Genomic DNA, 144179 nt, shown 5'->3' with positions numbered 1-144179 from the left:
CAGAGAAGAGACAGGCTCAGCTAGAGACATAGGGAATTGCTTAGGGAGTTCTAGACCGCAAATGGCTTCACCTCCCACTCGTCTGGTCAATGTGGGTAAGTAGGGATTTATCTCCAGTGGAAGCCAGGCCAGGGCAGGGAGGAGGGCATGAGCAGAGATGGAGATGGCCACACTCTGGGGCCACACGCCAGGGAGGGTTGACCTACAGGGGAAGGTCTTTGCCCCCTCGGAAAGTCCAGGTGGGAGTGGACACCATGGTAGCAGAGAATGAGGTGGGGTGGGGGGAGCGTGCTGGGGAGAGGGCGGGGAGTGGCCTCCAGGGAGAGCTCATCAGGCCCACAGTGTAAGGAGGTCAAAGTGTGCAAGACCTAGCAAAGGGTTTCCGGAGCAAGGACACCAGACCGGGCAGGAAGGACAGACTGAACCAGCCCGGGAGAGATGTGTGAGTGACACCTCCCACTCCCTGGAGGGAACTATTTCTCTAAATCCAGCTGTCAGCCTGAATACCAACTCCCTCTAGCCCTCCCCATCACGCACCTCTGGGCAAGGCCTGCCTCAGGGGCTCTGGTTGGGCCAACAGCCAGGCTCGGACCAGCACATCAAAAACCCGCCAAAGATGATTAGAATCTGGATTTCACATGACATTCCTCCCCATTTACTCCTTCAGGTAACCCTAAACCTTAAGATGTCTACATTATTATGGCTGAAAGCGAAATCCAGTCCTTTCTAGCAGCAGGCGGATGCTTCCCAGGGAGCGCATAGGCCTGCGAGCAAGGTAATAGTTACCAGATGCAGGTACAAACCCTCTGCCTACCCAGGTCAGCAGCCCCCAGACCCCATCTGCACTGATGTCCACCTGCACATACCTAGAGGCACTTAATTCACATGAGGAAAGCTGGGGCCTAAGGAGCACCCAGTTTCGTACATGATGAAGTCATGTTTAGCTGTTGCTATAATCCTTCAAGGCCCTGATGTGGCCAGAGGATCCACAAATGCGACCTCTGGAAAAAACTACCTCTAAAGTATATAGTGTCATCCACTGGTTTAAAGAGTCTTGTTTGTGTGTGTGTGTGTGTGTGTGTTTTGTGGTACGTGGGCCTCTCACTGCTGTGGCCTCTCCCATTGCGGAGCACAGGCTCCAGACGCGCAGGCTCAGCGGCCATGGCTCACGGGCCCAGCCGCTCCGCGGCATGTGGGATCTTCCCGGACCAGGGCACGAACCCGTGTCCCTGCATCGGCAGGTGGACTCTCAACCATTGTGCCACCAGGGAAGCCCAAGAGTCTTGTTTAAAAAAAAAAATTAATTAATTAATATTATTTCCAGACCCCAGGTATAAGACAGGAGAGGGCCCCTTCAGGAGGGGCAGAGGTAGGCTCCACGCCCACTCAGCAGGCCCAGAGGCAGCCACTAAGGAGACTCTGACACAATTCCCTGCATGGCTCAGAGAGAAGAGTGAGTTGGTAGTGATTGCACAGCCGGTGAACAGCAACAGGAGAACTCAGACCCAGGACTCTGTGCACCTTGTGTCAAATTTCTTGTTTCTACCACCCAGCCCTACCCAACCTCCAAACCAGGCCACTGAAAAGTCACATCACACTGCTTTCTTCCTTGGGGTCTGAGGGACTACAGAGCATCCAGAAAGAACCAGCTGTAAACGCAACGGATGTGACAAATGTCAGGTACAGAAATGTACACACACCGTGCCTCCAAAATCAGAAAGGACAATCATTTCTTAACCACACCACTGATTGATCACTGTGGTTTGATGTTTTGCTTTTTCTTTACTATTATTATTATTTTTTTTAACAGTAGTAAAATTCATGAACCTTCCTCAGTCTTTCCAGGAAACCACCTTATCTCAAAACTGATGTCACTTCAGTGATTCTCAATGTCTTTCACCTCCTGTGTCCAGCTGGTCACCAAATTCAGACAGATCTTTAAAAATAGCTTTCCCCCCATCGCCTACCGCCATCCTGGTTGCTGCCTCGGCTCAGCTCCTCATGTCCCCTAGGAACTCGCTTCAGCCTCCTCCATGGCTCCCCACCCTGCCTGTCCTATGCCCAAGATTGGTGGCTGTCCCTTGAGGCATACAGCAGTGTCTAAGCACCAACAGGAACTTATGCCTCCCACCCTCCCTCAAACTCTGGGCAGCTCTCGGCACTCCTAGGACGAGGCTGTGCTCTGCAGGGGGAGCTGGGGACTCCACTAGGTGAGGTAGGGTCTCCTCCAGGATGTTAAATTCAAAAGGCGTAGGCACCTCCTGCCCAGAGCTCCCCTTAATACCCCTTTATAGCCCATTCATGGTTATCTCAACCAAGCCTTCTTGGAACTATCTCCTGGTTCCAGCCTAAATGTCTTGTCAAGGTAGTAAGTTCTCAACATTTACTCTCACATCTGTGTTAAAATTGTCCAGAAACCATAAACAAAAAGAAAATAAAACCCACAGAATGTTTTGCAAACAAAGCAACCAACAAGAGATTAATCTCCAAAATATACAAACAGCTCATGCAGCTCAATATCAAAAGAAAAACAAACAACCCAATCAAAAAAAATGGGCAGAAGATCTAAACAGACGTTTCTCCAAAGAAGACACACAAATGGCTAAAAAGCACATGGAAAGATGCTCAACATCACTAATTATTAGAGAAATGCAAATCAAAACTACAATGAGATATCACTTCACACCAGTCAGAATGGCCATCATCAAAAAATCTACAAACAATAAATGCTGGAGAGGGTGTGGAGAAAAGGGAACCCTCCAAAACAGTTGGTGGGAATGTAAATTGGTACAACCATTATGGAGAACAGTATGGAGGTTCCTTAAAAAACTACAAACAGAGATACCATATGATTCTGCAATCCCACTCCTGGGCATATACCCTGAGAAAACTATAATTTGAAAAGATTCATGCACCTCAATGTTCACTGCAGCACTGTTAACAATAAACAGGACATGGAAGCAACCTAAATGTTCATTGACAGAGGAATAGATAAAGAAGATGTAGTATATTTATACAATGGAATATTACTCAGCCATAAAAAAAGAATGAAATAATGTCATTTGCAGCAACATGGATGGACCTAGACATTGTCATACTGAGTGAAGTAAGTCAGACTAAGACAAATATCATATGATATCGCTTATGTGTGGAATCTAAAAAAAATGGTACAAATGAACTCATTTACAAAACAGAAATAGAGTCACAGATATAGAAAACAAACTTATGGTTACCGGGGGGAAAGGGGGTGGAGGGATAAATTGGAAGATTGGGATTGACATATACACACTACTATATATAAAATATATAACTCATAAGGACTTACTGTATAGCACAGGGATCCCTTCTCAATTCTCTGTAATGACCTATATGGGAAAAGAATCTTAAAAAGAGTGGACATATGTATATGTATAACTGATTCACTTTGCTGTACAGCAGAAACTAACACAACATTTTAAATCAACTATACTCCAATAAAAATCTAAAAATAAAAAAAAAATTTTTTTTTAATTGTCGAAACCCACCTTCTCTGAGGTTTAGGCAATGCAGGGTCTGGGTGTAGTTGAAGGTCCTTAACTCCAGTGAACAAGTTCATAGCCCCTTATCCATTCCCTTCATGATTGTTTCCACATCCGTAAAATGGAGATAAATAGTAGCTACCTCTTAGGATGATTGTGGGGCTAAATGAGAGTAGGCATTCTAAGCACCAAGCACGATGCCTGGCTCAGGGCGAGTGCTCAATAAATGTTAGCTTAAAGAAACAGCATTCTGGATGCCTGTAAGACCAAAAAGGAAAGAATATTAATATTTCTTGAGCTTCCCTACTGGCAAGGCATGGTGGCAGGTGTTCTCATAAGTTACGTCAGTTCATCGGCTCAGCTACCCCTACTAACATTTTTATCCCAATTTTTACCATTTCATAAACCAGGAAACAGAAGAACTGTGAGGTTTCTTGCTCAGAATTTCTGAGTCAGACTTCTTTGGGTTGCAAATGATTAAAGCCAACTTGGCCAACCCTACACACAAATGGACTCAACGTTTCTGAAAATACAGCTTCCCCCCACTGTCTGAAAGTAGTGCTAAAGCAAAGAGGCAATTACCTTAGGACTCATCTTGCTAAGGGATGCACGAAATAAATCAGGATAAAACACAGATGCTCACAGACAGTTCAAAGTTATGGTGGCTTGATGCCTCGATGCTGAGCGTCGTTCCCGGGGCAGGAGCTTGGTAGTGCCTCTACCACTGCTCGGGGTGCATGCTGCCCCTACAATGCTGGCTGCAAAACAAACACTGTACGCTATGTTTGCTTTTCCCTTTTTTCATAATAGCAAAAATCCTCTTCAGATTTCTCTCGGTTAGCAAAAACAGGTACTAATGCTTTGCTGTCATAAAAGCGAAGTCGTGTAAAGTGAACTTTCAAAAAGCAAGGGATACCTATACAATCAAGTGTTTAAGAAGCAAACCACGCATGGAGTGACAAGGGGCAGCAGCCTGAGAACAAACAGAAGCAGTGGCTCAGATACCCCAGGCCTCTCTCCCCACCTCCGGTCTTTGCTCTCACTGCACGTGGCAGGAAGTGTGTCTGCCTACATTCCCTCATGGCTGTCAACCACAGCCTTGGCCAGCAGAGGACTGACTCCATTCCTTAGTTCCAGTTTCAGAAATCCCAGGGAAAGACTCTGATTGGCTCAGCTTGGGCTAGATTCCTGCCCCTTATCCAATCAGCTGTGGCCAGGCAGGGTGTGGTCATGTGAGATGTGCTGCTTCCCCAGAACCACCAGATCAGCCTCCAGAAAGGGAGTGTGCAGCTCCCAAAGGGCAGGGGCGTGGGGCAGGCCACAAAATAGTAGCACATTCTAGTTTCATCACCAGTAAGTGGAAGAGTCTGGATTTATGCCCAGGTTTGTTGGGCTCCAAAGCCCACATTTATTCTCTGATGCATGCTGCCTCTCTGAGACTCTAAATGTCTACTTCTGTATTAGGAAATCAGAGTTGGTCAGTCAGCCTCTCCAGAAACTTAAAACAAATTTACTGACTAGGCAATAATAGCCATGGATACTTCTGGCATCCAAAGTCAGATGAAGGATGGCACTAGACTGGGAGCCATATCGTCCATCTTCTATTTCATAGTCATTGTTATCACCACCTCTATGACCACTTTTTTTATCATCTTTTTTACTAAACTCTGTCCTCAGCCTGGCTGGAAAGTGCGGGTTTCTGGCTAATAGAGAATTTCTTTAGGTATTATATTTAGGTTCCCAATTTTCTAAGTATGGACATCATAGATTGCTAGTGATAAGAAGAGATCTCAAAACTACTGAATATCTCCTTCCTTCTCATTTTACAGATGAAGGAATGATGACCAGTGAGGGAAAACAATGTTCCCACAGCTAGCTGGTGGAGAGCTGGACTGCCATCCAGGTCTCCTCGTTCCTGGTCCAGTGCCCAGCCCCTCTCCCACTCTGTCTTTTTTGGAACACACTAGAACACAATGTTGTATTGTATTATAATTTTGTAACATAATTTTGGTACAAAATTTTATTTTTAATGATCCAATAAGCACTTCTGCTTTTAATGGTGGAACAAATCCCATAAATTCCTAAATTTCTCGTAGAAGTTCATAACATTCTTCACCTCCTGGCCTTACCTGAAACTCTGCTGGCCTCTGAAAACATCACTTCCTTTGAGCCCTGTCAAGTAAAAACCATTCATCCTCATACCTGGTGGACCGGAGGCTTGTAAGTGTTTACAGTTCTCCATGGGTCCTTCATCTTATAGCACGTCTTGCCAGCAGAGGCATTGATTCCCTTTATTCTGGACTTTCTTTTCAAGATATTTGTATAGCGACCAAGCTTGGAAGATATAGATAGTGTCTCCCTCCAGAGCAGAGGGCAGGCCAACTTACTGCTCTTTATAAAAGAGTCAGTCTTTAAGCTCAGGGTTCCCATAACCCACTTCATGTGCACATATCACTTGACCCTCTTCGCATCACCCTGTAGGAACTGGGGCTCAAAGAATCAATGCAAGTGATAATCCTCTGGCTACTGATATTGCTGTGAGTAATAAACTGTCCTTTGTCTCTGACCCAGGAGTTTCAAGTCTTCTGCCAGCATCCATGAAGCTGTGTCAGTCCAACTTAGCTTGTAAGTGCTGTAAAATCCCAGACCCTACATAGTTCTTGACACAGAGGTGAAATCCATCTCCTCACTCCCCAGTGCCACTTCCAGATCACTTCTTCTCCGCTCCTGTTAGAATTCCTCACTCCATTATGTATCAATCTCATTTGGCAAGACTACTCTAACTCTCTTCACCTCTGTCATCTCATCCAGTGGCCTCCCCACCCCAAGTCCTGCCATAATTCTGGATGAGCTCACAGGTCACATGAACCACCTACCCACCCTCCAGGCCTCTCAATTCCTTCATCACCTCAGCTCCTTTGAATGACTCCTGCACTCCACCTGAGCTACATGCTCCCACTGGCCACACTCTGGACAATGTCAACACTAGTAACTGCTCTGCCTCAGAAGGTAGGTCATTCTCTATTTTGATTATTCTCTATTCTGATCAAACAGGTCATTCTCTAATTTGATTACTGTATTTTTTTATTATTATTATTTTTTTTTTTTTTTTTGCGGTACGCGGACCTCTCACTGTTGTGGCCTCTCCTGTTGCGGAGCACAGGCTCCGGACACACAGGCTCAGCGGCCATGGCTCACGGGCCCAGCCGCTCCGCGGCATGTGGGATCTTCCCAGACCGGAGCATGAACCCGTGTCCCCTGCATTGGCAGGCAGACTCTCAACCACTGCGCCACCAGGGAAGCCCTGATTACTGTATTTTTTAATTCTAAGAATTCTATTTGATTTTCAAATCTGTGTCATTTTTATGGTTTCCTGGTCCCTGAAGATATTTTTCAGCTAATTTTTTTTCTTTAAACAAAATAAGCATACTTTTAATAATCTGTGTCTGATAGTGATAATATCTGAAATCTGTGGGTCTGTTACAGCTATGGGTTGCTCATGGTATCTTATTTTTATGTTATTTAGTTATCTTTGACTGTGTGCTAGTCATTATATTTGAAAAATATTTATAGGGAATATATATCTGGTAACCTTAGTCTAGAACCAACATTTAATCCAAAGTCAAGGTTTGAGTTTCCCTGGCCCACCCGTGTAGTACAAATCTGAGCTGCAAGACCATGTAAGAGTTGGTTTAATTCAGTTCACCTGCTTTAAGGCTTCTTAGGAGGCCCAGCTCATAATGCGGAAAGATTCCTATTAGACTCTGCATTTTGTGCTGCCTTTGACTTCATTTTTGTCAGATAAAACAAAGGTTCAGATTTGCTAAAATGTCAAATTCCCTCAGGGCAAGAGCAGATTCTGTGCTCACCTCTCTGGCTTCTTATTTTCCTTAAATATTGGCCTGGTAATTCCTTACAATCTTGTCTTTTCTTGTTACTTTTTTTTTTTTTTTTTTTTTTTCTTTTTGCGATATGCGGGCCTCTCACTGTTGTGGCCTCTCCCGTTGCGGAGCACAGGCTCCGGACGCACAGGCCCAGCGGCCATGGCTCACAGGCCCAGCCGCTCCGCGGCATATGGGATCCTCCCAGACCGGGGCACGAACCCGTATCCCCTGCATCGGCAGGCGGACTCTCAACCACTGCGCCACCAGGGAGGCCCTCTTGTTACTTTTAAGAAGATGTTTTTATATTTTATCCAGCATTCTTGGTTGTTTTCAGCAGGCAGGATAGTCCAAAAAACCTAACTCACTGTTACCTGGAACCAAAGTTCTAATAGCCCATTCTCTATCAACAATCACCTATTTCTTCTAGTACTTTTCCTCTACTAATTTCGTAGCATCTGTTTTTAACTTCATTGAGACCTCTAGACCTTTGGCTGTTTCACTTCTTCTAATATATCAGACCCTCTGTCTCCATTCCCTTCTTTATACCATGATTCATCACTTCAGCCTCTGTCTTATAAAAACTGTTAATCCCTTTGCCCCATTTTCCATCCTTTAAATCTACCTGGAAAAAACTAATCCCAGATTGGGGCAAGTTTCTCTGCGTTTATACTCATGCTGCTGAATACTTCTGGGGAGACCCACCCAACCACTCATTTTGGTGCTACTCTTCTCTGCTGGTCCCTGACAACAGCTGGGCCCCCATCACCGCCCAGTAGACATCCTCTATGACACAATCGGCCACCATGTCCAGCAGCTTTGTTAATCTTTCCCCTCTCAGAAAGCCCTTCACCTTCTCCTCACCTCCCCACCACACTCTCAGAAGATGCTCACACCTCCCGGTTCACCAAAGCAGTTGCATCTTCCCATTCCTCCACCTCTGGTTTCATGTCTGCTAGCTCATCCGCATCTGTGTCCACCCTTGTCTCTTTCTCATCTGCTTCACAGGCAAGAGTCGCCTTCCTCCTAAGGCTCTTCCTTCCACCTGGCTCCATCCCCTTCCACCTTCTAAGGAACCTCAGACCAATAACCGCTCTCAATCCTTTCTCTTTTCCAGTGGCTCCTTCCCACCATCTTGTAAACACTCTCAACCTCTTCCTATTGTAGAAAGGAGCTCCTTCCTTCAACTCTACAGTCCGTCCAAGGACGTACTCTTGGCTCTGCTCCCCCAATATAGAGTAGTTACTCCTCCGACCAGTTCCCACTGCACCCCAGGATTATAGTCTGTTTCCTTGTATTGCAATTTCTCCCTGAAAGATGAGTTCCCTGAGGGCTGGGACTTTGTCTTAACCACTGTTGAATCCCCAACATCTGGCATAGAATTTGTGGGAGGAGCTGAAGCATAAGCTGGGGTCATTGTTAGGCCCAGCAGCCCACATTAATCTCTGTGTACTAGTTACCAGGGAATTCTGCTTTGATGGGAGGCCAATTGGCCGAGTGCTAAATTTATAGCGTTACTGATGCTATGTCATTCTTTTCAGTCTATGGAAATTCTGGCTTTATTTAGTTAGTATCTAATTTGCGGGTTAATAAGTCTTTGCCTGAAGGTCTTGGTGCACAGTGCAGGGCTAGGATCACCTTTCTCAGACTCCCCTGGGGCTTGGGGTGGGGGGATAAACGTGTTTTGAGGCACTGACTCTTTGTATAACTTACAGGATCTCAGTCTGGGTATATTACTCATTAGGGTTTATTTACCTTTTGTGGTGGCCTAGAAAAAGCCAAGCTTAATGAAGTGGTTAACAAAAGCCTTTAACATCATATTTTCCACAGAGTTCATAAAAATATTGACAGTGGACTTTGCTGGCACATTGGGTCTTTCAAAGAGATGAATAAAAATGATAGTAAGTATACCGATTTGGTTTTTTTATAAAGCCTTCATAGCAAGAAGGCTGGTGCGCTTTATTCTCCATGACAGCAAGTAAGCCCTTCCAATGGATGATGAGTAAGTTGGCCACGTGGCCTTGGCTGTGCTACCGTCCCTCTCTGGGTCTCAGGTTCCTCACCATAAAATAAGAATCTTGGATAAAATGAGCTTTAAGGTTGTGTGTGTTTCAGAATGGAATGATACTATTCTTTCTAAATTCATTCCTAGGACAACAACTGCCTTCGATTTAAAGGGAGGGACAATGAGGAATATTATTTTGATCTCTAAGATGCCCCACAATCAGCAGAGATGGCCATAAAGTTGAGGGAAATGGTGATGGTCCCCAAGACCCAAGTCCCATGCTCTCAGTAGGCTTTCTTGGCTCCAGCCTTCCTGGTTTACAGCCTGGCTTGCCCCAGGGCTGGCTTACATTGAACCTTTTCAGACCCCCTCACTTCCTGCTAAGGTGTCCTTGAGAGCCTTCCCTACAGATTCCTTGGTAGGGAGAAGGGAGAATGATCAGAGATGCCTTAAACCTCAGTGCTGGGTAAACCTTAGTGATCATCTGGACTGTGGTTTTCAAAATCACCTGAATAAAAGGTCCTCAGATGATGATGATGATGATAATGATGGAGAAGGAGGAGAAGGGGAAGGAAGAAAAGGAGAAGAGGAAGAAGAAAAGAATGAAAAGAAGGAGGAGGAGACAAAGAAGCTGGTGTCAGTGATGATAACGTTGGTGATGATGACGACGATAATGATGATGATGAAGGAGGAGGGGAAATGGTAAGATGATGTCAGTGATTATGATGATGTGGATAATGATGATGTTGGTGATGACAAAGATAGTGATGTTGATGCTGATGCTGACGATGGTGATAAAGACAGACCACTACGAAATGACGTAAAAAGTAATCGCTGTTAGGCATGTGTATCAATTAGTATGCATTTGGCTGCAAGTAATAGAAGTCCTAATTGTTGGTGGTTTAAATAATAAAGATTGTAATGATCTCACATCATAATAGCAAACCGTTATGCAGTACTTACTGCCTGCCAGCCTTTGCTCTATGTTTTCTTCAAGGGGAGTGCTGTATGGTCTCCATATTACAGATGAGGAAACTGAGCCTCAGGAAAGTTAAGCGCCTTGTCCAAGGTCAAGTGAGTGGTAGAGCCAGGACGTGACTGGTTCCAAGGTGGTGTGGCCTCGGGGTCTACTGTCTCCTGCTGCTTTGTCATTGCAGGGCTTGAGGTATGGGTTCTTGGTTAGATAGGAGCTCGGTGACGTCAGGGTGCTGAGTCAGTGTCTCTGTGATTCCCTTGGTCTTCCCCTCAAGGCTACCATAGCTCCGTGCCTCCCCCCACTACACGACAGCTTCAAGAGCAGAAAGCTTGGGGTGGAGGACACAAGACTTTTCCTCAAACTACCCTCACCTTTTACCAAGAAAAAAATCTCTTCCCAAATCACCCAGAGAGTTCCTCTTACATCTCATTAACCAGAATGGGGTCTCACGGCAGCCCCACACCAACCCCGGCAAAGGGAAATGGGGCAGCCATGTATAGCTGGTTTAAACTGAACCATTTTTGTCTCTGAGGACTAAACATGCTGTCACCTGAATAAAATTGGGCTCTGTCTTCTGGAGGAAATGGGGATGGATGGTGGGTAGATCCCACTAGGACTGGCACAGCATGGGAAAAATGGCAAAATAATAGCAAATTGCACTGAGTGCTATGGAGGACCCATACTGGATGGTGTGGTAGATACTTTAAGAAGGGATCCCATCTAGAAGAGTCAAGGAAGACCACCATGAGGAGGTCACATTTAAACTGAGACCTGGAAGGTGAGAAGGAATTAGCCGATGACCAAGTGGGGAGAATATTGCAGGCACAAGGGACCGTTTGCGTAAAGGTTCTGAAGCAGGAAAAATGATTCAATTATTTAAGGAATCCAGAGAAAGCCAGTGTTCCTGGAGCATAGAGAAGAAGGGAGAAAGCTGAGGGCCAGAGCAGGCAGGCCCTGTGGGCCATGGTGAGGAGTTTAGCTTTTCTCCCAGGAGCAGTAAGGACCTACTAGTGGGCTTATGAGGGTGGTAACAGCCAGTCCTTGGGTGGAAAGGAAAAGAGGTTGCCTTTCAGAAGGCAAAGGTACCAAGTAAGAAAACAAAGGCTGAAAGTCTACGTGGGATGGTGTCTGAATGCTAACCAAGGAATTATTCACAACGTGCTTAAACCTTCCAAAGGACACAGGAACTGTCATGTGGGCTATTTTAAAGCTGTGTGTGTGTGTGTGTGTGTGTGTGTTCCACAAAATCCTTGGAATTTTTAAGCACTAATAAAAAGAAAAGATACTGAGGAATTTTAGGAGACTTTAAACAGCTTTCACAATTAAAAACCACCCTCAAAGCCAACACCCACACGCTTCCGGATAAATGTCAGCTGCAAAGCAATTCATACTGAAGCCACACCCAGGTAAGAGGACAGCGGGGTCAGTTGAGCTTGCATAGCCATTCACAGACAACCCGACAAGGCAGGTGACAGGGGCTGGGTGCCCAGAGAGCAGCACAGGAAAGAGACTGCCTCTCCCTAGCAAACAAGAGTACAAAGTCCTCCACCCCATTACGTATGAAAAGTTCAGTGAGAGTTTGACGGTATTATGCCAGGATTTCTGGAAGCCAAGTGAAAACGACCTTGAAAATAAACCACATGCTGTTGCTAATTAATCTTAGTTCCTGGCTCTTTCCAATCAGACCCTGAACTATAATCCATCTTCATTACACTTCCTTTAAAGTAAAAATGGTGCATTTCCGAAAGTCTAATTAAGGAAGGAACATTATAAGGCCTTGGGTCATAACTCTCTTTCTGTCACATGTGCACATGTCTGCTACACACACACACACACACACACACACACAAATAAATGTTTTTAAAAACCCTATATGGCCTGTTTATTTCAATCACAAGCAGGCCACTCCAGAGCTGAGGGATGAATGAGATAGCCAAGCTGGGTGCCATCACAGTAGTGTCAGCTAGTGGCCCTCCCAACTCATGTCCCCACCTTGCACACATCTACCACCATATTGCTGCATACACACCTAGTGGGCAGCCATGGGCTCAGGAAAGGAATGCCTGCCCCCAGCCCCAGGGGATGAAGCAGGGTTAGTCTGAGCTGGGAGTGGCAATCCAGTGCTCTTTGACAGTGGTTGGTTTTAAGGTGACATTTGATCAACTTCTTCTGAAAAAAGGGAAGGTCTTTTGGAGGTTTCTGGGAAAGATTCTCCTCCATGAGAAAAATGATGAACCCTGAATGTGGTTGGGTGTATGAGGGTGAGATGCTTGTCTCTGTAGCAGCCAATATAGTGAAAAACTAGTGACCACAGAGAGGAAAGTTTCCTACTTGTGTGGACCTCCCAAAGACATGACTTTGGGAGTTTGGAGGACTTGGGGGAAAAGTGTTGGGATCAAGTCATGCTGTCCTTTGAGGATTTGTCTGGTTATCATTGTCTAAATCCAAGATTTTGACTTGGGACCCCAAGGAAAGGTTAGAATGGTTCAAGACTCATCTTTGGGTTGGACTTCACATCGTGGGTGGGGACCAAGGTCATGTTTGAGAGTCTAGTGATAGGTGTTTCCCAGCTTGGGACGGGTCCTTTCCACTGACATATTCCATCACCACCTCACAACCCTAGATGAATCATAAGGTAGATTTGCATTTTCCCAATTGTTTATGATTAGAGGGTTCCTACAAGCCTCTCACAGATTTTATTCATCTAAGGCCATGTACCTATTGACCCTTAAGGAGCCTCTGAGATTTACTGAAGTCTGACTCTCATTCACTCATTCCCTCTCCACCTGAAACCCAACTACCCCTTCCTATCCCCTATTTATTGCTGCAGTTCCTATCCGTCAAACCCTGGAAGAACCCCCGATTCCAGTCCTAGTGTAAATTACACCAACAATTACACATCATGAAGAGAGATACACCAACCCCTGAATTTCTTGCCTGGAAATTTCAACAATCCATCCAGATGATTCTCCCTCATCACATGACCAGCTCAGCCCAGAGCTGGTTTATTCACATTAAAAGAATATACACCATGGCAGTTTAGAAGGTGTCGAAGATATCTTCTTAGAGACCCTATTCACACACATATATTTGTGTGTATTCACATGCATAGTGTGGGAATCTTCAAATCCAGGCAGGAGAAGGGGGCTGTTGAGCTGTCAGCAGGTTATATTACAACTTAAAGGAACAACCCCTCACTATACAGATGAGAAGCTAAACCCCTCACTATACAGCTGAGAAGCTAAACCCCAAGAAGGAAAAAGTCTTGGCCAGCATCCCAAAGCCCCATGCTTAAAATAAGTGAAAACAAGTGAGTTAATAGTGGTGTTAAGGATGCTGGTTTCCTGTGTAAAAAAGTGGTAGGAATGACTCTGTACACTACCCAAGGTCAAGCCTGGCTGTTGTGGTGGAATTTCACAGAGTACCATAGACACCTCTTGGGTGGCTCCCTGGAATGCCCCTTCAGTAGTGGACACAGCCAGACATTTCAAGGTGGTGCCCAAAGGTCATGCTGTGTTACATGATCTGGCCACAGCTGACCGCCCATGGGAGGATGCATGACCCATAGTGGATCAGAGACATTCTGCTTCCCAAGAATTTGACATCTGTATCAGCACACATGGGCTGGCGATCTTTGGGACTGGGTGGTGTTAATGGGAGCCCACCAACAGGATCCAGGAACTCCAGCTGCTGAGCCATCGGGGGCAGCCGCATTTCGTTCCAGATCTTAGTTGTTCAAGTCTTCCTTTGATTTGTGAGGTATCCCATAGTACCTCTAACAAATTATTGTTTTTCTTTGCTTAAGCTAGTCAGAGGGGATTTCTGTGGCATGCAACCAAAACAGAAAACAAAACAACAGGAAAAAGAAGCTTAACTAACTGAACGACAAGCCTGCTGTTCCACAGGTGTCCCAGTTTGCTGCTCCATGGACAGCATGTCTGAGAGTTCCATGAAGCTGAACTAAATAGAGTCACATGGCTTTAAATCCCCCAGGGGCAAAATTAATTAATTAAATGAATAAGGCTACAAAGCATCACCAACCCAATGTTTTAAAGAATATGTTGGGTTTTATTGAGAATATTTAACACTGTACATAAACATTGTCCCAAATGGATGACATGTTTGTCTAGACAATGATTAAGCTTAGGAGGCAGACACTGGGGAATGGGTCATCTATTCAGAGACCTCAGGCCAAATGTCTGGACTCCAAATCCAGGGTTCTGTCCCTGTCCCAAGCACTGCAGACCCCCGAGTTAGGAGACTGGATCTTTGATCTTTATTCCATCACAAACTCACTCTCTAGCCAGAAACAAGCCATTTTGTCTCTCTGGAAACAATTTCCTCCTCTGTAAAATGGGAGTGTAGAAATCAATTACTTCTAAGTTCCCTCATAACTACAAAATCCCCCCAGTTCTATTAAACCAGTCATCAGAAATCTGTTTATTCATATTTAGGCACTGATTCCAAAGGTGGTCCTTCTAGAGCTCATTGAATGGGCTGTGTCTCAAAATATAATGATCTTAGGTTAGGTCTTTGTGGTCGCCAGCCTCCAAGATGGCCCACAGTGATCTTTGCCTCCTACTATTCATGCCCTGTGTGGTTTCCTCCCTCACTGAATCACGGTGATGTGTATGACTATGGCATATTGTGGAGGGGATGGGGTGTGACTTCTGAAGCTAGGTTATCCAAGGCATTGTGGTTTCCTCGTTGGCCTCTTGGATTGCTCATGCTGAAGAAAGTCTGCCGCCATTTTGTGAGGGTGCTCAAGCAGCCCTGTGGAAAGGCTTCTGTGGAGAACTGAGACCTCTTGCCAACAGCCAGCACCAAACTGTCAACTGTGTGAGTGAGCCACCCTATAAACAGATTCTTCAGGTGGCTGCAGCCCTATCAACACCCTGAGTGCAGCCTCGTGAGAGACTCCAAGTCAGAACCAACCAGCTCAACCACTCTCACTTTCTTGACCCACAGAAATGATAGGAGATAATAAATGTTTATTGTCAGTTTAAGCCACTTAGCTTTGGGGTAATTTGTTGCCCAGCCAAAGTAACAAATTTCATCTTTAAAAATTTATATCTGATTTATTTGATGTGAAAATAAGAAATTCTGATAAAGGTAACAATAATGATCAGATGGTTATGGTATTTTTTTTCTTCTAAAGGTCTGAAATGTTTACAAATATCTGTCACAATTTTCCCTGAGAGATTGTGTGAGCAGTAGGTACCCTCCTTCTTGCTACCTGAGAAATCTGTATATTGCTTTTAAATTGTAGTAGGTTTGGTCAAACATCGATAAGCTGATGGGTACCTCAGTGTTCATTATGTTACTCTCTTTACTTTTGCGTACAATGAAAGAATGCTACGCTCAGGAAGATTGTTAAACCTTTACTGAAGTGAGTGGGAGAGGGAGAAGCCCCTGGCTGTAGGCCTTGCCTGCCTCCCCATCTTCATCTTCCCCCCTCTCTGCTCCAGTCTCACTCTTCTCCAGATGCACTGGCTTCCTCACTATTCCTTGAACACACCAAACTCACTCCTCGATCTTTGCACTTACTGTTCCCCCTGCCTCTGGCAGAGACCACTAACTGTCCACCAAAATCCATCATCCCCTCATTCCAGGGCACATGACTACATTTCCTAGGCTCCCTTGTGGTTGGGGTGACCATGTGACCAAACTCACTGTGGTGGAACATGAGCATAAGTGATGTCTGTCATGGTCAGATTGGCCCATAGAGATATCCCACAATGCTCCTCCAAGCTCCTTGACCTTCCAGCCAATCAGGATGGTGATGGCTTAGAAGTCAAAATTTGTAGCTGATAGAGCAGTCTGGGTCCCTGAATGACTCTATAGAGAACAGCCATCCCATCAGCCTGAACACTTATCCTGCAGAGTTATGTGAGAAATAAAGAAACTTATTCTTTAAATTGTTTGACTTTGAGGGTCTATTTGTTATATCAGCTCAGCCTATAAGTAACATTATATGATTATAATTATATAGTTATTATTACAATATTATGTAACTAACATTATAACTATCCACATGGCTTATTCATTTACATCATTCAGACCTGCTCAAGTGCACTTGCTCAGGAAGCCTTCCCTCTCAACCCATCTAAATTGGCCCCTTCTCTAAAACTAAAAATAGAGCTACCATATGATCCAGCAATCCCACTCCTGGGCATATATCCAGAAAAAAACATGGTTTGAAAGAACACGTGCACCCCAATGTTCATTGCAGCACTGTTTACAATAGCCAAGACATGGAAGCAACCTAAATGTCCATCGACAGATGAATAGATAAAGGAGATGTGGTACATAGATACAATGTAATATTACTCAGCCATTAAAAAGAGTGAAATAGGGCCTCCCTGGTGGCGCAGTGGTTGAGAGTCCGCCTGCCGATGCAGGGGATACGGGTTCGTGCCCCGGTCCGGGAGGATCCCATATGCCGCGGAGCGGCTGGGCCCGTGAGCCATGGCCGCTGAGCCTGCGCATCCGGAGCCTGTGCTCTGCAACGGGAGAGGCCACAACAGTGAGAGGCCCGCATACCGCAAAAAAAAAAATAATAATAAAAATAAAAAAATAAAAAAATAAAAAAATAAAAAGAGTGAAATAATGTCCTTTGTAGCAACATGGATGGATCTAGAGATTATCATACTAAGTGAAGTAAGTCAGACAGAGAAAGACAAATAACATATGATATCGCTTATATGTGGAATCTAAAAAAAAATGATACAAATGAACTTATTTACAAAATAGAAACAGACTCACAGACTTAGAAAACAAACTTATGGTTACCAAAAGGGAAAGGTGGGGGGAGGGATAAACTGGGAGTTTGGGAGCGACATATACACACTACTATATATAAAATAGATAATTAACAAGGACCTACTGTATAGCACAGGCAACACTGCTCAATATTCGGTAATAACCTAAATGGAAAAGAATTTGAAAGAGAATAGATATATATATACGTACAACTGAGTCATTTTGCTGTACACATAAAACTAACACAACATTGCTAATCTACACCCCAATAAAAAATTAAAAATTTTTAAAATAGAAAATAAAATAAACTGGACCCTCTCCAGCCTCTATCACATTACCCAGTTTTCTTTTGCTAAACAGCATGTACCCCTACCTGAAATTACACATGTATGTGTTTAGCTGTTCATTGTCTGTCTGCTCTACTAGAAGTTAAGCTCCCTGAAGGCAGAGACTCTGCCTGTATCCCCACAGGGCCCAGCACAGAACAGGTGCTTGCTCAGTAAATATTTGTTGAATAAATACAGTGGGCCACGTTGGGAACCTAAGCTGGGGGGTCCTGAAGCATAAATAAACTTAACCAGTTGGTTTCCAAATCTTGGGGCCATGTCACCTTGGGATATTGTGCTTATTAAGAGCACAGTTCCTGGGTCCCATGCCCAAAGGCTCTAACCTGTCAGCTTCAGGCATGGGGTAGGGACCAAATCTCTGTGTGTTAATGTGTGACCAGGTTTGCGAGTCACTGCTCTGGCTCTGGTCAGGATCTGGACGTGCCCCTTAGAAAGGAACTCAGAGCATCCACACAGTGGAAAGGAGACAGCCTCCATCGGACCTCCAACAGCTGGGGGAGATTGAAGATGACCAGGTCCCAGGAAAAAGTGCTCTTCATGGGCAAGTGGGCATGTTATTTAGGATACAGACTTGGCTATGATGGACAGAGGCCTCACCTAGCCACGCTAAGCATCATGGTCAATGGCGACACCATTTCTCTCTGAAGGAGAAGTCTGAGCTGGGATGGTGGCCGTACTCATCAGGGCCCAGCCTCCTCCCATCTTGTTGTTCTGCCAGCTATAGAGTGTGGCTACCACTCACAGGGTCAAGAAAGCTCTCCACCATGCGCACCGTGTCCATTGGAAAGGCGGAGGGGTATGCCCTCCCTTCCACCTAAGGACATGATCCAGAAATTGCTTTTCCCATATTGCATTGGCCAAAACCTGGTATATGGATGCACCTGGCAGGGAAATATCATCTCTGTTCTGGGCACCACAAGCCCAGCCAAAACTTCTCTAACAGCAGAAGGAGGGAGCGGAGATTAGGGAGCAATTAGCCTTCTGTGCCACAGAAGCCATGTGGCTGCTAGAGGGAAGCCAAGCGAAGGCAGGTGCACAATAACAGGCCTAGGAGTCAGACAGTCCATCCAGCCTTAAGCCTCTGCCCTCGGGTCTCAGAGGCCATCGGGGCGACAGACAAGCAAACAGTGAAACTACTGAGTGTACCATAAATGAACTGAAAGGCCTCTGGAAGTACAGAGGACAGCAGACTGACTTACACTGGGGGTTGGGAAGGCCGTTCCCAAAAAAGACGTTTCTACTGGTCCCAAACGGGTGAGTGGAAATTTGTAGGGGAGGGAGACAAGCAAGCAAGAACCCCACAGGGGAGAGGCCAAAACAGGCAAATGTCAAGAAGTCTAGAAAAGCCTGGGGTCTTCAGAAAAGAGAAATAGATTCTGGGTTTAGATTCTAGGGAGCTTAGGGGAACAGGAGATGAGGCTGGAAAAGTAGGTGGGCCCAAACTTGATAGAGGCCACATTCAGGTGCCGGGCTGCCTGTGTTCAAATCCCGGCTCCCCATTTACTAGCTGTGTGATCTTGGCCATGTTGACATAACCTCTCTGAGCCTCAGTTTCCTCGTCTACAAAATGGAAATAAATAATAATCCTTCATCCTAGGCTTTCATGAAGATTCAGTGAGTTAATACTGGTGGAAAGCTTAGGAGAATGTCTGCAGGTGCTGAGGGCTTTTATTATCGCCCTACAGAGGGATTTGCTTCATCCTCAGTTTCTTAGTAAATTCCTAGAGGCGAGTCTCAGAGCTTTTGGCTGAACTGGGAAGAAAACAGAAAAGGGACTTTTTCCTCATGCTTCTGTCCAGAGCATTAAAGAGGGTGGTCAACAATATGACCCAGAGTGAGGAGATTTGGAGAAACCCAAAAGGAGGGGAGTGGGGACAGTCTCCCCCTTTATCCCCAGAGAGCTGGGTGACTTCTTAGAGGCTGGTTTCCTCACCACCTCAAGCTGCTTGTGCCTATTTTGTGAAAGAAAGAATATCGGCCCAAACAGAGTGTGGCCCCAACACCCAGCAAGAGGAATCCTGGAGGGTTCTGCTGCTATTTGTACAACGTGAGCAAGAGCCCACAAGGATGAACAGTGGGTGTCTCTTCACTTGTCTGCTTGATTTTCCTGCTCACACTTGACCAAATCTGAAAGGCTGGGAGCCCTGGCTTTTGGTACCTTTGCAGGGAGAGAGACAAACTGGACAAACTGGCGGCTCTGAGGTGGGCATGGCGGAGGGCAGTGCCCTCCCTGCTTCCTAGTGCAGAAAAGAGCCGGCTCTGAATCCCACCTCCCTAATGCACAAGTATTGACTGAGCCCACGCAATGAGTTGGTGCCACGCTTCAGGGCCTCATGGGTTCTCGTTAGGGACAGGATGGGATGATGCAGCCAGCAGGTAATCAGGCAAGGGAAGCTGTTTCGCATTCAGCACCCAGCAAGGTGGTTGTCCTATTACTTGGAAAAAAGGAGCTGTAGCTGGACACATCTTCTTCTGAGGTGGCCGTCCTGGTCACGTGTCCACGGGGAACCAGCCTACCAACCCACGAGTCGGCCTGACCAGAGACAGCCTCAAAGGCCATTTCCTGCAGAGGCCAGCCTGAATGGCACAGAGGATGGGCAGTCCCAGGGCACACAAATCCCCACCAAGGCCATCTAGTGCCAGCTTCAGCACTTTCCAGAAAGACCTCCCGCTTGCTCCAGGGTGGGCAAGGGTTCATCCCCCCGAGAGCTCGTAGCAGTCCAGTGCACTCCATTACCGAGTTTTACAGCAGGCCAGGGAGCAGGCCTTCCACGTGTAGCTCTCCCTGACGAGCAATAAAAAACATCCAAACACAAGAGTCGGATGTGCTGTACGCTAGGAGTTTTCTGTCTGCCCTCAGCCTCTGAGTGTCCGCCAAGTCCCATAAATTAGGCAAACGTCTCTGAGCTCAGGAGCCACAGAAGGAGACTTACCAGCAGCCAGAGCAGCAAATCCAGGGAACAGGAAGAATAAAAGCCACGTCAGCCTGGCCTCGGGGGAGGAGAGTTGCCCATCCCTGAATTTCCCGAGCCTCGCTCAAGAGGATTTGGTGCCACTTCAAAATTCTCCAGGATAGTGATTCTCCAAGTGTGGTCCCCAGACCAGCAGCTAGAAATGCACATTTCCAGGCCTCCTGCATCAGTGACTCTGGGGCTCAGACTGGCAATTTATGTTTAACAAGCCTCTTTACCCAGCCCTCCAGGTGACTCTGATGCCCAAGTGAGTTTGAGAACCAGCGCTTCAGAGGTTTTCCTGTGTAACTGAAATCAGTGGGAGGCCAGGAGTGCGAGCAAGAGAGATGGGAAACGTCAAGGAAGACCTCCTTTTCAAGGCCCTGATAGCAAGCGTGTCATCATCCTGGCTCTGGGTGGCAATGGTATATGGAGGGCCAGAGCTTGTAGGGATGGTCGCCGGAGCTGAGTGGGGGCATTTGGAGCCCGGGAGAGGTGATGATCTCTGGAACCAGACTGCTCACAGCCCGGAGACGTGGGGAGGCTGAGCGGGAAGGTTACTACATAGGGACAGCTGGTGAGGCCGGGAGCAGGGAGGCCACCTGGGGAAGGTCAGGGACCTGGCGGGGCAAAGACTCATCACCTGTGAATATCCACGGGGTAGCCTACCCGGGCCAGGCACTTCGCCCGTTCTCCCACTGGATGCCCAGTGGGGAGGACAGCAACCATCGCCCCACTTAGCCAAGGAGGAACCCAAGGCCCTCAGAGGCCCGTCATTCACCTAAACTCATTCAGAGGTGAGTGGCATTGCCAGTTCTCCATCATCCCTGCCCACTGCCCCCGGGGTGATGGCTGTGGGGAAGGGGCGGAGAGAGAGTGCCTGTGCCGAGCAGAGAGAAGGTGCAGGAAGGAAAGAGGGAGCCTGCCAGTCTGTCATTAAGGCAAAAACTCCAGGTCTTTCTCGTGATGGTTTTCAAGAGCCTTTCCTTCTCTCCACAAAACCCGCCCAGCAAATCTCATGTTATGGCTTTTACAACTATTGTTTCGGACGTTGAACGCCTGCACAACAACTGTTTCCCTTCCGTTTGCTTCCTGCTCAATCAGTCCTCATCCCCACAAGGCCATGTGGACTCCACTGAGGCCCCGGGGGAGGGAAGCACAGAGCTGGAAGGAACCTTAGCGACGACCCTGTCTAACCCCCTCATTTTATACACAGAGAGGGAAAGTGACTAGCTCAGGGTCACACAGCAGATTGATGACTGAACTCGGGCTGGAGTCTGGACCAAGCTCTGTCCTGCAGTGAGGGACACATCCGACCTGGCACTGCTGCCCATGGCTCTCTCCGTGGACCAGATGGGTCCACTTCTGGGTCTTTTTATTATTTTTTCTCTTATCTCACTTGTGTTGCGTTGTTGTCGACATCTTTTCTTCTGAAACATGAGCTATGTATTAGTCAGCACGAGCTTATTCTGTTGTACCAAGTAGCCCCAGAATCTCAGGGCCTTCACACATATAAGCTTGTCCCTCCCTTCGCCATCCCTCCCCAGTGGGAAGCAGGTGTTTCATCAGCCCAGAAGGAGAGAAGAACCAGACACGATGGAGTCCTATTAACTGAACCAGAAATCACTCACTCACTGCTGGAATGTGTGAATGAATGAACCAATGAGACAAAATAAGAAAGGGACTGAGAGTCCAAGGGAAGGATGGCCCTGACTCTCCTCTGTCTCTGATGTCATTTAGTCCCTTGGCAGCAGGGAGGAGCAGAGAGAGCACTGGGCACAGGGTCAGGAGGGCAGCAGAGATGTCCCAGCTCTGCCATCAGCCTGGCTGTGTGGCTTTGGACAGGTGTGAAATAATAAAAATATATATATTGGTCTCTGCTCCTGGTTCCTGGCACAGAGCTCCTAAAACCCTGCTAATTTTCTGAGTGATAGGAGCATCTTTTGTTCTCATGAGGTGACTCTTCATGCTCTCCTGGATGCAGGCTAAACCAGAAAGACCAAGCTGTTTGAAGCTTGGAAATTTCAGCCCCACTCCTCATCGTCTGGAGTGGGGAGAGGGGCTGGAAATTGAGTTAATAATCAATCATGCCAATGTGATAAATCCTCCATTAAAAATCCCAAAAGTACAGGATTCAGAGAGCTTCCAGGTTGCTGAACGCATGAAGGTGCGGGAGGGTGGTACACCTGCCTGGAGAGGGCATGGAAGCTCCGAGCCCCCTCCCATACCTCACCCTATGTATCTCTTCATCTGGAGCCTTTATCATATCCTCTATTATATGATACACTGAGAAACATAACTAAGTGTTTCCCTGAGTTCTGTGAGGTGTTCTAGCAAATGACTGAACCCAAGGAGGGGGCCGTAGGAACCCTGATTTATGGTGGATGGGTCAGAAGTACACAGGTGACAACCTGGACTCCTGATGGGCATCTGAATGAGGGCAGTCCTGTGGGACCGAGCCCTTGCTTGTGGGATTGGATGCTAACTTCAGGTAGATGGTATCAGACCTGAACTGAATGGTGGGACATCCAGCTGGTGTCAGAGAACTGGAGGGTGGGGAAACGTCCACACATATGGTGAGCAGAAGTGTGAGTACGGCAGTAGCAGAGAGTAAAGGAAGAAGCCTTTTTCTTTACAATAGGTCACTTCCCTTCCCTGGGCTTCCATTTTCTCACCAGTAGACTGATACAGCCGGACCATCAGAAAACAAGCCCTAACGCTCTGAAGGTTCACACCCATCCATGACCAGGAAGAAGCCGCGGGGTGGACTCCTGCCAGATGAGTGTGCGGTTGGGTTTTTAGAGGAGCAAGTATAAGGATCTGCATTGGGGGACAATGACCCACACTCTGTGTATTGCAGATTCTGTATTAATCATCAGTTATGATTCAAGAATTCCTAATGATAATGGCCAATGTATTCTTTGCCCCAAAAGGCAGAGGTTATTTGAAGGGGTGCCAGAAATTGGAGGCTCTCCTGACCCAAGGCCCCAGGGCAGTCGGGTCTGGAATGCCTACTGTGCATGGAGAGAGCTGGAGAGAGTGCAGGGGAGGGCCCCGTGCCTTCGTTTACTGCACCCCGTGCACTCTCTGCCCTTCCCCCTGCTCCAGGTCCCAGGGAACCACCCGTGGGCTACGTCCATGCCCACGTGTCCTCTGCCCTCTGGTTGGGTTCAGCCCGTGCGAGGCCCCAGCAGGAGCTCAGAGGACAAGAGAGAGTGAGGCTTGGTCCCTGTTCAGTTTCCCTCCCTGGGCCATTGCCCTGGGCTGGTGATGTCACGCTGCTTCTCCAGACAGCTCTCCTTCCCGGTACCAGTAACTGCTCCCCCGCCTTGGGCCTCAGAGTGGTAACAGCTGGCCTGTACTAACACATTCCCTATGGCTCCTCTAAACCCACACCTCTGCACAGAAACCCTCCTCCAGTGTCCTATTTTTAGCGTGCCACCGGCTTCCTGTGGGAATGTAGGGAAAGGTCACTGATGATGCAGGTGTACTAAAGAGTGGGCCTGCCAGCCTGGAGGGGGAAGGAGTGAGGAGACAGCATGAGGGTTTGCTGAGCTAGAAAGGGCTGATCCTGGGGCTCACAGACTTGCTCCCCAGACTCTGGACCATGAGATCAGGGGGAAGACTCCCATCAGCAGAGCACAGTCCTGTGACAAATATGAGAAGGTATCATGCAGATAGCCCCCTTCCCTCAGAGCTGCCCCTCCCCATAACATCAGCTACAGATGATCTAAGGGGGCATGTCTGGCCGTACAACCCAGCCCTCCCAACCTCACGGTCACCCCTGGACCAGGCACGGACATCTGGCACAAGGGGACCAATCATATTTACTCCATCTCAAACTAGGAATTACAGACCCAGCCGCTGAGTCAGGCAGTAACCAACAGATCCGATAGGATACACTCTATCACCTGGCTTGTAAACTTATAAAAGTGATCACTCTAGAAGGTGATAAAGACAAAACCATAGAGGAAGGGATGGATTTGGAGTTTGGGATGAGCAGATACAAACTATTATATAGAGAATGGATAAACAACAAGGTCCTATTGTTTAGCACAGGGAACTATATTCGATATCCTGTGGTAAACCATAATGGAAAATGATATGAAAAAGAATGTATATATATGTATAACTGAATCACTTTGCTGTACAGCAAAAATTAACACAACATTGTAAATCAACTATACTTCAATAAAATAAATTTTTAAAACTAAAAATATAAATAAATAACTTTAAAAAAAGATGAGGGGCTTCCCTGGTGGCGCAGTGGTTGGGAGTCTGCCTGCTAGTGCAGGGGACACGGGTTCGAGCCCTGGTCTGGGAGATTCCCACATGCCGCGGAGCAACTGGGCCCGTGGGCCACAACTGCTGAGCCTGCGCGTCTGGAGCTTGTGCTCTGCGGCAGGAGAGGCCGCGGTGGTGAGAGGCCCGCGCACCGCGATGAAGAGTGACCCCCGCTTGCCACAACTAGAGAAAGCCCTCGCGCAGAAACGAAGACCCACCACAGCAAAGATAAAGAAATTAATTAATAAACTCCTACCCCCAACATCAAAAAAAAAAAAAAAAAGATGAAAAATATAATGCAAGACAAAACATTAGATATATCCAGGACCATTTACTAGAAACAGATTTGGATTTCACCCATGTCCTTTTATATACATAATAAAAATATATATTATATTTTAATATTATTTTGTATATTATTATAATTCTATTAATGTATATAACTACATATATAATCTATATAATTTCTCCTCAGCCTTTCCAGTATAGATTCTTCAAGCAGCCAGTTGTTGGAAGTGAATGGGAGTGTGGGAACAGGCCCTCAGATGTATCGAGCACTGTTCTGCACCAGGTTCAATGCCATGTGCTGTACATAAATGTTATTCTTTAGTCCTCACAACCCCCTGAAAGTGACAATAATCTCCCTCATTCTGGAGTTCAGAGACTGAGGCTCAGGTCCTGGGCAAATGGTTTTTGAGCTCCTACTATGTGCCCAGCACAGGTCCATGTGTCTGTGAACAAAGCTGACCAAGTCCCACCCCCACGGAGCCCACATTGAAGTGAAAGAGGGACAAGAGCTAAATACCTGGACCGTGTGGCCCCTCGGCTGACACATGTCACGAGAAAGCACTTGGAGTGGCAGAGAAGGGGCATGGGGTGTCTGTGATGGGGGGCGGGCGCAGCAAGAGGAGGGCTTCAGTGGTGCCAAATGAATCCAGAATGTACGGAGGTGAGCGTGTGAGCCACACAGTCCTCTGGGCAAGAGTGTCCCAGCAAAAAGGAACTGTAAATGCAGGGCCTGAGGCCGATGGAGGAGCAACAGGGAGGCCAGTGCATCTGGGCCAGAGCGAGCAAGGGAGGGAACTAGGAAACGATGCCAGAGGTACAGGGGCCAGAGGGAAGTGGGTGCCATTGGAGGATCCCTAGCAGAGGAGCGACAAGGTCTAACAAGGTCTACGTTGGGTTTTGCAGGATCCCTGGGGTGGCTGTGTAGACAGTAGACTGAAGGGGGCAGTTAGGAGGCTGCTGCAATAACCCAGGGGAGAAATGAAGGTGCTGGCTTGGGCTAGAGTGACGGCAACGGAAGTAATGAAAAGCGGTCAGATGCTGGATGCAGTGTGAAGACAGATGCAACAAGATTTGCACACAGACTGGATGTAACTGTGAGAGAAAGAGAAAACTCAAGAAGGACCCTCAGGAGGTTTTGGTATGGCAATTGGGAAGAGGGTGGTGGCTCAGCTACCCACTGCTATGTAACAAACTACCCCAAATCTTAGGGGCATGAAACAACCATTTGTGCTGCTCATGATTTTGTGAGTCTGGAGTTAGGAAGAAGCTGGCTGGGTAGTTTGTCTCTGCTCCATGAGGTCCACTGGGGGGCTGGGGAAGTGGCTCCACCACTCAGATGGCTTCCTCACTCATGCTGACCGCTGTTTGGTCTGTTTGTCTGTCTGTCTGTCTGTCTGTCTGTCTGTCTCTCTCTCTCTCTCTCTCTCTCTCTCACACACACACACACACACACACACAGAGCATGGTAGTCCCTGGGGAGGCACACTTCCTACATGGCAGCTGCCTTCCAAGAGCTGTGAACTAGACTAGGCTAGTAAAGGGGTATGCCCCAAACTGACACAGTGTCACTCCCACCCTATTCTATTACTCAAAGCGGTCACAGGGCCTGGTCCATTTCAAGGGGGTGAAAAGTTAACTCTACTTCTTGATGAAGGTCACATTGCAGAAGAGCGCATGGGATGGTAGATATTATTGTGACCATCTTTGGAAAACACGATCTGGCACGGATGGCATTAGCATTTTCTAAGATGGGGAGGGAAGCACGGATGGATGGAGCCCCGGCTGCCCTCCCCAAACCTGCCTTTATCCATCCACCGGCCCATCCATCTGCAAGTCCTTTAGGGAGCAACCAGGACTCGGCAGTTGGCCTTTCAGTGGCTGAGCAGTTTCAGAGAACTTTCATAGCTTTCTGTTGGAGAGGACAGGAGACAGAGATGAGAAGGGAGACCAAGACTGCTTCCTCCCAGGCAATGTCAGGCGTTTTGTACTATAGTTATAATAGACCCTTCTGCTGGCTCCATCCAAGGCCCCAGCACCAAGGTGTTGTAAAAAAAAAAAAGGCTCTGAGTCAATGAGAGGCAGCTGGCTGAAGCATTTCCCAGTTTCTCATATGACTCATAAACTTGTTACATGGTGAGGAAATTCCCTGAAAGCTTTTTGGCAGTCTCATCCAGTCTGACCAGTAGCTAAGAAACACATAACCTTCCAGTTGAGAAAAGGAAAGAAAACACACAAGGCTTTGACACAGGGCTTAAATGGAGGGTCACTTTTAAAAGCTTTCCTTCCACCGAGTTCACAACACCTTTCTGGGAGAGATCGGAGATTTATTAGGAAGTTTGCAGTTAAAACCAGACTTGAAGCGGTAGATGGATCACGGGGAGAGGCATATGAGTGTGTGTATAAGTATCCACAGGCCTTAAAGGCTAAGGCCTGGCTGAGGTAGATAAAAAGAGAATTAGTCCCCTGAAAGGCCTTTCTCCATTTGCTGAGAATGCATGACCTTCGCCCCAGACATACAGATGTCCAGCCTACCCCTCGTAAAGTCAGGGCCGGGACAGAGCCAGATTATGAAGTCAGCCCCACCTTTCCTGTCACTGCCCTCACAGGAACAAGGCCCACTCTGGGGGCTCATATTCCAGCTGGTAGAGAAGGCACCAGTCCCTTTACCCAGGGCGTAACTTCAGGCAAACTGCCTCACCTATTTGTTAGAAGCCAGGATGATGGTTACCTTGGGGAAGGAGGGTAGTGCCCAGGAGGGACACAAGGGGGCGTTCCTGGGGCACTGGTGATGTTCTACGTCTTGTTCTGGGTGGTGGTCATCAGATGTGTTCACTTTGTGCTAATCCATCAAGATTTTCAATCAAACCTAGTGACTCTTTCAATGTTTTTTTTAGGCAAGTCGCATGCTACTTGACATCTTGACAGCACGTGGGTCTGTCAACCAATCTCTTCTCCCAGCTTCTGGGACAGAGCTTTCTCCATAGAATGTGTTCTCTATGTGTATACTTCCATTAAAAGTTTATTTTTTTCAATTACCTTTTCTACCTGCTCCTCAATTTCCTCATCTGTAAACTAGAGATGGTCATACACACCTCTTGCCTCATGGGGGTGTGGCGAGGATTAGAGATGGAAAGTGTCTGGCACAATTACCATCACATAGTAGACACTCAGTGCCTGGTGAAGCTACAGGTGACAAAAGGTGTTCAGGTGTTGACCTCCTGTGACAGGACAGGATTGTCACAATAAACCATGGCGTCCACTGCCCTACCCTCTCATCCACACCCAACCATTAACCCCAAGGTGTCTGTTGGTTGTTTGGCATTGGTATTATTTTCAGGGTTAGATTTTCAGAATTAAAATTAGTAGGACAATTAGTAGGAATGAAGAAAAATTAAGGGTTTGAATATATTGGCTACTTAAATTGTATTAAAAAAAAAAAACAGGAACCATTGAAAACCCAGTGGGTGTTGCTAATGTTGAATAAGAAGCAGTGAGGATATTCTAGTGGAAAGAATTCCTTGTACAAAGGCTTGGAGATAAGGAGGCAAGGAAGGGCCTGGAACACACACAGACAGAGGGAGAACATTAGTCAGAGCATCAGTTGATGGGCACGAGGGTAGACAGGTAATCCTACCTTTCCTGGTACAGAATTGGATTTCCCCTGAAGGCAGTAGGAGAGACTCTGGGTTTTAAAATAAGTGTCAGGGTTGGAGTTGCACCTCAGAAAGAAAGCAGGGTGGTGGGTGAAGATCGCGAGGAAGGGGCAGGATCAGGAGATGCTTAAATCACTTTGGTTAAATTGTGATAACAAAGGCATATAAAATTTACTATCAAGTGTGCAGTTCAGTAGTATTAGGTATATTCACATTGTTGTACAACCCATCTTTAGAACCTTTTCATCTTGCAAAACCAAAACTCTATACCCATGGAAAAACAACTTCCCATTCCTCCCTCAGATCACTTTGATAGGACTTGTTGACTTACTGGATGTGGGGATAAGAAGGAGGGAGGAGCAAGGGGTGACTCCCAGATATGGGGATTAGAAGACTGGTGAAGCGGTGGTGCCATTAACCACTTCCGGGGATACAGGATACTTCAGTTACCTATTGATCATAAACCACCCCAAAACTTAGTGACTTAAAACAACAAAGAATTATTATTGCTCAGGATTTGGAAGGTTAGCTGGATGCTTCCTTTGCTGGCTTGGTCTGGGCTCACTCACTGGGCTGCATTCAGCTGGAGGGTCGGCTAGGCTGGCAGGTCCAAGCTGGCCTCACTCGTGAGCCTGGCAGTTGGCACTGGCTGTCAGTTAGGGTACCTCAGTTCTCATCCCCCTCTCATCCTCCAACAGGCTAGACTGGCTTCCTTGCACGGCAGCTGGATTCTCTTAAAGCCTAGGCTTCAGAACTCTCGCGTGCCACTTCTATCACATTCTATCCATCAAAGCAAGTCACAAAGCCAGCTCAGATTCAGGGGGAAGGGAGCTAGATTCCCCTTTTGGATAAGAGAAGCTGCAAAGAAGGTGGGGCCATATTTAATCTGCCATATAAGAGGAGGACCAAGTTTAGCAAAGAAAATGAGTTTATGGTCATAGGGATAGAAGAGAAAGTTAAAATTAACTCGAAGGAAGAGATTTCCCAACCCAAAGGGAATCATAACACTTAAAGGAATTTAAAAGATAGATGGAAAAGGTGGACCCAAGGAGACGCGACGAGATGGCTAGAGGAGTAGAAAGAACCATGGGAAAGCTCCACCCTAGAAGCTGAGAGGAGAGAGTTGTTGACAGAATCATATGCTACCAAGATATTAAGTTGCATGCAGTTTGCCTTTAAAAAAAGAAAAAAGAATTATTAGCCATGGTGGTTGCAAAGATCCTAATGATCATGTTGAGAGACTTTGGGCAGAGTGTGAAGAACAGACACAAAACTGCTCTGGCTGGTGAGTCTGAAGGCGCCGAACGGTTCTTTGTATAAGTACCCAGGACACATCACACCCGTAAGTGGAGATGCTGAGCTAGAATCTTCTGGTAATAGGATTTTTCTTCTCCACCCCAATGACATCAGGCTTGTGACCAGCTTTGGCCAATAGGATGTAAAGAGTCATGTGTGCCACATCTATGCAGAAGTGTGAAGAACCACATGGGGTGCCCCCATTGCTCTTTCTCCCCCCACCTTGAGAACAGCAGGTCCCAGATGGAGGCTGCTTCTTCAGCCTGGATCCCAGAAGGAACAGGCAGTGTGACAACCAGCCTGCAGCTGACATGGAGGCTATTACTGTAAACCACCAAGATGGTGCGGGGGTTTGTTAACACAGTATAACCCAGCAAAAGCTGACTGATACGATACTCAGTAAATGTTCATGGAATCCTGTCAACTCAAGAGAAATTAATGAGAGCCCAGAATTGGGGGTACTTAAGTAGAACTGAGGTCATGATCAGAGAGGGACCCCAGAGAAGAGAACATTTGTTCCAAACCTTGAGGTCTGGCTAGAATTTAAAGAAGAGGCACGGGGGATGTGGTGTGATAATGTCCTAATAATCAAGACCACGGATGACTGGGGTTTTTTTTAATGTTGTAACTCCTGCAGAAAAATTTTCTAGTTCCTACGATTCCTTGTTTTATAGCATGCTTTGGTTCTCTCTTGAAATACGCTTCAAAAACCTGTCACAGCAAACAGGGGCTGCGTAAGAATGGCTTGACCCAGCCACTCAGGGAAAGGAGGTCCAAGTAAAAGTGGAGTTTCAGAGCAGAGAACATAAACAGGGACCTGAAAAGAGCTCCAGATTGTTGCCTGAAAAACTATTCTCCTTTTAAAAAAAACAGACATCTGACACCCAGAAGACACTCATCCATAGAAGCTGAGCCCCCTTCAGAATGTGGGCAATTAGGGCCTTGGGGGGATGGGAGGGTTGGTTGACAGGGCTCCCCCCATGGCCCGGCTGACAGTTTCCCTCTCCCTCCTCAGCGCCTAGATGGCTTCAAAACGTAGCAGGAAAAGGCAAGCTGTGCACAGGTTGGGGATAAACCGTCTGGAATTCTGAGGCTGAACCAAACCCTTGGAACACAGAGTATGTTCCAAGGCCTTGGGTGAGCAGACTTGGTGGGGGTGACTGTGAGTGTGTGTGTGTGTGTGTGTGTGTGTGTGTCCGTGCGCACATGCACACACATTCAATTTAGCAGAGGAAGTCAAGGCAAATAGTTTAATCACGACCATCCCTCGGGGCAATTTGGAATAATTTTCTCATTAGAGAATATAACGTGCAGCATGACTAATGTTCAATCAGACAGTAGCTTCCAGCCCCCTCGCTCACTGCCATTACGCGGTCGGCTCTGATTAATGGGGGAGGGGTGTCTGTCTTTCCTCTTCGGGGCTGGGATGGTGGCTAGAGTCCAGTGATGGGGAGGGGAGGGAAGGGGAGATCTTTTTTCAAATATAAACATGAGAAATAAAATAATGGGACCTCTCAGGGCTTGAAGCAGACCTGATTAAAGCTGGAAGCAGCGTCACCCCTGGGGGACCAGGATGCCGGGGCAGGGCTGCCATCTGCAAACTCCGCCCCGATGGAAGCAGAGCTGGGACCCTCCCCTTCTCCCTTTGCCCCCGCTCTTCCTCTCCCCTGCCCACGCTCTCCCCGGCAGTCTCCCTGCCTCCCTCACTGTTCCCAGGCCTCTCCTCCTGTCTTTTTCCTATCCACAGCATCCCTTGCAGTGTCTACTCCTGGCCACATGGTGCCCACTGTCTGTTTTCCGGTCTTTCTTTCTGTCCCTGCCTCCCCTGGTGGAGTGTGTGTATGTGTGTGTGTGTGCGCGCGCACGTGTGTGACCTCTGGGCCCAGAGCTGTTTGAGGAAGCCCAGCTTCTGTGCTCTCAGTTCAAAACTGCAGCCCAGGACATTCTCATTAAAAGAGCTCCTGGGGATTTTCTAGAGCTTTGCTCCCCCGGGTGTGGTCTGTGAACCAGCAGCATTGGCATCACCTGTTGCTGGTCAGAAAAGCAGATGCTGGAGCCCCTCCTCGTATCTAGTGAATCAGAAGGGGCATTTTGTCAAGACCCCCTGGGAATTCGTGTATACAGTAAAATCTGAGATGTGCCAGCCTCACTGCCTCACTTCACAGGAGATGCCTGAGGCCCAGAGTGACACAGCTCACCGGAGTTAAAGACTGTCACAGCCCCAAACCCAAGACGCCTGATTCACTGTAGTCCACGCCTCCACTGCCACAAAATAAGAAGCTCTGTTATTGTCGAGGTGCCTCTCATTTTAAGATGACCAGTTTTCAAGTGTCTCCTTCAGAGATCACTTTAGAGAAGGTTTACCCCCTAATACAAAAGGGTCCCTCACTTTGCAGGGGCACCTCGGAGGTTTGGAGTTGGGGAGAGTCTCTAAAATATTTACACTCTGCAAACATCCCTGTCCTCCAAGAGCACTAAGTTCTGGGCATTCAGAAAACCAAGTAACGCACACACATTTTGATGCACCTATGGGTACAGCAAATGCACCCATTTTTAGGCCATGACAGAGACCCACAGAAAAACTCAGAGCTTGGTTCTTGCCCCGAAGAAACATTCATTCCCAAGGCCTATCACCTGCCCCAAGGTACACCAATGCCTCAAGTCAGGTGGGGGATTCCCCAGGTGCCACACACACTTATGTGCATAATGAAGCCCATTTACACACACACATACACACATCAAACAAATCAAATAGAGCCAGAATGGACTTCCTAGGGCAGATACACAGTTAGGCAGGCAAGATTTCCATGAAGCTAGAACTTTTCAAAATCTGGAAGTTGCTTTGGGGCAAATTGCCTCCTTCCAGCCCCAGTTTTCCCAGTGTAAAAAGGCAGCAGGAGGGAGTCACTCACGATGGTGTCCTCTTTTCTTCCTCCCAGGAGTAGGAGGTTTGCCGAAGCACCGGTGAGACAGCCGCAGAGACGGAGCCCAGCCACCCCATCTCAGCTTTTCCCCTTCTCCCTCCTTGGCCCAAATGATTGATAGGTGATGGAATCTCAATTTATACCAAACAGCTGCCAAGACCAGCACAGAGCCAGGCCCAACGTCTAACCCTAAATCCTACAAAATCAAAGTGGAGGAAGCCGAGCTCTGGGGTCAGGCAGACCTGCTGGATCCCTGTCGGCCTCTTCCAACATGGAACCGCGTGTGTTCTTTGGCCTCCCCTGGCCTCACCAGCCTCATCTGTGAAATAGGAACATCAAAGGGTGGGTGAAGGCCTTAGCACGTGCGTGTGTGCATGGACCCCAGGAGGTGCTCCCAAGGGGTTGTTGGCAAAGCGGAAATACTTCAGAGCCCCTCTACAATTTCAGAACCCCAAGGCACCAGGCCCAGAGGTGCGGGTAGACACTGGCATCTGCTGAGTGTTGATTTCCGTTAAATTATGCATGAGGCCTCAAAGGTCTGCCAGGCCTCCCCCGCAGCTGGAGCCTCACCTCCCAAGTCAGGGGCACACGGAAACTATCAGCACCACCCCAGCTCCTGCAGGTTGGGGTGGGAGGTGGGGCATCAACACCAATGAAACCACTCCTGCCCACTGGCTCCCACCGAAGCCGCTGGACAAAGCCCCAAGTTCAAGCCCCAAGTTCAAGGTGCAAAGGTCATGGGGAGCACCCATGAGGTGAGTAAGGTTGGCTCTGGTGCTCCCACTCCCTTCACGTCCACATCTTTTGGGCAGACACCACCCACTGCCAACACCTCACACTCTATCTGCAGCTGCCCTCCCCTCAACACCCCATCCAGAGCCTCCAGGCCCCCCAGTTGCCCAGACGCCCACCTGCACTTCACAGGGTGCTCAGTAGCCCTCAAAAATCATCAGCGACTAGAGTAACCCCCAGCTTAGTGAGGGACTGACCTTTTACCTGCCTCATTTAAGATTATTACCCCGAAGTCACAACTTAAAAAAGCAGTTCAGCCCTAAATCGAGAGCAGGTGCAGTGGGAGGCCAGCGGGAAAGGCGGGTGGAGCAGGCAGGGTCCATCAGGGACGTCTAGTCCGCAGCTGGAGGTCGCTACTCAGGCTCTGAACGGGGCAGGGAAACCGTCCTCAGGGAGAAGTGGGCCCCAGCCCCAGCCCTGCCCCCACGGGCGGCATGACTTTGAGCAAATCCCTCCCCAGTGTGAGCCTCGGGCTCCTTTCCTTGCCCCGGGGAGGGACTAGCAGGTCACTGAGAGGCCACTCTCCCACCAGCCCCTCACTCCTCGCATCCTGAATCAGCTGGGCTATGAGCTTCCCCCGACGGTGAACCCCCCACGGGAGCTCTGATGTGGCTTCCAGGGTCCCTTTGTCCCTCCTCCCTCTGAGGTCCCCATCCACTCAGTGCCTTCAGCATCTCCCCTCACAGATCGCTCCCAGGAAATGATGGTGGGGAGCACAGCTGTCACCTGTACGTGGGTGGCTTGGTTTGACCACCATCTCTCCCAAGGGTCCAATCTCTGATTTTGAAGACTAGGTGAAATGGACGATGTGAGCGTGACTGGCATCTTGAGTTACCTCCCCCTCTTCAGGGCAAGGACCCTGATTCCTCCATCTTTGCATCCCCCTACAGCTTCTAGGGCCACTCCTGGCACATGATAGGAGAGCAAAAGACATTTGCTGGCTGGCTGGCTGGATGGATGGATGGATGGGTGGATGGATGGATGGATGGATGGATGGGTGGATGGATGTGTGGTCCCATGGCTGGGAGGCTGCAGAGGCAGGCTGGCAGGCAGAAGACAAAGAAGCATTGGCTGCCAAACCCAGTGAGTGGTCAGCCCCCCTGCGGACAAGGCCTGGCAGTTGGGCCCAGTTAAAAGCTTTGAACAGCATTCTGTTCAGAAACCAATAGGGAATACTTGCCATTAACTCCATATCAATCTTTTTTTAAAAGGCCTCTTTGCACAGTAAGGGGCACCTTTGCTGTCTGAGGCCCTAGCCATCTTCCCTGGTTCAGCTCTTCAAATCAAGCTCTGCAGGCACAATGGTGAGACACAGGAAGACATAGGAAGAAGGAACTCGGACAGGGGATGGGGACCGGGGTCCAGCAGCCACCGGCCTCCTGGGCCCACCCACGTGGAGAGGCCCGAGTGGGATGCAGAGTTGTGGCATCTGGCTCAGCCCTGGTTCCCCACTCTGGGGAACCTCAGTGTTCTGAACTTGCTGGCCTCTTGGGTCCCTCCGAGCTCTGACGTTGGGTGTGCCATGGGTATGTCTGGTCTTTGGTGCTTACAGTGATTATGGTCAAAGTGCCCACCAGCCTGGAGGTCGATGACGGCCCACACACCACAACTGTGTCCCCTCGACTCCCCCTTTCCCCGTTAAAAAGCCTCTGGACACTTGTGGTGCTAACTAAACAAAGCCCTGATGCTCAGGTGTGGTCCAGACCATAGCATGGGCACCACCTGGGAGCTCGTTAGAAGTGCAGAATCTCAGGCCCTCACCCCAGACCAACTGGATCGGACTCCCCATTTTAACACAATCCCTGCGGCATGCACACACACACAGAAGCAGGGCTCTAAGGCTCTCTGAGCCCTGGAGGAGGTGGCCACGAGGACGTTTATTTGAAATACAAATTTAGGGGCTTCCCTGGTGCCCAGTGGTTAAGACTCTGCACTTCCACTGAAGGGGATGCGGGTTCAGTCCCTGGTCAGAGAACTGACATCCTACATGCCATGTAGCACGTCGAAAAAAAAAAAAAAAAGAAATACAAATTTAACTAGGCATCCTGCTTGGTTTTATGTTATTTTGTTGTCTTGTTTGTCTCCTTGCTAAATCTGGCTAATCTAATCCCAGAACAATCTTTGGATGAGCAGGTAGCGAATATGTCATTATCCCTACACCGCCGAGAGGAAAGAGAGATGCAGGACTGTCCACTGTGCTCACACTCCCACAGCTGGTGAGTGGTGGGGCTGGGATGGGACCTCAGGTTTCAGATTCCAGCCTGTCCTTTCCCCACACCGATAGCTCCCCATCTGCCCCTGCACAGAATTGACTAAAAGTAAGAATGAGACAGAAGAGAAAGGGATGCACCCAAACTGATGGTGGGTCCTTGAAGGGAAACAGGAAGGCTGTGCTTTTGTCCTGCACACCTTCATAGGAGATTGGCTCTCCTTGGGCATGCGCTGCTTTTGTGATTCTTAAAACGAAGGGAAAAAATGAGCAAATGAGCTCCATATTGGTCAGGGGCAGGAGGTGGGTGCGTTGGGGGAATGGAACCCAGCACAAGGGAATGAACTAAGTATTTCAAAGTCTCCTCTGGAGCTTTCTCACACACCCGGGAACTCAGCTCAAGGAAGCAATCAGACATGCAGACAAAGATTCCTTTATGCACAGCCTGTACAAACCACGCTTTCAAAAAATATTGAATGTCACGGGAAAATACTCATGATGTTCAAAAGGAAAAGGACACCGAAGGGAGTGCGCAGTACTCCAGATAGAAGTGTATGTATAATGCTAAAGACTGGAAGTTTGCAGAAATGTTCAATGTGATTTTTGGAGGAAGGAACCATTACGGTGATATTTTCTTAATTCTCTAAATGTTCTGAATGAACATAGAGCCTTCAAGATTTTTTGAAATAAAAATAAAGATACTTGAGTCCCACCTCAGATAGACTAAACCAGAATCACTGAAGGCTGTGAATCCTAGAAATCTGGACTTTTAAAACACTTGGGTGTCCTCCATGCCTCCACCACGCCAGTGCTTTAACTTGTCACTAATAATCAAAGGCCGGAAGAGGTCCAGCTCCTGCCTGTGCAAGATTCAGGCCACCCGCCTCATTGTGCCCCTCCAGGTGGCTCTAAGGAAGGAAGAGCTGGGTGGAGAGGGGAGCCCATGGGCGGGGAAGGTCACCTCCCAAGCAAATGCTCACCAGCAGGTGACTTCCTCTGACTTGAAAGAAAACAGAGCTCTTTGGCCCTATGGAAATCACTCTACGAATGAAATGGGAAACGGCCTTGGAGACTGCCGGCCGCACAGCACACCCCTAGAGTCCCTCACTTGGAAACGAAGTTAGAGCCAAACAGGTGGCACCACCCCGTGTAACTCAGAGTCTTCTCTACGATTCACACATCGCTCTGCCACGGGGCCGCCATTCTGGATTTTCAGTCCAGGAGGCCCTTGTGCTTCAAAGAGGAAAGGCATTTGCACATCTTCAAACTGAGTCAATGATTAGATGGTCTGGAATCACTTGAGCCAGGAGTCTAGCGGCCCCTGGACAGAATGGGAGGCGGAACAGGCCAGCTTGGATGGCTGAGAGCAGGTTGACCTCGGAGGTCTCCACCCACCTTGGCATCTCTTCCCCCTCCCCTGCCCCAAAGTGCCCAGAACCCCCTCCTGCCGGTTCCACCACACCTGGGCCCCACTGAACGTCTGTTTAGCCAAAATTCCCTCTTTTTTTTTTTTCCTTTTGGCCATGCTGCGATGCTTGCAGGATCTTAGTTCCCTGAGAAGGGATTGAACCCAGGCCCTCGGCAGTGAAAATGCAGAGTCCTAACCACTAGACCCCCAGGGAATTCCCCCAAATTCCCTCTTCCTTAATCAATCTTGTCATCCAAACTTCCAGCCCCTCAATAGTCAGGACTCAACTACCTACCGAACAGAAAGAAAATGATCAGGTCAATTCACTTGAAGGTGACAGACCAATGGACTGACCCCTATGAGCCACAGGAAATGGACGAGCCACGGAGAGAGGCTTGGCTCCCAACCCTCGGGGATGCCTGTGTCCCCCCGAGAGGTTGGGAAGAGAGCAGGTTCTTCAGGATAACTTCCGCCATCTAGAAAGGATGCTTCTTCCCTGGCCGCCTCTGTGAGCATCAGCAGACCTGGAGCCCCGAGGAGAGACTCATGGGGCAATTACATCAGCACAGGACGCCTTTGTTTTGAGCTGAGGCTGGTTTTCCCACAAGCGACTGAAATAAATTAGAGCGTTTTCAACGAGGGCGGTTGAAAGCGGCACTCTTGGAAAAATCTCAGCAGCTGCTCTTTATTGGATTATAACTAGGAGCAAAACACCCCAAACCACACAATCGCCTGCAAAGGGGGGAAAAATCAAATCAATTGCAACATTGTTGTAGGCTCTGGAAAATGTTTCCCCAGGAAAACCAGCTTGGGAACCTGGTCAATGTTCTCTAGCTGGGCTGTTTGGGGAGACAGACACTGCTCCTCGGGGGTCAGACGCAGTTTGTCTACACGTAGGCGGCCAGAGACACCGACAGACAGCCACATACAGGCGGGCTGGAGACAGCGGACAGGCGCCCCAGTGCAGGCTGCCACCACGGGGTGCACAGAGGCCCCAGGAGAGGGTCCCCCCTGCAGGGGCGGCCCAGCCCGAGACCCAGACACACCCTCTTTGCCAAGAGGTCTTTAAAAATAGGTGCAATCACCCTGCTTGTGGGGTGAGCAAATCCCATCGGGCCCTGGAAGCCAGAGGTGGGTACATCCCTATGAAAGCCCGTGGAGGCATTAAATCCATTGTTGAACAGATGGCCGGAGGTGGAAAGAGGGAGCACTCATCTGGAAGACCAGAAAGCTGGGTCGTTCTAACCCTGCGACTACCTAGCTCCATGAGTTCAAGGAAGTCATTTGCATTTCTCTGATCCTCAGTTCTCTCATCCATAAGATGGGTATTATCATATTTGTCCTCCTTCTTCCAGGGTGGGGGAGGAGGGTTGTTCATAGCCTCAAACATGAAGCAAAAGGGGATAGAAATGAGAACAGTGGTTGTCTAGAGGCAGGGCGGGGGAGGAGGGGATGGGCTGGGATGGGACAGGGAACTCGAGGGGCTGAGACAAATGTCCTGTATCTTAACGGGTGGGGGGGGGGCGTTCCTTGAGTACATGCATTTGTTAAAATTGGTCAAAGTGTACATTTAAGATCTGTGCATCCCACTACATGTAAATTATACCCCAATTTTTGAAGATGAGAAGTAAAATTGAGCACATGAAAGCTACCATAAAGGAAGCTCTGTTGGCCTGCTGTGAATAGGACAATCTCAAGCAAATAAAGTCTCACCTCACCCTCGGATAGGAGATTATTTTGAAGTTCAGGTTCAATAGTTTCAGAAAACACATGTGTTTGTGTCTAGTTCCAACTGGCTTCGTTGGTATTTAAGAAAAAAACATTAGCTCAATTCAGAGTTCAGCCGAAAAATAATAATATTTGGATTCGGTTTTGGGTTCGGTGAATCAGGGCAGTGTTTTTCCAATTTGGGGGTCATGGTTCGGTTCAGTTCAAGTTCTTGTTAGAACAGCCCAGCATGGGGCTCGGCCCCTGGGACACGGCCAGCCTGGCCCCCTAGCCATTGTCCGCACAATTTCAGCCTTTCCAGATCAGCATCAGTCAAATGAGTCCTTTCCAGTCTCCTCCCTGAGTCTTCCAAAAAGTGAAACCAGAACTGAAGAGGAAAAGAAAATAGCTAAATTTCTTGGCTATGTAAACTCAAACTTGGTCCACACTTTGGCGCACATGCACACATGGGCAAGAGGCGGGAGCTGGCCCCTGAAATGCTGCCACCCACCAGGAAAAAGAAAAAGTAATCAGGACATCCGGGCAGTTTACACCCTGGCCACTAGCTGGGCGGGAGCTGCTGTGCCTTTTTGCAGGTGGCAGAAGAACCCGGGGGAGGGGTGTGTGACTCCCGCGGTGCCCTAGGCAGGTCTACACAAGCAGTACGCAGGCATGAGAAGTCTGTCCAGATCACCCCAACCACAGGCACCGGCTCCTTCCAAACCCCCATTGCACCCTCTGTCCCCTGTAAGTCCCAGCAGGCACCCATGCGGGGTCAGGAGCTTCTGCTTCAGACTTGACATTTCTGCTTGAGAGGAAGGCTCCCAACATCTATTTCCAAGACTCCCAGCAGGAACAGACACGATGGGCAGAAGACAGAGCTCAGGACATTGACAGAGGTCTCTCGGGATGCTCTGTATGTGGTATGGGAATAAGTATCAGGGGAGCCTACAAAGGGCTACCTCCCCACCTGGCCTCTCTTGCTGCCCCCTTCTCTCCAGCCTGGCTCATCCCATCCACGTCTCAACCACAGAACAATGTCCAGAAGCCCAGGCCCCTGCCCACCTCGTCCCCCACTGTCTCCACCTTGCTCCCTACTCCCCAAGCAGCCTGGAGATTTCATGCCTCCGTGCGGTATTCCTTTGTCCAGGAGACCCTTCCTCCTCATCTTCCCGAATAACTTCTACTGAGTGCTTCCCAGGCGGAGTTGACCACTTTGTGCACAGAGGGGAGACAGGTGGAGAGAGAATCGCCCAGGTCTCAGACAACTCCAGCTTTACTCTCATGCCCACTCACGCCCGGCACTCCCCTCCTTTCTGATGAATTCTCCCCCAAAGGGCTTTTCAGTCCCTGACACAAACAGGCTTCTGTCAGCAAGACCGCCACGTACATCTGTGCAGTTTATGCACTGCACAAAGGCATCCAGCCGCGGGGGCTAGTGGGGACTGAACTCCACTTGCAAACTATGCTGCTGAGGGCTGTGCCCACCCAGGGGGGACCCTTTTCTCTGATTCTCGCCTGCAAAGGCAGTAAGTAGCAGCCCTGCTCAGCAGACACATGCAGCTGACAGGAGCAGAGGGTTGACACCTTGGCCAGCTGCCTTGATAAGCTTGTCACTCATCCTGGTTGCGGTGACTTGCTGAGGGGACGGGAGAGCTGGGGCTTATCTCTGTAACACTAGTCCTGAGCACCGCACCCAGCCTGGGCAACTGCCGGCTGACAAGAGTTGGTTCTCGGAATGAATCCAGGACCGTGTGAACCACTTCATTTGGGTTTTCATACTCTGGTTGAGTGTTTTTCCAGCTTCTCTGTCAGAACCTGATACCATTTCATGACAAGCTGTAAAGGTGGCCGATGCTGCCCTTGCCTGCCCACAAGGGAGACCACAGTGAGCTTCCATCAGGATCCGCTCCTTCCTGCCCATTCCAACCCCACCCAGCTCAGCCAGACAAACTCTCTTCGCTGTGCTCCCATACCCGGGGCCTGAGCTCACTGGGCTTGGGGCTTTTATTCTTGTACTAGGAGGTACTCTAGATAAATGTCTGGGCTCTAGGGAAGGTAGATGAAGTCACCAGGGCCTTCTTGGTGGTGTGGTTTGGCCTCTCTCCAGCTGATGGTATCCAGCCTGTCAGCCCAAATGTGCTCCCTTGGCCTGGCCTCCTGTGTGCTTTTCTGCTGCCTGTGCCCTGACTGCCAGATCTACCCAAGTCCCGACTCCTGCCAGTTGCCAACAGGCTGCTTCCCCCAGAACTCCAAACCCTTGAGGAGCTCCTGGGCTACTGCCCCCGCTCAGGCAACCACCACCGCACGCGTTGTAATTATCTGTGCCCACGACCCACAGCTGCCTACCATCTGGGCCTCACGGATTGGCCTGTGAAAGCCACTGCTCAGCTCCCAACCTCAGAGGCATTAGGAGAGAGCGGCAGGGGGACGGGCGGTGCAGCAGGCAAACACACATAAAGTGGACCTGCGTTCAAACGTCAGTTCCTCCCTCCCCATCTGAGGCTTTGGGCAGCTTGTATGGCCCCTTTGACACTCAGTTTCTTCTTCTGTACAACGGGGATGATTATACGACCACCGATGTGGAGTAAAAGAAATAATGCCTGAAAAGCGGCTGGTACCCAATTAGGATGACCAAGTTTTTCCTGCTGCCCTGGGGTTTCTGGGGTTTAGCACCAAAGTGTTGCATCCTAGGAACCCCTGAAGTGCTGGGCAAATGGGACAAGTGGTCACCCTATAACCCTATTCAGGTGAGCTGTTTCCTTTTCTCCTAATATTCAGAGGAATGGCTGAAAACCTGAGCAAGACCCTTGGTACAGCCTCTGGAGTAAAGAAAACCAGGCTGTGGAGGAGATGGACTCAGCTCACTAGGTCTAGGCTGGGCCCCCTCTTTGTTACACTTGCTAACTCCCCTTCAAGTTATCCCATCTGCCTGCTGGATTATCAAGTTATCCCATCTGCCTGCTGGATTATCAAGCTATCCCATCTGCCTGCCGGATTATCAAATTATCCCATCTTGCCTGCTGGATTATCAAGTTATCCCATCTTGCCTGCTGGATTATCAAGTTATCCCATCTTGCCTGCTGGATTATCAAGTTATCCCATCTGCCTGCTGGATTATCAAGTTAACCCATCTGCCTGCTGGATTATCAAGTTATCCCATCTGCCTGCTGGATCATCAAGTCCAGAGAGTGGTACCCCCCACGGCCCTTCATCCGTGCACCCCAACGGCTCCCCAGGGCAGAGCAGCTGGCCAGCCTGAGTGAAGTCCTCCTCCACCTGCACCTTCCCAGCCTTTTGGGGGAAGGAGGAGACAGCGTTTCACTCTTTTTCTTAGGCAGAAATTGTGGGGAGTGGGGTTGGGAATGGTGGGGACAGGTTTCTAACTCTGTCATTTTAGAAGCGAACCCTGCGAGGCTGGCACAGAGCAGCTTGATCCTGCGCGACCGGCCCTCCGCTGGGGCGGCAGTGACACCTGCTGGCCAGGGCCGCGGTGGCCGCGGGCTCCGTTGGCCTAATGCAGACGCTCGGCAATTCCTGGGGGCCACCGTTCACTGCCCCAGTGAGCCTCCCCTGGACCCTCGCTGGCCACAGAGGGGAGGCCGGGCCTGCCTGACCTCCAGCCCTGTGGCAGAAGCGGGGCCTCAGGCCCTGGGGTGAGGGTGCCCCAGCCTGGCAACTGGGCTGGAGATGCTCGCGGAGCCATGGCCTCGCGGCCTTGGGGAGGGAAGGACCAGTGGCCGAGAGGTCCAGCTCTAGGGGGCGGGGCCTCCCACAGCCTTGAAGAGAGGCTGAAGCAGCGGACCCACCTGCCAGCCTTGCAGCCACAAACGCCCTCCCCCAAGTTCGCCCATTTCCTCTTCAAAGCTCCCCCAGTGCCCCTAGAGCACACCATTTCTCCCAGGACACTTCGCTGTGATGAAGAATCTGCAGTGTCTCTGATTCTTCATTTTCTCTTTGTCTCAGTTCTAGCACTCATAGCTGGTTTTCTCTTCAGGGCTTCCTCCAGAAACTAATATTTTGGCCGATCATGAGCACGCTGGGAGGGTGTCTCCCTGGGTGCAACCACGAAACCGTGTGGAGGTGGGGACACCCACCATCTGCTGCCTCCCGGGTGGCTAGATGACCGCTGCCCACACTCCAGCACCCCGACAGCAGCTGTTCAAAGATGAGGCCTCAGTAAAATCACAGGCCATCCCGTGTCTCCGGGGTGAATGATCGATACAGTATGCTGTTCCCATTGGACAGATGGGGAAACTGAGGCTTGGGGCAGTGAAGTGCCTGGCCCAGCATCTCACAGCTCACTTCCACTGCTCTATGCCAGGCTTCAGGCTCCTGGAAGAAGTCATAGACGTGTCTGGGAATGCCATGTATCAAAAAGAAAAACTGAACACAACCTTAAATGTTTATCAGTAGGGGGATTGGTTGCATAAATAATGCTTATCCACTCAATGGGATACTGTAGAATACTATGCTCATCTTAAAAAGTAGATCTAGGGAATTCCCTGGCAGACCAGTGGTTAGAACTCGGCACTTTCACTGCTGTGGCCGGGGTTCAATCCCTGGTTGGGGAACTAAGATCCCACAGGGAGATTTATATATACATTTATGCTACTTCCTACACACACACACATATGTACACATATATATGCAGATTACAAAACAATATATTATCAGTCAAGGTCCTGCAAAAGGAGGGGGGTGATTTGAGGAGAGTTTAATAAAAGGGTTTCTTTATGGGGTTTAAGGGATGAGGAAGCACACAGGGGCCAGCAGCCATCCCTAAGGATGAAGGGTGAGGGAGGAAGTGGTTATGGGAATCCGGGAGGGGAAGCTGCCTGACAGGAGTTCTGCCCCACAGAGCAGCTGATCTGGCAGAGAGGGGGCCGGCCAGGGCATAAATATCCCGGCGGCCATGCCCGTCCCCTGCAGAGGCAGAGCAGGGGGGCAGGGCAGGGGGGCTTGGAGGAGTGCCCGGGAAGAGACCCACGCAGCTTGGATGCATGTGAAAATGACCAAAAGGATACCCACCAACGAGAGAAAGTGTTAAAGAGTGTTCATCGTGGGGGGAGGGGCGGAACTGCAGGAAGTAGGGGAAGTGACATTTTGACCTTTTACTTCCTATGTCGCTGTATTTGAATTTATAACAACTGCCATATATGAAATGTATAATCGCCAACGATAATTAAAATATTGCATTTGGGGAACAGCATATAGACCCACAGGAGAAGGAGGGTAGAGGTCCCACCTGTCTTCCCACTCCGACCACCCTCATCCCTCCCTGCTCAGAGCTCCAGTAGGGAGGACTGGAGGTCAGGTTGGGCTGTTCGGGACGGTTCCACTTCAACCAGGCGCGTGTATCCACGGCCAGAGAGCAGCCACCACAATGTCCTTGCCAACAGCCCAGCGCTGGGCACAAAGGGGTGCCTGGTAAGTACGCAGTCATGACAGACGGAACGTGCCAGCTCTCTGTCACCGTAGGAGTGACCTAGGCTGTGTGTCATTAACTTCGGAGCCCTCCTCTCTCAGGTGCAAAGATGGATGGAGGCCTTGCTCACCTCCTGGGGCTGCCGTGAATTGGAAACATTCTGAAAAGGCAAAAGCACATGTAAACCCAACGTGTCAGGAGTAACACACTTGGATTCATGCACCTTTGCGAATGCTTTTCTTTTCATTATTTTTTTTAAAGTGTGTTTAAGAAGAGTGATCACCTCTCCTCATTTCCTGCCCTCTCCCCTTCACAGGGGCAGAGACGTTTCATTCAGGGTTGCAGATTCTGTTTCCGTCTGGGGGAGGCAGGCCTCCAGGGAATGACCCCCTTTAGGAATTTATACCGGCTGGGAAATATAATCCAGTGTTTTCCAGCCATCATTTAGCAAATAGTTGTCATCGGAGTGGTTCCCTCCTGCCTTCCCCGCCCTCCCACCTTACCCCCTCCCAGCCCCCGAAGGACCGACCTGGTGACTTCGTAGTTATGAACAAGCAAATCTGCGAAAACTTAGGAGGCCTCGGCTGAACCGAAACGTTTTTCAAAGAAACACTTTCCAGCCCAAGAAAGGTAATATCCTGGAGGGCTGCCCGCCTTCCTGCAATTAACTAGAATACCACCCAACGGCGCTTTTGTTGGCTACCATTTCCCATGGAAATACCTCAAATGCTTTTCCTCCTGGTGGTTGAGCAACTAGAGACATGGAAACAGACAGCGGCCCTAAAATGGGACCTTTGTCTCTTTCCTGTTCAAGCCGCAGAAGGGCAGCCGGGACCAGCAAGCCCTTCTTCCACCACCCGCCGCAGCCCAGGCGCCTGGGCAAGGGGCGAGGGGCCTGGCTCCCGGGTGGGCTCTGGAGGCCAGGGGCACCTGGAAGGGGAGGGAGGGGAGGGGAAGGGGCGCTGTCTTGAGGAAAGGCCGAGGGTTGAGACTCTACCCAATGTGCATTCAAGGGCAGCCCCACCAGAGAGCTACCAGCCCTGTGACCTTGACCAAGTAACTGCACCTTCTAAGCCCCCAAACCTCCACTTCTCCATCTGTTAGTTAAGTGGGGTTGCTGTGGAGATTAAATGAGGTGACACTTTGCAAGTTCCTGACACGCTGGAGGCGCTCATTACACCCTCGTTTTTATTGCATTCTCTGGGTTAGAGCATTGCCCTCTCCTGCTGCCCTACTGTCTGCTTTGAAAATACAAATGCTCCAGAAAGGGATAACCTTGGAGGGTTTCCAGCAGCCTATCGGGAAGAGTAAAGGTGGTGGTGGTGCCAGTCAGGGGAGCAAAAGGCGACGCGTCAGAGAACCAAGCTGCAAAGCAGCCTATCTCCTGCATTAGGGCCAGTGGCGCAGAGGTCCCCCGGGCAAGCTTTGGGGCACCTGAGCCCCCTGGACACCTACAAAATGCCCTCTCTGGTGCAAGGGCTGCAGGAGCCTCCTTGTCCCTTGGCCCAGGTGTCTGCACGTGCCATCGGAGTTCTACCAGTAATTAGGTCCAGAAGGGAGCTGGTGTGGAGGTCATGTCCCTTCAACTTCACACCTGCCCTGCACCTCCTTCCAGGACCCCAACACCTGCCCACTGCCTCCCTCCCAGACTGTCCCCTCCACTGGTCTGCAGCAGCCCTGATGCTGGGTTATGGGCTCCAGGCCTCTCACTTCCACCAGGACGGCCCTTGTCCACCCAGTGCAGCCTGACCAGTCCAGTGAGGAGCCCTGCCCAAGTGATCTAACTGCGATGTCCATACCTGAAATGACAGCACTCGCTGTTTATTTCCTTAAGCAGGAAATACACAATTTTTTTGAAGGATAGTTGGTTTACAGTATTATATTAGTTTCAGGTATACAGCATAGTAATTCAGTATTTTTACAGATTATACTCCATTAAAAGTTATTACCAGATAATGACTATAATTCCCTGTGCTGTACAATACATCCTTGTTGCTTATTTATTTTGTACATAGTAGTTTGTACCTCTTAATCCCCTATCCTATCTTGCCCCTCCCCACTGCCCTCTCCCACTGGTAACCACTAGTTTATTTTCTGTATCTGTGAGTCTGTTCCTGTTTTGCTATATACATTCATTTGTATTATTTTTTAGATTCCACATATAAGTGATATCATATAGTATTTGTCTTTCTCTGACTTATTTCACTAAGCATAATATTCTCTAGGTTCATCCATGTTGCTGCAAATGGCAGAATTTCATTCTTCTTTATGGCTGAGTAATATTCCATTGTGTATATATACCACAACTTCTTTATCCATTTGTCTGTTTCAGGTACACATAGTAGTGATTCGACATTTATATACATTACAAAATGATCACCATGGTAAGTCTAGTTACCATCTGGCACCATACAAAGTTATTATAATGTTATTGACTATATTCCCTATGCTATATATTACATCCCTGCAACTTATTTATTTTATAACTGGAAGTTTGTACCTCTTAATCCCTTCACCTATTTCACCCAACCCCCTACCCGTCTCCCCTCTGGCAACCACTAGTTTGTTTTCTGTATCCATGAATCTGTTTCTGTTTTTAAAAGTACAATTTGGTCAGAAAATAACACATTTACTAACTGAACTGCATTTTTTATTCTGTGTGTGTGTGTGTGCGTGTGTGAAACCAGGCTATAAACTGCTAACCTTTATAAATCCAGCATCTGGACTTTTGTCAGTTTCTGAAAAGCAAGTTAAAATTGGAATAAAAGAAGAAATTTTTGCCATTACAAAGCAAAACTTTGGATATTCATGTCCTTTGGACATCTTCAAGGAAGGAACAATTCTGAGCCCCAAAGAGAAAATAAAACAGCTGGGGGCTGAATGAAAAAGGAAGAACATCGCACACCCGTCAATCACCTGTCTTGTTGTACAGAAAGTCAAGCATAGTCAAGTTCAGACAATGGGGAGCAGAAGCGGCCACAGAGATAGTGGTAACAAGGGAGTTGGGGGACACAGGAAACAGAAACTGGAGTGAGGAATTCTGAAGATAAAATTACCTAATTTGCAATTTTAGCAAACTGGTTAAGAATGCTACTGGTGCCAAATGACACCTTAGTAGATTTGTTTATGGTGATTTTTGTTTAAAGATGTTGCACAGTTGAGGCTTTCAAAAATGGTTTGGATGACCCAAGTTTTCTCTTTCTGGGAATTTTTTAACTCAATACAAACAAGTACATATAAAGAATAATAACAATCACTCAAATTCACACCACCCTGAATTAAGAGTTGTTCAGGACTTCCCTGGTGGCGCAATGGTTGGGAATCTGCCTGCCAATGCAGGGGACACGGGTTCAAGCCCTGGTCTGGGAAGATCCCACATGCCGCGGAGCAACTAAGCCAGTGAGCCACAACTACTGAGCCTGCGCATCTGGAGCCTGTGCTCCACAACAAGAGAGGCCGTGATAGTGAGAGTCCCGTGCACCACGATGAAGAGTGGCCCCCGCTCTCCACAACTGGAGAGAGCCCTCGCACAGAAAGGAAGACCCAACACAGCCATAAGTAAATAAATTATTTTTTAAAAAAAAACAACAAAAAAGAGTTGTTCATTTTCACAGGGAAAATAAATATGAGGTATGATCATGCCTACTCTGCTTTTATTATGGATCCATGACAAGGGAGCCGTATTTAATAGTGCCCAGCTATACTGGTTGGAAAAAAGTTGAAGTTCTTACATACTGGTTGGTGAATAGCCCTCGCCCTGGGCCCTTCCCAAAAACTCCTGCACCTGTCTACAACCCAGCACCTAAAGAGTCAGCACCTGGCACAGCCCGGGGCCCCAGGACCTAGGTTACTGTCCCATTGGCCCTTTGAAGCTCCTGAGTGTAAGATTCCATCCCTATGTACCTCCTTGGCCACAGCAGCCTGGACTCCTTAGCAGTGATGTTGACATCCTGTATGGAAAAGACCATCCTTCCACCCCAACTCCCAAAGGCTGTAGAGGCCCCTGCCCACTGCCGCTCCTCTGGAGTCTCCCTCACATGGCCACATGTAGGCACTGCAGCCTCTGCAGGACTGACAAGAGTCAGGAAAACAGGTGGGCAGCCCAGCAACAGGGACCATTGGTCAAATGCTGCCATTTCCGAGATGGGTCACCTATGTGACAGGAGGAAGGGATACAGGATGGCCCGGACCTGTAGAGGCTGTTCAGGGCCAGAAGCCACCCGGAGTATAGGTCCCTCTTTCTGTAATCCCTGTTGAATTTCACCTCTTTTTAATGGGACACCTGTTCATCCACTGGCATTAACAATCTTAATTTAATTAATAAAAATGAGAGCTGACACTTACATAGTACTACTTCACTGACAGGCACCATATTAAATGTATTGTACTTCATTTGGAACAATCCACATCATCGTTATCATCATCCCATTTTTACAGATGAGGAATCTGATGACAGAGATAAGTGGCAGAGCCCAGGAAATCAAAACCAGGCAATCCAGCAACAGAGCCCATGCACCAGGCGAGCATGCACCCCCTCTCAGCCACCTGAGAGATTAGACTTGACCTAACTAGACATGACGTTTCAAGGACCGACTTTCAACAATAGAGATACAGAATGTGTGGAAAGCTCGGATAGCTTTATAAGGTCTAGAAGGTGTTTAATTGCTGTTTGTTTAGTAGAATCTGAGAAGAGATCAACGCCATTTATAATATCGTTGACATTCGGAAAGATTTTCCACTTACTGAGGCTACAAGTTACCTAATGACTATAATTTAAGAGGGAAATTGTTGGAAGAGTTTGATGCCATTTCCTGTATCAAATCATGGCCCAGACACTTGCATCATTTCAGTAGGTCAACCACACCAAACAAAAGCTCACACTAACAATTCCTATACATGAACAAATCATTTAGAAATTATCTGATTTATTTGACGAATCACCATTTGTGCTACCACTTAGAGAATAAAAGAGAATGTATTTTTAACTTTTGATGTGTGTGTGTATATATGTATGCCTGGTTTACATTATCATTCCAGTTAAATATTTGTGTATCAGCTCCTAGTCCTACCCAATGAACAAGTGGGTTAGATTTTCACAAATGCTGTCTTGCTAAGTGTATGACTCTGCATCCCATTTTTCTCAGTAACTTCTTTCAATTGCTGCACAGCAATTCCTCTTGAGACATTTCCACATCCCATGTATCCTCTCCCCACTCATGGATGTTCAGGTTGCTTCCAACCCTGTACACTTCTCCCTGTGCACAAGCTGAAGAGCTTCTCTTGGGTATAAATGCTGACATAGAATTGCTGGGCCACAAGATACACACGTTTTCTATTTTACCAGATTCTGTGGAGTCACTCTCTCCCACCTTCAGTGTCTGGAAATTACCATTTTTCTTTTTATCCTCATCAATACTTGATATTGTTAGACTAACTTTTTCAGTCTGATGAGTGAAAATGGTATCCCAATGTTGTTTTAATTTTAATTTCCCTGATTACTGGTTGGGCACCTTTCCTGTGTATTAGCCATTGAGATGTCCTCTTCTATAAATTGCCCATTCATATTTTTTCCCATTGAGTCATTTGTCTTTTTCTTTAATTTAATTGGAGTTCTTTATGAAGTCTGGTTACCCATCATTTGCCTTCTATACGTTGTAGATTACAAATTTGTTCCTTGTCTTTTCATTCTTATGTGATATCTCTGGCCATTCTGAAAATGACATCAAATTGTTCTTTCCCTTCGTGGTTGGAGACTGGGGTGGTAATCTTATTTAACATCACCTTCCCTTCCTAAGTTCTTAAAGATAGTTTTCTATTTTTTTCTAATAGGTTCATAACTTATTTTTCATGTTAACTTCTTATGGCATCTGGAATTTATTCTTGTGTATGGTATGGGGTAGGGAGATAAGGCAAGGAGACCCAGAAGGGAATTTTGGAGACAAGATGGCAGCCACAAAAAATAATAGTACAGAAAAAAAAAGTAATGACATAAAAAGATTTACCATATTATACATTTTTAAAGCCAATTACAAAACTGCATGTATATTATTATTGCACTTTTATTCAACTATACGCATATTTTTGAAGGATAGATCAGGTCATCCTTGGACTCGTCCTCCCTCCTGGTAGTCCTCATCTCCCATCAGTGTTTCCTCTCCCGCAACCTTCTCCCAGGATTGGTCTTTTCTAGTCTCTGTGAAAAGAAGAACTGCTCCCCTAAGAATCATCCTTTGACCTTCTGAATAATGGGATAGCCAGTTTGCCTGGGACAGTCAAGTTTCCCCTGATTTCTCAACTATTACAAGCACCCCTCCTCACTCAGCATATTTGATACCCACAGTCATCATATTTTAACACATCTCACTTTTTACATATTAAAACATTGATTGATCTAAAATTTGAGCTTATCAAATTTTGCACTTATCAAAATTTGCACTTATCAAAATTTGCACTTATCAAACAGTGCAAATGGTGAGTTGTAAAAATAGTACAACTCACCATTTGCACTGTTTGACTGTTTGATTTTTGAATACAAATAAAAATTCCAAGTGGTCACAGTGTCAGAACTGAGCTGGATTGTAGGACACCCAGTGGGTGTCTGGAGAATTGGAGAACAGGCTGGTGTCGGGGGGCAAACTACACATTTGGTGCCAGAAATGTAAGTAAAAACAGTGCAGAAAGAGGGAAGGGCACCCCCTCTCATTTTAAGAACACACCTCTGACATTTCTGCTTCCGCCCCTCTGGCCAGAACTGAGACACACAACTTTTTTTTATATGGGCTTGGAAAACTGGCTGTTAAAAGAGTGCCGAGAATGTTCGCTGAGAGAGCGGTAGTTATTTTGGAAAAATACAAAACGGGCTTAGAGGCTAGGCCATGTGTAGGAAGTTTGGGGCTTGTAACTTTGGATTCCTTTCCTAAGAGACGTGGAGAATTTATTCGTAAAGCAAGCGCATTAGCCAGGATTAAGTTCAGCTGTAACAGAAAACCCCAAAGTAACAGTGGTTTGGTTCTGTATCCCGTTCCTGACTGTATGAAAGTGACAGTTAAACCTCCCTTGACTGGAGGCCCACTGTGTACCGGGCGAGGTCCCAGAATCTTTACATTTTATCTTCACAAGACCCTATAAAGGAGCACCCCACTTTACAGGTGAGAGACTGAAGCTCAGAGAAGGTAGGTAACTTGCCCAAGGTTACACAGCTCCTTTGTGGTCGAGCCTTCATGAATCCAGAGCTCTTTCCACTCAGGGGACAACAGGTGCCACGCTCACGTCTCCCCCATTAGCGCAAAGGAGGGAGGGACAACACCCAGCTTCCGTGCAGTTGACAAAAGCGCATTTTCCCAGACTGGCTTTTAGAACATATGTGTTAATGGCTGAAAACTAAAACTGAAATGTGTTTCCACACTCATTACCACACTGCTCTGTTCATTTTTTTAAATCCCACAGAGCAACATATTTTGGTTGTGCCTCTGGTTCACCAAGTACAACTAATCAGCACATCCACTCACTCAGACAGAAACCAATGCCAAGGACATGGCGGGTCAAGACACCAGGGATGGTGAGCCTGCAGGCGCTCCTAGCCTCCCCAGCCAGCCCCCCTCTCCTCCACAGACCACACTGTGGCTCCGAATCTGGTGTGAGGCTCTCTCTAGGTTCCTTCTCTGTAAGCTCCAGTCAAGAGGTCATGAAGAGCCCAGGAGGCAGGGAAGCCTTGCAGGTGTGGGCACTCGGCGTTTCACCAACCACACCAACCTGACTCTCGAAACGGTCCTTCAGGAGAGCAGACACAGCCGCATTTCACACAGAGAAGTTCAGAGACATCAAGTAACTTGCCCTAAGTCACACAGCCTAAAATTAACAGAGGCAGGACTCAAACCCAGGACTTCTGACTCTGAGAACAGAGCTTGATCCTGTTCCCAGGAAGTTCCTCCTCAGTGCTTCCCCTTCACCCACTTCCAGAGTGAAGGCTCATCCTGCTGGTATGGGTGCCAGAGGTGGGGATCTGGTATTTGTGGACCAGAGGTACCTAGAAAGAAGAGGAACAGAGAAACACACAGAGACACAGAGAGAGAAGCAGAGACAGAGAGACAGATTGAGGGAGCAGTCTTCATTCTGGGCAGAAGACACTGTTTAAGAAGCTTATGATCTAGCTAAAGAGCAAAGACACAACACAGGAAGGAGGACTAAAATACAAGAGATCAAGCACATGTTGGCACCATGGGTGACAGAGGAGGGCTGAGTGGGGGAGGGTGGGCTGGAACTGGCCTGGCTGGGTTTGGACAGAGCCCAGTAGGAGGATGGAGGGAAGACCAGCCCGGAGCAGGGTGAGTGGGGGAGGCCCCTCTGCCCGAGGGTGCAGGGCTGCACAGTACTCCTCAGTATGGGTGTTGCCAGGATGCATGGAATCAACTGATGGACATCTAGGTGTTCCCAGCTTTTCACTTACACAATGTGTAATGGATTTCCCTTATGTTGTAGCATAAATCTCCCAGGAAGACAGGGATTTTCCTGTAGGAAGACAGCCCCAGGGCTGCTCTTATGCTTCTTCCCAGCTCAGGGACATGGTAATTTGTGCCCTGATCACGTATTTGAGGAAATGTAGGGAAATTAAGGTTTACAAACATCTTCTAACCTTTTCAAATGTACCGGGTCTGTAAACTCCACATTGACTCAAATATAGTGACAATCACTCTGTCTTTTATGTGCTTTGGGAAAATGTCTAAGTTTTCAGATGGATCGGTATTTGCAGGGCTTGTTTAAAAGGGTGTGGGGAGGACATTGTCCTCTCGCGGTGACCTCCACAACCCCAGGCACAAGATGGTGAAGCAGGTGCAAGACTGGGAACTGGGTGGTCACAGATCAGGGCTGGACCATGTTGGCCTCTTAGACTGTGTCACAATCCCAACCTTGTCTTTCACTGTTGATCCTGACTTGGACATCCCTTCTCTCATCCACTTCAGTGTCACTTAGAAGTGTGTACCTGTTTTCACAGCATCTACAAGATGTGATCTCAGGTGAGTTTGAAATATGTTGAGATATGCTATGAAAGACCAATGTACATTAATTTAAAAAATGACCAGATGTAAGACCACAAAAACAAACAAAAAAATACATTTCAAAAAGCAGGATGAGTACAGATACCTCTCTAATCACAATGTATGAAACTAGAAAGTAACAGCGGAAACGGGAAACTGAAAAGCAATACAAAGTTCAAAATTAAACAAAAAGAAACAAACAAAAAACTATACCTGGGTGGAATATTATTCAGCCTTGAAAAATGAAGGAAATTCTGACACATGCTATGACATGCATGAACCTTGAAGACATGCAAAGTGAAATAAGCCAGTCACAAAAAGGCAAATACTATGATTCCACTTGCATGAGGCATCTAAGTGGTCAGATTTAATAGAGGCAGAACGTGGAAGCATTGTTTCCAGGGGCTGGGAGGAGTAGGGGATGGGGAGTTGTTTAATGGGTTTAGAGTTTCAATTTTGCAAAATGAAAAAGTTCATCTTGCATACTGCACAACAACGTGAATATACTAAACACTACTGAAATATACACTTGAAATGGCTGAAATGATAAATTTTGTGTTATGTGTATTACAAAAAAAAAAAAAAAAAACCAGAACACAGACATAGGATTATTTCTTAGGCGCTGTTTTACTTATACACAGGGAGAAAAGAAAAAAAGCTTCCCCTTAGTGACAGAGAAAAAAATGCAGGACAAGGTGCCCTGAATTTTAGGCAGGAAATGTATAGACACATTTTACATGAACAAACTCTTACCTAAAACATTGAGCTGTATAAGAATGCAAATACCTTTTTATTTTAAAATATCATTTTGCTGAACTGCCAAACTAAGATTTTGTTATGCAAAACAGCCAGCATCAGGGTTTGGTTCAAACCTGTTAAAATTGAATCACAAAAGCAACACTAAACTTCTACAATGTCATATTTTAATACAGTTTAAGAAGCTCACTGATGCCATGTTCACCCCTGAGTTTTCTTCTAGAGAGAATAATATGCACATTATGGGAAGTGCAGGGAGGCAGGAGTGTATTTTTTGTTGTTAATGTTGTTTAATTTTGTTGTTGCTGCTTTCTTTAACTAAATGAGGATTCATGAAGGTTTTCATCTTCTCAGTCCATGTGCAATTCAGAATTGCACAGTCGCTCTCTCCAGCACACAAGCACACGGCCAGTCAGGGACAGACACCGTCCTTGTATAAGGAGATCACTAGTGTTACCAACTGTCCAGTGTGACACAAGGCAGACAGCAACACTGGTCTTCTGGCTCTGGGCTCCGTATGGGGCCCGCAGCTCCTTGTCACTCCAAGAGGAAATGGGCAGAGATGCCCCTTTTACTTCCTGCCTTCAAAGCACCGGAGTCAAAAGGCACACTTACCCACCCAGGCCTAGCGAAAACCATGCAGACTTTCAGGCCCCTTCTTGTGCAGTTCAATTTTGCATTAGAAATAAATTACTACATCTTAGCAGCCAACATGCCTTACCACCCAACATGATTTTCTAGAATAGCACTGCCCGACAGAACTTCCTTGAGGGTGGAAATGTGGCTACTGAACACTTGATATGCAGCTAGGGTGAGTGAATGTAAATTTGTTTAGACTTATGTAAATTTAATTAATTAAAATGTTCATTGTAACAGCTGTACGCAGCTAGTGTCCATATCGGACAGCACAGTTCTAGAAGAAGTAGCACCTTTCTGAACCTTTATTTTTCCTTGGATTTGTCTGCGTCTTTGTCAAAGTACAAACATAGGAACTATGGATACAGCAAGAGCCCTTGTCCTCCCCATCCTCACCCCCAACTCCCCCTGCCCTTTCTACCATTCCCCCTTCCACCCAAGTTCTCTAGAGGTTTCCAGGACCAAATATTATTTCTAATAACAGAGTTTTCTCACTCCAGTTATAATCACAAATCCCTCTGGGGAGAAAGTCTTATAGCGAAACAAACGGCCTATCCAAAGTTTTCAGAAAATTACTTTTTAAAAACTCTTTGGAGTGGACTATGCAGGGAAATGAAATAAGTATCAGGTTGGTTTGAGTAAGTTATCACATATGCCCCATGAGCTTCAGGGCATGTTTTGAGAAGGTTTTTCTCCCTGCTCCCAAATAACGGACAAATTGTTGATTTAACGAGTGATCGAAGGAAGGGCCAGTTGGCAGCCTTTGGAGCAGGAAGGCCTCTGCAGGGAGGAGAATATTAATCAAGGTTTCCCGAGCACGGGGGCAACCAGGAGAAAAACAAGCTTCTCCTTCATGTACAAGGCAGCTCCTGGGGACAGTTCCAACAGAGCTTCCCAACTTTAATGTGCATGCACACCACCCGGAGAGTTGTGTTAGAACGCAGATTCGCATTCAGCAGGGCCAGGTGGTGCCAAAGATGTGGGTGCAGAGACCACACTTTACATAGTGAGCCTCTAGGCCTCAATGCTCCTCAAGTCCACTCAGGACATCTGGCAGGCGGCTGCCAGGGCCCTGACTCCCAGCCCACCCCTGCCTGCCGAGAGCTAGTTTCTCTTGAAATGATCATCTTGGAGCCTGTCTCCTAGGAGTTCAGCCCCACTTTATAAACTCACCTGCTGCAACCAGAGATCAACAGACCTTTTCAAAGTTGACCAGACATATAAGACCAAAGCCCTGAGAGGCCAGTGGGAGGCAGCGGTCTGAGTGAATGCATCTGCTCCACAAATTCAGACTAGCCCACGGGGGGTCTGCTCTGAGGCCTGAGGGTCAGGGCGGGTAGGTACCCGTTAGCACAAATCTAAGCTCCACCCTCCATTCTAGTTTCATTGATAATAACATTGGTGTTTTCCCTTATTTCTTCTTGTTCCCTACCACTGCTCACTTAATTCAGCCTTAATTCGGGATGATATTGGTATAATCTGCCCTTTCAAACCATTTTATCTCCATCTACAGAATGAGGAAAATAGGGCACCTACACCTCTCAATTTTGTGAGGATTAAGTTAGTGCACAGAGGGGTTTAGCACTGTCCAAGTATGACAGATGCTTACTACATGCAACGTGTTACTATAGGTATTTTATGATGTTTGTTCCATGAATAAGTACAGACTGGGGGGCTTCCCTGGTGGCACAGTGGTTAAGAATCCGCCTGCCAATGCAGGGGACACGGGTTCGAGCCCTGGTCCGAGAAGATCCCACATGCTGCAGAGCAACTAAGCCCATGCGCCACAACTACTGAGCCTGCACTCTAGAGCCCACGAGCTACAACTACTGAGCCCGTGTGCCACAACTACTGAAGCCCGCGTCCCCTAGGGCCCATGTGCCGCAACTACTGAGTCCACGTGATGCAACTACTGAAGTCCACACGCCTAGAACCCATGTTCCACAACAAGAGAAGCCACTACAATGAGAGGCCCACGCAGCACAACAAAGAGTAGGCCCTGCTTGCTGCAACCAGAGAAAGCCCGTGGGCAGCAATGAAGACCCAACACAGCCATAAATAAATAAATAAATAATTTTTAAAAAATTATGTAAAAAAAAAAGTACAGATTGGTCTCCAATAACAATCTCTCTCTTCACCTCCAGACCCAATGCCCGCTCGGTATTTCCACCAGAAGCAAACGTTTCATCTTTTCTCCAAAAATCAGTCTCCCTTGCCATCTTGTCAGAGGTGCCATCACTGTCCCTCTCAGAGGCAACTAACCCACAGCCATCTTCTGCCTCCATATCCAAGTACAACACTTCTCAGTTCTGCCTTCACAAAGCCTCTTGAATCCACCCTCTTCTATCTCCACTGCTCACACCTTGTCACCTGTCCTTGGACTCCTGCAATCAATACCTTCTCACCAGTCTTCCTGCCTTTGCCTCTCTCCTTTCCAGCCCCATTACAGGAACTGCCTCCAGGTCAATCTTTCCCAAGCACCACTGGAGGTTTCAAAACAATCCCGATACATAGTTCCAAAGACTTTTTTTTTTTAAAGCAATGGAAGCATAGTTGCAATAAGTGCCTGACTTCCTAGGGGACTACTTGGGAAAGGGCCACACACATGTATCCTGATGCTTATGAAATTGCTCCACAATCACTGTGGTACCTTACAACCACGTCGCAGGTACAGTTAGAGAGACGCAGATCTTCACTGCCGCACCCATACTCAGGGAGTTCCCTATAGTAGCTCAGTCTATTGAGGGAGACTTAAGTCTCAGGTTGGATGAAGCTGTTTCTCAGAGAGCACTGGTTTTGTTTGGGTTTTTCCCTTTACATATCTGCTGTGGTTTTGTCATCAAGCAAAATCATTGCTATTATTTCCTCATTAACTGCTAGGGATTTTAGGACCTAGTATTATTTTAGAATTCATCTAGTTCAAAGTAAGTATTTCCGAAAGAGCAAGTTCACTTGAAGATAGTGATGACATTTGAAAATGAACATGCTCTATTTTTCAAATTTGAAGAGCCAGTTGTTGGTCCCTCTGTTAAAAGCAACTCCTCCATTCAACCACTAGATGGCATTTGAGCCCTGGTGACAGAGGAGTCAGTGGGAATTTGGAAGAGGTAGGCCACGACGTCCTTAACCAACCATAACAGGCTTGTCACTTCAGAACTAATTCTTATTAAAGGCAAGAACAAAATACTTGATTACCATCAAAGCAAGAGCGGAAAATAAAACCAGACAGGTGACTGGGAAAATAATTCCACACAAGAGTCTCTAAGTCATGATGCTCCCTAGTCCCACCCTCTAGTCCCATTCCCCCTCCTTCTGAAAACGACAGATTCTGCAGGGTAAATCCCTCTAGTTTAGTGCCTACTCCCATCTGCAGCCTCATCACTGCTAAGATCCCCACCTTCCCTCTGAGCTCAATTCTCCAAAGTGCAATCCTGTAAGTACTCAAAGGCAGTTCATTCACATGGACTCCTCCTAACTCACCAAGCAGAGAAGCAGCTTGCTCCTGCCACCCCAATGCCAAATTAAACATGGCTGTCATTCCCCTTCCACAAGATCTTATGAACCAAGTCTGAACTCTGGGGGCAGACACTGGACATGTCTATGGAGATTAAAAACTTCTAGATTTCTCAAGAAAGCACGCAAATCCTAAATCTGAACAGGTTTTCTCGACCTCTCCTTCCTCAGGTAAAGAGGTTTTTTTGTTTGTTTTGTTTTGTTTTTTAATTCGGCCGTGAAGCTTTCGGGATCTTAGTTCCCCAACCAGGGATCAAACCTGGGGCCCAGCAGTGAAAGCAACGAGTACTAACCACTGGACCGCCAGGGAATTCCCTCAGGTAAAGAGTTTTAAACACACAACTACAGTTGGCAAACCTGACCTTTTTTATTGGTGAGCAGTGGGTTCCCCTTGGAGTAATCAAATAACCATCACCCACATATTTTGAACAGTTCTGCTCTCAGTCAGATATTAAGTTTCTTTGCAAGGGCTACTCTGGAAGCAGAGAGTAAATTATACATTTAACCTTCCAATTAACCCATCATACACCTCCTAGAGGCAAGCCACATGCACCGTTTTTAAAATCTGGTCCAACTTCTGTTTTTTAGCCACTTCATTACAGCAGGACAATCTTTGAGGACATTCAGCCAAATGTTCTCAGTGGAAGAGAGGGGCAGGGGCAGAACATCAAGTGATGTTTGGTGGAAAAGGATGACAATTGCTTTTCCATGAATTCAAAGGTTACCAGTACAAGATACACTCCCAAGATGTAGAAAGAACCTCCATAATTATTCATGAATCAAAAAGGTGGATTCATGTGTTCCAATAAAATTTTATTTACAAAAACAGGCATGGGCCATAGTCTGCTTTAAAACAAGCCTCAAAGGATTAAACTGATCTGCAAGTAAATTAACTACCTGCTAGAATAAAGCCCAATACAAAGAACACAAAAGCCAGCAATGTAACATTAACAATGTATACCATCCTTTGTAGGTACTAGACCTACAAAGAACTGGAAAATGACGTTCTGAGAGAAAAATCAGTCAATAGAAATAGACCCAGAAATGACAAATGATGGAATTAGCAGATAAGGACATTTAAAAAGCTTTTATAGCAAACTATTACATATAAAATGGATGGACAACAAGGTCCTACTCTATGGCACAGGGAACTACATTCAATGTCTTTGGATAAACCATAATGGAAAAGAATTTTTTTTTAAAGTGTGTGTGTGTATATATATATATATATGTACATGTATAACTGAGTCACTTTGCTGTACAGCAGAAATCAACATAACATTGTAAATCAACTATACTCCAATAAAAAAATAAAAAATAAATTAATGATGCATTTTCCAATCCAAAAAAAGAGTTATTATAAACTTTAAATGGAGTATAAACTACAATAATATTGAATCACTATGCTGTACACCTGAAACTAATATTGGAAATCAACTATACTTCAATAAGAATTATGTATATTAAAAAATTAAAAATAAAAAGCTATTGTAAACATGCTCTTTATGCTCAAGAATGTAAAGGAAAATATGAATACTGTTAGAGAAATGATGTAAAAAAGAACACACTGGAACTGCTAAAGACAAATGAAATATCTGAAATGAAAATTTCACTGGAAAGGAATAATAAAAAATAGAGGGCCTCCCTGGTGGCGCAGTGGTTGAGAGTCCGCCTGCCGATGCAGGGGATACAGGTTCGTGCCCCGGTCTGGGAGGATCCCATATGCCGCGGAGCGGCTGGGCCCGTGAGCCATGGCCGCTGGGCCTGCGCATCCGGAGCCTGTGCTCCGCAACGGGAGAGGCCACAACAGTGAGAGGCCCGCATACCGCAAAAAGGAAAAAAAAAAAATAGATACGACAGAAAAAAAGATCAGTGAACTTGAAAGACTGCAGTAGGATTTATATAAGATGTGGAACAGAGGAGAAAAGGAATAATAAGTTTTTAAAAGAACAGAGCCTCAGTGACCTGTGGAATATCAAGCAGTCTTAAGAGACATGCCTACCACAACATGATAAAACCCACTGTAACTGCAAGGATAGAGAGGTCAAAAGTAAAAGGACAGAAAAAGATGCATATTGACATAGTATCAGATAAAGCAGGCTTCAGGACAAAAAATGTTGCCATATATAAAGGACATTTCACAATGACAAAAGGGACAATTCAACAAGAAGACATAATAATCCTAAATGTGAGTGCAGACAATAACAAAACTCCTAAACGGAAAAAGCAAAAGCTGACAGAACTAAAAGGAGACATATATGCAAATCCACAACTATAGTTGGTGATTTCACCGTATCTCTCTCAGCAACTCAGAACAAATGGAGAGAAAAAAGCAACTAAGTATATAGGAAACTTGAGCTCTACCAACCAATGTGACCTAACTGGCATTTACAGAACATTACAGCCTGCAGAATACACATTATTTTCAAGTGAACAAGGAGCATTCACCCAAACAGACCATATGGTAGACCGTAAAACAAATTTCAATAAATCTAAAAGGACTGAAATCATCCAGAGTATATTCTCAAACCACAATTGAATTAAATTATAAATCAATAACAAAAAAATTAGAACAGTGTTTGGCAGTAGAAATATAATACAAGCCACACATGTAATTTTAAATTTTCTACTAGCCACATTTTAAAAAGTAAAAACAGGTGAACTTAATTCTAATAATGTTTTATTTAACCCACTATATCAAAAATATTCTCATTTCAACCTGTAAGCAATATTTAAAAATTGAGATATTTTACATTTTTTCTATACTAAGTCTTCAAAATCCAGAAAGTTACTTAGAGCACAACTCGATTTAAACCAGGCATATCTCAAGTACTCAACAGTCACATGTGGCTAGTGGCTACTAGACAGTGCAACTCTACATAGTAGTTTAACAAATATGTTAGAGCTGGTAATTTTAACACCCATCTATAATAAGTTATTGCATTTTTCCCCCGAAAGGAAAAAATCTTGCCTTGAGACAGACTTTTGAAATATTTAGACCTATCTTAAAAAAGGTTAACACATCAGTCATCGAGGTTACCAATTTGTCTTCAGACTTTTACTCCCTTTTTTCACTCACCCACTATCCCAGTGGGCAAAACACTTCCCAAGTTTATCCATCGTTCTCAAATTTAGCTACCACTCATTCCATGAATACCTGTTGGTTACTTTGGGGTTCTCCTGTTCTTACGTCTGTCAGATGCCCCATTGCCTCCCTTTTATTTTTCCTGCACAAACACGAAAGCACACAGGTCCTGTGCCTGTTGGTGGTTTATCCTCACCCCCTCATATTTTGGAGTCCATGGGGATAGCTTGTCGTCTAGTTCTTATAAGTGTTGTCCAGGGGTTTTTAGTTGCTACATTTTTATGTAGGGAGTAAGAAAATTCAAAAATCTACAAGATATTCCAGCCATCACCATCATTCCAGAATTTGATTTTCTAAACATATGCATGTATGAAATTTTAAAGAGAGAATATTGTCTGCACTCCCCTCCTTGGCTTTATTTCTGACTCCAAATGTGGAATAAAGGGGACACAAAGAAACGATACTGCCGTGTGATATTAGAGTTGTGACCTATAAACATTCCTCCTTTACCAGTGACACATTATTAGGCGCTCTCAGCAGAAGGGCACTGGAGGGGCACTACAAGTGGAAGGGGCTTCACTCCCAGTTCTGGTGCTTTTCCTTCTTGCTCCTAATGCATCCGTGTCAGCATGTGGCTTTCTTGCCAGCGGGAGGTTCTCTGCCAGCAGCACACACTCTCCGGAATTTTGCTGGCACCTCATGAAGCACCTTTCCTCCAAGGGTCACAGGCACCCCAGCAAGTGACTTCCTAGCGAGTTTCCCTGACACCCTGCCTGCCACCTTAAACTGTGGCACCTCAGCAAACTTCTCCATCCAGTGGGCCACACCACAGTCTTCAATGAGACCTGAATATCAGCCTTGGGGGAGGAGAGAAAGGGCTCTTTCAAGTTTGTTCCTTCCTTGGGGACTCTCTCAGTCTACAAGTAGTGGCTGCTCCCTACATCTGCTATTCAGGTATTCTTTAGAGATGTCTGCCCCTCTTAGTGGTTAATCCCCTGCTACCTAGTTAATAATTCTTCATATTGAAACTTCCCTGTTCAAATTACTGGTATTTCTTTCTCCTGAATGGATCCTGAACCTTAAATGATAACACAAATCATTTGTGAAATTTACAAGAGGATGTATTTTTTTTGAGGATGTATATTTTCTAAATCACTAAGAAAATTAAAACCAGGAAATTACAGTCCATTTAGGAAATGAGAGAAATCAGTGAGAAAGCATAAAACATAATCACAGAAGATCAAAGTCAGTAATTAACACAAAAGCAAATGGATTAGACTCCCTATTAAAATGCAAAGACCCTCCAAATGGGTTGAAATATAAAATCCAACATGACACACTGTTTAAGAGACAACTAGAAATTATATGAAAGTTAAAAATAAGAGGAAAATTTATCAAGCAAATACAAACAAAAAAGAAGAGAAATATTCTAATATCAAAAACAGTAAAATTCGAGGCAAAAAGCATAAATTGGAGATAAAGAATAACTTTAGACTAGTAAGTCTTCGTCATGAATTGTACCTAACAGACACAAGTATTTATATACTAAGTAACAGCATCAAAATATACAAAGCAAAAGCTAGACGGACAAGATGAAATTGAGAGAAATAACTATAATAGCAGACTCTAAGACAATACTATTACTCTATGGTAGTTTATTTAAAAAAAAGAAAACAAAAATTGAATTAAAGTGGTTGAATAGATACACATTCACCTCTATCCCACACAAATTGAATAAACTTTCATTTAAACACCCATAGAACACTCTTAAAAAATGCTAGGCCCCCAAACCGCAATAAATTCTTAAAAACAGAAACCACATAAGCCATATTTTCTTTCAAGGTAAAAATCCTACAAGTAGCAAAAAATGAAAAAAAAAAAAAAAAAAAAAAAAAAAAGGCCAACCACACAGAAATTCTTAAATACTCTTAGTTACTGAACCAAAAACTTAAGGCACAAAAATAAACTACTAAAACAAGACACGTTAACATAGCTGGGATGTGAACATATTTGAAATTAGAGATAACCAAAAACCTTCAATGTATTCAACTGGATACAAACAAAAAGTGTCAGACTCAAAAAGGTACAGGGAAAAAAATCTAGAGCAAACAAAGGAAATAATAAACATAAAATGAGAAAGTAACACATTTTAAAACAAAATCACAATTGATAAATCCACAGTTTTCTTTTTTTTAAGGGAAAAAAAGACCTTTAGCAAGTCTAATCAAGGGGGAAAAAACGGTAGAACTAAGATAAATTTCTTACAACTTAGAAGTAGCAAGCTTAATAGAAAAGAGACTTTTTTATTCTCTATTAAAATTATCCAATGTTAAATTTCAACAAAATGAGAAGTTTTCTGGAAAAGTATAAATTTAGTAAATAATAAACACAAAAGGAGATATACATTTTAAAACAAAAAAATTTAAAGTTACTTAAACTTAAAAGAAACATAACATACTAATAGCCACAAAAGAAACTGGTAGTTATCAAAAAGTTATTTCCTAAAAGGAGTCTGAACCCAGAAGTTTTAGAAGCATGGTCCTTCAGTTCTTCACGGAACAAATCACCCCCATGCTATAACCGCTATATTAACTGTTATATATAACTACAGAAAAATATATACAGTTATCCTATTCACTTTATAGAGCTAGCAAAATCCCTATGTCAAAACATGGATGATAGCCCAGAAGACCAAACTCACTCATGTAAAAAAGCAATTTTCCTAAATAAAATATTAGCAAATCAAATTCTATAGTAGCAATAGGGCAGTCACATTTTAGGAGAAATGGATTCCAAAGGACATCCCATATTTCAAAACTAATTTTCCCAGGAAAATAAATGTAAAGATAGAGGATGCATGGTTGAAGAGCATAAGTCTACAATCACTGTAGTGTATTTTTTTTCTTTGAGGCTACTTTTTCTTATCTCAACATTATTTCTAATATTGATAATCTCAAAGAGAGCTCTCACTCATAGTGGTGGTTTCTTTTGGCTCTTTATCACATTTAATTTCTGCCCCAAATTTACTGAAACTTGAACGTGCTTTTGAACACCAGTTTGTATACCACCACTGAATGAACACCTGTAAGAGAATACAATAAAGGTGAATGTTAAAACAGCCACCCAAATTGCTCTCAGAGGGTGTTGGTAAAGAAACCCGAGGCATTACAGGACACTGACAAAGGGTGGCACATCTGTTTATCAGTTAAAGCTGCACTGCTAAAAGGCAAAATCATGAGCAGTTTACAATTGCAGAAAGACTGCCAGGTTCAAAACGATGAAATTCTTGGTCATTTTTTAGGATATGGGTATGTGCATTACTTCAAATTTCAAAAACAAAGTGACTCTTTATTAATATTATTTGATCAGCTATTTTTAAACCTTATAACTCAAGTCTACATACGAAGCAAGTAAACTGTAAATCTTTAAAAAAAATTTTTTTTAACTAACTGACCTGATTCCAGGAGTTCAAAGATGGTTTGATGTCGGAAAATCTATTAAAGCATCATCAACAAATCAAATGAAGAAAAAACCCCCCCAAAAAATAAGATCATCTTAATGGATACCCAAGAAGTATATTTGACAGTTCCAGAGGCATTTCTAATTCAAGTTCTTTAAAATCTAAAAATAGAGGGTATTTCCTTTCTAGATAAAGAAAAGAATACCTGACTCAAAACAGCCAACCTACAGGTAAAACACTACTGACGCACCCATTAAAATGAGAAATAAAACAAGAATGTCCACTATCACCATCATCATTATTTAACACTTCAGCCAACAAAACATGCAATAAAAATTAAATAAAACTATTAGAAGAAATATTATCATTAACCATAGATCAAAGTATTTCCTAAAATTACATGTGAAATTACTGAAAAAAAGTACTAGAATTAAGTGACTAGATACCTGGAAAACATAAATTTATTTATAAAGACTACAGATGAGAGTACAGAATTATTACTGCTCAAATTCTTCCAACCTGTCTCCATCAGGACTGGCTCTATCCTAGTTTGAGTCGCTATTGTTGTTTGCCTGGATTACTGCATCAGGGTCCTACATGAACTGGCTTCCTTACCTTCAGCCTGGTGAGACATAACAGTATAGCCACAGGATAAATCTGATAGTGTCATTCCTTTGCTAAAATCTTCTCACAGCTTCCCATCATAGTTAGAATAAGACCCAAATTCCTTACGACAGCTTCCTATATGGCCCTATCCAACCAGGACTCATACAAATGCCATTGTGGACACTCTACTCACACTGTTTTCCTTTCTGCTCCTCAAATACACCAAAGCGGCTTTGTGCTAGTTCTTAACTCTGTTGGCACTGCTCTTCCCTGAACCTCACAAGGATGGCTCCTTCTAAGATGCCAACTACATCTCCTCAGAGAGCTCTCTGATCATCCAACCTACAGCAGCCACCCAGGTACTATCTCTCGTCACCCTATTTTAATTCCCTCCACTAAATCTAAAGTTCACGATCTGATACTTTTCCCTGTATGTTTGGTATTCCTCCCACTAATGTCACCTACACGGGAGCAAGAACTTTGTCTTAATAACTGTTCATCTCCAAAACTTAAATAAGCACCTGGTGCATAAGAAAAGTCACGCTTCTTCCCTGAATTTTCATTGTCTATCATTCTCAATAGACTGTAAACTCCACAAAACAGGAACCCTGCCTATTTTAGTCACTGTTCTATCTCCAGGACTCAGACACTGGCTATATAGTCAATAAATATCTGACGAATGAATGCGTCCCTCCATCCCCTTCTCGTAACTCCTAGCAGTCTAAGATTAAGCAAACTTTCTGGTGAGTCCAACACATTACTGGCTTATACTGAACTGTAGCCAACTAACGATTCCATATGAATTGTTATAAAGTTAGATCTTCCCACCTCTATGCATTCCCCAAATTCTACACTTGTGTAACTGACCTGTTTAGATAAACAAGGAGCTTTAAGAAAGTTTGATAGTACTGTTGAAATTAATCTTTAAAATGCCTTTGTCAAAAAAGTATTTACAAGAAAATAACAGGTCAAGAAAAATTAAATCTTTTGAGTCCTAATCCATGAACTGTGTAAGTAGCTGGGCAGAGAAGAGACCTCCCTAAAGTTACACTGAAAAAAACACTGAGGTATTAAAAAGTTAATCCATCTTGTCAACGTATAGAGAAATGACCATCCTATGCAAAAATGGTCAAAACTAACAAAGCCACAAAAGGACTGCCTCTTAAGGATTTAAATTAAGATACTGGATCGCCATTTTGATCACCCAAGAGTTACTCATTAAATATGACAAAGAGTACATATTTGCTGGTTTGTGGGCACTCTAAGTATCTAATTACTTCAAACAAAAGGCTACATTCTCAATTTTTTATATTTTGTTTTTATTTGAGAGTTTACTCACAGGCAGCAGTTTAAAATCAGGCTTTTAAAATTAAAGGCCAAAACTAAAAAAAATCTGCAAATATGACACTTCTAAAAGAATGATCGTCTTAACAATTTAAACGCTAAAATGTCCTGTGGAGTTAAAGTCTTTATACATAAATGTGTGAGATCGATATCATTTAAAATAAACAACTGAAAAACCACAGATGGTGGGCAAATTTGTCAATGAAGATAAACATCAGCATCAGCCTTCCAGAGTATGAACACCAGCAATTAATTTGTCTTGTGAGAGAATATGCTTCAGAATTTGGCCTTTAAAGTCTCTTTCTCCAGCAGCAAATCAGCGTATCTATGCTGAAGTTCCTTTTCTCTTTCCTGTTGTCGCTGAACATCTTCTTTTAGACACTTGAAGAAACAAAACCATTAAATAATTTTTTCATATGTAAGCACACTGAAAATTAAAAATATCTTATGGTACTTTATCATCTTACAAACACCTGAATTAAGTCAACACTTTCAAGAGGTAAGTATTCCCCAAAGAGAAACAAAAATAGTAACTACTTCTGCTATAAAACCAGTCCTGTGGCCATTCTTTGACTTGGTCATACAACTACCATCTTGTTATAAAACCTCTGCTGCTATCTCAAATAAACAAGCCATTATTGTCCTATCAATACCCACAAATGCACTTAAATAAGCCCTGGCTGCCCTTTATCTGGGCAGGGGCTATCATGCACACTTGGCAAATAAAGTTAAACCAAATCTGGCCAAAGGAACTTGATGCTCTGGGATGACTAGCTACTGATATATTCCCAGCATCCTAAATTACAAAACAAAAAGACACTGGTTTAATGTACCTCAGAGAGCTATATGAATGGGATGCAATTAAATTTCGGGGGAAAAAATCACAAGGGTTACTTATTCCATTTCACAGTGCATCTATATACAAAACAAAAAATTAGTACAGGAAAAGCCTGTGTATCCAAAACTGGCCTGGTCTATCCATCTACACACAGGCAATTCTAGACTAAAAAGTCAAAAACTTTAGGCTCTCATTGAAAAAAAGCCAGTCAATGTCAACTGCAAAAGACAGCCTGCAAAGGGAAGGAAAAGAAGAAAGCCCTGATTATTCTTTAGAGCTCTCTTTCTAAGCAATCCTGCAAGCCAATAACGTTACCTCTAGCCTCCGGGGAATAGCAGAATCTTCATGTTTCTTGAGTTCTTCAAAAGTGCGTAACTCCAAGTAAGCCTGCTCAATTTGGTCCCATAAGTCATTCAACTGTTTCATGAGCCCCATTGCACGAGACTGGTAACCCCCAAGCAAAATTTTCATCTTCTTTTCCATCTTTGCAGCTCTCTTGGCTTCTGTCGTCATGTGACCCCTGTTTATCTGGGGGTCGGGGAAGATCACATCAGCACACATGAGAAAAGCAGGCTAAATAACAGGACTAAAAAGGCACAACTGGTCACCTACTACCTCAAAGCAAAAGTACATTAGATGCAATCTCTATCAAATTACCCATGACATTTTTCACAGAACTAGAACAAATAATCCTAAAATTTATATGGAACCATAAAAGATCCAAAATTGCCAAAGCAACCCTGAGGAAAAAGAACAAAGCAGGAGGCATAACCCTCTCAGACTCTGGACAATACTACAAAGCTACAGTAATCAAAACAGCATGGGGGCTTCCCTGGTGGCGCAGTGGTTAAGAATCCACCTGCCAATGAAGGGGACATGGGTTCAGCCCTGATCTGGGAAAATTCCCACATGCCGCAGAGCAACTAAGCCTGTGCACCACAACTACTGAGCCTGCAATCTAGAGCCCACAAGCCACAGCTACTGAAGCCCACGTGCCTAGAGCCCGTGCTCCGCAACAAGAGAAGCCACCGCAAGGAGAAGCCCACGCACCACAACAAAAAGTAGCCTCCACTCGCAGCAACTAGAGAAAAGCCTGCACGCAGCAATGAAGACCCGACGCAGCCATAAATAAATAAATAAATAAATAAATAAATAAATAACAGCATGATACTGGCACAAAAACACATATATGTATCAATGGAACAGAATAGAGAGCCCAGAAATAAACCCACACACTCACGGTCAATTAATCTTTGACAAAGGAGGCAAGAACATACAATGGGGAAAAGATAGTCTCTTCAGCAAGTGGTGTTGGGAAAGTTGGACAGCCGCGTGTAAATGAATGAAGTTAGAACACACCCTCACACCATAATAAATTCAAAATGGCTTAAAGACTTAAATATAAGACATGACACCATAAAACTCATGGAAGAGAACATAGGCAAAACATTCTCTGACATAAATTATACCAATGTTCTCTTAGGTCAGTCTCCCAAGGCAATAGAAGCAAAAGCAAAAATAAACAAATGGGACCAAATCAAACTTATAAGCTTTTGCTCAGCAAAGGAAACCATAAACAAAACGAAAAGACAACCTACTTGCAAATGATGCGACTGACAAGGGCTTAATTTCCAAAAATATAAAAACAGCTCATATAACTCAATAACAAAAAAACAAACAACCCAATCAAAAAATGGGCAGAAGGGCCTCCCTGGTGGCGCAGTGGTTGAGAGTCCGCCTGCCGATGCAGGGGATACGGGTTCGTGCCCCGGTCTGGGAGGATCCCATATGCCGCGGAGCGGCTGGGCCCGTGAGCCGTGGCCGCTGGGCCTGCGCATCCGGAGCCTGTGCTCCGCAACGGGAGGGGCCACAACAGTGAGAGGCCCGCATACCGCAAAAAGAAAAAAAAAAAAAAAAAAAAAAAAAAAATGGGCAGAAGACCTAAATAGACATTTCTCCAAAGAAGACATAGAGATGGCCAACAGGCACATGAAAAGATGCTCATCATCACTAATTATCAGAGAAATGCAAATCAAAACTCCACCTCACACCGGTCAAAATGGCCATCATTAAAAAGTCTACAAATAACAAATGCTGAAGAGGGTGTAGAGAAAAGAGAACCCTCCTACACTGTTGGTGGGAATATAAACTGGTGCAGGCACTATGGAAAACAGTATGGAGATTCTTCAAAAATCTAAAAATAGTTTCCATACGATCCAGCAATCCCACCCTTCAAAGTACAAAATTACTTGATTATTTTTATAAGGTTATAATCCTAAATTTGGCATAAAACCAAATAAGGGAAAGAGAATATCACATTTGGCAACAACAAAAAAAAAAACTTTGTAATGTTTGAGGAGCAAAAAGACAACATAAAATTAAGAGAAATGACAGTTTTCCTATTAAGCATGTATACTGAGCACAAGTGGGCAGCCTCCTCAGATGAGTCTAAAATTAGGTGAAAAGAATTTAAAACGTATAAACTCAAAAGAGAACTGGAGAGGGACAATTAGCAGAAGGTTTCAACAAAACTCTAGAGCTGAGAAAGCCCCAGCTTAGAGGGTCCAAGGAGAGACGGCTGAGAAGGAAGGAGATGTGGGATGCAGAATCCCATTAGCATAACGCCTTCTCTAGGTGTACATTCTACGTCCCACAATGTTATCACTTCATCATGATCTGCAAATGCTTGTTTCCAACATACAACACTTAAAATTTTGAGGTCAAAGCCTTAGGGATAATTATTAAATCTGTGTTAATTTCTTTGTATCTGTTCCTCCCCCACCCCCCTCCAAACTGATTCCATCAAGTGACTTCTATAAGCAATCAAAACTAAGTAGTTTCAGGATAATATATACCCAAATGATACTCTGTAATTCATAATAATGTAACTGAGAGCACCCTGTAACAAGGGAGACAGTGTGACAATTTTTTTTCTGAAATACTGAATGTGGCGGTGGGGGCGAGATAAGCAGAAATGGTCCCATGGGAAAATACTGTCAAATACAAAATATTGATAAGAAAGCTGTTCATAGGATGTTTTTCTAAATATTTAGGAACAACATAATCACCAAAAGAAATATATAGCTTTCCAAGATAACAACTTTGAAACATGCACTTCAATGCATTACGTCTGATTTAAAAACAAATATGTCAATCTCAATGCCCTTTTTTGTTTTTAGAATATGTAAGAACACCAGAAACACAGTGTTCCCCAAAATATAAAGTACACTTCTACTAGAAAAGTAGTACTTCATACCTATCCATCTCCAGCTTACTTTATTGAAGTCAAAGTCAAATAAGTCTAGGGCAGAGGGGATGGCAGGGAAGGGACACGTTGCATGTGCGCCTTAAGAACATGAGATGGATCTAAAATTAATTTACATAAAGCTCTTTTAAAACAATTCCTATCTTCAGCATTTTATAAAAATTAATAAGCTTTTATTCCTCTGCAAAGCACTTGAAGACTAAATCCATGAATAAATAATGTCCTTTATAAAAGAGCCATCTTCCTCTAACAGATAACAAATCAAAGTGAGTTCCACAGCAATGATCTGCCTTCTAAGAGTCAGGAAATACTGGGCCAAGTCAGCAGCACAGTGGAGTGGAGAAGTGAGTCACTCTTTCTACCCAGCACGGCCACCCAGCTGTTTTGAGTTGATGTAGGTTATTTAACCTCTGCATTTCCTTTTCTCCATCAGTAAAATGGCAGTCATTGCTAAAAGTTACTATGAACCCTAAGACAATGTACAGAAAAGCCCTTAGCCGCCCAGTAAGTGACATAAGGTAAGCAGTCAACAAATGTTAGCTCTGATTACAATTATTATAGGTACTACGAGTTTAACCATTTTGCTCTCCTCTCTAACGGACCAAGGGACTATGGATGACACTTTAAAACCCTCCTTTAAATTCCGACTTTAATTTTTAAAATGATGTAGATCCCCTTCCTGGGACGAAAGCAAGGAAAAACAGCTGTTTCTTCTTGTAAGTGAGCAGTTTGCCTCTTGAGGACCACCACACCAAGTAGCCGGTACTGGAGCACATCTTTTTAAGCTATGCTATTCAACCCCGGCTAAACTTTAGAATTAACCGTACAGCTTTTAAAGTCTACCGCTGCTATAAACCCAGAGACCCTTATTTCAATGGTCTCAGACTACTGTATTTTTAAAGCCCCCAGATGATTCTAATAGGCAATAGGATGAAGAATCCTGTTTCAGCCACTGTCATTACAGAAGCTAGGTGTCAGCTGTTTTCTTTTAACTAGACCTACCAAAAAGTCCTCATTCCCAGTAAAAAGTGAACAACTAAATCCATAAGTTAGTTGCATCAAGTTCCTTATACTATAATTCAACATGTTCCAAGAATACCAACATTAGAAATTCTAATCACATGTGGATTCGAATACACATTCCAAAAACCTTAACAGCACAGAATTTCAAATTAATACATACTTTTTAAAATTAGTCATACAAATTATCATTTTTATTGGTTAAGATATACACTGCACTCCACGGAAATCCAATTTCCAATTTGGTATAACAGCATAATAGGCTCAGAAGGTGTTTAATTAGTCATCAAGGCACATTTAGTATGACTGGTACCTTGTATCTGGAAGTTACCTCACCTCACACAGTTGAGTCATTTATTATTCCCAAAACACCAAAGCTTTTAAAACTGCAAAGTTGCTAATGCCAACAATTTTATTAATGCCAACAATTTTATTTCATTTAGCTCAAGCTTTATTAACATCTTCTGGCTCAAATATTGCGCTAAGATTCCAAGCAAATATGGAAATAAATTATACCAAAAAATTAAAGTGCAGAAAAAATCAAATAGCTATATGTTAGTATAAAAATATAAAGAAAAAACGGAATACAGCTTTTAATATTCAATTTTAGCTTACTTATCTTACATCTGCCATCTGATCGTTAAAACGTAAAGGAAGATATCTGCATACAGTACTTTGTAAAATGCTCAACCTATGACTGCTCGATACATTTTAGGAGGAAAAAAAAACTAACCTATAACGTCTGGCCTTTTCCTAGCCAATAAATCTCAAGCATGAAACACACATGCATGTATGGAACAGAACTACCTTAAATCAGCCCCAACTCCCCTGCCCCACATTCATACACAGAAACAACATTAAAGTCCAACAGAGTATAAAAACTTATTGTTTAAAATATGCAGAATTGAGAAGAACCAGACGCAGGATTAACCAGATTAATATTTCTAAGCCCTTTTAAAAACTACAATTAAGCATTAGCAACTGCCCTGAGGGACAACTTATTTTGAACAAAACAGGCTTAAGGAGCTTGCACTGCCTCTTACAGCTGATTTACCAAAAGTTCTTCCAAAAAATGATTTTCAAACCACTGCATTTATAGCTGATTTACCAAAAGTTGTCAAAATCATTTTTTCCAAATCCTTAACTGCACTTAGAGATATACTTTAAAGTCTTCTTAAAACATCTAACGAAGTTAGTAATGGAATTAGGATTAAATACTTTGTTCACGTGTCACCAGACAAGCCTCCCAAATATGATTATAATGGAAGTTTGTGCTTATATATGTATCAGCACAAAATTTCTAATAATCTTAAATGAAGTTCACTATAACTATTAGGATTTTAAAGCAGGACAACACTTGATATAATTAAAGCTGACTACATCCAAAATGAAAGCATAAAGTTCAAGAGGAGATGAATGAGAATATATCTAATACAAATGTGTAGGGGGACCAAGCTGACGAATTTCATGCATCATAATTCTGTTTTACGATATGATGTCTGGAATTTGTTTCAAATAGTGGGAGGGGGAGAATAACATGAAATAAGAGTGGCTGTCATATCTGGGTGATAACACGTGAGGACTCATTACACTAGTCGACTTTGGCGTGTATTTGACAATTCCCATAATAAAAGGTTTTTTAAAATTCAAATTCAATATCTACTCTAAAGGATAACTATTTTGTTAAGACCATACACCACAAACCATGAAACATCAGTACAATGAAACATAATGGAGACATTAAAATTTATAAGTATGTCAACTACTTCAACATACCAAAATGTACATATGAAATGTTAAAATCCACAATTATGTAAAATTCATTTATATTAAACAAAATCTGAGCCTTTAAGTATTACTCAAACCTCTCTCCTAAAATTGACCCATGTCTCTCATATTTCAGACATTCATCAAAATTCAGAGAACAGAAAACTTACCCAGCCTGTTATTCAAGGTGAATAACTTGATAAATATCAATTTAATCTAATTTAGCTAACACTAAGAATGATATGAACCTAAGAAACATGGGAGAGAACTCCTATTCACTAAAACTTGCCAACTGCGAGGCACACAGTATCTCATTTAATCTTACATTATCTCAAACTCTCATTTCCATGAGACTAAAAAACAATTACACACCCAAATTTTTACAGGTAAGAAAATTTGAGACCCAGAGAGGTTAAGTAACTTGCTCTAGGCCACAGAGTCACTAAGAGATGAAGCTATGCAGTTGTGTCCCACTTGAAAGTCCAACACATTAGGCTACACCACAGCTACTAAACCAGATGTCCTCCCTGCCTCAGCCCCTGAAATGCAAACATGCCTGAAGAAAGTCAAGCTGTGGGGCTAAATGGCTTAATGTCACCAGACAGTTCACTGAAAAACAAATTATTCTAGACACACATAAACAAGATCTCAATTAATGAATTTGCCCATCATTCCTTCCCTGATTTAGACATTAACCTGTACGTAGGCCACTTATAAGAATTTTGTTTGACACTGGAGAAAAGCATTTCCCCTGCTTATGTTTTTTAATTCCTAATTCTTTTATTCTTAACAAGCTATAAAACTATAGGAGAACGAACATCCCAGAAATTTTTATGGGCAAAAAAGGTTATTTAACAACTTTTTAAGAAGTTGGGCAGAATATAACTAGAATAATTATTTACAGATTTCACCAAAGCTCATCCTTTGCAACAGACTTTAAAAGAGAGCAAGTGATTTTTTTTGAATGATACTTACAATATTATACTATTAAGTGATCCCAATTTAGTTTTAAAGGCCTTCTTCCTTTCACCCACACGTAGATATGTGTAGATGTTCATATATTCATCTTTTTCTATCATATTTAATCTTATACATACACACACCGCAAGATGTTTAAGGTGATTACATTTGAATGGTAGGCTTTTCTCTTTATTTTTTTTTATTTAAAAATTTCTACAAAGTACAGGTATTATTTTTAGAAAAAAAAAAGCCTACAAATGTTATTTTTTAAATGCATAGAAGAGAAACTGTCTAAAAAAGACTGGCCAGAGACCAATGGAAAACTGATGGTCCCCAGGAGATGAATCAGTGGAACCATAAGTGTTTCCTCGGGTCATTACAAAAGGGGGCTGTATGGGACTTATAAAAGTGTAATTGTTACTTTCAAACTCACTAAGTTTGTTAAGGTTACTAAGCTTAAGTAATTCCAAAGTAAACACATTATCCTTGGGTCTCCAATACTGTCTTCAGTTAAAGTCTGTTACACTGAGGTTCAGAAACATTAAGAGCATCCCTTACTGAAATTCTTGCTTGGGGACCCAGAATATAACCTTATACCACTAGCCAAACAGGTTTCAGGATACCTAAAATAAATATAGTTAATGGCAGCTCCACTTCCTAGTCCATCATTCCACAATAGGATCCTATAGCAGTAAAGATGTGGTTCAGCCACTGAAATGTTTGCAAACAAGAGACCATGAGTGACTCTCCTTTAATCTCTATACTGTTCACTAGCATTAAGTTTTAGCAGTGAACCATCTCTGTATTGATGAGATGCAGGTCCAATTCAGTGACTATTTTCAGCATCTATCAGTTAGCAACCATCAGATTGCATCCCTGCAAAGCAAGCTAAGCAATAAGGCAAAACCTTACTAAACACATCTCCAAGAACAGTAATGTACCAATAAAGCAATGCCGAGAGCATTTTACATTTGCATAAGTTAGGAAATGAAACTCATAAACTGCATGAAACAAATTCAACTCAACGCTGAGGCATAACAAAAGCAACACGGTTGTATCATAGGAGATCTCTGGTCCAGCTCCCAGAGTTCTTGCTAGAAACAACCAAGAAATCTGTTAATGCCTTTAAGGGTCATGGCAGAGGGCAGAACTTAAGGATGAGAGCATTCCAGAGTACTGGGGACTTGTCTCCTGCCACCGCATGCCACCCCACACACACACCCACTCACCCACAAGGGAACATAAGCGCAAGCCTGCTGAGATATACAACGTATAATCCCTCCACCCCGAACTGCCCACCAATTTAATCCTTACCCTAAGTTTTCACTCTTTAAAGTATTAAGGGAATTCTTTTCCTGTGTAAAAATATCTAACTTTATAATGAAAATCACTGAGAAAATGAGATCCATTGTGCAGCCAATTTTGCTGAAATATAACCATTCAGTAAAGTCAGGGGTCCCCAAAAGAGTTCTACAAATACACTGAGAAGGATTTTAAATGTGTTATCTGTGTTCTTTAAGTTACTTTATTTCTAAGAAGTCAATGTTACATAGTATTTCTTGACTAAATTGACTGTGCCAGTAAAATACAGGGAGAAGTATTACCTCTGGACCTAGTTTCCACCTCTAAGGAAAGCCTTTCCATTTTTACAGCTAACATGACAAAATCTACTTTTCAGCCAAACTTCCTCAACACAGCAGTTTAGATACTATTTCAAATACTATTAAATTTAATGGCAGGCCTAAATTCAGACTTCTCATTTCACTTTTGCACCTACTGGAAATTATTTCACTCAAAATAATTATGTCTTCAGACGATTTCCTACTTCCACTTAAAGTGGAAAAAAATTAGAACACTTCAAATTCTATTTGCACTTCCCAAATACAGTAATGACTCATTTATCTAGCATCGGAAAATGAGGTTCTTCTCCATTTATCTGGAAAACACTTAACGTGAAGTCCACAAGAGCACAGAGCTCATCTGCCTCGTTCCCTGCTATACACCCAGGGCCTAGTACAAAGGCTGGCACAGAGTAGATGCTCAGTAACATTCACTAAATGTGTGATTAAATAAAGTACTAAAGCTTTTTACTTTTAACCACTTGATGAAAATTTTTCTACAGATATAGCCATCCCTCTTTTTCTGTTTTTTAAAAACATAACACTGAACAGAAATTAAGCTTTTCTTATTAACTGTGGTATCACTATAAAGAGCAATCACTCTACCCCCCTACCATATACCCATAACACCCTCAAAGCTATTCAAATAACAGGGCTTTTTGCCGCCATATTTAAATGGCCTCAACATGCTATGTTTTTATAACTTTTCCTTTTCTGATATTAGGTGTCATTTCTGTTTGCAGCTGCTGCCTTATTTTACACACAAATGTCCGGTAAGGTCCTGAAATTAAGTCTACCTCCTAAGCAGAATAAAATACATGGACTTGGTTACAATTCAGAAGTCCTTCCCACTTACTTCTGACCTGCAACTACACTGATTCTATTTATTTAACAGACTCCTTGTACCACCCACAACATTCTACATAAAATCTGAGATGGTTCTACTAGTTTTAAATGAGTATCTTAAGGATTTTCAGTTAAGTTCTAAGTTTCAAATATTAATCAAGAGCAATGGCTCGAAGACTAGCTCCAATATAAACCTCGGGGCGTATTTTTTTAATCCATTTAGGAGACACCAACCACGACAAAGCTGGATTTCATCTTGCTTGATACGCTGTGATAGGGCCATAATTTAGATTCACTGTTCCAGAGCTCATGGCAGCAAAACTCAAACACACTGGCAGCCATGGTGTACTGTGCTTGCACAGCAAGGCATATCTCCCTGAACCTAAGAGTGGAAGGATAATTTAAGTACAGCCTTTAGTTTATATAATACAACTGGAGTTCCTTCCCCACAACAAACTTTGAATAATGTTTATAATTTAGCAATCAACTGAAATGATGAAAGAATTACCACAATTGAAATAAAATATTTATGTATTTCAAACCAGGAGAATTGTGTCTTCAAAAAGTAAAATAAGCTAAGACAAACCTAGTTCTGAATTAGGGAATGAATACAAATAAAATGGGGTATTTGTTTATTTGGGTTTTTGAGTCTCTTTTCTTCTTTTTAAAGATTTAATGAACTTTCATTTGAAATAAGCACAGTTTATTAAATTAAAGGATTTGATTACGTGTTCTTCAAAAGTAACTAGTTGGGTAAACATTAAAGCGAGTTATCCAGGAGTCAAGAAAAGAAAAATTACTTCAGACTGTTTTATGAATATTCTTCCAAAATCACCAATCCTTCAGCAAAAATAGTTCAACAGAAGATTTCAGTTCCTGGTACTGAACTGAACAAAGAGAACCACATGTTTTTAATGGTTGCTCATAAACGACCCAAATAAATCTCCAAAAGAACAGCAGTGGTTCTCTCTGTATTTTTCCCTTCAAAACTCACAAGACCAATTCAACATAGAAATAAAAATTACTGTACTTTATGGCACCACTCACTTTGTGACACATTTATTTGCTGTCATGAAAGTTAGTGCCTCCACAAACTAAATGAGATTTAGGGAAAAACTTTTTTTTATATTTTAAACAGCACAAAATGTCCTTACCACTTGAGGAAGAAGGAGTTTACCCACCTCGAATGAGATTTTCAAACTAAGTGAGACCCCTAAGTATTTATGTATAAGTGTTACAGGAAGCTTTCCAAATAGCTTTCCAATCAATTATGATGCTGACCTTAGATCAGAATTACACTGCTAACTACCACTTATAAGAAATGAAGCCTACATAACAGAAAATATAACTTAAATTTAACCACTGATGTTCTTTTTGGTTTCCCTGACTTTGTGAATTAAAACACAGAGCAACAGCACACCCTGCTGGAAATCAGTAACACAGCTAGAGTAACCAGCAGCACTGGATTGCTAAAATTTCACCCAAGATGAGAATTACTTCAGAAAGTCTGATTTCCCACTAAATGATAAAAGATGTGCACAGGCATTACCATTAGTGTCTATACATGTGAACTTAAAGGTAAAATCAAAAATGTTAATTTTAATAGGATATCACTTTTTCCAGTTCATCTCCCTAGCCCCACACAGCCCCAAACACCCCTAAGTGATTTTACTATTTTTTTTATTTTAACCCCAAATAAAAATATTTCCAGGGCCTCCCTGGTGGCGCAGTGGTTGAGAGTCCGCCTGCCGATGCAGGGGACACGGGTTCGTGCCCCGGTCTGGGAGGATCCCATATGCCGCGGAGCGGCTGGGCCCGTGAGCCATGGCCGCTGGGCCTGCGCATCCGGAGCCTGTGCTCCGCAACGGGAGAGGCCACAACAGTGAGAGGCCCGCATACCGCAAAAAGAAAAAAAAAAAAATATTTCCAAACCTACTTTCTGCAGAGAAATTGGTAATCACATAAGCGGAATTTGAGGCCACTGTGATTGCCTGAAGCACCCCTTTCTCCTTCCCAGCCCAAGATATCCTGGCCTCAGAAACATCCCTGAAGACCACCATTAAGAATTCACAAGGCAGCCTAGCGGTCTGTGAACCACAATTTACATACCACTGGCAAAATGCATACACAGATATTGGAATTCAAAACATGCAGACTATATTAAGAAACCACATGCCATGAAACTCCCATCTAGTATGTTTCAACATTTTCATAGACATGAAAAATCACAGAAGCCACTGTCTGGATAATCCAGCTCAGTTTTCTCCCTGTAACAAACTGACAGGAATCCGAGGATGAGCAGAAAGATACCAAAGTTCTGTGAGTGTGCCCTTCTGGCTACAGAAAGAAAGCTCCCTGGTACACTGAGAGCCCCCCTTGAGAAAACCGCATTGCTCTTCTCGCAGTGCTCTACACTCTGCTGAGTGACCAGTGTTCACTCCTTGGCTCTTTGCCCCCACATCTAAAGGTTCTGATTGACCTGTGGTCAACTTGGAGGGCATTCTTCATCATGAAGGCCAGCAGCCCTGAAAAACCAATGAAGAAGGCCAAGGAAGATCAAACACTTCAGTGCAGTTTTTCCTCAAGAAATTCGAAAACAATTACCTTAGACCTATTTTCCTGAAGTTGTCTCCAGTGGTATTATCTGGTTCATTATTTCAATCAAAGTACATTTAAATTAGAATTTTAAAAGGATACCAACCTCAAGCCTCTTTTCCAGTGACTCAATTCTGTCCTTTTTGCTAGCTAGGTTGGCCCGTGTGTAGCGGCTCTGCCCAGGAAGATATAAAACTTGACTGTAGCATTCTTCCCACACCTGGTTATAAGCTTCACTTGAGAGTTCTCCGTGGCTCATACCTTGTTTTACCACTTCCATCTCCTGTACCAGAACATCCTGGGCCTGTTCACAATAATAATAACAATAAGCTTGAGTACTAGAGATACTTGCCATCAACAGAAAGCTTTAAAAGACTAGTTTTTACTCCTCTGGGCAAAGACAATGAGCTCTGGTTAACTGTTTTTTTGGAAGGGGGTTATAATACCTAAGCAAAATTAATCAAGAAGCCTAGAAGTCAATGCAGGTTGACCTGAAAAGCCAAGCATCCATGTATCATCCCTGATAATGTAAACGTCCTTTGCCTTCACTCATTATAATAGCAGCTACCATTTCTCAGATACCTACTATGTGCCAGGAACTGAATTGAAAAGTTTTACCTACTTTATCTCCAAACAGCACACCACCCTTACAAAGCAGTAAACATTAACCTCACTTTAAAGCTGATGAAACTAAGGCTTAGCGAGGTTAAACCACTTGTTCAAAAATACAACACTAGTAAGCAGACAAGGCAAGGTCACACCCAAGCCAATGCTTGGGTACCAACGTGTGCGGGTGCTCCTCCCACTCTACCATCCCCCGCTATACTCTGGACTTCCTAGTATGGTGAAGGGGAAGTAGGTGTTTTTTTGACACCTGCCTTTTTTCTCATCTGAAAGAATGCCCCTGCCATTGCCAGAGAATAAGACCGGAGGCACAAATCAAATAATGATGGATCATAGACCAGCTTCTGTTCACTAGAAAAGATACGGTTTAAGATGACAGAATGAGGATGGAGTTGGACAAGCCTGGGCTCCAATCACAGATTTAGCACTTAAGTAGCTATCTGAACTTGCTGAACTTCTGTGAGCCCATTTCTCATCTGTACAGTGGAGATAATACCTAACATGTTTGTTATGAGAATTAAGTGACACAGTATACACAAAGAGCCAGCCCAGCACCAGACACACAGACTCCATGAACATACCACATGAACTTTTTCCAGCCTTTGCTTCATGGCTCATGAAAAACTGACAATTACTTTTTGTGCTTTATAGAAAGCTTTCAATCACTCCAGGAACATCAGAAAATAAACACAGGCCAAAATACATAAAGTCAAGATAAATAACTAGCATATGAAAAAATTTAAACCAAAAAATGGAAAATCAAGTCTCTAGAAGATAAAGAATGGATACTTTTAAACAATACCTCTTAGGGGAAATAATGGAAACAAATCAATTTTAACATACTTAATGAAAATCGGGTACTGTATCATCAGAGAAATGGTATTTCACTCTGAAACTGTACACAGTAAAAATTTACAAATTCAGCTCTTATAATAATTAGGAGAGAGTACAGCTAAGTTCTATTTAAACCATCCCTAAAGAATCTGCTAAGTAAATAGCTGCTTCAAATTCTTAGGAACAAAGGGGACTATAGATAGATAAATAAAATATGGGAGGATATTTAAACTACTGTGTAATCATTTCAAATAATTCCAAAGCACTACTTACATTATTATCAAAAAAAGTTATTAGAATTTGTCCCTTACAGAATCTCTATTAGCAACAACGTGATCTTTATTTCAGGTTTCCATATATACAATAAATTCAGGAAAATTTATTTCCTAAATTACATCTTCCCCTCATATTTTCACTCTAAAAAGAGGAAACTGTTCAAGCATCAAGTTCATTGTCTAATTCTCACCTGGTTCAGTGACTGAATGTGCCTGCCAAAGCGCAGGCACTCAACAGAGGACAGCTTCCATGGCACTTACTAAAAGGCAGCAAGTCAAAATTACTCGTGAACCAGGGGCAAACAAACACAAATCTAAACCCTCCTTCCTTTCTCTATTTTCTTTTTAAAAGTCCTATAATAAACATGTATCACGTGTGCAATAAGAAAAAGAGAAAGTAAGAAAAAGAGAGGAGAGAGGGAAAGTGCAGGAGAGAAGACAGACAAAGGAACCTTACCGGTTTTCTCCCAAGTTAGCCCATTCTAATGGATGAGTCCATCACTGCCCCTCAGGGCCAAAGACTAAAGAAAAAAGACTTTTAAGCTAATGACCACTCTGCTTCCAACCATGAAACTAACTCTATTATCTTATGCCACTGTACAGAGTTCTAGTCAAAGTCACAGCTTTGCTCTGTCAAAGCAGAAAGAATAAAATGCATATGGAGGAAGAGGCAGGACAGACTTTAGAGAAGAAAACATTTCTTTATTTCCTTATCCAAAAGGGTAGGGGGCAATCATGTCAGGGGAATGAACTCAGTGAATATTTCCTTTCTGTGAATAGGTGAAAGATTTAATCTGTAAATATTTTTAATATATTCTTTTTTCTCATAGTATTCTAAATAAGTGAGGCTTAAGTACTAAAGGCATTCCGCCCTACTCAGATACAGCAGAGTTAAACACAGAAAATAGCAACTGTAGCAACTATCAATCCGGCATACACCCATGAGACAAGAGCACGGTGCCATCAAAGCCAGTGTTTATCTGATAAAGGCCTGCCACTGAACATGGGAAGGGGTGGGGGGTGGCATGTCCTTTGCATAACACTTAAGATGAATATTTGTCTCTTAACCATATATTTCAGTTGCTTATGAACATCAATAAGGGAAAATGTTAATGTTTGTCCATGATACGTGGTATCTAACAAATACTTAAATCTTGAGACAGAAATATTCAATGATACCTTTTTCAGCTCTTCTTTGGAAAACTTTTCGTAAGTGTTATGTTCCAGATAGGCAATGTGCTCTGCATTATTGGTACCAAATCCTATAGTTTTTCCTTTTTTATTTCCAGATGGTTCATAAGGGTGATGTAGAAGGTCATAATGAAGCATTGTGATCATTTCTTTTTTGATTAGTTCTTCACTTTTCTGTAAATCTGTCAGAGGTGGTTCTACATTTAAGGGTCTTAGAATAGTTTCATTTACCTAAAATTTTAAAACAAGTACAATTATTAAACATGTCACTGTAACATACTAATGTTATTAGTTCTACTAGCATGAATTAAATACAAATAAAAGTAAATAAAATACCTTATTTTACTGGGCTTCACTTTACTATGATTTGCAGGTAGTATGTTTTTTTACAAACTGTAAGTCTGTGGCAACCCTGTGTTGAACAAGTCTTTTGGCACCATTTTTCTAACAGCATTTGCTCACTTTGTGTCTGTGTCACATTCTGGTAATTCTTGCAATATTTCAAACTTTTTCATTACTATTCTATTTGTTATGGTGAGCTGTGATCTTTAATGTTACTACTGGAAAAAGATTACGACTCAGGCTCAGAAACTTATATGATAATTAGCATTTTTTAGCTATCAAGTAGTTTTTAATTAAGTTACGTACTTTTTTTTTTTAGACATACTACTACTACACACTTAAAAGACTACAGTTTAGTGTAAACATAACTTTTACATGCACAAGGAAACCAAGCAATTCGTGTGACTCGCTTTATTGCGTGACATTCTCTTTACAACAGTGGCCTGGAACCAAACCTGCAATATCTCCGATGTATGCCTAAAGCAGTTTTACATTTTCAAAAGAAATTATTTTCTTTTTTTCTTCAAAATTCTTATTTGGGGACTTCCCTGGTGGCTCAGTGGTTAAGAATCCGCCTGCCAATGTAGGGGACACGGGTTTGAGCCCTGGTCCAGGGAGATCCCACAGGCCACAGAGCAACTAAGCCCACGCACACAACTCCTGAGCCTGTGCTCTAGAGCCTGCAAGCCACAACTACTGAAGCCCGTGCACCTAGAGCCCATGCTCCGCAACAAGAGAAGCCACCAAAATGAGAAGCCGGCGCACAACGAAGAGTAGCCCCCACTAGCTGCAGCTAGAGAAAGCCCCCGTGCAGCAGCGAAGACCCAATGCAGCCAATCAATCAATCAATCAATCAATTTATTTTTAAAATTCGTATTTGTACCAGTGAAGCATTTCAAAGATTGGATCTGGGAACTGCTTTACTATATTCCAGAAAGTAGATAAATGTCATTTTATAGACTTTATAATATAAAAAAATCAATCACATAAAAAGAAACTTAAAACTTCCTAAGCCAGAAATTCTAATACTTACTTCTGATGGTCTTGGCAGATCTTTCTGGACAGCTTTGTGCATTCGTTTCATTTCCTTTACACGCTCTGCATCTCGTATGGCCTAAAAAATTATTTTAAAAACCATTTTTGCAGTTATACAGTATTTGACACATTTCAGTAAAGCTGAAAACACTTTAGTCTATAAGAATGTGTATGTTCAAGAGCTAAAGCTGTAGGAATCTGTGTTAAGTTTGTAGAAAGGCAATATAAGGCCACTAAAATTAATCAGCCTATTCATTCTCCTGTTACAGTAGAAACTAAGAACTTCCAACGTCTACCAGGAGCATTCTCCAGATTTACATGGCTCCCTCCATCAGATAATCATTCTTTTCTTGTCTAAATCAAATCCTAAATGTAGAGGGGATGCTTCCAATTATCCCTCCTGCAACACAACCTTTCCCTTCCACCTCAAAAGCTACTGATTTTTAATTTAAAAAGCCAGCCAATGAATGTGTTGTTTCCTGATTCTTAAATTATGAATAATGTGGGTTAACACATTAGAACTTCAAACCAGTTCTGAGAGTAGATGTAACTCAAAATAGCTAAGAGAACTAAACACATAAAGTATTATCATCTATTCCCCACCAAAAAGCACATTCATGTGGTTTCCCTCTAAAACGATTTCCATTGATGCCATTCTCACTCCAACCCCGGGAAATTATTCAATTTCTAAAACCATCCTGAAATGGACTGCAGCAAGAATGCCTGAAGTGGGTCACATGATCTCAGTTTTAGTTCAAGTTTCACCAGTTTCCAGCCACAAGACCTGAGAAAGTTAACTTAATTCACCTGAGCCTGTTTCCTCATTTCTAAAACGAAGCTGACACCACCTATCCTACTTACATCACCTGGTTGTTATGCACAAATGACAAAGTAAATAACTAGAAGATATATTAGTACAAGGTGTTACTAATTTTATTCTGACGCACGCTACATATCCAAAGCCACATTTTTATTAGTTTACACTGACGAAAAACCATTTACTCAACCAATCCAAGATGTACTTGTTTTTATGACTGATAATAACATCTTTTCTTGGCTAGAGTGAAAGCAATGTCTAAAAGACTACTTATATGTATTTTAAAGAAGCATAATGAATTTGACAGAGGATATTTAAATGGCTATCCATATAATTATACATTTTAAGAATACCTATCAAGATATTCTAAGTATATTATGAACTATGTGAGTGAATATTATTAATGATGTAAGTAATTTTCTTCAGTGTAATTTTTTTTAACACTGAAAAAACTTTTAAGTAGAGATCTTGAGACATGTAATAGTCATCACCCACCTGCTTCCGTGCATCCACATCAGCAGCATCTTCAATGTAAGTATCATCTATTTCACGGTCTTCCAGTTCCTTCTCGGCATTTTCTGGTAGAACAATTTCAAAGTCATTCTTAGGGGCAGGAAGGCCCAACAACCCTAAACGGAGGTGTTCACGAGATTCTCTTTCCTGGAGAAAAAAATTGGTCCTTCTCAATTCATACACATCAAAATATGCAACTAATATTGTGTAAGAGTTTCTAAAAAGTAATTAGCCTAATTTTAATTCTAGAAAAATGACCCCTAACTTCAGAGTTGAAACAAGATTTCATTTAATTTCTATCGCCATTTCTTCCCTACCTTAAGACCAACCACAGGGCTTCCCTGGTGGTGCAGTGGTTAAGAATCCGCCTGCCAATGCAGGGGACACGGGTTCGAGCCCTGGTCTGGGAAGATCCCACATGCCACACAGCAACTAAGTCCGTGTGCCGCAACTACTGAGCCTGCGCTCTAGAGCCCACAAGCCACAGCTACTGAAATCCGTGCGCCTAGAGCCTGTGCTCTGCAACAACAGAAGCCACTGCAATGAGAAGCCCACGCACCACAACGAAGAGTAGCCCCTGCTAACCGCAACTAGAGAAAAGCCCGCGTGCAGTAACGAAGACCCAACGCAGCCAAAATAAATAAATTAAATAAATAAATTTATGAAAAAAAATGAAACCTTTAAAACAAAAAAAAAAGACCACTCATAAACTTTGTTTTGCAGTCAACAAATTTACTCTGGGATAATCTAACAGAAGGTTTGAGAATTATCTCTGAAGGGGCAAAAAAAAAAAAAAAAAAGTCCTTTAGGATTTCCATTTAAGGATTTCTGAAATTTAACAGCAAATGAAAAGAACAAGTTCGGAGGTAAATTTGTCCTTGGACTAATAAAACCTAACCAGAAAAATGCCTGAATTTGTGTGTGTGCTTCTTTTCCATGCAAATACTAGATAATATGCAAGCCAAAGAAAACAGTTCATACTTCCCAAGAGAAAGTGCCTGGTACCCAAGTTTTCCCCAGTCCATCCTCAGCTCAGTTCTCTCATTCCCCACTGCTCCATTACACGTATGCTAGGTGGAAGGACCAGATGAGCTGCTACGACGCAAACGTGCTCCAGGTTCACTCATGTTAATGGCCTCCATCTGGGACAGCCCCCAACCCTCCTCTGAGCATACCTCCTCAATGAAGGTTTTCCTAGTACCCACCCAACAAATGTGATTATTTCTCTGGCCAGCCAAGGCATGCTGGTTTTCCTCAAAGGGCTTATTTTATTCATATATTACAATTATTTTTGGACTTGGTTTAGTACTGCCAATCTCTCCAGAGCATAAACTTCTTGAAGGCAAAGGACATCTTTACTCAACTTTAGAGTCCCTGAAGTGTCCAGATCCGTGCTTTGCACACATTAGATTCTTCATCTGTTTAATTCTTATGTAGCCACTCAGAGTCGGCATTACCTGATATCAATTTGGGCACTAAAAAAAATTCTCTACTAACCAAATCTATACATGAAGGTAGAATTAATTTGTAAACCAGAAGCAGACCATCATTGGAACTCATTTTTAAAAAAAATCTCACAATGATCTTCTGTGGCATAAATAAGAAGGCTCAACAGTGACGTAATAAAAGCAATAACGAGCAGAAGCAAAACTATAACTTGTATAATTAGCTTTCTACATCACCTTGCAAAACATACAAAAGAAAACTTCACTAAGGTTAGCAACAAACATCAAATTAACATGGCTTTGAGATCTAGACTGTCCTTCTAAAAGTGTAATGAAAACAGAGGAATCAATGTTCAAAATCTAATTTATGAGGCATTCGAAACTCAAAACATTTTACAGAACTAGGAAAAAAAATTAAATGTACCATTCAAGAAGGTAAAGTATTAATTAGTAAATGATAAAAATTAAAAATCACAAAAGATATAAGAGGCATTACTATCAGCATAATCATTACTGAAAAATACATTAAGAATAAGAAAAAGTAAGCAATAAGACCATAAGATTTCCCTTCTCAAACCCTACAAATCATGTTCCTTTTCTGGTGTCCGCAGGTGTACAAGAATCTTAAGGTATATGCGATATGCACTGACAAGGGGAAAATTTTTAATTTGGTACCCATGAAATTTTTTTTTTTTAACTTTTTTTAAAGAATACTAAAACAGAATTGACATGTACCATCTGCTTCACATAAGAGGGATCACTGAAGTCTGCCATTCCATCCTCGGGATTAATGTTTAACTTGTCTCGAAGAGGCGTTCTACCCGGGGTGGAGTTAATAACTGGTTTGGGAGTTGTCCCACTCCGGGGAGTCAGCCCTTCAGATCCATGAGAAGGAGTTCTAGAAAGACAGAAATTCCAATTAATGAAAGTGCCAATTTTATTTGGATCGTGCTTTCAAATGTTTTTCACATAAATTATTTTACAAGGAAAACAGAAAAGAAATAAAGATTCCAGAAATTCCATCTCCCTACCTGGCTTTTAGTTAGACCTCTAGGTTAAAATAAAGGTTTGGTTCAGCTAACTCAGTATTTACACACAGTATATTTATTTTAATGACTTCAAATAAAGTCATTACATCTGATATTTTCTTACCTTATTAATAACTAGGTCCACCAAACATTTTTCAACCTTTTTTTTAATAAATTTATTTATTTTTATTTATTTTTGGTTGCATTGGGTCTTCGTTGCTGTGCGCGAGCTTCCTCTAGTTGCGGTGGCTTCTCCTGTTGTACAGCACGGGCTCTAGGCATGCAGGCTTCAGTAGTTCTGGCACGTGGGCTCAGTAGTTGTGGCTCGTGGGCTCTAGAGCGCAGGCTCAGTAGTTGTGGCGCACGGGCTTAGTTGCTCTGCGGCTTGTGGGATCTTCCTGGACCAGGGATCGAATCCATGTCCCCTGCACTGGCAGGCAGATTCTTAACCACTGTGCCACCAGGGAAGTCCCACAAACTTTTCTTGACACATCAGGGTGGCTGAGAACACACAGTGGGCAGAGAGGTTGGCCACCACACTCAAGATCCCAAATGACTCCTTTTGAGTTCAGTATCTTCAGCTTATCATTTGTCTCCTCCCTGCCTGTAGCTGTTGGCTATCACATCATCATCATCATAGATGTGCATACTTGAAGTACTTCCTCCCTCTACATTTTGTTTGGAAACCAAACACCAGGCTTTTAGAATCACATCTAAATATGAATAGCTCTGAGTTAGGTCTAAGAAACTCTCAGGAATAAAAGCCATAGACTTTGCACCTTAGAGTTTAATTGTTCAAAGCCTTTTTTTTTTTTTTTTTTTGGTTGATTACTTCCTGTATCTTGGCTGTGTTCCAGACAGGTGGTGCTGCCAGAGAGCTGTTCCCAGAGGTGAGGTGAGGTGTTACCATATAAGACATGGTCCCTGCCCACAATGAGCTTACAGTCTATTTGAGAAATGGGGAAAGAGGGATTAGGCTCTCTTGCAAGCCTTGCAATTAAATATTATATAAGGTTTTGGGTGCCAATGTTTCTTGATCCTGCTGTCATGTGCAATTGTAAGTCTTCATATACTTAACAACCAGTAGGAGGACATATTTTAAAATTAAAAGTAAACCCTAAATATTTCTAACCTTAAAAGCTCAAATTCCATTTTAATACAAATTGCTTCTATAATGTTTGTATCTTAAAAATTCTTCTTTAAAAACAGTAGCTTAAAACAAAAGAAGTATAAACAAATACTGAACTCTGAACTCTAGTTAATGATATACACAACGAGGAAGTGTTTAGGGTGAAATGGACTAATACCTACAACGTACTTGGAAATGTATTAAAAATAAGATAGACTGATGGATGGATATGTGATTAAAGCAAACACTGTAAAATATTAACTGGAGAATTGGGTGGTGAGTATATGGATGCTTGCTTTACCATTCTTTCAACCTCTCTGAATGTTAGAAATTTTCATAATAAAATGTTGGGGGGAAAGCAACAGTAATACATACATAAAAAGGCTTAGAATTTTTATAAAATTCGCCAAATCATCATTAACAATGGATTGATCTGCTCTTTTAAATCAGATTAAAAGTATTCAGAAACAAGGTGATAGCACCAGAAACCCTGAAAAAAAAAGGAAGCTCCATTTGGTATTTGACTATTTCCTGGATACTATAATGTTATTTGCTACTATGAATGAGGAGAAATCAAAAAGCAAGTTAAACACTTATTTCCATTCTCTGCCAGCATTTCTAAAACAAACATGTTGCCAAGTCCTCAGATTCAAGTTTTTCTAAAGCAGAAAACAGTTATTTATTTACAATACCTGAATGGGGTAGAAAGAACTGTGTTTGGAGTCTGTACAACCTGCCGCTGTGGAGTCACACCTGAGAAGTCGCTCTCGTGCAAAGGGGTGTTAAGTCCACCTTTTAATGGGGTGTCCACGTTGGTCAGAGCCATGAGGTTTTGGGCTTCCTGATTAACAAGAAGGTAAAGAAGCATGTTTTAACAGTTTAGACAGGAGAGCAAATTCCTCTCTTCTGGTCCTACTACACAAATCTTGAAACAGGCAGAATTCTTAGACATTTTTCTCAATGAAAACCAAGAGAGAAAATGAATACTGAGCTGTGGCAGAATTCAATACTTCAATTCCTTCTGTCAACCTAACATTAGCATGTCAGAAGTTCTGGAATAGGGCTTCCCTGGTAGTGCAGTGGTTAAGAATCTGCCTGCCAATGCAGGGGACAGGGGTTTGAGCCCTGGCCCTGGAAGATCCCACATGCCGCGGAGCAACTAAGCCCATGCGCCACAACTACTGAGCCTGCACCCTAGAGCCCGCGAGCCACAACTACTGAGCCCACGTGCCACAACCACTGAAGCCCACGTGCCTAGAGCCCATGCTCCACAACAAGAGAAGCCACCGCAATGAGAAGCCTGCGCACCGCAATGAAGAGTGCTAAGCCCCCCACTCACTGCAACTAGAGAAAGCCCACGCGCAGAAACAAAGACCCAACACAGCCATAAATAAATAAATAAGAATTCCCTAATAAATTAGTTATAGGGATGTAATGTATAGCACAGGGAATACAGCCAATATTTTACAGCAACTTTATATGGAGTATAATCTATAAAAATATCAAATCACTATGTTGTACACCTGAAACTTATTCAATATTGTAAGTCAGCTATACTTCAATAAATAAATAAATACATTTTAAAAGTAAAACAATTTAAAAAGAAATCTCCCCAATAAAACATCCCAGCCAGTTCAGCCCACAGGAAAGTCTGGAGTCAAGGGGTCCTACCCACACCCAAGGAGTGTCTAGTCAGTTTTTAACTGCCCTACACTTATTCCCTAAATATAGGCAAAGAACAAGATCAAAAGATATTTGAGGGGCTTCCCTGGTGGCTCAGTGGTTGAGAGTCTGCCTGCCAGTGCAGATGACACGGGTTCGAGCCCGGTCCGGGCTCAGCCCACATGCTGCGGAGCAACTGGGCCCGTGAGCCACAACTGCTGAGCCTGCGCATCTGGAGCCTGTGCTCCGCAACGGGAGAGGCCACAACAGTGAGAAGCCCGCGTACCGCAAAAAAAAAAAAAAAAAAGACTGTGCAGGGAAAAGAAAACTTATAAAAACAAAGCAAAACCATCATTAATAGTCTCAGAGGAATAAAAAGATATTAATTAAATGAGACATTTAAAAATTGAACACATTTAATGGGCTTCCCTGGTGGCGCAGTGGTTGAGAGTCCGCCTGCCGATGCAGGGGACACGGGTTCGTGCCCCGGTCTGGGAAGATCCCACATGCCGCGGAGCAGCTAGGCCCATGAGCCATGGCCGCTGAGCCTGTGCGTCCAGAGCCTGGGCTCCGCAACGGGAGAGGCCACAACAATGAGAGGCCCGCGTACCGCAAAAAAAAAAAAAAAAAAAAATTGAACACATTTAAAAAAGAGCTCTTAGAAATTAAAAATATGACAGTAGAAATTTTTTAAAAAGATAAAATTCAGAAAATCTCCTAGCAATGAAATCAAAGTCAATTAAGACAGAAAACCAGAGAGTAATAAGTAGCAAAATAAATTAATGAAAGGGAGGAAGTTTTTTAATTTTCAAAATAACTTCCCAGAATTGAAGGCCATGAGTCTACAGAACTGAAAGACCCACCAAGTACCTAGCGCAGTGGTTAAAAATAGACCCACATCAAGAAACACACATGTGAAAAAGAGAAGATCATATAAGCTTCCAGAGAAAGAAAAAACCAGGTTTCCTATTAACAACCTGAATGGCACAGGACGTATCAATAGCAACAATGAAAGCCAGAAGACACTGGAGCACTGCCTTCAAAACTGTGAACAAAAACCCTTTCAATCTGGAATTCTATACCCTGGTGTACTATCAATCAGATAAGAGGGTAGGACAGTAATTTACAGATATTCAAGGTCTTAAAAATTCCATCTCCCATGAAACCTTCCTCAGAAAGCTACTGACAGATACACTTCACCAACAAGGGAGTCAACCAAAAAAGCCAGAGACATGGGAGCCAAGAAAGAGGAGACCCAAGGGACTTTCTAGGGTGACAGTGAAGGGAAAGCAAGAGAACAAGCTGTAACAAAATCTAAAGAGTAATCAGTCCAGACTAGAACATTCAGAAGTTCTGGGAACGACTTCAAGAGTTGAAACAGGTAAGAATACCTAAAATGTGACCAGATTACAGGAGATTTACAGTTAGTATAAAGTCCGGAACTGAATTTGTGCTAAGTAATCAGAAAATTTAGCAACTAAATAAAACAAGTGTTAATTCAAAGAAAAACAAAATACTCTACAGTAGAGTAATTATAAGGCATTTTGTGGGTCAAGTGCAGTTTGACCCACAGTTTACGCAGTGAATGAATGCAGTTTACGTAGTCATAAGGTAAACCATAAACATGGAGCGAACCAAAATTATGATTGACTATAATGGAAGATGGGAAAATGGAAAGAGTGTGTATGCACAGTAGAGGCAGAAGGTGTGAGAGAGCCAGATGTTCAAATCCTTGGTGGAAAAATGCCTAAAACTGAAAATAAAACCAAAATGTAACAAGTGTCTTAGTAGTAAGGTGGTAAAAACTAAGAGCTATCACTGGTGCCTCTAGAGAACAAGCAGTGAGGGGCACTGTTATTCTTACAAAGTCTTGCAGGGCTATTTGATTCCTGAATCAGTACCTTAAAATTATATTTGACTATTAGAAAATTGAGATGTAAGAGTGCTAAAAGGCTCAGTAGTATTCTGTTAGGTCTGTCTATTCTCTGGCATGCAGACACCCTAAAGAACACACAGAGCTGTACACCCTATGTGCTAAGGAGAGAGATGGAAATAGTACTGAAGGCAGTCTATGCCAAGCTAAGTACAGAACCGCAAGGAAGTTTTAAAAATTACTGACTACACGTGTTTGATTTTTTTCCAGGACTGTTAGGCAATGTGAAATTTTTAAATGCTATGCTTTACTGACAGGATTTAGCTTCCCTACTACAGAAATCTCTAGCAGCTATGCATTCAGGACTGTTTCAAACTGCTTACCCTGAAACACACAAAACCAAACCATCCAGTGTTCTCCTTTATAATACCTTTAAGGACAATAAACAAAGTGAAAGGCTCACTCTAGCACATGGCAGCCTACCTGCAGAATTCTGTCCTGGGAAGCTGGTGTTCGTGGTGTTCTCAGAGCAATGCTGTTGTTGGTGACATTGTACTCAGACAAGAGAGTACTGGAGGCCGAGTTTGTTATGCCAGATTCCTCAGCAGTTTGACGTGCAATTTCACTTGCTTGGCCTACTTTTACAACTTCCTGGAGTTCTGCATCTGAAATCTAAAGACACAGTTATCACAGTAGCAATATTTTAACCAAGAATAACACAGCTTAAAACTTCCACATTCCAGAAGATGAATTGCTGAAGCTGTGTGATGAGTACACAGGGGCTCGTTGCAGCACTCTCTTTACTTCTTGTGGGTTTGAAAATTTCCATAATGAAGTTTTTAAAAGTCTTCTCCATTTAATGTGGGAGGGGGGTGGTGCGGAATTCCATATGTGACATAGAATCAAGCTGCAAATACTGAAATTCCTTTTCAGTATTTCCATACTGAAATTCTTTCAAACCAAAATATTTATAAATCAAGAACATAAAATAATAGTGTTTATACAAAACCATTTATCAATTGGGGGGAGGGTGGGTACTAAAAACCAATTAAAATATCACAGAGTCCACAAAGCCACAAGATCCCTAAGAAAATCAAAAGACGTTATCCTTATAATTTTACCAAACTAAATATCCTAAGAACTAAAAAAAAATTACAGGCAAAATCTCAGTTTAAGAAATATCACTAGGGCTTCCTTGATGGCGCAGTGGTTGGGGGTCTGCCTGCCGATGCAGGGGACGAGGGTTCGTGCCCCGGTCTGGGAGGATCCCACGTGCCGCAGAGCAGCTGGGCCCATGAGCCATGGCTGCTGGGCCTGCGCGTCCGGAGCCTGTGCTCCGCAACGGGAGAGGCCACAGCAGTGAGAGGCCCACGTACCAGAAAAAAAAAAAAAAAAAAAAAAAAGAAATATCACTACTATGAATAGCAGCATCTAACAAAATTATTTTATGTTTATGCCCAAGCACTTTGTATTGATGCAGCCAGGGCACTCATTTGCAGAAAGAAGCTGTTCAAGCCTCCTAAATCCATCCCTCTGCTCCATTTAACTGTCCAATTCTGCAGAGCTGTACTCGTCAAAACAAAACAAGAGCTTATTCAAAATCCCCATGTTTCTGACCAACTATAATTCAAAGGAACAGAGCCTATGATGAGCTGAATGAATTTTCTCTTCTCCACAACCCCCATGTTGATTTTCACAGCTATTGTCTCAAAAAGAGAAGGAGGTGTGACACAACAAAACATTCCCTAAAAGAAAGTGGCCTTAAGTCCACAAGGCCAAATACCACCTTTATCAGCTACAAAACAAGAGGTCTGGAGCCCTAGCCTACGGAAAAATTGCTAAGAGCTGACAATTACTTACTAAACCATCATATAAGCAGTTCAAGGCCTGATATTTCTTAAAGGTACCAAGCACTCAGCAAAAACCTGGCACATAGGCCCGCAAACATTTGCTGGATAAATGGTAAGCATATGAGTTCATACAATGAAAAACCTGCTTTTATTAGATTACCTGAGGGGCAGGTAGTACTAGTTTGCTTCTCTTTTTAGTAAATTCAGAAACACCACTAGTTTGAAGAATTGCTGACGGTAAATCAGATTCTTTTTTCCTTTTCAAATGCTGCTTGTCTTTTTTTCTATCTCGTCCTTCTTTTTCACTGTCATGGATCAAGGTGGAGAACAGATTTTTTAAAGTTACATATAGGCAACAACATTAAATGCCATATAAATAGTCATATGCTCTGAACGAAATAATTCCATTCCTAATAAAATTATGATGAAAAGACAAAACAATATACATTAAGTTGTTCCCTACACCATTACCTACCCACTATACTCAAGAGGAATGCAGACTTAGAATATCAATAGAATTATTAAGAAACTAAGATATACTAAGTAATTTAAGTACTAAATATTAAAACTATGTAACTATAGGGCTCCCCTGGTGGCAGTGGTTGAGAGTCCGCCTGCCAATGCAGGGGACACGGGTTCGTGCCCCGGTCCAGGAAGATCCCACATGCTGCGGAGCGGCTGGGCCCGTGAGCCATGGCCACTGAGCCTGCGCGTCCAGAGCCTGTGCTCCGCAACAAGAGAGGCCATGATAGTGAGAGGCCCGCGCACCACCAAAAAAAAAAAAAAAAAAAAACCAAAAACTATGTAACTATAAAGACTATGATAAGCAAAATGTTACATATAACAGGAAAAGAAAAACATAAAACTACTCCTATATTGTGACTACGTTCATGTAAAAATATGTGTGTGCACATAGGAAAATGATGAAGTACACAAAAACGGAAACAATTAAATGAAGGGAATAGAATTAAAACGTGAGTTTTAAAGTTTTCCTTTAAAACTATTCAATTGTTTGCTATGATTTTTTTTAATTCATAAATTTTTTTAAAGGATATTTAAGTCCTGACAAATGACACCAGAAAGTTGTTAAGGTCTAAAGCCAGGCTCAAGGCCATCTTTTAAAGGACCAGGAATGCCTTCTCCCCTTCTGCATGTCATCCTCTCCTTCCATCTAGTCTACTCCTTCCAAATGACTATTTTTTCTTCAATCTCTTTATTTGTAGAGGCTACCTAAAGCAAGGTCCTAATTTGAAAAATAAATACAATGGAGTACATCCAAGAAAATCCCGTTTCACAGTGACTGACATCTGTTGTTTACTAACAATTCATGTCAACAGAAATGGAAGGCCACTAGGGGAGTAGAAAACTAAAAATCTTTGACAATTCTAAAAGGTTCTCCCCACAACATTCAGATATAACAATTTAAAAACTCTAAAAATCCCTAGAAATAAACAAAATCCTCTGTATTCTAAGACATTTTATAAATATACCTACTAATCGCCAATAAGTGAAAAGATTTTAAAATGCATCGGTAATGTTTTTCCTTTTAATTTCATTTTAAGAAAAACAAGAGGGAATTCCCTGGCGGTCCAGTGGTTAGAACTCAGCACTTTCACTGCCAGGGCCCAGGTGTGATCCCTGGTCAGGGAACTAAGATCCCGCAAAGCCTCATGGCGCGGTCAAAAAAACCCAGAAAAACAAGATAAAATTTTCACTAGAAAAAAAACTAAGAAGAAGCAGACCAGATTTTGACAGATTCCTTCAGGCCATTAGTAAAATAACTAACCTCTTCCCAAAGGTACGTAAATGTTAAGACTGTGATTCTGAGTAGACAGTTCACTAAGAGCCAAGCGCTGACATTTCGAGAGCTTCGAACAGTGTTCTGTGCCAAAAACCTTACAGCCAGGGTCACTGGTTTTCTCAGAAAGGTGAATCCATTAAATAAGTAAAAGCATTTATGTAAACCACATTGTGCTAACTAAGAAATATCTGGCTCTGACAAGGATAATACTTGGCCCTCCATAAAATTACTACTATACTTTTCCATTTATAAAAACAGAAAGGCAACTTACGATCTCAGCTCCCCATCAAGATCCTGTTGTCTTAACTTTCTGAAATCGGCATCAAGAGCCTGGTAGTTTTCCTCAGAAGTATCATAGAAACCAAGAGCAGGCTTTTTTTCAAATGGGATTTCAGCGTTATAATCAACTCCTCTCTTCTTTTTTCTTTTCTTCTGAATTTCTATGCCAGCTGCTCGAAGTTCTCTTCTCTTTTGGAGGGCAGCAAGACGCCTGAAGAAAGAGAAGGCAAATCACCTTCAAAATCATACACCACTGGCAAAGGATGGATCATCCATCAGAGTTAAGAAAACTACCCGGTGACTTGGGGAAGAAATATTTATTTAAATCCTCACCTCCCACCGTTCACCAAAATCAATTCCAGTTTTGATTTAAAGGTACACACATACACTAGAGCAAAGAGAAAAGCCAGAAGGAACTGTAAGTAAATATGCATCCAATCTCTGGATGGGAATATACTCACTTAATATAAATTAAATAAAGGGTGAAAAAAACGGTCAACAGCTTTGAATTTTAAAATTTATATCCCTGTAGCACCATTTTTTAAAAATCATAAAACAACATTAAAAAGCAAATAATAGGAAAAAATTTTGCACTTAGTATTAGGAATGGTTAGATATAAAGAATCTAAGCAAGTTTTTAAAAAATGTACCCAAGGGGAAGGAAGAACAAAAGGAAATAAACAGTTCACTAAGGAAAAAAATGCAAATAGCTAAAATAACAGAGTGTACTTTAATAATTAAAGAATCACAAATTAAATCAAGTACCATTTCTACATATCTAATCAACAGCATTCAATTTTTGCTTTGTTTTAATGGCAAGGGTGCAAAAAGTGGACAGTCTCTCACAATGGTAATGAGAAAGTACAGTGGTATAGCTTTCCCCAAAGAAAATTTGGAAATACACATTAATACCCCTAACTTTTTTACATTTTTAACCCCGCAATTTCACTCTTCAGTCTTTAGCCTAAGGAACTAAATAGGGACATGTACAAGGCCTTAGCTATAAGACTGGTTACCAAGCACTGTTCAGAAAAGCAGATAAACAGACACAACCTAAACATCCAACAATAACAAATTAGTTAAAATAATTTATAACATAGCTATAAGATAGGATATTATACAGCCATCTAAATAACCTTTAAGAAATCTGTAGGGCCTTACCTTGTGGCACAGTGGTTAAGAATCCGCCTGCCAATGCAGGGGACACGGGTTCGAGCCCTGGCCCGGGAAGATCCCACATGCCACAGAGCAACTAAGCCCGTGTACCACAACTACTGAGCCTGAGCTCTAGAGCCTACGAGCCACAACTACTGAGCCCACGTGCCACAACTACTGAAGCCCGCATGCCTAGAGCCCGTGCTCTGCAACAAGAGAAGCCACTGCAATGAGAAGCCCGTGCACCGCAACGAAGAGTAGCCCCCACTCGCCGCAACTAGAGAAAGCCCACGTGTAGCAACGAAGACCCAACGCAGCCAAAAATAATAGATAGATAAACAGAAAGAAATCTATAGATAGACAGATAGATAAATATTAAGAAATCTGTAAATCTACTCTGACATGGAAAGATGCTCAAGACACACTGCTGTTTAAAACAATGTTACAAAGTTTACATGTTATGGAGCAACATGTAAAATTATATGCATATCTATCAATGAATACGTGCACGGGGAGATGTGAAGGATGTTCACCCGAACAGTAACAGTAATAATCATAGGAGGTTGGAATTTCATTTTTTACTTTTTCCTTTGTACTTTCCCAAGATGCTATAATGTAATGATTCAATGATTAGAAAAGCTATTTAGAATATTAAAGAGGGGAAAAATCAAATTATAAAACAGTATATAGGAGCAATTTCACAAACCCACTCCCCAGCAAAACTGACAAAAATTATTAAAAAAAAAAAAAGTTAAGTCTCTGGAAGGGATCCTAAAGGAGATACAGCAAATGAAGAAATGTTTATTCAAGAAAATCTACAAAAATTCGATAAGAAAAGTGAGAGCCTGTAGTATTCAAATCAAGACCCACTCCCTCTTCTCATCCCCCGTCCCAGCTCAGGGAGACAGAAACTCCACTCCACACTTGGTGCAGCCAAGAACACAGGGTTCTCTCTCCCCTCCAGCTCCCTGGCTTTCATTCCAGGAGGGGCAGGACAGCAGCATTTCTCATCCTGCCTCCAGGAAGCCAATGCAGAGGCTAAGTTCAGACAAGAGTAACTGAGAAGGAGGGGCTTTCTTCTTCTGCCCAGGGGCTCTACCTTGGGCACAGTGCTACTGAAAATACTGGAGCCCAACGATCCTTGCCTGGGCCTGTGGGATCAGGGTCAGGGTTAAGGTCAGGGTTAGGGGACCTGGGGCTGCTGCCTACCCCAACCCCCGACACTGAACACTCAGCTCCTAAAGTGGGTGTGTCACTCAAAGACAAGTACATCAGCGCTCCTGGATAGAATAAAGAATTCCAAACTCTCCCCAAAGAAACTGACTTCCTTTGCAACAGGATATGGAGATGTTCAGGCCTCAGGGCACTCTCAAAAACAGTGGAAGTTGCTGTTAAAGGCAACTGTGAAGATGTGAAGAAACTGACAGATTCTCTGGAGATGCAGCTAAACTGCAGGCCCACTAGTTTGCCAGAGAGAATCAATCTCTTTCAGAAAGTGGGAGAAGCCCTCCTGGGATGAGAACAACTATGAAACACTGACCTCAGAAACTATCCCTTCAAAGGAGCCGAAGTTTGATTGGAACACTTTGTGGAGCAATTTATGCCTCAAGCCATCGTTGAAAACAATACAGCAATAAGCTGACAATTAGCAGAGTTTGACAGCTGGGTGTAGCTAGGGAAGAAGATGTCAAAGAAAGTCCTGTCAAAACCACCTCATCCCAAAGCAACTGTGGGCACACCCAAGACTGTGTCCCCATGTGGAGCAACATCAGAAGCTTCACATTTCTGGGCGAGGAATGGGTAAAATAGACTTCACTAAAATAACCCAGCTAGCCACTAAAGGAGTAAGCAAGCAACAGTCACAAGGAGTGGATGGGGGCAACACAGTACCCAAACTGCTACAATATATCATCCAAAGTGTCCAGTTCTTAACAGAGAAAGGTGAGACATGCAAATAAACAGGAAAGCACGACCCACACCAGAAAATAAGCAGACAACAGAAACTGCCTGTGAGAGCAACCAGATGTCAGCTTTGACAGACTTCAAAGGAGACATTACAAATATGTTCAAAGAGCAAAAGGTAAGCACAATTAAAGAAGGAAGGTAGGATGAAAATTTTCACCAAATAGAGAAAATTAACAAAAAGAAATAATTAAAAAGAACCAAATGGGGCTTCCCTGGTGGCGCAGTGGTTGAGAGTCCGCCTGCCGATGCAGGGGACACGGGTTCGTGCCGCAGTCCGGGAAGATCCCACATGCCGTGGAGCGGCTGGGCCCGTGAGCCATGGCCGCTGAGCCTGTGCGTCTGGAGCCTGTGCTCCGCAATGGGAGAGGCCACAGCAGTGAGAGGCCCGCGTACCACAAAAAAAAAAAAAAAAAAAAAAAAGAACCAAATGGAAATTCATTCTGGAATTGAAAAGTGTAAAGCTGAAACGAAAACTTCACTAGAACAGATTCGAAGTAAAGAATTAGCCAAGATGAAGACAGATGGATAAAGATTATGCAATCCAAAGAAAAGGGGAAAAAAAAAAAGAATGAAGAAATACGAACAGAGCCTCACAGAAAGGTGCAACACCATTAAGTGCACCAACATATGCACAGTAGGAATATCAAAAGGAAAGAGAAAAAGGAGAATAAAACATTAGAAAAAGGAGAATAAAACATTGGCTGAAAATTTCCCAAATTTATTGTAAATCATTAACCTACACATCCAGGAAGCTCAACGAACTGCAAGTAAGATAAACATTAAGAAATGCACAAACAGAAACATTATATTAAAATGCTGAAAGCCAAAGACAAGGAGAAAATCTTGAAAACAGAGAGAGAAGGGAACAAGGCAACACCAGTAAGATTAAGTAAGATTAAGAGCTAACTTCTCGTCGAAACAGTCTATACAGTATAATCTAATTTTACACAAATGTTACTGTATGTGTAGTACACATAAATGTATGTCTATATTGAGAAGAGAAAGGTTTGAAGGGACACATTTCATAAGTAATTTTATTCTTTAAATAAAGAAAATAAAGACTTCAAACGACATTAGAAAACCTTTACAATATAATGCTAAGTGAATGTAACCAAGCTATATAGCATTGTATCAGCCATGCCCCAAAAAGAAAATAGTACAATACCAGTATTTTGTAGGAAAAGTGTTATTACTTTTATAATCAATAAAAAGCTTTAAGTCATAAAACAGATCTGTAATTTAACATTTAAAGTAAATAGTCCTGCAGTACATTCTGCATGCACACCAATCTAGTTAACTACAAGATATATGCACAAGTTATAAAGATGTTCTACAAGAAAATCTACGAGAAAGTGTAGGGTAAATTTAAATCTGGAAAAATGTATTTGTTAAAGCAAGCAATACCAACCATACTTGGAGATTTTCATATATACACCTGTCATATCCCTGGGCCAATCCACGTGGTTAAAAGGCTCAAACAATTTGGTCCCCAAACAACCATGGACAAAAATGGGAAAGTGAATTTTTTTACCTTACTCACATTACTTAACCCTAAATAGTATACGGAACAGAAAGGTGACTAAGACCCAGCAGAAAATTTAGAACCTCCTCTCAGCTTCTGTTTACTGTCCCAGGCCAGTCATACTCCCATGATAAGTAACTATTCTGGGCTAGTGGTTGGCCAGCTATGCCAAAAAGCATCCTCTGGCATAAAAGAATCCTCCATCCCAGGATCTGGCACTTCCCAGCCGTTACTGGGGAAACCATCAACACAATGCTAGTTATTAGGTCAGGAAGTATCAATACTTCCCAGCTTAGGGACCAAAAAAGGTAGTTGTGGAGGCTGGGGAGGCTATTCCAATGCCTGAATTCCAAAAGCTAATAAGCTCTTATAAAGTTCAAGTTTTCCCTTTATCCACTTCATCTGGGTTTCTAGGCCATTAGAAATGATGTCAACCATGGATCTAACCAAAAGGGAGGGGAAAGTAGAGAAAATCTTGAGTAGAGGGCAATACTTAATTCCACTCACTTTTTAAATACAAATTTCTATGACAGCCTAAAATGTGGTTCAAGGCTCATTAACTCCCTCCATGTTCAGCTGAGTCTCCTATTTCACAGCCATTGCCTGCCCAACACTAATCAAGGAGAGTAACTAACTGGCAGTCACACCAGTCCCAGAGCCCTGTGTGTCCTCCAGCCATCTGACGCCAAGGTGGCTACAACAAATGAAGGTCCCCCATGCCTACAGAACAAATCCAACACACCAAGACATACATGTATGTCTATACCCGGGCATTACTTCTGCCATGTCTTACAAAACTTTTTTAAAATATGTATTTTTCCTATAACTACTCTGAAATGGTTAGGAAGATATATATAAGACTTTTCCAAAGTAATAAAGAAACTAAGGACTATTAGCAAAATTGGAATTAGACAACTCTAGTTATCATTCACCCAACAGGGCTGATAAATCACAGTTTTATTGGGCCTAAGGATGCATAGACTAATTTGTTCAACTATAGATGGAAAACAACCATACCTTGCTTCTTCCAACTGTTTCTCCCTCGCTTTCCTCTTGGCTTTCTTTCCCTGAGTATTAGCCAGGCGGGCTCTAGCTTCAGAAAGCATCTCCAATTCATCTGCAAAAATAAAGAGAATAAAAACTAACTTCTCCAACAGAAGCAAGGTGAGAGACATACCCTAGTGCTTAAGATGAGAAAACCCATCAATATAATCATTATATGGTGCAGCATAAGGGAAATAGCTTGGGTTTTGAAGTCAGAGAAGCCTAAGTTAAAAATCATGCCCACCGAAGCAGCCGCAGAGCACAGGGAGATCAGCTCGGTGCTTTGTGACCGCCTGGAGGGGTGGGATGGGGAGGGTGGGAGGGAGGGAGATGCATGAGGGAAGGGATGTGGGAACAGATGTATATGTATGACTGATTCACTTTGTTATAAAGCAGAAACTAATAATAAAAAAAAAAAAAATCATGCCCACCACTGGATAGTTATGTGACTCTGGATAATAATGTTTCACCATTTATAAAATGGGAATAACAATTCCTACTTCACAGGGATGTTGAGAAGAACTAAGGAAAAAGAAATAGGTAGAGCATCTAGCAAATACTCATTAAACAGTGGCTATAATTATCATATCCTTCATTATGATCAACTACCTGGCACAGCACAAATTGTGAAATATCGTAAAAACTACTGTTTAATTATAAGGGGACTGACAATCTTCATTATCATTTTTCCTTCATTTTTTTCCTCAGAACTATTTCTCTACTCCAGTATATTTTCCATAGCTCCCCAGAGTAGAACAAATTTCATTACTGATACCTTAGAGCAATTCCTACACAAGGGTGTCCAATGAAATCACAAGGGAACTTTAAAAAACAAAAAACAAAAAAACCCTCAGATTCCAGGATTAGCCTCCATTCCCACCCCCACCCCAATTTACTGACGCAGACCTCCTGGGGAAGCCCTGGTACCTTTATTTTTTAAAGTTTGCCATGTGACAGTGATGCAGCCAGCCTAGCCACAGTTTGCCTTTGGGAACAACTACCTTCAAACTTTTAAATTAAAAACTCAACAAATATTCACTGAATGCTTCACGACAACCCTGTGAAGTAAGATAGATATTATTACTCTCCATCTGACAGGAAAGAGAACCAAAGTTCAGGGAGATTTTATGACTCACCTAAAGTCAAATAGCTAATAAGTGGCAGACATGGCACTAAACTAGATTAAAATCTAGTTCCTCTGATTCCTGATTCAATGTCTCAAAAAGGCATCGTAAGTCTCCCTCATGGTATTGTAGTGTTGCCCTTTCAAGAAGATCAAACTTCCTGTCTGAAGTCAAAATAGTTAGTAGGAGCACTGGATCCCCAAATCCTGACTTGTTGCCTCTCTCCTTGGAATAGGAATGAGAACACAGAATCCTAAAGAGCCTACCTCTAGCCACAAGGAAATGTCCAGTAATATCACACTGCTTAACTTACTAAATGAATTGAAACATCAAAAGATAAAGGGACATTATCCAAAAAGAGCAATTACTCTATGATAGAAGGTTGGACACACTTGGAAAGATACTTAGAGTAACAACTACAGACAGAACTGCAATTCGAAAAAGTCAGAGGAGTTTAGAAAAGAACTAAGAGAGTTAAAAGAAGGCCTGAGAAGTCTATGGTTACCAAAGAAATAAATTCCTCACAAAAATACACTTACCCTCATCCATATCAATTGGATCAGGCCGTGCTGGTTTTGTTTCTGGATTTGGATCTATTTCTCCAGGTTTAAGTTTTCGTGGATCATCTGTTGTTTCCTCTTCATTGTCTCTCTGGGCAGCTTTATCCCTAGGAATGAGCCCAGAGTAATCAGTCACACTACCACCCGTTTAGTCTTAGAAATACCAGGTTCCCTAGTGCTGGCACCCTTTTCTTTGAAAATCCCAACAGATGGGCATAACAAAAATAAAGCATTTCTACTATTGCTTCACCTGAAAGAGATGGTTTTAAATTTCTAATTTCAGTGTTTCCATGAAACAGGATCCAAGCAGCTCCCTAAATCACAAATGCAGCAGAGCCACACAAAAAAGCTTTTAGTGAAGAATCAAGATGTTCCAATGGTTAACTCTCAGCAGTATGACTATGGGTGGTTTTTATTTGCTTTTTCACTATTTTTTTCCCAAATTTTCTATGATGAACATGTATGATTTGTATAATATTTTTTAATATTTATTTATTTATTTGACTGTGCTGGGTCTTAGTTGGGGCATGCAGGATCTTCGCTGCAGCATGCGGGATCTTCCAGTTGCAGCATGTGGGCTCTCAATTGCAACATGCGGGATCTAGTTCCCTGACCAGGGATCAAACCCAGGCCCCCTACACTGGGAGCGTGGAGTTTTAACCACTGGACCACCAGGGAAGTCCTTGTATAATACTTTTTAATTATTCCTTTAAAAAGTATATAACAGGAGACATAATCTTGATCAACCACACGAGACTTGGAATATACAATCCAATAGCTTTAGCTCCTCTGGTTTTATTCAGACCTGTAACTAATGTTTAAGGACAGAAAATGCTAAAAGTGTATTCAGCCTCATTCAGAAGATATACACACATTTTAATACTGCTTTTGGAGATTCACTTACAGAAGAAATTCATAGTGTTCCAAACACTGGGCAGCTGTTCTTCCAATGATTGGAGCAATGGTCCTCCACTGAGTTGGCATCAACTTAGCCAAGTGCAAGAGTTTTTCCTCTTCTTCTCTGGACCATTCTGTTTTCTTAATGCTGGGATCCAGCCACTCATACCTATTAAAAAGACATCATTTTATACCTTAATCAGTCACCCAGCATGAATATCGTCCTTACGTATTAGACATACTGGCTTCTAGTATCTGAAAAATGCAAGCTAACTCTTATTCTTCAATCACAAAAGCTGTTTTTTTTTTACAACAGAATATTCCCTATTTGGTTAAACTTACCCCATTCCAAATACCCTATCTCACTAAATTCTACTGTATTTTAATTATGCAAGGTTAGTAATGCTTAAGAAAGGTAACATGACTGAAACATGATCATATGCCTTCCTTCTCAACTACCAATTGTTTCCATTCATCTTACACTTTATTAGAGGTTCTGTATTTACAAATAAGACAAAACCACCTCATATTTTCATAGTGTTTCTAGTTTTCATAGTACTTTCTGGTGCTTTGATTTGATTCTTACAACACCTTGGCTTACTTCTTTAAGCATTTGACTTACACTCACTAAATGCTTTTCAAAACTGTATTTGTTTGGTGAGTTTTTTAATTTAAGTAAAACTACTATGTCATCTTTGTCTTTCCTCATGCTCCACCTGACCCACCTTTTCCATCCAGTCTACTTAGCTGGATGAGAGGCCTGCAAACAATACATAAACCTTACCAAACACAGCGGTAGGAGCTTAGCTCCACTAACAGAAGCAGAAATCAGAACCACTTATGCAGGCTGAGGACCATCTTCCTCTTTGTGGGCCAATCTCTACATTCTGATCCTTTCCCCTACCCAGGTGCCCAGGAAATTAGGGCATTCTTATACAATCCAAAATATGATCTTAGTACCACATGGGTCAGGGCTGGGGCCAGATCACTCATGCCAAAAATACATGTAAAGAACTTAATATGTCCACTACCCTGTTACTTAAAAGGGGACACCACAGATGTAATGTTGGGTTATGTTATATTCTGGGGAAGCAAATATACAATGTTTCAACCATTCATGAGGAAACTCAACTACTGTAAGCTAGCCTAGAAAATTAACCATTATTTATCATTTATTTCTTTGGGAAAGTAAGTTCTAAAACAATCCACTTATAAACTTTTGGAATACAATCCATTTATAAGCTAGGGTCCATCTGTACCTAAAAGTAGTTTTATTTCATGCTTCACAAAGCACTTTCAAACAACATTAACTCATTTGAGCCTCACATCTCCATCAGTTAGGGCCAAGTATTATCCCCAGTTGGGAGAAAATAGTGGCAGGAAAGAGGGGCTAGAAAATGGCTTGCCTAAGATCACATAGGAAGCAAATGACAGCTAATTCTTAAATCTAAATTCCCATCTCCCACTCCATACTTTCTGTTATATCCAATGCCTGCTTTCTTTGGTAAGGTTCAAAGAAATGACATTTTCTTCATCGTAATTAAGGTTATTTTGTGTTTTCCACTCATTAACTGATACATACCATCTGGCTTTGCACTGCTTTGCTGATTTTCTATGCAGCAGTGAGGCAATCCTAGACCACTGGTTTTTCCCATATTTCATTACCGCTGCCTTCAGAATTTCATCCTAAAAGTTGTTGAAGAAAAACAGTGTATTCAATCACAAAACTCCAAGTGAGAAAAGATAAAATTAAAATTAACTCTAACAGAGTTGTGCTATGGAGAAAGAGAGATATCAACAAACACATATATCCTAGATTTAAAAAGAAAGTACAAAACTTCATTACAATAATAAAAAAAACAGCAAACCAGAATCAGTGAAATGCAAGAAATTAAGAACTCCCTTAGAGGGACTTCCCCAGTGGCGCAGTGGTTAGGAATCCACCTGCCAATGCAGGGGACACGGGTTCGAGCCCTGGTCTGGGAAGATCCCACAGGCCATGGAGCAACTAAGCCCGTGCACCACAACTACTGAGCCTGCGAGCCACAAATACTGAGCCCATATGCCACAACTACTAAAGCCCGGTGCCTAGAGCCCGTGCTCCACAACAAGAGAAGCCACCGCAATGAGAAGCCCGTGCAATGCAACGAAGAGTAGCCCCCGCTCGCCGCAGCTAGAGAAAGCCCACGCGCAGCAACAAAGACTCAATGCAGCCAAAATAAATAAATAAAATTAATTTTTAAAAAAAGAACTCCCTTAGAAGGACATCATACCCTCCCTTACACACAACCCCTTCCCTATCATGTCCAGTAATTGGGAGTGTGTACAGTGTGTGGCTGTTATTCTCTTCAAAAGAATATGGCTCATTCATTTATTCAAAAAACATTCCCTGAACACCAACCTTGTACCAGGTCTTGTGTACTTAGGGAAAGAGAATCAAATAGGACACATCCAACCCTCAAGAAGCAAGTCAAGACTCAGGTGGATCCAATCTCTAACCCAGGCTTCCTGCCTCCAGCTTACGAATAGCATTTTCTCTTCAGTCCCATAACCCCAACTCTGACCCAAGAATCCATATCTCAGGTCTAATCTAAGAGTTAAGTATTTCCCCCTAAGTCACCAGTCAACTCTGTCTCCAGACTCCCCCAGTCTCTAGACACTATTTCACCAGGGCACCCATTCCAATATGGAACTCACCAATCCCAGGAGAGCCCGGCAAGCTAAATCACAGACACCAGGGATATTAGAGCCAATGCACTTGGGGCATTTTACTTTTAGGCTTTTTTCCACATTGAACTTGAGCTACATGCCTCCTACATGAGCCACTCCACACCACTCCACACCCCTATCATCACAGACTCAAAGACTACCGGGCTTGGGCCACATCATAGGAATCCTGCTGTTACTTGATTTTTGTACATCAGTCTCTCCCACAAAAGTCAGTCTCTTCTCCAACTTAAACAGCCTGGTTCCCTCTGTGCAAGCTGAGGCAAGGTTCTCACTGACTTTATGTGTAACTTTGTTGCAGTACTGCTATACTTAATCACATCTTCAAGGAAGTATATACAACAGTTATCTACCCTACTAGATCCATTCAGCAAAATTTCCCAAGCAAATTTTGTTTGGTACTGTCCTAGGTTCTAAAGATACCAAGATCTGGTCCTGCCCTCTTGCAGTGCTGTCTACTGGGGAAAAGAAATAGCAACTAACACTTACTGCAAGATTACTATGTGACAGACCCTGTTCTAAATGTTCCAAATGTAGTGACTCATTTAGTCCCCAAGACAGGTAGGTATTACTATCATCCCCATTAGAAAACTGAGGCTCTGGGAGGTTAAGAAACCCTCCCAGCATCACACAGAAGGATGTGATGCTTGCAAAAAGACAAAGCAAACTATAACAAGTGGATGAAAGAGTTGTCATGGGACCACTGGGGGTGCAACTACTTTTTACAGGATGAACAGGCAAAAATTCCAGAAGAGTTTCTGGACTGGTTTTTGAAGGAAGGTCAGAAAGATGCCAAGCAGTAGGTGGATATTCCAAGAAGGCATAAGATGTAAAAAGACACAGAGCATGAAAAAATATGGTTGACAAATTCAGTGCACTATGAACACCAACTCCACTAAAACCTCGTTTCTATTTTACTCGTTCTCTACTCTTCTCTGGCTCACCAATGGCATGATCCACTACATTTCTGGAAGCAAAGAGACTACTGTAGGCCTATCTGGCTTCTATCCAAGCTGAAGCGGAATGACAGGAAGACACAGGCCTTGGGATCTGACGGGAGGGTGGACAAGTTATGCCTTGATAACAGATGACCGCAGGGATGCGGGCATAAACGGGCACTTTGAACCTGGCACTCAAACTGCTTCCCGTCTGCAAGGAAGTCAAGAAAAAAACAAAGTTGTCGCCACAGCACTTCTTCATTTTTGAATATCAGAGAGAGGCACGATGCCTGGGCTGAGGAACGGGGGTGTCCCAAAGACCGACTCTAGCGGCTATGCTAGCTCTCCCACCACACTGAGATCCACCAGGGCAGAGGGCGCGTCCTCAATTCAACAAATGTTCACTGAGGGACTAACGAGTGCCCGGCAGGTAATCAAGTGGTTAAATCACAGTCCCCGTCCTTGAGATGCTCAGATAACGTAGGATCGGCCACAAGGTAAAGGCCCCGAGGGTCTGCCCCGCACCGCCCCCCACGCAGACCCCGCAGGCAACCTCCCCGCCTCCCCGACCTCCGCGCGCCTGCGCACCAACAGCCGGAGGGGAGGAGGGCAGCGGACGGCGGGAAAAGGGGACTTACCTCAGTATTCCTCCACACGCCCCCCTTTATCATAATTCGAGGCATCTTGGCGACGGGGTGTCTCGGCAAGCGGCCGAGCGGAGCTTCTGAGAAGTAGAAACGGCGCTGCGGCCACAGCAACCAAAGCCGTCACTTCCTCCAAGCGCAACGTTCTGCTTTAAAGAGCTCTGCGCAGGCGCAAGGCGGGGTTGGGGGGTGGGGCGAGAAGCATGAGTAGCAAGTCTCGCGAGAACTCGAGTGACTGAAAGGAAGTAAGTGCTTTGTTGTTAAAGCTCTACTCTAGTCTAGACTGACAGAAAATCATCAGACCACTCTAAGCCAAAGTGCCCTACGCCGCACGCATGCCCAAAATAGATTGGAAGAAGCCATGGCTCTCGCGAGATATCGGCGGTGGCTCTTGGCAGAGAATGTAGTGCTGGGGTTGGTTGTGACGTCACCTGATGGCAGAGAATAGGAACGTGACGCGTGTAGAGTTTAAGCGCAGCTGGTCTAAAAAGAACTTTGTTAATTTATTAATTTAGCACTTTATTAGGCATTTAACTGATAGGAGTTTATTCACAGAATACTCAGGAAAAGGCAATAGCTTATTTAAGCCTAAATTTCCTAACCTGGAGGTAATAATAGTACCAACTTCGTAGGGTCGTCCTAAGGATTAAATGAGATCGTAAACCTAGCATAGTATCTGATATATAATAAGTGATCACAAAAGTGGCAACTGTTATTACAAGAAGCGCAACCCCAAGTGATCAGTGGTTGTCCCAGAAATCCACAGAAATGTCATGTCAGAGTTTTTCATTCCTTGCTATTCAGTCTGTGTGGATTAGTAGTAGAGAGTTACCATCGACAGGTACTGGTATTAGACAGACTCGGTCTGGGTTGAAATCTTGGCTCTCTCATCAGCTTGGGTAATAACCTTGCTGAATCTCAGTATCCTCATCTGAAAAGTGGAGTTAACAATTCATACCTCATCAATTTGAGGGACAAATTAGTTGAAAGATACCTAAAACCCAGTGAGGTAGGGATTGCCAAACTGCCATTCCACCTCCCCATTACTTACTTGGTCTCCTTCACCATTCAAAAACATCTCTTTGGAGCCAGCCCTGGAAGGCATGAAAATGTTAGTGGACTGGGAAACACCCTAAGAATTTAAATAATGCCTTTCTCTTTTTAGTTCTTCATTTCTCCATTTGCCTCTTCTGAGAAAGCTACAGAACTTGCCAGTAATATATATATATATATATACTGTTTTTCCTTGAAATGGGAAATTGTAGCAATAAAATCACTAGTTTGTTGAGAGGACAGTGTTAGATTATGAAGAACACACAGATGTGTGTGTTCTGGTGACAAGCCATTTTCTGTCTCTGGACGGAGGTCCAGAGATAATGCTTCTCTGTAGGATGTGTGACCATTACTTCCTGCCAACCCCACCCCCAACGTGCACTCAGCTGCAGTGGTTACAAGTGTCTCTCTGTCTCTCTGTCTCTCTGTCTCTCTCTCTCTCTCTCACACACACACACACACACACACACACACATGCACACACACTGGCCATTTGATTGATCTGATCAAAGTTGAACCAATTAAGTCTCCTTCCCAGGAATTTTGACACTGAAACCTAGAAGAAGCCAGTCTCCCTGCTGGCCAATGAATCTCTAACATGTGACACCCAGGAGTTGCCTGCCATCATGTTTTGTACAACGTAGACTAAGAAGGGAAGAAAGCAGGTCCCAGGTGCATTGAGAGTAGTAGAGAGGAGAGTACAGAATGACAGAGGTAGGTCTTGGCTGCACCACTGTCCCTGGATCCAATATGTTCCTCTGTCCTTGGTGCATCCCTGTCCTTGAGTTGTTTTTTTTTTTTAATATTATTTTACAATCTACTGTTTTCTTAATTTTTAAAATTTATTTATTTATTTTTGGCTGCATTGGGTCTTCGTTGCTGTGCACAGGCTTTCTCTAGTTACGACGAGTGGGGGCTACTTTTTTTTTTTTTTGGCTGCATTGGGTCTTCATTGCTGCGCGTGGGCTTTATCTAGTTGTGGGGAGCAGGGGCTACTCTTCGTCGCGGTGCGCCGGCTTCTCATTGTGGTGGCTTCTCTTGTTGCAAAGCATGGGCTCTAGAGCGCAGGCTCAGTAGTTGTGGCGCATGGGCTTAGTTGCTTCGTGGCATGTGGGATCTTCCTGGACCAGGGCTCGAACCTGTGTCCCCTGCATTGGCAGGAGGATTCTTAACCACTGTGCCACCAGGGAAGCCCCCTGTCCTTGAGTTCCAATGATTAGTTCCCCTTCTGGCTTTAGTCAGTTGGAATTGGGTATCTGTTATTGTAAGCCAGATTCCTCACACATCCAGAGTTGAACCGGTCCTCTCTCAAGAGCCATTTCAGATCTAACATTCCAAGAGCTCATGATGATGGCTTCTCCTTCCCACTCAGCACCACCTTTACACCCCCTCCATGTCACCTTTTCACCAAATAGAAAAAGTGCCCCCTCCTCAAGTCACTTTATTGACACCTGCTGGAAAATTGTCACAAAATACTGATGTTTTGAGAACAAGATACTTACAAGAAGAAAATTAGATCTCCCATGCCTGTGATACAAACAGCACCCCTGTAGGGGCATGCGTTTTACAACCTGCCCATTGGGACAGAGCAGCCCTGTCAAAAGTCCCCCAAGACACCCTTGAACATGCAGACTGCATGTCTAATCGAAATTCTAGTTTCCATCTTGTCCAGTTTTTTACCATCAAGAAACTGTGCAGGGGACTTCCCTGGTGGTCCAGTGGTTAAGAATCCGCCTTCCAATGCAGGGATTGCAGGTTTGATCCCTAGTCGGGGGACTAAGATCCCACATGCCATGGGGCAACTAAGCCCACGCACTGCAACTACTGAGCCCGTGCACTCTAAAGCCCGTGTGCCACAACTAGAGAGAAGCCCTTGTGCTGCAACTAAGACCTGACACGGCCAAATAAATAAATAAATAAATAAAAAGAAACGGTGCAAGAAAGGGCTAAAATTAGAGTCAAAAGCCTGTGACAACACCAAGGGATGGCGAGGAGCTGGGGCTAGCCACCCTCATCATCTTCATCATCTCCCCAAATAAGGATATGGAATTTAAGTAGAAATACTGCGCTGCTTTGCAAATACAATTTCAAGACAGGTCCTCCAGTCCTGCCCGCATCCACCAGATCGCCACCCGTAAGACCCTCTCCCATTTAGAAACTCCTCAGCTAGTGTTGGGAGAAACTAACATCTGGGTGTCCAGTTACTACAAAATGGAATTCCATGCACCCTAAATGCTGGTAATTCATACCGTAATGCTAACCATGGTTAATCATCTAAATTGGCTTGAGTTTCACCTACTGACACTCCCTTGTGGTGAGTCCAGTTGTAGCTTGTAATTTTTTTCTCAGGTACTCATCTTCATGGTTGTTATTTCTGGGGAGTCCCCTGTGCCCTGGGTTGGGGAAGTGTTCCCAAAGAGACTATGCTTATTCTCAGGCCCCAGAGATTCAAGAGTCTTTGTGAGCTCATTTCTGAGTTTAGGATCAATATTCCAATCAGGTAATTTACAACTAACCCTGCATCCACAGGGCACAGGCTTGGGATTTACATTTCTCACAGGAGACTTTTTTTTTTCCACACTCATATACCAGATCCCAGACTCATAAGCCCAGTTGCATCCTGGACAGTTCCACTTGGGTGTGTCACAGGTTTCTCAAATTCATCTTCCAAAAATTGAGCCCTCAGGAATGCCCTGGCGGTCCAGTGGTTAGGACTCCACGCTTTTACTGCCCAGGGCCCGGGTTCAGTCACTGGCTGGGGAACTAAGATTCCACAAGCCTCGCAGTGCTGCCAAAAAACAAACAAACAAACAAAAAAGAGCTCCCCCTAGAAAACCTATACTTCTCTGGCATTCCTTATTTCAAGGGATAGCACAGGACTGGCGTGTATGGTTGTGTAAAGTGTTCATTGCATAAGGGAAAAGTGGGGGCTGAAATCTAGCTTGCACACTGCTCACCAAGCTATGCGTCCACGAGACTGTGTCCACCAAGAAAGCATCTTTCTCTAGGTGTATGAAGCCACCACATGGGCTAGACACTACATGTTGCCCTGGCAACAGCACCACCATCCACCTATTGCCACTTTTCCTTCCCCCATACCTTCCTCCCACCCACATCCAAGTCATTCCAGAGTCTCACCAATTTTACCTCCTAGGTAGCCCTCCAATCCATCTCCTTTGTCCACCTCTGCTGTAAGTTTCCAGATCTAGCAAATTAAAATACCAGTTAAATCCCAGTTAAATTTGAATTTCAGGGCTTCCCTGGTGGCGCAGTGGTTGAGAGTCCGCCTGCCGATGCAGGGGACACGGGTTCGTGCCCCAGTCCGGGAAGATCCCACATGCCGCGGAGCAGCTGGGCCCGTGAGCCATGGCCGTTGAGCCTGCGCGTCCGGAGCCTGTGCTCCGCAATGGGAGAGGCCACAACAGTGAGAGGCCCACATACCGGAAAAAAAAAAAAAAAATTTGAATTTCAAATAAACAGCAAGTGAATTTTAGTATAATTGTGACTTATGCATTCCTTCTGTCCTCCCTTTCCTAGAGAACCCTGGTTTTTCCTCCAGCCCACACTGCGCTCAGCCAATAGAACACAGTTCTAGCCAGATGATCACTCCCATGCTCACACCATCACCACTGGAAGGTGCCCTCACACTCTCTCCATACTTGGTAGAAACATACACATTTCCTTGGAAAACAAGCCATTGGGATTTTTGATTTCTTTTTTGATATGAGGCAGGGTCCCTCCATGTGCACCAAGAGTGTTTAATTTGCATGTGTTTCTTACAAAGTCCAGGTTTGGGAGCCTCAGTGTTGACTCTTCAAGTCAGTAGTGGCCGCCCCCAAGGGAGGCTCAGGCCACAACCCCTCCTGGAGTTCCCCAGCGTTGGAAGGACAGAGGCATCTCAAATGGGCTCCCAGTCCTTCCCCAGAGTCCACTGGGAACTTGGCCAGTAGATGTGCTAAATCAGGGTCAGAGCTCCTTACTGCAAGGGATGGGGGCTCTTCAGTGCGTTTCAGGCCCAGACGGGAAGAAAAGTTGCAGGGCATAAAGATGTGAGAGGGGCCAAGGCAGGGGGCAATGTGTGGCCAAACCAGCCAAAGACTGGTCAAGGGAGAGGGAATGAGTCCAGAGACCCCGTGGAGGCGGCAGCCCTGGTCTCATCAGGGGCTGGGCAGGACCAAGTGGTGCCCTGCACTCAGATGGGCACTCCTTGATGTCCCAGATGTCAGCCCCGCACAGCCGTCAGGTTCTCAGTGAACCACAAGATTACCCTTGACCTTAGGAGATACCTACTGAAGTATATAGGTATGTAGGAGTAAAGGGTTATGATGTCTGCCGCTCACTCTCAAATAATTGAGAAGGGACTTCCCTGGTGGCGCAGTGGTTAAGAATCTGCCTGCCAATGCAGGGGACACGGGTTTGAGCCCTGGTCTGGGAGATCCCACATGCCGCAGAGCAACAAAGCCCGTGCGCCACAACTACTGAGCCTGCACTCTGGAGCCCATGAGCCACAACTACTGAGCCTGCGTGCCAAAACTACTGAAGCCCACGCACCTAAAACCTGTGCTCCGCAACAAGAGAAGCCACTGCAATGAGAAGCCTGCAGCGCAACAAGGAGTAGCCCCCGCTCGCCACAACTAGAGAAAGCCCACGCACAGCAACAAAGACCCAACGCAGCCAAAAATAAATAAATAAATATATTTATCAAAAATGATAGTAATAATTGAGCAGAATAATAATAGTAACAATATGAGAAAAAGAGAAAGTGTACAACTCTGGACAAATGTTAATTGTAGACTCTAGGTGAAGACTATGTAAGTGGCTGTTTGTTGTACGATTCTCACAACTTTTCTATCAGTTTGAAAGTTTTCAAAATATAAACTTAAGGGAATTCCCTGGCGGTCCAGTGGTTAGGACTCTGCACTTTCACTGCAGAGGGCCCGGGTTCAATCCCTGGTCGGGGAACTAAGATCCCACAAGCCGTGCAGCGCAGCCAAAACAAAAAAGTTAAAAGAGGCAAAACACAGTGATTCTGCATCCAAGTCAAACATTTGATTTAGAACAGTCACACTAACAGAAGCAATTAACAGGAAAAGGCTCTGAAGAGCACAGTCAGTGCCTGCTTCCTGGACCTGTTCCTGTTCAAGATTGTCTTGGAAAGTCCAAAGAACCAGCCTGCTCAAGAGCCATCTTGGGGCAAAGGGCACCATCCACTCTGGGAGAGGCTCTCTGCCTCTCCCATCTCCATTGTGAAGCCTCTCAAAAGCCTGCTCTTCTGGGCTTGCCTCCAGTTTTTATGCTACTTTTTTTTTTTTTTTGGCGGTACGCAGGCCTCTCACTGTTGTGGCCTCTCCCATTGCAGAGCACAGCCTCCGGACGCGCAGGCCCAGCGGCCATGGCTCACGGGCCCAGCCGCTCCACGGCATGTGGGATCCTCCCGGACTGGGGCACAAACCCGTGTCCCCTGCATCGGCAGACGGACTCTCAACCACTGCGCCACCAGGGAAGCCCTATGCTACTTTTTGAAGGTTCTTTGACCCACCAACAGGTAGCAAACTCTGTAGCAAGGGGACCACTGGCTGCCAACTGTCAAGCTCTTCAACTTCTCTTATCTCATTCTTCAGCTTATTGGCCTTCTCCTTCACCCAGAAAGGCAAGCTGTGGGAAGAAAACAATACCGAGTTGAGTTTGTCTGATGCAAAATTTACAAACAACTTCAGCAGACAAGGCACTACATCCTCCAAAAGTAAGAAGGCCTCCCATGCTGCAGACAAAGTATCAAAATCAAACACCGTGTTAGTCTTCACCATTGCCCCTGCCCCAAACCCAGGTCTCTTTTGTGTCCCTCTCTACCCAAGAAGTTGACCCCAGTAGCCTGCATCACCTTGACTCCTCCCTGCCCCCACCTTTGAGCTGGGCTTGGCTAATGGGAGGTACCAACAGGAGATCAGAAGGTGGAAAGACAGAGGTTGGGGTATGTCTTATTGAGATCCTCGGCTCCCGCCCTATCTCCTGAGGTACCCCAGTTCTGGAGCCGCTGTATTCTCCTCTGCCGCAGGTCCTTTCAGACAGCCCTTCTCCATCTCCTGCTGCTCTGTGAACCATGGGCCCTCCTTCTGCTGTTCAGACCTAGGAGTAGTAAGAGCTTCCCACTGGTGGGAGCCCCTGGGTGCTTCGCCCTCCCATGTGAGTTTCCTCAACCTGCCCACACACTGGTAAACAGTCCTTTCATTAAACTGTCTTCAGAATCCCACCTGAGTGTGCCTTCTGCTTTCTGCTGGGACCTCAGCTAATACAGACACCCAGCATCCTCCCAGGTCTGTTGAGATTTGAAAGGGCATATGCTGGGCTGCAGTGTGTGGGTTCCGAGAGGTACCAGGAAGTGAGGTTCCTGGGATGAGTCAGAGCAGGAAGACGAAGAATGTTTTCATCTTTTGGCGCTAAAATTTTCGTATTTTTAGGGAGAAGTGCATCATGATTGAGAAAATACCCTGATAAACCTGCTGGAGTTTCCTGTAAGGAGGAAGAGGACTACCACACCTAGTAATAGGTGGGAGTAATGGTTATCATTTAAAGCTGACAACCCGGGCTTCCCTGGTGGCGTGGTGGTTGAGAGTCCGCCTGCCGATGCAGGGGACACGGGTTCATGCCCCGGTCCGGGAAGAACCCACATGCTGCGGAGCGGCTGGGCCCGTGAGCCATGGCCGCTGAGCCTGCGCGTCAGGAGCCTGTGCTCCGCAATGGGAGAGGCCACAGCAGTGAGAGGCCCGCGTGCAGCAAAAATAAATAAATAAATAAATAAAATAAAGCTGACAACCCAATAGTAGAAGCCCAAGTAAGAACAGCAGGACAACAGACTTCCCCAGCAGTCTAGTGATTAAGACTCTGTGCTTGGAGGAGTGGGATAGGGAGGGTGGGAGGGAGGGAGACGCAAGAGGGAAGGGATGCGGGAACAGATGTATATGTATGACTGATTCACTTTGTTATAACGCAGAAACTAATTTAAAAAAAAAAAAAAAACAACTCTGTGCTTGGGGCTGCCCTGGTGGCGTAGTGGTTAGAATCCGCCTGCCAATGCAGGGGACACGGGTTCGAGCCCTGGTCCGGGAGGATCCCACATGCCGCGGAGCAACCAAGCTCATGTGCCCCAACTGCTGAGCCGGCACTCTGGAGCCCGCAAGCCACAACTACTGAAGCCCGCGCGCCTAGAGCCTGTGCTCCGCAGCAAGAGAGGCCACCGCAATGAGAAGCCCGCGCGTTGCAACGAGGAGTAGTCCCCGCTCACCACAACTAGAGAAAAGTCCATGCACAGCAATGAAGACTCAACACAGCCAAAAATAAATAAATAAAATAAAAATAAAAATAAAAATAAATAATAATAAATTATATTTTTTTAAAAAGACTGTGCTTTTACTGCAGGGGGTACAGGTTCAATCCCTGGTCAGGGAACTAAGGATCCCGCATGCCGTGAGGCACTGGCCAAAAAGAAGAAAAAGAAAAGCAGGACGAACAGCAATATAGAAAGATATTAGCATAAAGAACCAGCAGGATAAGAACACAAGCATTCCTAAACAGCAGAAGAAATAATTTTTTAACTTTTGTTGAAATAATCAAAGAAAACAGTGAAAGACTCAGGGTAAATATAATACACATAATACATGTAACATAAACTATTATGATAGAATTGAAATCAAATCTGTCAAATCAATAAATGCAAATGGCCCTAATTCACCTCTTAAAGAAAAAAATTTTCAAATTGGCTCACAAAGCAAAATTCAATTCTTTGTCTGAGAGAAAGACCTAAAACAAAGTGATTTGAAAGTCTATGAATGGGCAAAGGCGTATTAGTTAAACGCAAACAAAACAAAGTAAGAGTTGTAATCTTAATATCTGGCTAGGTATAACATAGGACAAATGCATTAAATGAGAAAAAGATATTTTTATAATGCTAATGGCTACAATTAACAATAAAGATAGGGCTTCCCTGGTGGCACAGTGTTTGGGAGTCCGCCTGCCAATGCAGGGGACACAGGTTCGAGCCCTGTTCTGGGAAGATCCCACGTGCTGCGGAGCAGCTAAGCCGGTGCACCACAACTAGTGAGTCTGCGCTCTCGAGCCCGTGAGCCACAACTACTGAAGCCTGCACACCTAGAGCCCGTGCTCCGCAACAAGAGAAGCCACCGCAACAAGAAGCCTGCACACTGCAACAAAGATTAGCCCCAGCTGTCTGCAACTAGAGAAAGCCCTCATGCAGCAGCGAAGACTGAGTGCAGCCAAAATAAATAAATAAATAAATTTATTTATTTATTTATTTAAAAGAAATCTATAAAAAAAGCAATAAAGATAGAAACACACTAATATTGGGACATTATAACACAATAACTCTTGGTCCGAGCGGACAAAATGAGTGGACAAAAATGAGTAAGAAAATATAGGGACTAAACAGAATAATCAGAAATATAACTCTTCTGGGTATGTATCTAACTTCGCATCCTGATGAAATAGAATGTACTTTCAAATGCATGTGGAGAAAGTCCCAAAATCGAACATATATTAGATCACAGGGAAAATTTTGATAAGTTCCATAAAATAAAAATAATAAAAACAATATTTTCTGATCATGAGGTGATAAAAGTAAAAATGAATTACAGGACTTCCCTGGTGGCGCAGTGGTTGAGAGTCCGCCTGCCGACGCAGGGGACACGGGTTCGTGCCCCGGTCTGGGAAGATCCCACATGCCGCGGAGCGGCTGGGCCCGTGAGCCATGGCCACTGAGCCTGCGCGTCCGGACCCTGTGCTCCGCAACGGCAGAGGCCCCAACAGTGAGAGGACCGTGTACAGCAAAAAAAGAAAAAAAGAAAATCCTGAGGTCTTTTATCTGTTGTAGCTTTGTCTTTTTCTTTTTCTTTTCATTACAACAGGTATATTGCCCTGTAAATTGTGGTAGTGGTACCAGGAATAAAAAATTAAGGAATTTTTAACTTGTCAATATTTGTGTAGTTCAGTTTTTCTACATTTTAGTATAGAAACTTTAACAAAATGCAGTTTTGAAGGTGTTTCCTTGTGAGTTAACAAGTAAAGAAGATCATTATTAATTACTATTTTGTATGAATTTTGCTAAAGTTAACTGTAAAGAAACACCTGCTGACTTGCAGTTTAAGGGGATCTATTCTCCCCATTTCCAAACCATGAAATGAATGGGCTCTGACATGTGGAGAGAATAGATATTTGTATGTTTGCAATGTGTGTTTTAGATAATAGAATTGGGTATTTAAATTAGCATATTTGTGAATTTAATAGCATTAAGATTTACTTCAAATGAAAAATCTCAAAATTCCAAAAAGAATTACAAAATAAAAACCAGAAAGCTCTCCTACCTGGAAATTCAAAATCTCTCTATTAAGGAATTCTTTAGTCAAAAGGAAACTACCAACGGGAAATGCAGAATTCTTCAAAAAATAAGGATAACCTACATATCAAAATGTATAAGGTTCAGAATGGAGCTAACATATAAGATCAGAGGAATGATACTTCCCTCAAATACAGAAATACTCCAAACTCTAACCGTCCTCCCTGGCTGCACTCATTTAAGCATATGCCTTTCTTTTCTTCTTTTTTTAAATATATTTATTTATTTATTTATTTATTTATTTATTTTTGGCTGCATTAGGTCTTCATTGCTGTGCGCGGGCTTTCTCTTAATTGCGGTGAGAAGGGGCTACTCTTCGTCACGGTGCTCGGGCTTCTCATTGCGGTGGCTTCTCTTGTTGTAGAGCACGGGCTCTAGGTGCACGGGCTTCAGTAGTTGTGGCTCTCGGGCTCTAGAGCACAGGCTCAGTAGTTGTGGCACACGGGCTCAGTTGCTCTGTGGCATGTGGGATCTTCCCGGACCAGAGCTCGAACCCGTGTCCCCTGCATGGGCAGGTGGACTCTCAACCACTGCCCCACCAGGGAAAGCCCTGTCTTTTCTAACAAACTCTTATGTTTTGGAAAGCAGGGACCCTGACTTTTTGCTCCACATCAAACCCCTCACAGTGCACACCTAGGACTACACACGGCATATCTGTTGAAGACGTGAGCAGCCCAGCTGCCAGACTCCACAGACACCTGACCTTCGAAACCAAAAACCCTCCATTCAAACTGCCTCACCCACCTGCTGGGATTCAGAAGGTCCCTATGTGTTAGGTGTCTATGAGCTCCTCCATAGAAAACAAACAATTGATATTTTCATAAAGATAGGATAATATGAAACATGCTGAGAGAACTCACTTGGGAATTTGTGGAAGAGGCCCAAGTGGAATAAATGTATCAAATTTCTTTTCATAAGGCATTCTGAAAAACAGAAAAGGCAACCATAAGATTGGTATGGTTTCTATGGCAAAGAGATCAATACATCATTGTGTTCAATAAAATGTCTTATTTTCTGGTTTTAATTGTTACGTATGGGCTTCAAAACTGTTAAGGGCCATAATTCTTATTATTTTTTTACCATTTTTAGTAAACATCATTAAAACAAACATGATTAATTTTTATTGAGGTATAGTTGATTTACAATATGTTTAAGGTGTATACATAGTGATTCACAATTTTTAAGGGTTATACTCTATTTGTAGTTCTTATTAAATGTCAGTTATATTCCCTGTACTGTACAATATGTCCTTGTAGCTTATTTATTTTATACATAGTAGTTTGTACCTCTTAATCCCCACCTCTCTTTTGCCCCTCCCCCTCCCACTAGTAACTACTAGTTTTTTCTCTATATCTGTGAGTCTGTTTCTTTTTTGTTATATTTACTAGTTTGTTTTACTTTTTAGATTCCACATATAAGTGATATCATACAGTATTTGTCTTTCTCTGTCTGACTTATTTCACTATGCATAATACCCTCCAAGTTCATCCATGTTGTTGCAAATGGCAAAAATTTCGTTCTTTTTTACAGCCGAGTAATATTCCATTGTATACATACACCACATCTTCTTTATCCATTAATCTGCTGATGGACACTTAGGTTGCTTCCATATCTTGGCTATTGTAAATAATGCTGCTATGAACATTGGGGTGCATGTATCTTTTCAAATTAGTGGTTTTGTTTTCTTTGGAACATGATTGATTTTTTTAAATATTTTTAATGTACTATACCTACTGTTTTTTCTTTTAATTTAATGACCCTCCCTTTCTCCTCAATGCTTAGTTGCAAGTACAAGTCAATCCAAATAGTAGTCACTAACCAACAATCTGATTCAGTATGAAAATTGAAGTCTTCATATTTGTTGATAATAACAGGAACAAAATTAACAACCACCTTTTTGTAGTCAAGATCCTGTGTATGATTTCAATTACACATATGTACATGTGCACACACTAAGGAACTAGGTACAGATTTTTTTAGAAATTCTCACCAAATATGTCTTGTTGAGATTCACCCCTTGTCAAATATAATTTATATGTAGTAGAAAGAAATAGAATTCCTTTAAAGTTAACTAAATAACCCTAGTATTAACATACACTTACACTGAAAAATTCCCTGGTGGGAGAGTTGATCCTGCTTTGTGGAAGCCTTTACTCTGTTCTGGATACATATATGGATTATCTCCTGGAGTTGCCTTTGGGATTCCATTCCTGGGATCAATAACTGTGAATGGTGTTTGAAAACAAAATCATAAAAAGGGCTGAAGATGATCCACAGATTTGCTGTAAGAATTGACATGACAATGGAAACAGGATAATTTAGTGTTTTATTATGAGGTACATATAGGTATCTTAATGTTCTGTTTGTGATTGTCTCACCTTGAGGAGATGAAAAGTGTGAGCCTAAAATAAAATAAAAATTAAAAATTAATTTTAATAAAACAGATTAAAAAAAAAATAAAGTGAGAGCCTATGTTTGAAACGTTTTTTAAAAGGTGTTGTTGGTCTTCCCTGGTGGCGCAGTGGTTGAGAATCTGCCTGCTAATGCAGGGGACACGGGTTTGAGCCCTGGTCTGGGAGGATCCCACATGCCGCAGAGCAACTAGGCCCATGCGCCACAACTACTGAGCCTGTGCATCTGGAGCCTGTGCTCTGCAACAGGAGAGGCCGTGATAGTGAGAGGCCTGTGTACCACGATGAAGAGTGGCCCCCGCTTGCCACAACTAGAGAAAGCCCTCACACAGAAACGAAGACCCAACACAGCAAAAATTAATTAATTAATTAATAAAAGGTGTTGTTATGATTACCTCACCCTGGGAAAGAAGAATAGCTTAGGTTTGGATGGGATGTTTTGGTTTAAAATGAATGGTGAATCAAAAGTATCTGAAATGATTAGCATGAACTCTGACTTGAAATCTTTTCATTCCTGAACATTAGTGCACTTTGAATCCCTGAATCCCTTCGGGATTAGAGGCAGCTCTAATTGGGGCTCTGCCTCTCTGACTGGGTCTCAGGAGGAAATCAACTAATAAGGGTTCTGCTACTCCTTCTGACTCAAAGACTAGGGTAGTGTAGCAGTAGGAGGTGGCCTTCCTGGTGGAGAGGAGTCACGAAAAAGTCTACTGATGCTGAGCAAACAGTGCTTCCTCAGCCCATGCTCAGACACCCAACCCAGCTGCTTCCAATGCCCCAGGAATAAGTAACTAACCACATGGAGTCAGCCTGGTACAGGATGGTCGTTTAAACCTGCACCTCTTACACCAGATGCATTTCCTAAGGGAATAATCCTGGACTGCAAGACTAACCACCTTGGGATCAGAAGAAAGGATCCATGGCTGGAAGCACAACCTCCTTCTTTGCTCACACACCCAATGAACAGGACCCTCTTTTTAATTTTTAAATGCTTGTTTTGGTATTGCTCCATTCACCTGTACCCACAAGATACAAGCCAAAGCGAGAGCTGGGGAAGATTTTTGATAAGCTGTTTCCTACTTGCCCAAATTTCTCTAGCTAACTCAGAAAAGCCATCTGCACAATTGGTGGAAGTACTTGAGTTACTGGAGTACTTGACTTTTTAATTTTCTATTTTTTACTCTTTCAAAACCCTTTTCAATAGCTAAGACTCTTCAGCTAAACTTTTTATTAGCTCTTAAGTTTCAGGGAAATAACATCAACTACATCTGTACATTGAGTGCTTCCTGAGGATGAAATGCTGAGGAATCAAAGCAAGGAGAGTGGAGTGACCCTATCTTTTGAAACCCAAACCAGGGTACTGACAAGTAAAGGTCAGGTGACAGCAAGAAGTGGTGAGAAGGGCTTGAACTGTGAAATCAGTCATGCCTGAGTCCAAATTCAATTCTGCAATTTCTAGTTCTGTGCCCTTGAGCAGTTTAACTTCCCTAAGCCTTAGAATCCTCATTTATAAACTGTTTATTTCAAATGTCTACTTTGCATAGCTATCATGAGTACTGAATAAGAATAATCTGGATACATATCAGCACTCAAGAAATGGTAGCACCCTGTTTGGGGAAAGTATCCTAGGAACTTGTTTGGAAAACCGGGGCTTTTTGAAGAATGCACTAACCATTCTGTCTCTAGACTGCTCTTCTAATCTACAGATCCTGGACTTGAGCTGCAGCATTTCCAGCATCCAGCCAACCCTTCAGACTGGTCCCCACAATCTGAATTAGCCAGAGCCAATTCCTTAATATCTACCCAGTGGCTACTGTTTGTCCTGAATTCAGTGGGTTTTGTATATTGACAGACTCCTTGGTTTGTCTCAAGCCTGAAGTCAAGGGGAGATTCTGTCAGTAACCAAGGACCTCTCTGTTCAGTTCTGAACAGGTTTTTCCTTCAATTGCATGGCTTATCCCTATACTTGTGCTACTAAATGTATAAAGGTCTAATCTAAGTTGTTTAATATATATTGTGCAATGTTTAGTATGTTGCACCCTTAAAGCTATCTGTCCATGTATCTTTATTTCAAAAATCTGAATGTAGGGCCAGCATATACTTCTGTTCCATGTTTAATGGTGAAATTTAAACGTCAATCAATAAAAATAGTATACCCACGTAATGCTTAAAAAAAGAAATGGGGACTTCCCTGGCGGTCCAGGGTTCAATCCCTGGTCAGGTAACTAAGATCCCACATGCCACACGGCGTGGCCAAAAAAAAAAAAAAAGAAATGGTAGCAGTGTTATTATTTGAAATCAGGACTAGGCTAATACCACCCGCATCCCAATTTTTTTTTTTAATCTGGAAAATTCAAGGTTAGAGAATAGGGAATCCTATCTAGTTGGGGAGACAAGACAATAAAAACAGTAAAGGGAAGGAAGGAAGGGAGGGAGGGAGGGAGGAAGGAAAAGGAATAATAAACACAAAATTCAGGACAATGTTTACTTTCGAGTTAGGAGGGAAGTGATGGGTTAGGGTTAGGATTTGGATCATCATGACAATCTCATTTACTTTTGATATGTACTTGCAGTTGGCCCAGTTCTGGCCAGTGAGACACGAGTGGAAGGAATTCTCCCAAGGACCATATGGGAAAACTTTTCCTTCCTTCTAAAAGGGGAAGGCAACAAGAGATTTTCCTCTTTTTCATGTCTTGAATATAAAAATGATTCTTGGAACAGCAACAGTTATCTTGTGACCATAAGGTGACAAGCATCAAGGCAAGAAAATCCAACACTACGAAGAATGGTAACACACACACACACAAAAATAAAACGAGCCTACATCTTTGATGACATCACTGGGCAGCCAGACTATATAGGTCACCTAGATGTCAAAGCTTCTTGTTAATTACATAATAAATATCTTATGATTTAAGTCAGTGATAATTTGATTTTTCTCTTACTTGGGGCCAAGAGCATGCCTAAGCAATAGAAAGCTAAACTTAATCCCTTCTTGATTTTTCTCAGTTGTTTTCAGACATAAACCAGTTAAATAAATCCTTCCTGGGAATTCCCTGGAGGTCCGGTAGTTAGGACTCCACGCTTTCACTGCTGTGGCCCGGGTTCAATCCCTAGCTGGGGAACTAAGATCCCACAAGCCGCGCAGCATGGCCAAAATAAATAAATTAATTAAAATTTAAAAATAAATCCTTCCTGTTCTACCCTATGGCTGCATCTCAATTAGGAGTGGGAAGTCGGGGTGTGCACAACAGGCTTACATGACATCAAGGCTTTAGTGGAAGGCTTTGGGTCCTGGGTCACTGTCTGCAAACCACATGGGTATCTGCTACTCTCTGAGAGTTGGCATCTATTTCTGTTGTCTGCTAAAATGGGTCATCTAGTCTGATCCTTCAGAAGCCATCCCCCTCCACAATGCGTCAGGTGAGGCACACATTTATTCTCAGATGACCCCTGGCTTGATGGTCAAAAGTGCACCGTACGGTGGCCTCCCAGCATTCCAGCTTTAAGACCAGCTCTCCTGGCTTGCTCTCTCTCTCTCTCTCTCTCTCTCTCTCTCTCTTTCTCTCTGTCCTAACCTCCACAGTCTTTACATGGCACAGAAATGCTGCTATGCTTCCACATCTCCTGGCTGGATGAGACCCTGAGGCTGGCTTTCCACCCAAATATTGCCCACAGCTATCACCACTCTCCTGCTCAGATTCAGGCCAGATGCCACTTCACTTTGAAGCTCGAGGTCTTCCTGTAGCCACCTGTGAGGCAGAAGCCCCAGCTAGATTCACATCCGATCCCCCACTAGCTTTTGATCTCAGGAGTTGGGTAGGACACAGGACTCCTCGAAGTCCCCGTATCAGTGACTACTTTAGTCTGGCTTTTGGTGTATTCTCTATCCAAACAGAAGCCTTTGTCTTTTGTCTCTGCTACGAGTTTAAAAGTCTACTTTAAAACTCAAAAATGAGAGCTTTCCATTTCTTTCTCTTTGTATTCCTACGACAGCAATCTTATTCTTCCCTGAAGCAATGGCTGAATCCTATAGGGGTATTTCTGTAGAAGTGTGTGCCATAACTGGTCCCTTAGTATTCAGAAACTCTTTAGGGTCTTTCAGTAAATCCATGATGGCTAGGTTGGGACAGAGGACTCACCAAGTTAAAGCCGAGGAGAGATGTATATAACTCCGCATCTCAACTACCTTTTATTAAATCAGCTGCAAAATAACAACATGCACTTCAGGCTAAGGTTTACAGGATGTTTTCCTTGTAAAAAATCTAAAGTACAGGGACACCCCTGGTGGCGCAGTGGTGAAGAACCCGCCTGCCAATGCAGGGGACACGGGTTCAAGCCCTGGTCCAGGAAGATCCCACATGCCACGGAGCAACTAAGCCTGCGAGCCACAACTACTGAGCCCACGTGCTGCAACTACTGAAGCCTGGGCGCCCGGCACTCATGCTCCGCAACAAGAGATACCACCGCAATGAGAAGCCCGTGCACCACAACGAAGACCCAACGCAGCTGAAATATAAATTAACTAATTAATTTTTTTTAAAAAAGAATGCACTTTAAAAAAAAGAGAGCATCTAAAGTACGATTTAAGTGCATATGACAGGCAGCATTTAATTAAAACATGAATTATTTTCCTCGGACTTCAGTGGAGGTTTCTATTAATAAGTATCTGAGAGAACTTATCTGATGACTTAAATGTCACATTAGCATTTTATGAAATCCAGAGAAAAACAAAAATGTAGATCAGCATATGTTGTGAGTTCTATGCCAAAAAGTGCAGTCTGCCAACCATTCCCTTCACTTTCCTATCTTCCTGGCTGCACTTGGGTGACCTGGTGACCCCTCAGGGCTGCCCCCAGCCACGTGATGCTGGGCCTGCAGAATCATGACTCAGGAGTATTTTTGAACATTGCACAGTTAAGGTCCAGGAGGAAAACATTACCATATTTCTTCCTCCCAAAGCACTTGTCCATCGTCCTCTCTGATAGAGACCTCCTGTTGCCGAGGAAGACCCCGTTAAAGCAACACTGCTTTCCAACATGGTAGGTGTGGATGTTGCTGCTAAGCCTTGGGTAAAATGTCCACTCAGGATGCTGCCCATCTTCTACAAGACATCAGAAATCCTTCCATCAGCACTGCCCCCAGCATCACAATGTAGTTGGATGACAAAACACTGTGAAACCCCCCCAGGCACTATCTGGCTATACAGCCTTTATTAACGGGTATAATTCCTTGGTTCTACATTGAGGGCAATGTCAGACTCTGTGGAACTAGGCACAAAAGGCAGGGAAGTAGGAAGAAAGCTATCGAAGAGGGCTCTCTTTTTTTCCCTTTTTACCCTCCCCTTCAAAAATAAAGCCAGTTTTGGGCTTCCCTGGTGGCGCAGTGGTTGAGAGTCCGCCTGCCGATGCAGGGGACACGGGTTCGTGCCCCGGTCCGGGAAGATCCCACATGCCGCGGAGCGGCTGGGCCCGTGAGCCATGGCCACTGAGCCTGCGCATACGGAGCCTGTGCTCCGCAACGGGAGAGGCCACAACAGTGAGAGGCCCGCGTACCGCAAAAAAATAAAATAAAGTAAAAAAATAAAGCCAGTTTTATGGCTGGAAGTGATGTATGGGTTAGGAAGCTCAGAGACAGTTTTACAACCACCTACAATCCAACCTTTCTCTGATAAGTGTGTAGGAAGAACAGAATGCCCATCAACCAGGGAAGGGTTGGAACACCCATGGCATCTTAACCGGACGATACATGGTGCTGGCAGCAACAGTGGCACATGCATGCACTACAGTGACACAGGGAAATGTGAACATACGGTTATGACCAAGGAGAAAGGCTGCTGTGAGACCTTAGGCTAGTTACTGGACCTCTCAGTGTCTCTGTTTCCTCATTTGACCCTTTTCCTGTAAAATGGCTAAAGTGATTTTAAACAATAAAAGATCTCCTGACAGCTCTAGGGTTGCTTAAGAAACTCTTGTGCTCTTTGGTGGCCGAGAAGGAACACATGCTTTGGAGGCAAGCAAGTTTGGGTTCTAATCCCATCCCTTCATTTCCTAGTTTCGTGTACTCGTATGGGTGACTGAACCTCTCCAAGCCTCAGTTTCCTTCTGTGTAAAATGGGTAGTCTGTATTAGCCACATAGGTCTATATGTATTGACAAAGAAAGAGGTCCATGATCTATTTACTTTGAGTGAAAATAATTTGTATACTATTTTCTACTAGTGAAAATAATTTGTGTACTATTTTCTACTAATGAAAATATGGTGGTATATTACAAGCAATAAATATATATATACAAACATACATATATATAAATGTATACATACCTATATACATGTCAAAATTCTCAAGGAATATATATCAAACTCTTCACAGCTATGGGGCAGAATGGGAAGATTACTGGAGAATATTGGGGTATTGGTTTTTATACTCTACATACTTATTTATTGTTTTAGTATTTTGCTACATTTATGGTTTTTACATAAAAGCATTTTATTTTTGCAAAACACATAAAAATAGCTGCCCAGCAGAGTTGGTGTGAGAATTAGAGATGAAGTGTGTTGAATGCCTGGCACCTAATGGGCCTTCAGTGAATGGCACCCAATAGTATGGCAGCCTTCTGCAAAGACCCTGGGAGTGGAGGAGGACCTATGACTTACTCACTTGTCTGCAACTTAAGCAGGCTGAATTCCTGGGGATATTTATCCTTTCGGGCTTCAGGCAGTGAGGTTTCAGAGGAGTGATCAGAATGTGAGGAGGAGGATTTCAGATCCAAATCTGCAGCAGGGCTGGAAAGGAAGCAGAAGGATTAGATTCTTCATTGTGCTTAAATTGGAAGTTAGAAGCTGATCTTACACTAGAATCCCCCTCATGTATGAGAACTAAGACTACTCCTCGATAAAAGTCCATGAGAATATAATTTATATATTCGCAATTTGAGGGGACTGAAATATATTCAAAAGGTGCATGCTTAAAAAATTTAGTGTCCAAAAGTTAAATATAGAATTATCGGGGAATTTCTCTGGTGGTCCAGTGGTTAAAAATCCACCTTCCAGTGCAGAGGACGTGGGTTCGATCTCTGATGAGGGAACTAAGATCCTACATGCTGTGGGGCAACTAAGCCGGTGTGACGCAACTAGAGAAGCGCATACACCGTAACAAAGAGCCCATGCGCTGCAATGAAAAAAAAGATCCTGCATGCTGCAACAAAGATCCAACTTGCTGCAACTAAGACCCAACGCAGCCAAATAAATAAATATTTTTTTAAAATTATCATATAACCCAGCAATTCCACTCCTGGCATATATCCAAAAGAACTGAAAACAGACCCTCAAACAGATACTTACACAAGAATAATGTCCATTGCACCATTACTCATAAGAGCCAAAAGGTGGAAATAACCCAAATGTCCACTGATAGATGAATGGATAAATAAAATGTAGCATATACATGCAGTGGAATATTATTCAGACATAAAAAGGAATGAAGATCTGATATATTCTACAACTTGGAAGAATCTTGAAAACATTATGCTAAGTGAAATAAGCCAAACACAAAAGGACAAATATTGTCTTATTCCACTTATATGAAATATCTAGAATAGGTAAATTCATAGAGACAGAAAGTAGATTAGATTAGAGTACCAGGAAATGGGGAGAGGGGAGAATGGAGAATCATTGCTTAATGGGCACAGAGTTTTCTGTTTGGGGTGATGAAAATGTTTTGAAAATAGTTAGTAGTGATAGGTGCACAACAGTGTGAGTATAACTTAATGCCACTGAATTGTGCACGTAAAGTGGATAAAGTGGCAAACGTTCTGTTACATATTTTTTACCACAATTTTTAAAAAAATGAATGATGCGAATTCCCTGGCAGTCCAGTGGTTCAGACTCTGTGCTCTCACTGCCGAGGGCCCGGGTTCAATCTCTGGTCAGGGAACTAAGATCCCACAAGCCACGCGGTGTGGCCAAATAAATAAATATAAAAATTAAAATTAAAAATGCGTGATATACTGATACATGTTACAACATGAATGAACCTTGAAAACATTAGGCTGAAAAAAAGAAGCCAGACACCAAAGACCAGATATTGGTGATTCCATTTATATGAAACATCCAGAACAGGTAAATCCATAGAGATAAAATATAGATTAGTGGTTTCCAGGGCTGGGGGGATAGGGGACATGGGGGTGACTGCTAAAGGGTACAGGATTCTTTTGGGGGTGACAAAAATGTTCTAAAATTGACTGTAGTAATGATTGCACAACTCTGTGAATACACTAAAAACCACTGACTTGTACACTTTAAACCAGTAAATTATATGGTATGTGAATTATGCTTCAAATAAAACTGTTACCAAAAAAGGTACATGTTCAATTAAACCATTGACTGGAAAGAAAAAATCAGTCAGTATAAAGAGAAGAGGCAGAAATAATCAAAAACAAACCTAGACTGAAATGGCTGTAATAACAGAGCATTATGTTTAGTGCCTAACTTCTTGGCAGTTAAAAAGGCCTACAGCAAACTATTGTGAGTGTCAACAGAAAAAGCAATCACTTCTGGTCTAAGTGGCCTTGCATTTGATAGATGGCCTTGGACAATGCTTTCAGATGTAGTTATCTGTTATCAAGTCATAGGATCTTTTTTCATAATATTACATCACCCTGATATTTGAATAGTTTCAAACCAACTTCATACTGATTGTCTTGTTTGCTCTACAAACATCCTGTGATATAGGTGGGGCAAATAGAATCACTTCCGTTTGCAAGGGAAATGGGCCCTCAAGGCAGCTAACGATAAAACACACCCCAGACAGACGCAGAGCTGGATCTCCAGGTTAAGTCTAGACTATGTTGCCTAAAAGTCATAAAGAACCCGAGTTCCATAACTCACAAGTCTTGTATAGCTCGATCTCTAGTTTGTTTTTTATTTATTTTATTATTATCATTATTATTTTTAATTTATTTTTGGCTGCGTTGGGTCTTCGTTGCTGCGCATGGGCTTTCTCTAGTTGCGGCAAGCAGGGGCTACTCTTCCTTGCGGTGCGCAGGCTTCTCACTGCAGTAGCTTCTCTTGTTGCGAAGCACAGGCTCTAGGCACACCGGCTTCAGTAGTTGTGGCGCGCGGGCTCAGTAGTTGCAGCTCGCTGTCTCTAGAGCACAGGCTCAGTAGTTGTGGCACATGGGCTTAGCTGCTCCGCAGCATGTGGGATCTTCCCGAACCAAGACTCGAACCCGTGTCTCCTGCATTGGCAGGCGGATTCTTTTCTTTTTTTAACATCTTTATTGGAGTATAATTGCTTTACAACGGTGTGTTAGTTCCTGCTGTATAACAAAGTGAATCAGCTATGCATATACATATATCCCCATATCTCCTCCCTCTTGTGTCTCCCTCCCACCCTCCCTATCCCACCCCTCTAGGTGGTCACAAAGCCCCGAGCTGATCTCCCTGTGCTATGCGGGGCTGCTTTCCACTAGCTATCTATTTTACATTTGGTAGTATATATAAGTCTATGCAAGCGGATTCTTAACCACTGCGCCACCAGGGAAGTCCTCGATCTCTAGTTTTTAATAAACATATCTACAGTAATAACTTTGAACTTTTGAAGTGTGCAGATAGAGCAAAAATGCAACAACTCAGAGTCCCCCTCCCAGTTCAAAATGTATGATAATTTTGACACTGGGGTGAAATATGTCTCTTCTAAATATTTTTTATATATTTGTGTTTGCCAAACAAACTGTGTAGAAAAGATTGCAAGGATAAAGGAGACTTTCCGAAAGAACTTTAGAAATATCCACCTACTTTGTTTTACGCAACAAACATTTATCTGAGTACATTTTGTGGCAGGCATTGTTCTAGACACTGGGGATCCAAACAGTCCCTACTCTCAGGAGCTTAGGATCAAGGGGAAGAGGACATGGACAGATAAACAGATGACTGTGGAAAAGTGGGTAAATGCAGAGCTGGAGAAAGCAGGTTTTGCAAAAAAATAGTATAATATGATATTAACTGTGAAAATAAATACATATTTCTATGCATAAGAAAGAAATCAATTTTTTCTCATGCATATAAAAAAATAAAATGTTGACATTGATTCTCTAAGAGATAAGATTATTGTGATTGTTATTTTTAATACTGCTTTTTATATTTTCAAAATTTTCTACAATGAACTTAAATTACTTAACAAAAATTGTTAGAAAAAGGTTTTCAAAACATTTGACCATAAAAGAAATATAAACAGAGCAAAGTACAGAATACTTTTTTTCTAAATACAGTTTTACAAATAATTTTAAGGTCAACATCCAGGAGAAGAAATAAAGCATGGCCAGCCCTTTCCTCCCACTCCCCAAAAACCATCTGTGTGTCCCTTTCCCAGAGAGGTAACCACTATCCTGACTCTGACTGTTATGGTAATCATTTCTTTGATTTTCTTTAAGATTTACCACCTGTGTATGTATGTATGTATTCCCAAAAAACATGTAGTTTAATTTCACCTTCATAATAGTCAGCACTTGCACAGCCTGTATTGTATGCCAGGGAATCTTCTAATCTCTTTACAGTATATGTATTACCTCATTTAATCCTCACAACTGTGAAGTATTACCCCCATTTTGCAGATAAGAAAGCTTCACCAGGGAGGTGAAGTAATTCACTCAGATGCCAAGTGACAGAGTAAGATTTGAACCCAGTCTGGTTCCAGAATCCATGCTCTTGCCAAATATGTCACACTACCTCTCAGACTGTTGGCCCCCTGGTCAGAATTGACCCCAACATTTACAGCTCTTCCCTGGACCCTTACTTACTCTGGGTGAACAGACCCTCTGCCAGGGCAGAAAGGCCCACTGACGCTTAGACCTGTTTCAATAGAAGATGAGGGGCTGACACTTCTGCCAGAGGACATTATGTTGGCAAAGCATCCCTTCGATTCCAGAAAATCATTGAGTTTAGTACCTGCAACACATAGATATCACCATTTGATTACATTCATGAAAATACCTCCCACTTCATCTTATTCCCTAGATGATTTCTTTTTAAAAAATAACATTTGTGGGAGTTCCCTGGCAGTCCAGTGGTTAGGACTCAGCACTTTTACCGCCATGGCCCGGGGTCAATCCCTGGTCAGGGAACTAAGATCCCACAGGCTGCATGGTGTAGCCAAAAAAAGAAAAGTTTGAGCATTTACTGTATACTTGAGATTGTGTTAACGTCTTCACACATTATCTCATTTAATTCTCATAACAACGCACAGACAGAAGTATTACTTATCCTTCCATTTTACAGATGAGAAAACTGAGGCTCAGAATGTTGAGCAACCAAGACCACACAGAAAATAAACATGTTGGCCCAGGTTGGATCACAGATCCTGTAACACTAAAGTCTAAAAATGCTAACTTCTGTGTTAGATTGCTTGCCCCCCGGCCACATAGTTCACCTACTCTAACTAAACTAAGTGGAAGAAAGAAGGTCTGAATTGAGCTATATATCACTGTACATTGTATTGAGCATCTCAAGAAAATTCCCCAAAGGATTTATTCATAGAAAGACTAGCGAGTTTAGCTGGTGATCACAATCCAAAGAACTGTCTTCAGAACTTCTATGGGTTCCCCTCCCACTGCAGTGTCATCATTCTTTTATATCACATCTTCCCCACCAGACTGTGTCTTATTCATCTTAGTAGCACTCGGAGCAGTGCTTGGCACAAATAGATATTCAATAAATGTTTGAGTGAATAAATGGCAAAGCATTATAACTCCCCAACCACCCACAATTACAAGTCCTGAAACCCAAGGAAAGTCAGATAGAGAAGCACACCCACTGTCTTCACTCTGCTGTACAATGACTCCTATGCGAAAGTCAATCTGTTCTCTCATCATTTTATATAGGTGTGTGCGTTGTCCGGTCACTTAAAAAAAATCAGATGACTGGATATTGCACTTCTTTATGCACACCTTCAGAGAGCACAGATGCTCCATAGATAAAATGTAAGCTCTCGGTTATAGGAAAATTTTAAGAAACAAGAGTCGGACTTCTCTGACTGTGGAGTACATTTTTAGACTGACTGCTGTTCCACCTACACAGTATCATGATTCACATGTATGTGGCATATGCCAGGCACCTGGGCAAATTCCCACCATCTGTCAGAGGAACTGACCCTTAGCCAATTCTTTATTCGTTTCCTATCAACGCCCTCTCAAATTCATCTATCAAGTGAATCATATTTTTTCCACCTTTGTCAAGTCCCAACCCTACCACCAAACCCTTTACTCTTAAGAGGACTTTGCCTGTGACTCTACAAAGTTTAAAGGCCAGCTGAGCTACTTCCTCCCCTCACAATACCCACATCCTGGAGTTTCTCACGGTAAGGACTGTTGCATACAGAGTTAACAAAAAAAAAAAGAGGGGGTTGGGGAAAGGAAGATAAAAACAAAAACAAAATAACAAAAAATATAATAAATAATTAAAAAATACAGATTCCCAAATCCCATTACAGACCCATCAAACTGGAATCTCACATGGTGAAGCCTGGGAACCCACATTTTTAATAAGTCTCCCTCTACCTCTTAGGCTCATGCGTGGCAGTGAACTTCCTCCTCTTCAAGCCCAGTTCCATCACTGCCCTGCATTCTATCCTGTCCCTCTTCCTGACTCCCTATATGTGTCCAGTCATGAAAATCACCTTGAGGCACTTGTTCAACATGCAGATTCCAGGGCTCTGACCCAGACCTACAGGGGACAACCCGAGAATCAGTATGTTTAAGAAGCACCTCAGGGGACTTCCCTGGTGGCACAGTGGATAAGACTCTGCGCTCCCAATGCAGGGGGTCCAGGTTCAATCCCTGGTCAGGGAACTAGATCCCACATGCATCCCACCACTAAGAGTCCGCATGCCACAACTAAGGAGACTGCATGGCCCAACCAAGACCCGGTGCAACCAAATAAATAAATAGATATTTTAAAAAATAAAAAGAAGCACCTCAGGTGATTCTCAGAGCCAGCCAAGTGTGGGAAGAACTGCTCTGGAACATGCACAGAGCCTAGAGCAGCCCTCGGTACATGAGGGCCAACTGGTTGCTTGAGGGGTGAGTAGCTGGGATGCAGTGGAGCCCAGTGGAGGGCAAAGCTGTGAAGAGAGAGCACAGGTCCGCAGCAGCCCCGGACACGGAATCACAAATGTGGTGTCAATGAATATAACACAGACCACACTCTCTGACCACAATGCAATACTATTAGAAATCCATAATAAAAAGACAGCCAAAAAACATCCATAAGCTTGGAAACTCAAACCACACCTCTAAATATTTCATATGATAGAAGAAAACTCAAACCACACCTCTAAATATTTCATATGATAGAAGAAAATGGAACTCATGAGGTACTTAATGATCAATGACATATGTACAATATATCAAAACTGTGGGATTCAACTAAAGCAGTAATTAGAACCTAGAACCTTAAATGCATAAACTGTATTTTACTGAATGTAAGACATTGTAATAATATTACTATTCTATGTACCACAAAGAACAGAGGCTGCCAATTAAATTATGACACATGCTTTATCACTTAGGACTTTTATTTAATACTTATTGAAGCACCACTTCAGACTTACTTAGATATAGATTTTAATCACATATCACTCATGTGCATATTTAAAGAAGGAAAATATAAGCAAAATTAATTGGTTAAGGCATTCTTAAACCTCTCATTCAAAAGTCTGATTACTGAATCGCTTTTCAACTCAACCCCTAATGGTCACATTTTCCACCTAAATTGACCTCACACCTGCATTATTCAGTGCTCATCTAGCAAAGTTTATGACAACTACTTAACATGGGCTACTGGGCCCACAGCACTGGTAAGACCAATCCAATTTCAGAGACACAAACTGTGAAAAATATCTATCTTACAAGTAACAGATTATAGTGTTAAAAAACAAAGATTCCAAAATTAATGACCTAAGCTTTCAATTCAAGGAATAAGGGGAAAAAAGGCAAACATCTCAAAATGATAAGGAAAGAAATCATAAAATAAAAGCAGAAATGAATGAAATAAAGAAGATTATCAGAATTATGGCTTCGTGGAAAAACTAATAATGTAGATAAAGTTCAAGAAAAAAATCTTAATACAAGCAAACAGTATAAGAAATGAAAGAGAAGCCATAATTACAAATAAAATAGAAATAACTTTACCCATAAAGAAATTGAGTACGAGAAATATCAAATAACTTGCTCAAGGTTACAGAGCAATGGAGTATAATTTATAAAACGTAGTTTAATGTTACTGTCACAAACCCTGACAGATAAATCAATAGAACAAATAGCAAATGTAGATAGAATAAAATTTTATGTGATAACAGTGGCATCTTATCTCAGTGAAGAAAGGATAGATCATTCAAAAAAGATTGCTGGAAGAACTAATTAATCATTTGGCATGAAAATAAAACTAAATCTCTCTTATCCCAAAATAAATTCTAAATGAATTATAAATTTGAATGTAAAAATTTAAAGATATACCTGAAAAATGATAAGTGAATGTTTACATAATGTCAGAGTGGGGAAGTTATTTCTAAGAAAGATATCGAATACAGGCAAAATAAAAGAAAGATGCATAGATTTAAATACATATACATTTAAAACTTCCATAGCAAACTCTAAACTGGGAGGAAATTTATAACATACATGATAAGAAAAAGAGTTAATAATCATGACAAAGTATGAGTTTTTTACAATGTGTAAGATGAAAATAGCCTATGTACGTTTGGAAAAAAAGTTCATCCTTACATTAGTGAAAGAGCTGAACTTAAAATGAGATACTATTATTCACTATCACTTTGCAAATACCCACAGCTGGCACAGCTTGGAGAAATGGCATTCTTGTACACTGCTGCTGAAAATATCTCCATCTCACTGAAGAGCAATTTGGCCATTTATGTCCTCCAAAGCCTATGAGAGGTGCCCTTTTCATCCAAGGTTCTACTTCTAGAAACACATCTATGAAAAAGGTGTGAAATGTATGTATAAGGATGCAGAAGGGACCCACACATGTAGAGAAAAAATAAGATCAAGGGCAGAGATGTCTTCTAGGTTGAGACCTGTAGGTCAGTTCTGAGTTACTTATCATAGCATTTACTTATGATAGTATTTGCCCAGAGGTTTTAACAGGGGTTGCCTTTTCATAGCCCGGAAATATTTTACGTTGTATATTGTATCGGCCACTAGAGGACAGGAGAGCTCATCAAAGCAGGGATTGGCTGCTAGGGATGGTATCAGAGGGGGCCCCTCACAAGATTTTTGGGTTTGTTTTTTTATTTGCGGGGCAAAATGTAAATGTATTATGCAACCTTGAGTAGCATGCAGTGAAATCACATCTACAAATGTAGCCTACTTCTTTGTTTGCTTAAGAAGTTTTGTGCTGGCAACACTCTAGAAAGTGGCCTGTGGTTGCTATAAGAGCAGACTTGTCTGACCGGCCAGGGCGGGAAGAGCAGTGGCTCTGCTCAAATGACACATTCTCCAGACCCAACTGACTTCCGGGTCTTCCCAGTAGTAATTCAGCCTCAAACATGACCTAGAGACACTTAAGCATGACCTCAGGCTGCCCCTCCACATCTCCTCAGGTAGGAGAAGAGGACTGGAAATGCAAGTCTGAACCCACCCATTCTGATACTGATGTTCCCACTGTGTAGAGTAACACTGAATTACTTTCAGCAAGTCAATGACCTGTTGTGCCCAGCTCCCAATGTGTATCCCACCTCTCTATATAGCACTGTAGGCTGGGGTGAGGCACTGTAACCTAAGGAATGTCTTTCTCGAAAGGGTCACCATTCATCTTGATAATTGTTACTCAAATGCAATAAAAATCCAGTGAGCCATAAGATAGAAAATCCTAACAAGTCGCTAAGACTTTATGAAATACGAAAAGATGGTCCAACCTTAAGGACCAAGAGAAGGTTCTGATGACTAGAAAGGAATCAGAAAAGTAAAAGAAGAAGTTTAGAAGAAAGTCTGTTTCTGGGACTTCCCTGGTGGTGCAGTGCTTAAGAATCTGCCTGCTAATGCAGGGGACACAGGTTCGAGCCCTGCTCTGGGAAGATCCCACATGCCGTGGAGCAACTAAGCCTGTGTGCCACATCTTCTGAAGCCCGCATGCCTAGAGCCCGTGCTCCGCAACAAGAGAAGCCACTGCAATGAGAAGCCCACACATCACAGCAAAGAATAGCCCCCCGCTCACCACAACTAGAGAAAGCCCGCACGCAACAACGAAGACCAAACACGGCCAAAAATTAATTAACTAATTTTTTTTTAAAAGATAGAAAGTCTGTTTCTTCGGTAACATCTGTGGAATTCACGATAATTATTTCCATTTCTTTAGGCAGGAATAACACCTTACATAACCAAGGCTCTTTCACACAACTGTCATCTCAGCAGATTTACACCATAGCACTGTCTGGTGGGGAGAAAATAATACAGCAAGCCAAGTTAGCTTAATGTGGATACTCTTTAACCAAACACTCAGTTTCCCATCCCTGCTTATCTGCTCAACAAACAAACTAAAGATCTAGGATGGTGGTTTTTAACCCTTTTTTGGATCACAGACGCCCCCCAAAATTAATGAAAGCAGTGGGCCCTCTCTGCTGGAAAAATGCATATATCCCCACAGTTATGCATTCATCCTCAGCTGGTTCATGGAGCCCCTTTCCTTCCTGAAACCCGTGGGCTCCATGTGAAGCTGAGCTCAGATGTGGTCTCCTGAGTAGACACACCTACCCAGCAGAAAAAGAAGCCATGGATCTTTGGTTAATGTGATCTGGAGATCTCAGATGCTGGTGCTCTTCCAGTACCCCTAACTCAGAAACCTGAAGCCCCTCCACCCACCCTTAAAACAGCAGGTCCCTCCTTTATCCCTGGTCAACCTGAAAAATGCAGAAAGGTCTGGAGCTTAAAGCTAGAATCCCAGAACCTTTTTCTCCTTGCTTAACTAGCCACGTTGGGCAAAGAATGGCTCAAACTCCTACTGCTCTACTGGCGCCCGCTTGTAGGCGGGTAGTAAATCATACCTCCATCCTCTCCCAGCACTTACAAATTAAGAGATTACAGACCTGGAATACAGGAGACCAGAGACCAAGCTCAGATCTGATGGGGCAGAGAGAGAGCATTCTACAATCCCTTTTTGCAGCATGAAGGCCACCCACCTATATGTACTCACTCAGAGGCTTTCTGAGAGACTGTGGCTGTTCTGCTCCATGGCACTGTTCTCTGAAGGCAAATGCACTCCCAAACATCCTCCTCAGCCTTAGAACCCATCATGCCATCCATTATTTAATTTAAACCTTTCATTAAAGTGTTCATAATTTCCACCTGAGTTGTCCCATCCAATAAACAATACCACAAATCTAATATATGAGCAAAGAAAAAAAAAGAAGAAGAAGAAAGGGCCTGGGCTTTGTAGACCATAAGACTCATGTCAAATCCCAGTTTCATCATTTATTGACTGAAGCACTGGGCAGGTCAAACCTCTGGCCCCCATTACTCTTTGTAATATGCCTCTTGGCTGTTAGGAGATCCGGGGAGGTCATTATGAAAGCTCTGCTTTGATGCTGCTCTCTGCCTTATCAGATCTTGGGTTTGATGCTGCTCTCTGCCTTATCAGATCTTTGGTTAATACAGACAGTATTAATACAAGTAGTTCTTTTTACATGCTCCCAAACTAGCCTCCTTTTAAACTTCAACAACGCCTTCTTGGGCTTCCCTGGTGGTGCAGTGGTTAAGAATCCACCTGCCAATGCAGGGGACATGGGTTCAAGCCCTGGCCCGGGAAGATCCCACATGCCGCACAGCAACTAAGCCTGTGCGCCACAACTACTGAAGCCCGCGGACCTAGAGCCTGTGCTCCGCAACAAGAGAAGCCACCGCAATGAGAAGCCCGCGCACTGCAATGAAGAGGAAGCCCCGCTCACCACAACTAGAGAAAGCCCACGCGGCAACGAAGACCCAACGCAGCCAAAAATCAATAAGTAAAATAAATAAATAAATTTTTTTAAAAATGCCTTCTCACTCTAGTGTACTTGGATAGGGCAACCAAATCCCACCCAGCCCTCCTGATTTCTTAAACTCAACTGTATCTCCGCTCTCCTGTGGTCATGCCAGAGTCTCCTTTCTCTTGAACCTTCTCCAGCTCACTGCTGCAGATCGCTGTGTAGATGGTGGGGAGTCGACAGCCCCGTGGACAGTTTCCAGCGTCCATGCACGCAGTTATGCACGTGTCGGCTTTAAATATTAAAAGCAACCTGGAGACAAAGAAAAGACCTTTGTAAGAAAGGCATCAGTCAAAAAAACAGAAACTCCACGGGCCACTGAAAGTCAAGCAGGCAGGGTTGGCCTCTTAATGAGAGCTTCCCTCCTTCCCCCTGATTGGGCGTTTCGCGGTTTGGATGCCCGCCGAGCTCCCCTGGGCTCTCGCCCCGCCCACCGACATGGGCCTTCCACCCCTTCCCCCAGGGGAGGCCTGGCTCTACGCTCGGAGACCTCCAAGGAGGATGCAGCCGACATCAACGCGCCAACCCCAACCGGCAGCCGAACTGTCGAACGCCAGGCCGAGGAACCAAGAGCCAAGGGCAAGAGGGACGCCGCCGCCACCTGCTCCTCCAGCGGCGGCGCGTTCTGGGGTTGCCAGGACACCTGCCCAGCAACGCGAGGTCGCCGCCTCCGGCCAGGCTGGGCTTCCCGGTCCTCCTCCCTCTGTATCCCGGGGCTCTTTGGGCCTCCGCACGTGACGGAGTCATTTGAAGGGGCAGAACTAGAGTCTCCAGCCTTGGTGGGGCGTCGTGGGCAAGGACCGCTGGAAAAGCGGCTTAGTGTTTCTGGATTTTTTTTTCTTTTCTTTTTAAGAGTTGTGGTTCTTCTCCAGGCAATTTTCATTATCGGAACTGTAGCCCCTGGTGGCAGTAAAGGATAAGCCCTCCACAGAGCTTGCAGATGCCCGCTTATAATTGGCATGGATTAGACAAGATCACCTGCCACTTCAGAGCGCCTTTTCTGGGCCAGGCTCCCTGGTGGATGTTATCTTCCTTAAGCAGCCAGCTGCATTTTTCAAAATAGAAAGCTGAATTTGAGCAAGGGCTTGCTCAAGGTCACCCAGAAAACTGAGATTCATTTCCAAGTTTTCTTATTCCAAATCTACCACTCTCTCCATCATACCAATTTAAACTTATCTTACTAATACTTACCAGCATGTCATCAATCGTGCAGGCAAAGCTTTTCTCCAAGTCTGGTTTAAGTCCCTCAATTCAAATTCTGGCCTAATTTCTCCCTTGGTGAAGTGAAATAATATATATATTAGACTGTGTTTTTATTTTTAATAATCTTTTTAGTGACTATAAGAAAATTTTTTTACTGATTATTACAAAAAAGTGGTCATTGTAGAAATCTTGAAAAATATTTAAAAATATTGTTAATACTCATAATCCCACAATCTAGATAAAATACTTTTTTCTGGATATCTATTTCTGTATAACAAATTGCCCCCAAAGTGCTTTAAACAACAACAATCATTATTATCTCCTGATTCTGGGGGTTGGTTAGGCTAAGCTAGGCTATTTCCATTTGGGGTCATGTGGTTGCAGTCAGAAGGTGGCTGGAACTTTCTCACTCATATGTCTGGTGACTTGTGTTGACCATAAACTGGGACCTCAGCTGGGGCTTTAGCCATATCACCTACGCATGGCTTTTCCATGTACTTCTTCACAGCATGGCGTCTGGGTTCCAAATAGGAGCATCCCAGGAGAATCAGGCAGAAGCATCCATAGCCATGGATGTAAGGAGAGGGAACTTTGACTACACCTCTCACTGGGAGAATCCAGGTCACATTGTATGAAGAGCCTAGGGGGTGGGGGACCTTGTTGTAACCATCTTAGAAAATACAACCTGCCACACCACTACTAATATTTAGGAGTTATTTTCTCCCTGTCCTTTTTTCTATGCACATAAGTGTTTCTGGTTTTGTTTTTGTTTCTGTTGGGGTTTTTTGTTTGTTTGTTTTTGGCTACAACGTGTGCGGCTTGCAGGATCTTAACCCCCCGACCTGGGTTGGTACCCAGGCTGGGGCAGTGAAAGCTCAGAGTCTTACTGGACCACCAGGGAATTCCCAACATATATGTTAACATAAGTGGAATTTAACTACATATACAACTTTCTAGAATGCTTTTTAAAATTTCACATTATATCCTGATGATTTCCTCTTATTAAAGTTTTTTTTTAAACCACATTTTATCTGTTTAATTATCCCATGGTAGAAGAGGTAACATTTCTAATAGAAGTGTTAGCTGGGCAACAGCGTAGTTATTAAAATGCTGTAATGCCAAGAAGGCAGAGATTTTTGTCTGTTTTGTTCACTGCTACATAGCAAGCACCTAGCACAGTGCCTAGCACATATAGACACTCAATAACCATTTGTTTAAAGAATGTATAAATGGGTGGATGGATTGTTGAGTTAAATGGCCTGAGCTGAGCTCCTCTCCTATCTGCATCCTCCTGGAAAGAAAGAGACCAGGCCTCTAACCTGCATCACCAGGTTTCAAAACATCAAGACCTGTTGGTCCGGGAATTGTGGGGCAGGCGGGTAGATCGCAGAGCCGGAACTCTCTCTCATCCTAGGGTCCTGCGTACTGCGGGCTCGTAAACTTTCCGTTACTCTGCAGATTTAAAGCCTCCCGGGCCACTATGCATTCATCCCTTGGGCAAGTTTTAGATGCTTCCTGCACCTGGCCGAGGTCTGGCAGGGCACGGGAGTCACCTAAGGGGTTCTCCAGGCGGCGGAGCCCCGGAAGCCTCCCACGTGCGCAGCTGGGCTGCCCGGGTTCGGCAGCAGAGGTGAGGGTTTGGGGTGCTCGATGCGCCCAGAAGCCCGAGACCTCCTGAAGCTCCCGGAAAAGCCTGCTGGTACAGCCTGGAGGGGGAGCACCATCCGGCAAGACGGGCTTCTCCAGGGTCTCCCACTGGCGTCTCCTCTTTTGGCTGCGCCCCCCAAACCAAGCACGTGGAGGTCACCGCGGGACCCGCGTGGGAAAAGAGGGTTGACGCAGGAAGTGGGGCCGATCCCGGGCCCCTGAAATCAACTTGACCTTCTTTCGGGCTGTAGGGCCCTCCTTGCTGCTCTGCAATCTGGGATCCTTCCGTGCAGTGCGCTGGGTATGAATCAGCCGGGGGGGAACTTGGGACTCCGCGGCCACCACTTGCACAAGTAGGGTTTACGTGTCTAAGTACGATGTTTTTCTGTTCTTGTTTTTGTTTTTGTTTTGAAATTGCTGTTTTTGAGGGTCACAAGTGGCTGCATATCGGCAGTTTCAGGATCCAACCTAATCGTAAAAGGCAAACGCTTCTAGCAGGTTCCATGGCGAGGTGAGAGGAAGGTGAGCTGGACCTTAGCCCCACCGACCCCTCTGCCCTGCGGAACCCCCCTTCGCGTTTACTGATTGGGGGCTCAGCTCTGAGAAGAGACAGCTGAGTGAGGCAGGTGGTGGAAGCAGGTGGACGCCGCGGGTGCTGCAGGCACCGAATCGGGAGGGTTCGGACTTTCTCGTTCTTGCTTGGCCTGCTGCGATCCCAGACCCTTTAGAGCACAGGGTGCGGCAGCTGTAAGAACTAGGTGTCCGGGGATTAGAGGAGACCAGGCAGCAGAGGGGGAGTGATATCAAATAAACGCTACTCCTGTTCCTTTCCGGTCTTAGCCGAACAGTGGCGAGAAACTTTGAGCCTAGAAGGATGGCATTGTTTGATAGCCGGCAGTCAGGGACACCGGTAAAAAGCCTGTTGTGTCTGGTAAACCTCAAGAGTTTCAACCTAAATTGGGGGGGTCTTAAACATTACCTCTCCCCCCAGCTGCACTGCAAACAGCTCAAGTATGGGAGCCTCTCTCTCTCTCTTCCCCAAAGTCGAGTCACCACAAACCCTCATTTGACATGTTGTCCCATAAGCAAACACCAGAGGGCAGTGTAATCCAGGACATGGGAAACAAAATGTGATGGGAGAGTCTCTACTGATGCCTTCAGGCGGAGGCATCACAAGCCTACAAAGCGGGCGCTGGCGAAATGGGTGTTGAGTGGATTACTGATGCACCACCGTCTTTGAAAACCTTCAGTGGTAGGCAGAGGGGCCTGGTAAAGATGGACGAGAGGAAGCATTAGTACCTCAGAACCTGTTACCACCACCAGCTCCCAAATACTCAAAGGGCCGCACCATCAGTTCAGGTCAGGAGACAGTTACCAAGCA

General features: G+C 43.5%; 2 protein-coding genes across 2 annotated transcripts; both read right to left on the bottom strand.

The window, feature by feature from the left end:
* Positions 1-65706: 65706 nt before the first annotated feature.
* On the bottom strand, positions 65707-109220 carry CDC5L (cell division cycle 5 like). Its single transcript, XM_082637478.1, has 16 exons — positions 109043-109220; positions 106322-106425; positions 104747-104908; positions 103822-103949; positions 102132-102231; positions 96465-96683; positions 94553-94697; positions 93026-93214; positions 89700-89848; positions 87586-87748; positions 85388-85552; positions 84074-84154; positions 82687-82929; positions 79881-80078; positions 68018-68230; positions 65707-67245 (listed from the first exon to the last, which is right to left on the bottom strand). The coding sequence occupies exons 1-16, from the start codon at positions 109085-109087 to the stop codon at positions 67141-67143; spliced, it is 2409 nt and encodes an 802-aa protein (XP_082493604.1). The 5' UTR covers positions 109088-109220; the 3' UTR covers positions 65707-67140.
* A 5615-nt stretch (positions 109221-114835) lies between these two features.
* On the bottom strand, positions 114836-141165 carry SPATS1 (spermatogenesis associated serine rich 1). The gene is made up of 8 exons (XM_082639497.1): positions 141140-141165; positions 140031-140200; positions 132717-132864; positions 128579-128703; positions 126861-127022; positions 121610-121730; positions 120368-120430; positions 114836-115756 (listed from the first exon to the last, which is right to left on the bottom strand). Exons 1-8 carry the CDS (start codon positions 141148-141150, stop codon positions 115609-115611), a joined length of 948 nt encoding a protein of 315 aa, XP_082495623.1. The 5' UTR covers positions 141151-141165; the 3' UTR covers positions 114836-115608.
* Between the last annotated feature and the right edge of the window lie 3014 nt (positions 141166-144179).

Source organism: Mesoplodon mirus (genome assembly GCF_964341445.2).
Source record: "Mesoplodon mirus genome assembly, chromosome: 12".
NCBI lineage: Eukaryota > Metazoa > Chordata > Mammalia > Artiodactyla > Ziphiidae > Mesoplodon > Mesoplodon mirus.
This window is presented reverse-complemented; position numbering and strand designations above follow the sequence as displayed.

Coding starts and splice junctions, on each gene's coding strand:
- CDC5L (XM_082637478.1), bottom strand. CDS start 109,087: ATGCCTCGAATTATGATAAAGGGGGGCGTGTGGAGGAATACTGAG. Junction 102,232..103,821: donor TCCAATTGATATGGATGAGG/GTAAGTGTATTT, acceptor TTATTTTTGCAG/ATGAATTGGAGATGCTTTCT. Junction 82,930..84,073: donor ATCTGCCAAGACCATCAGAA/GTAAGTATTAGA, acceptor TTAAAATTTTAG/GTAAATGAAACTATTCTAAG.
- SPATS1 (XM_082639497.1), bottom strand. Junction 132,865..140,030: donor CACAGGAGAGCGGAGATACA/GTTGAGTTTAAG, acceptor TATGTGTTGCAG/GTACTAAACTCAATGATTTT. Junction 115,757..120,367: donor CCTCTTCCACAAATTCCCAA/GTGAGTTCTCTC, acceptor TTCTTCCCACAG/CTTGCCTTTCTGGGTGAAGG.